The 121,896-nt window shown below is 39.2% G+C and overlaps 8 protein-coding genes, 3 long non-coding RNA genes, 1 other non-coding gene and 1 pseudogene across 53 annotated transcripts; 7 read left to right on the top strand and 6 right to left on the bottom strand.

The window, feature by feature from the left end:
- The first annotated feature begins 4,329 nt into the window (after positions 1–4,329).
- LOC115680969 (putative disease resistance RPP13-like protein 1) lies at positions 4,330–31,456 on the top strand. 39 transcript variants are annotated; one of them, XR_008816136.1, is made up of 9 exons: positions 23,716–23,857; positions 24,003–24,214; positions 24,393–24,583; positions 24,840–25,088; positions 25,428–25,795; positions 26,869–27,135; positions 27,264–27,288; positions 27,882–28,379; positions 28,994–29,590. XR_008816136.1 is itself a non-coding variant. In XM_056309811.1 (8 exons), the coding sequence occupies exon 1, from the start codon at positions 4,541–4,543 to the stop codon at positions 8,729–8,731; it is 4,191 nt and encodes a 1,396-aa protein (XP_056165786.1). In that variant the 5' UTR covers positions 4,330–4,540; the 3' UTR covers positions 8,732–9,057; positions 9,251–9,545; positions 9,892–10,204; positions 26,869–27,135; positions 27,264–27,288; positions 27,882–28,153; positions 28,240–28,379; positions 28,994–29,590. The 39 variants fall into 39 exon arrangements, 27 of the variants coding, with proteins under 27 accessions (XP_056165786.1, XP_056165779.1, XP_056165790.1 ...); XR_008816138.1 differs by lacking the exon at positions 24,393–24,583 and adding an exon at positions 24,328–24,369; XR_008816134.1 differs by having other exon boundaries at positions 24,328–24,583.
- Positions 18,543–23,465, top strand: LOC115680966 (putative disease resistance protein RGA3). Its single transcript, XM_056309818.1, has one exon. It carries the CDS (start codon positions 19,446–19,448, stop codon positions 23,331–23,333), a length of 3,888 nt encoding a protein of 1,295 aa, XP_056165793.1. The 5' UTR covers positions 18,543–19,445; the 3' UTR covers positions 23,334–23,465.
- LOC115680972 (uncharacterized) lies at positions 23,521–25,005 on the bottom strand. Its single transcript, XR_008816145.1, has 2 exons — positions 24,881–25,005; positions 23,521–23,743 (listed from the first exon to the last, which is right to left on the bottom strand). It is a non-coding gene; the product is annotated as an uncharacterized LOC115680972 (long non-coding RNA).
- A 1,674-nt stretch (positions 31,457–33,130) lies between the features above and the next one.
- Positions 33,131–33,766, bottom strand: LOC115680974 (uncharacterized). Its single transcript, XR_004005722.2, has 3 exons — positions 33,714–33,766; positions 33,316–33,441; positions 33,131–33,211 (listed from the first exon to the last, which is right to left on the bottom strand). It is a non-coding gene; the product is annotated as an uncharacterized LOC115680974 (long non-coding RNA).
- A 1,535-nt stretch (positions 33,767–35,301) lies between these two features.
- Positions 35,302–47,579, top strand: LOC115680967 (putative disease resistance protein At3g14460; annotated as a pseudogene).
- Positions 36,002–36,388, top strand: LOC130137638 (putative disease resistance RPP13-like protein 1). Its single transcript, XM_056309339.1, has one exon. It carries the CDS (start codon positions 36,002–36,004, stop codon positions 36,386–36,388), a length of 387 nt encoding a protein of 128 aa, XP_056165314.1.
- Positions 47,580–53,798: 6,219 nt separating the features above from the next.
- Positions 53,799–55,411, bottom strand: LOC130137611 (uncharacterized). The gene is made up of 2 exons (XR_008815990.1): positions 54,193–55,411; positions 53,799–54,121 (listed from the first exon to the last, which is right to left on the bottom strand). It is a non-coding gene; the product is annotated as an uncharacterized LOC130137611 (long non-coding RNA).
- A 2,998-nt stretch (positions 55,412–58,409) lies between these two features.
- LOC115680935 (putative lysine-specific demethylase JMJ16) lies at positions 58,410–68,497 on the top strand. Of its 3 annotated transcripts, XM_030604786.2 has the most exons (13): positions 58,415–59,052; positions 59,207–59,275; positions 61,068–61,388; positions 61,497–61,568; positions 61,905–61,982; positions 62,119–62,646; positions 62,772–62,996; positions 63,333–63,494; positions 64,152–64,520; positions 64,817–66,200; positions 66,290–66,393; positions 66,954–67,151; positions 67,707–68,497. In XM_030604786.2, the coding sequence occupies exons 3-13, from the start codon at positions 61,071–61,073 to the stop codon at positions 68,037–68,039; spliced, it is 3,771 nt and encodes a 1,256-aa protein (XP_030460646.1). In that variant the 5' UTR covers positions 58,415–59,052; positions 59,207–59,275; positions 61,068–61,070; the 3' UTR covers positions 68,040–68,497. The 3 variants fall into 3 exon arrangements, with proteins under 3 accessions (XP_056165207.1, XP_030460646.1, XP_030460644.1); XM_030604784.2 differs by lacking the exon at positions 58,415–59,052 and having other exon boundaries at positions 59,072–59,275; XM_056309232.1 differs by lacking the exons at positions 66,290–66,393; positions 67,707–68,497 and having other exon boundaries at positions 58,410–59,052; positions 66,954–67,069.
- A 5,606-nt stretch (positions 68,498–74,103) lies between these two features.
- On the bottom strand, positions 74,104–75,121 carry LOC115681004 (protein LIGHT-DEPENDENT SHORT HYPOCOTYLS 2-like). The gene has a single exon (XM_030604848.2). The coding sequence runs from the start codon at positions 74,855–74,857 to the stop codon at positions 74,303–74,305; it is 555 nt and encodes a 184-aa protein (XP_030460708.1). The 5' UTR covers positions 74,858–75,121; the 3' UTR covers positions 74,104–74,302.
- A 4,603-nt stretch (positions 75,122–79,724) lies between these two features.
- Positions 79,725–89,448, bottom strand: LOC115681002 (protein CHLOROPLAST J-LIKE DOMAIN 1, chloroplastic). Of its 2 annotated transcripts, XR_004005725.2 has the most exons (11): positions 89,313–89,448; positions 89,082–89,217; positions 88,087–88,191; positions 87,920–87,997; positions 87,755–87,810; positions 87,231–87,288; positions 81,676–81,801; positions 81,370–81,468; positions 80,423–80,494; positions 79,940–80,065; positions 79,725–79,785 (listed from the first exon to the last, which is right to left on the bottom strand). XR_004005725.2 is itself a non-coding variant. In XM_030604845.2 (10 exons), exons 1-10 carry the CDS (start codon positions 89,375–89,377, stop codon positions 80,003–80,005), a joined length of 858 nt encoding a protein of 285 aa, XP_030460705.1. In that variant the 5' UTR covers positions 89,378–89,448; the 3' UTR covers positions 79,725–80,002. The 2 variants fall into 2 exon arrangements, 1 of the variants encoding a protein (XP_030460705.1); XM_030604845.2 differs by having other exon boundaries at positions 79,725–80,065.
- A 3,567-nt stretch (positions 89,449–93,015) lies between these two features.
- LOC115681003 (transcription factor MYB4-like) lies at positions 93,016–95,351 on the top strand. The gene is made up of 3 exons (XM_030604846.2): positions 93,016–93,349; positions 93,498–93,627; positions 94,653–95,351. Exons 1-3 carry the CDS (start codon positions 93,217–93,219, stop codon positions 95,149–95,151), a joined length of 762 nt encoding a protein of 253 aa, XP_030460706.1. The 5' UTR covers positions 93,016–93,216; the 3' UTR covers positions 95,152–95,351.
- Positions 95,352–102,894: 7,543 nt separating this feature from the next.
- LOC115681045 (transcription factor MYB4-like) lies at positions 102,895–105,007 on the top strand. The gene is made up of 3 exons (XM_030604905.2): positions 102,895–103,068; positions 103,216–103,345; positions 104,322–105,007. Exons 1-3 carry the CDS (start codon positions 102,900–102,902, stop codon positions 104,818–104,820), a joined length of 798 nt encoding a protein of 265 aa, XP_030460765.2. The 5' UTR covers positions 102,895–102,899; the 3' UTR covers positions 104,821–105,007.
- A 120-nt stretch (positions 105,008–105,127) lies between these two features.
- On the bottom strand, positions 105,128–105,200 carry TRNAR-CCG (transfer RNA arginine (anticodon CCG)). Its single transcript has one exon. It is a non-coding gene; the product is annotated as a tRNA-Arg (tRNA).
- Positions 105,201–121,896: the final 16,696 nt, after the last annotated feature.

Here is a 121,896-nt window from a genome sequence, read left to right as displayed (position 1 = left end):
GATCACCATTTTCAATCACATTCAATTCTATCCTGTTTAAGTATAACAATTTTAAGAAATGATAAAGACTTTGAAAATATAACATTAGATATTGAAACTTTAAAAGAATGGTGACATTTTAATGATGTTCCTATTATCAAGCCACCTTTCCGGACTCACCATGAAAACTACCTAACTTCTATGATAGTGTTTGGTTGTATTAATATATTAATGTTTTATAGAACATCATTTGATTAAAGTGAAAATCCTATGAATTTTTTCATGTTCAATTCCATGTGTGAAGGATGGTAGACCTTGCTATGCACTATCCCATGTCAGGAACGTGATGAAAATGTTCATGTCTAAACTACTCAAGCTATGAAAAGAAAATGAAGGAGCAGAAGATCAAATTAATATGTAGTCAATGTGAGCCTGTGCTCTTCATATATACAGATGACTAAGTTAAGTAATGTTAAGAAGAGTCAACTAGAGTGATAGATCAAGTGACATAATAAACTGCAAATGGACCATTAAACAAATGAGTCATATGCAACAATTAAGAAAAGTTTGAAACCTTGCATAATTCTTCAATTTAATAAATGAGTCTTAATAAACCATTTCTTTTTTTCTTTTTTTGCTAAAAAGTAATGCCATTCAGTGATTATTTAAAGAGCCCTACAAGAATAAATTATTTGTTTGAGAAACGGGAGGAGGTTACACTCAATCACGAGGAGAGTATAGACCTGGGGTTGAATCTCCAAAGGACAAGGTGCGAGAGAGCAGAGCAGAGCACAGCATCGATGGCTAACGTGCAATCATTTTCATTTATGATGTTTGGGAGCTCTAGGTCCTTTCCTGAGGTCGCCGGCGAGGAGGATGGCCTCTACTTCAATTTTGACCCTGGAGACAAAATACAATGAATAGGGAAGTTTGGTTGGGAACTTACAGTGGAGATTCGCCAATGTTAAATTAATGGAAAAATCTCATCATCTCCATTTCAAAATGCTTGTCCTGGACGGACTGTAGTTAGGTAGCCCACTATTCTCCTAATGAAGCATAAGCCTATCTTATTTGACCTCATGGTCTTGAAATTTCATATTTTTTTTTTTACCATGAGACCAATAAACTATTTAGGTTATTTTTTTTTCTTTTTTTCACTTAGCAATTGAGTGGTATCTGAACCAGTTTTCACGGGTTTCAACTAGTCCACCTCCTCAGCATATTCTAAGGGCGCAATCCTCCATATTGGCCATTTTTTACGATATTGTGTCATAGCAAAAAATTCAATCTAAGGACCTAGATATTTCTTTACCACTAAAATTATTCATATATTATAATAATAGGATATAAAAAATTAAGTGTTAAGTTATACCTATTTAAATGGCTCGTGTGTATATTGAAGTTATGTAGCTCCACTCTTCCTGGGACAAAACAATAATCATATTTTATTTGACCTGGTGTACCAAATAAAATGAGGAAGCTTCATTATAAATATAATCATTGTTGCTCGGCAACAATGGAAAATGAAAATGAAGCTTGAAGGTTTGCAATTTAATCCGATCTTCGCCACTTAATTTTTTCACCCTAATCTTATACATAATGTATCTTTGAGAGAGTAAATCTAGGTAGCAACGACAGTAATGAAGAGAAAGTAACAAATATTTATTTTTGACCATTACCTAAAATTGATTTGTTATCAAGTGTTTTTGGACACTAGTTGAGCAATCAACTACAAAATCTTGGTAAGATTTCTATAATTCCTTTGTGAGATTTAATGATTGTTTCGCAAGGAATTGTGCATGCTAAATACTATATGAATTATCGAGCATTATTATAACCTCCGTTATTTCGCTTGATTAATAGTGAAATCTTATGCTTCTCTCCCTAAGGATTAGGTCATACCAATCGAATCATGTAAGTTATGTATCTAATTTACTTTTTTATTTTCTGGTTTGTTACTGTTCGATCATTTATTTTTGAAACAAAAATCAAAATAAATGTACCAACATGTATATTCTTAGTTTGGGTCATATGTATTTTCTTGTATTGGCCGATTTCTTCGTCTAATATACTATTAGCTATTCACTATGAAATTGATAGCATATTTATACACTTTGCAAGTTTTTTCTACAATAATGTAACAAATTTTAAGACACAAAATGTATATATCGAGATGTAACTTCAATTGATCCCATGCACCAGCACGGGTCACATTCTAATTGTTTTGAAAGCAAAAAGAAATTATTAGGTCTATATACTTTATCACTTTACTTAATAACGAGATATCCACTTTCAAAAAGTTGGTCATACATGTTGCAAAAAAATCAGTACAATGCAAGTTATAAAATTTTTTATGAACTGATTAATAAGAACCCTAAAGGTATTTTCTTTAGAAAAAAAGCGGTGGTTATTTTGACTGAAAATAAGCCGTGGTTATAAGTACAATTACTCATCTCTTTCGTGTCCGATCATGCGTAGCATGGCCACGTGAAACGCGCCACTAGTCTTGGCTTCAAATGATTTGCGACATTGTTGTTACTTTTGATAAAACAGCAAAAGGAAAAGGAGACATTATCGTCCACTAAAGACCTGAGTGGGAGTATGCACCTTACTATGGCCAATGTGAAAAGTTGCGGCTACTGCAAATGATTCCGCACGTTATCGTTGCCTTAGAAAAACAGCAAAAGCAAAAGCAGACATAATTGTCCTCTCAGGACCTGAAGTGGACTGTGGGACGTTATTCATGTCCGAATAAAACAACGGATGGACATGGGAGACGTGAAAAGACCAGGATGATCCTAAGCTTGCAAAAATCTTTCAATTTTATCAATAAAGTCATAAACATTTACGTTCATTTCCATGTAATCATTTCGGCTAATTTCCGCCTGAAATTACCAATGTGATGATTCAGTCATTACTGGTCATCCTATATGGCATGTTGACAATCTCAAATGGATAAATTTCGAGTATGATTCATAAAAACTACCTAATTACGAACTTGATTAGCATTTTCTTTTCGAGAATTGGATTTATTAGAGTGCCGATATTATTGAATGTGAGTTAAGAATAAGATTTTTGGTGAAAAAAAAACTCAAGAATAAAATGAGAGATCCAAATCACCATTGGGAAGGACATTCAATCCTACACCGTTTAAGTATAACAGTTTTAAGAAATATAAAAACCTTTGAAGATACAAGATTCAATATTGAAACTTTGAAGAATGGTGACATTTTAATAGTGTCCCTATTACTAAGCCACAATTCCGAACTCACTTCTTAAACTACCTAACTTCTATGGTTGTGTTTGGTCAGTCTTAATAAGCTAATGTTCCATAGAACAACATTCGATTGAAGTGAAAACCCTATCAATTTTCTCACACTCAATTTCGTGTTTGAAGGATAATAGATCTTGCTATGCATTGCGATAAATTTGTTTGTGTCCAAACTACTTAAGTATGGAAGAAATGGAGGAGCCGAGTATCAAGTGAATCGATAGTCAAGTCGATTTGTCAGACTCTTGTTAATGATGTTAGCTGGGACTCTCCACTTATAGAGGTTACTAAGCTAGATAATGTTAACAACAGTCAACTAGAGGGATATCCCGAGTTATATAACAAATTGCAAACGGACCTTTAAACAAATGGTCATATATAACAACAAAGAGAAGTTTGACACAATGCATAATTAATCAATCTAATAAATCAGTTTTACTATACCTTTTCTTTTTTGCTAGAAAGTAATGTTATTCATTGATCATAGAAGAGCCGAACGGGAAGACATAATTTGTTGGACAAACGGGAGGACCAGGTTACACTACATCTTGGCCTTTCCTGGAGTAGAGCAGAGCATCAATGGCTAACTTGCACTCACTTTCATTGATGATGCTTGGGAGCTGCAGGTCGGTTTGCGTGGTTGCAAGGCAAGAAGGATGGGAAAAAGGAAAGATCTGTGTTCTCCTCTCTCCATGGGTTTGAATTTGATTTTCTCAAGCCGCTTCCTCCATCAACGACGGGTATTTCACATCATTCAAGCTCGACACAGGCAATTTCAGCGAGGGGCTCAACTATAGCAGCACAAGCCACGACTGCAAAGTCAAAGCCCTTCTTTTTCCCTTTGGCTTCACAGACAGTTTTGTTGATCAACCCACTTTGCTTCAGTGTTGCTAGAACAACTTAGAACACTTTAAAAAGAAATGGGCCCCTTGTCTGCCATTGTTAGCAGAGGGAAGTAAGAAGAAAACAAAATGAAGGTGAACAGCGGGTGAAGTGCGCAAGCTTGATGGCGATGGAGATGGAGATGGCGAGGAAGGGGACCGACAATTTGGAATAATTTCGCCCTTTGGACGGGGCTTCCCTGACACTGCCAAAAGAGATGCCCACCAAGACAAAAGCCATCTCGAATCTAACTGGAGTACTTAATGCTTAAAAAGTCTTTTATTCACACTCGTCATTTGAAGCTGGTGTTCTGGACATAAGAACTCTTGTTTCCTCTCCGCTCAGTACACTTTGTTTCAAACCATCCAGGCACTCTTGTTTAATCCTGTACCTCTCCCGAACCAAGCCATGCCCATCGCGGAGCTCTTTCTTGGCGCCCTTCTTCCGGTGCTGTTCGAGAGGTTGGCCTCTCGCAAGCTGCTCAACTTCGCACGCCGTGAGGGGATCGATAAGCTGCTGAAGAAATGGGAGAAGATGCTGGTCAGCATCAACCAGGTGCTGGATGATGCAGAGGACAGGCAACTCACCGGCCATCTTGGGGTGAAGTTGTGGCTCGAAGATCTCACAAACTTGGCCTACGACATCGAAGACTTGCTTGATGAGTTCGCCACAGAGTCTGCGAAAAATAAGTCCAAGGCAGAACCTGGCACTAGCAAGGCGCGCTCCCTTCTTCCGAGTTGCTGCTTAAAATTGAGCCCGAGAGCATTTATGTTTGACCGTAAAATGGGAGCCATGATAGAACAGATAGATGACAGATTAAAGTCTGTCATCACTCAAAAAGATACTCTGAATTTGAGAGAGAATAAGGGGAATCGATTAGCATACCCCCGACAGGGTGAGCCACATTCCACCACGTATTTGCCCGAGCCTGGTTTCGTTAGTAGGGAGAATGAAAAAGGGGAGATCCTCGACTTATTGACAGGAGAAGAGGATGAAAGAACACGTGCGGATCTAAAAGTGATTCCTATCGTAGGGATGGGAGGTGTTGGGAAGACAGCTCTTGCTCAGCAAGTCTATAATGATGCTAGAGTCACCGGCTACTTCGATGTAAAAGCATGGGCTTGTGTTTCCGATGATTTCGACATGTTTGCTATTACAAAGAGAATTCTGGAGACTACTAGTGGCAATTTGTCCTGTGAAGGTAAGGACCTGAATTGGCTTCAAGATAAGCTCAAAGAAAACCTTTTAGGGAAAAAGTTTCTTGTTGTTTTAGATGATGTTTGGAACGAAAAGTATGGAAACTGGACTACCCTTTTGAAGCCTTTTCAATCAGGAGCGAAGGGAAGCAAGATCATTGTCACGACTCGAAATAAAGGCGTTGCTTTAGTAGCCGGTGCTTCACCCTATTATCTCAAAGAGTTGTCAGAAGATGCTTGTATGACTTTGTTCGCATTTCATGCCCTACAAGTAGGACATTTTGATAGTCATCCCCATCTTGAAGAATTAGGTCAAAAAATAGTGGAAAAATGCAAAGGGTTGCCATTAGCCGCAAAGACATTGGCCGGGTTGCTACGCGGCAAATACGATCCCCAATATTGGAAAAATATATTGAAGAGCCAAATTTGGGACCTACCAGAAGAAAGAAATGAGATCCTTCCGGCTTTGAAACTTAGCTATCTCCATCTCCCGTCCAATCTGAGGAGATGTTTCGCTTATTGTGCTATATTTCCCAAGGACTATGAAATTGAAAGGGACGAGTTGATTCACTTGTGGAGTGCAGAGGGCTTGCTAGAGGGAAAAGAAGGAAAGAACCGTTGGAATACAGGTTTGAATTATATCGACGAGCTCATATCGAGATCATTATTTCAAAAGTCGAGTAGCAATAAATCACGATTCTTGATGCATGATCTTGTGAATGACCTGGCAAAGCTAGTTGCCGGTGCAACCTATTTTAGCTCAGAGGAGTTTGAGTCTGAGGGTTATCAAAATAATGCATTTTTAGCTCGTCACGCCTCATTCATTTGCAGCAATCATATTGTGCCACAAAGATTAAAGATATATCAGGGTATGGAGAGACTTAGGAGCTTCATATCGATAGAGAAATCAGGGTACCATGATAGGTCCTATTTGTCCAAAAAAGTGCTACGTGACTTGTTGTCTGGATTGATGTATTTGAGGGTGCTTTCATTAAGTCGCTATTACATCAGAGAGGTACCGGATTGCATTGGCAAATTGAGGCACCTAAGGTACCTCAATTTGTCGTATACTGATATTGAAACGCTTCCAAAGTCGATTGTTGCATTGTACACCCTAGAGGTTTTGATATTGCAGGGTTGTCATTACCTTATTGAATTACCGGAAGGTATGGAGAAACTGATCAATCTGAAATGTCTCGACATTACCAACACTCAGAGTCTAAGAGTGATGCCGTTGTATATAGGTAATTTGGTGGGTCTTGAGATGTTGTCCAAATTTATAGTGGGAATAGAAAATGGGTCGAGATTGAAGGAGTTAAAAAACCTGAATAACCTCGAAGGGGAATTGTGCATCTCTGATTTGCATAAGGTTCGAAAAGCCGGAGATGCCCAGGATGCCAATTTATGCACAAAGGAGGGAATATGCCAGTTGAACATGCAATGGTGCAATGATTTTGAAAATTTCCGAGATGAAGAGCTTGAAGCGGAAGTCCTGGACTTTCTTAGCCCTCACCAAAACCTTGCAAATCTCGAAATATCAAACTATGGCGGCCTAAAATTCCCGTCATGGTTAGGAAGCCCCTTATATGTTAACATAGTACATTTACGTCTACATGGGTGTCGTAGGACCAAAGCATTACCATCACTCGGGCAACTATCTTCGCTGAAAGAACTGTACATTGAAGGTCTAAATGCAATTTGCAAGGTAGGATATGAATTTTATGGAACTAGAAGTCCTTTTACGTCCTTAAAAACTCTAGAATTCAAGGACATGCCATTGTTGGAGGACTGGTCTCATTGCGTCGGCACTGAAGAAGTAGGAGTTTTGTTCCCTCTTCTTGAGCATCTCGTCATACGGGATTGCCCTATGTTGATCGGAAGATTGCCTAGTCAACTAAGCTCCCTCATAAAGCTTGAAATGAACTCATGTCCTCGTATGGATGCCTCGTCCTGTATCACGAGCCTTCCATCTCTTAAGAAATTAAAGTTTGGTGGTTGTAATGAAGGGGTGCTGAAGAGTTTGGTGAACCTGACATCTCTAACCGCTCTTGTTATAGAAGATGTTGCTAACCTAGCTTGCTTAAGTCATGGGTTTACAAGCTCCTTGATCAAACTGGAGGAGTTGGAGATGGAAAGTTGTGAAAAGCTAATGTACTTGTGGCAAGACAAAGATGCAATTGGGAATCTCGCTTGCCTGAAGAGGTTAGTCGTTCGAAATTGTTCGGAATTCATATATTTTGCGGTTGGAGAAGGAGATATAGAGCTGCCTAGCAACCTCGAGACTATCATATTGACAAATTGCGTCAATTTAGAGAAGCTCCCAAGCAAAATGCACACTCTCTCCTCTCTTATAAACTTGACGGTTGGTAACTGTCCAAAACTTGTGTCCTCCCCCGAAACAGGTATATCGACATCGGTGGTATCATTAAATGTCGAAGGCTGCAATATGTTGCGGTCTTTACCCAGAGGATTAAGTATTCATCCGGATGGACCAAGCAGTGGCAACAGCAGCAGTAGTAATAACCGCATTGACATGATGCCTTGTTTGCAAGAATTAACAATCCTCGAATGCGATTCTCTGCTAGCCTCTCTGTTCAGCGAGGGTAGATTTTTACCTACGACCCTCAAGACACTTGAAATTAAGTCCTGCAATGGAGTGGAGTCGCTTGCGGAGATAAATGCAGACCGTCTTCAGTCGCTTCAAAGTATTAGAATTTGGGGTTGCCATAATTTGAGAAGTTTACCTCCGTGCATGCAGACACTGTCCCATCTCGCTTCCTTGGGATTGCACGGCTGTCTTGCTCTCGAGCTAGAGTGCTTCCCTCCTCTTCCTCCCAGAATCTCGAGCTTTTCTCTCGGAGGGTGTCCGAAGATAAAATCGTTCCCTAATCAATTGCATCGACTTACATGTCTCCGTGAACTCACAATTTATAATTGTGAGAGTATTGCGCGCTTCCCCCACGGAGGATTGCCGCCCCAGCTACAGAAACTTTTGTTAAGGGGATGCGGGAATATGAAGCAGCAGGTGAGGGAGTGGCTTACCCCCCTCACCTCCCTTCAATCTCTGCATATCGACGGCAGGGTGGGAGGAGTGGGAGAGGAGGAGGATCTTGTGCTTCCGCTCCCTTCCTCTCTACTCCATCTCGGTATCTATGATATGGGGAACGTGAAAAGACTGTCCAGCAGTCTCCCTCCCTCTCTCCATACCTTACGGATCTACAATTGCCCGAAGCTGAGGCAGTTGCCCCTGGATGGCCTCCCTCCCACCCTAGAATACCTCCGCATCTCTGGATGTGGTATTCTGGAGGAGCGATGCAAGAAACCGAGCGGCCGCCATTGGCCCCTCATCCGCGAAATCCCACTAGTTATAATGGGGAAATTCTCATGGGAGCCAATTACTTAAAAGAGGATTCGGACTCGAATGCTATGTATGGAAGAGACGGGGGTTTTTGTATATCTGAGCTTTGGCTTTTCTTAAAGGGGGTTCCGTATTTTAATTTTTAGAAGATTTTAGTAGTAAGCTTGAAGAAGCAGCAGCTTTTGGGCGTAGCCAGGGGGATGTCGACACTCCCCCCAATCACACCACCGTCTCCTTCCCCCCGTGTTGGTCCGCACCTCCATCCCAATCACAACCACCGCCTCCGCTTCTTCGGCTCTCCACTCCGTCCGTTTTCTCCCCTCGATCTCGCGAAGATTTCTATGGCCTTGATATACTTCGGTAAAAACCAGGTATTGATTTCTACTCAGACTTGTTGACGGGCTGCTTGCGCTTCGAACTTGGATTTCTCAGGCTGATTTTGTCTTTTTTTCTTTTTGGGCATTCCGCCTGTTTTCTGCGCTCCCTCGTCCGCCAATTCTTTTGTGCTCGCTATGCTCGAGTGTCATAACCCAAAGATTCTCTCCATCTTTGCTTGCCTCGCAGGTTAACATTGGCAATTCCCATCGGTGGAGCTTGTCCGGTACGACCCAGCGACCTATGGAAACGTCTATGTACCCTTTCCCTTCGCCGTCGCCTCCTCGCCGGTACTAAGTCCTAGACTCCTAGGAGGAGGAGATGCTGAAGGGGGAACCCTGGATGTGAGATTGCTCCTCATTGTAGGGACGAAGGAGAAGGGGTACATGCCACTGCGGGCTGGCTTTCTTGTTTACTTCTCCACTTTGGTGGAAGCTTTTCCCATGATTTTTTGTTGGTTCTCGAATTACTGGCGGGGATAGAGGTATGCCTGTGTTCTCTTTCCCTGTTCAATAAATGTCTTGTTTTTCCCCGGATGTTCGATCCGCTAGATGAATCTAAAGTCTGGACATGTTTTATATGATATGAATAAATAGCAAAGACGAGTGTGAAAAATGTTTGAAAGTTGCATCACTTCGAAAATGGGTAGCTCAGAACTTCAGAATGGATAGAGCAAAGTTCATGTCATGTTAATGGCGGATAGGTACTCCAAATCCTCTTTCCTGTTTTAGTCTGGAAACTCCATTTGGACACATTTACTAAGTTGTGGAATGTACCTGACCAATTTCCCTTATATCTCTGATTCTGCTATGAGAAAATTACTTTTGCAGCATTCGCCAGAAGTGGAAGGAACTCGGTATTAACTTTCTGTCTGCATTTACAGATACAACATCGACAGCTATGGGGGGAAACAGATTTATTGCACCTCAACCCTTCCATTCCAGCATTTTACTCACCATCCAAGACTAAGGAATGGTTTAGTCGGTTTGAGTACAGACACGAGTGAAGGCGTTTTGTGGACTGGATAGCACTCAATGAAATCTTTGCCCAAAGTTCATTTTGATAACTACTCATATTCTGCTTTATGGAATCAAAGATGCATAGCCCTGGACTCTGGAGTCGCTGGTTGGCAAAGTTTAAAGGGTGAGTAGATTTGTTTCTGCTATTTCTTTTGAATGGCTGTTTAAGAGGCAGGTAATGATCATGGGGTATAATCAGAATCTAAAAAGAATGTCGTCTGAAGGATTAGCATATAGTCCACATTCAACTTGTTTTGTTAAATTTCCGACAAATTGTCCGCATTCTACTTGTCCATTTCTAGCATTGTATCAAAGCACATGTTAATGGTTTAACATTTCTCGTCTGTTATGTTGTTTGTTATCATTTCCCTGGATATCTCATTAACATGATTACGCCCACATTCTGTTGTGCGTGAGGGATCAGTTCTACACAAGGGGAGTGTTAGGTTGTGCATTATATATACATTGCTTGGTACGTTTGCTAACAGCTTAAGCTTTAGAAATATGCATTTATCTCACTTGCAGCAATCAAATCAAACAGCATGACCAATCAGCCAACCCCATGTTCTTGTTTGGTTCTTTCTTCGAGTAATTGTGGATTGTCTGGAAGACTTTCAGACAAGGATTATAAGCCTCTCATAAAATCATCGAATTACAATAAGATTTAAAGCTTGGACAGTTAAAAGCCACTCATATGCCAGTGAACTTCAGCTTATTAAATCTGTTATTCATAGTCGGGTTAACTATTAGTGTCAACTCTTTTTGTTGCCCAAGAAAGTTTTCAAAATTGTTGAGCGAAAGTGCAGAGCTTTCCTTTGGAAGGGAGATCTTGATGCTAAAGAGGGAGCAAAAGTTAGACGAGACACTGTCTGTCCTCCTAAGCAGTTTGGAGGCCTTGGCATTCGAAGTCTGGATTTGTGAAATCTTGCTTGTATTTTTAAGTGTCTGTAGAGTTGTTGAGGTGTGGTCTCTATGTTTTGCCTGGCTCTATAGCTAACATCTTGACTGTAAACCGGATGCTACTTATGCATGGAAGAAGTTATTAAAGGTCGGGAATATTTAGAAACCCTGCATTATACAAATAGTGGGTAATGGAGATAATATTTCTCTTTGGTATGAATTAGGGCACCATGCCGGGATCTTGCCAGAATCATTCTCAAGGAGAATAATTTATTACTCTTTTCTTCCTCCGCAGGCCAAAGGATCGGCTGTAGTTCTTAACTCTCATTGGAAATGGCCTGCTGCTAGGTCTGAAGAGTTGGTTCCCATCCAAGGTGCGGTTTGGTGGTGTGATTTTTCCTGGTTCCTCAGCGGCAGACAAAGTTGTATGTACAGCATCTTCAAATGGTTGCCTTAATTCTTGTGTCGCTTGGGATATTGTCAGAAACAAGAATGCTGATGTTGACCGGCACAAACTTGGGTGGTTCTCCCCTAATCTGCCAAGATTTGGCTTCATTTCTTGGTTAGTAACACCTGATGAACTTCCCACTTTTGACAGGATTAACAGTTGGTCTGTTGGGAGTACTGGATGTCTCGGCTTATTCTGTAATCTAAGCATTGAATCTCACTGTCGTCTATTTTTTGAGTGCAGCTTCTCTAATCGACTGCGCGGCAAGGTACTGCAACTTTGTTCTGTCAAACTAATCACTGAGTCTCGATGTTTAATGAAATCAAAATTATCAAGTTCTGTTAAAAATAGTTTTGAGAGTTGTCCTGGTCTTAAAAATAAGATTGGCATTGATAAGCATCGTAGGTTGCGTGTTGCTTGGAATCTAACTGTGCGAAAACTATTTAGCTAGAGTAAGGTTTGCTTGAGTTTGTGCTTATTGTTGCTCTTTGGTGTGTAGAGTTGTATGTTTTGCTCTATGTCATCTCTATGCATGTGATGGCATGGCAGATAGATGTCAACTTCAACCCTCTTGTTTGGGGTTCAATCTTTATGAGGTCCAATTTCTATATTACTGGCCTTCGCATTTCTTCAAATAGTTTTTGAGGAAGAACGCCAATCGATGAAAAGGAGTTGCTATAAAAGTGAGAAAGTAAATATTTAATTAACTACAAGATTCAAAGAGAGATTTTACAACATTCTACTCTTTTTGTGGTTCATGTTAGAATTGATCAGTATAATATCTGAGCTGGCTCTTTGAAAAGGGTTCATAGTTTGGACCCAAAAATTAGGTACTTAAAATGTGTGCTTTAATTTTAGCAGATCATTGGTAAGCTGAAGCTATTGGCACCTCATCCGCGAAATCCCACATGTTGACTGCACCTCAATCACAACCTTTGCTTCGGCTCTCCACTCCGTCGTCCTCACCTCGATCACCGTCTCCATCTCCCCTCTTTGTCACACCGATGCTGCTCCAGCTCTCGCACGATGTAGTTGCCCCTCTGTGCCTCCCACCGCTCATCCCCATCTGCAATGCCCTTGAAATGCGTCTCTCCATGTACACGACCAGAGCCTTCCCTCGTCGACAAGGACAGGGTACGGAGAATTTACCTGATTTCTTTGGATTGCGCTGGCTGATTCTGCAGACATGGCTGAGAATTTGTCGATCCGAGAGCTCGCAGAGAGATTAGAGCGAAGTGATTTTGGATGCTTCAGCGAGAGAGAGAGAGTTGCAAGCGGAGCGACGGTGTCGTTTCTCTCTTTTAGCTCCCCAGGGCATGTATAATCCTGGGAATTTCTAAGGTACACTTGGAAGTACAATCTGGTGTCTCCATACTGAACTTGATCGCTCCATTAAACCATGTCAGTAGGTTACGAATTACGGCAAGTCTGCTTTGAAATAGGGGGGAAAAGGTGGATTTTTTTTCTGTAATTATGAAGTTATTGCGCTAGGAAGTGGTTGCTTTGTTGATTCAAGATGAGTTTAATACTCTTCAATCATGAAATGGGTTCTTAGAAATCTCTGTTCTCGACGGCTTAAATAACCATTGTGGTTAGCGGAGTTAAGATGAGTGTTGGAGTATCCAGATTGTGAATTCGGTCCTCAGATGGATTCGATGTGGTTAACCTCTTAGACAATTCATCGTGTTGTGAAGATAATGTATTGGAAAAAACTCGAAAATCGGCTGTGTTTCATTTTTAAGTCAGCAATTAAGTGAAGTTGTGAGGGGATGGTTTTGTTTACTCGTAAAATTGAACAAACAGAAGCGAGACCCTTTTAAGTACTCAGAATGCTGTTGAATAGAAATTCTGTGTTAATTGTAATCTAGACTGAAATCGATAGAGGATTTTGCTCCTGAAAAGCAGGGGTTCATCATGATACTATTCAGTTCATGATGTTGCGAGGAGCTCATCAATTTGGGAATTCTGATGTTGATAGGTGAGACTTCCAAGAGTTGTTCAGTGAAGAAGGGTGTGAGGCAAAGCTACGGTTGAATAAAGAAGGGAAGTCTCACGTGACAGATAACTCAAATTACATTGTAGACTTGTATTTCAAGACTCCGATTAAGGACGGTCCCGCCGCAGGAAAGGAGATATCTTCGCTGGAGGCAGTGGTGGAGCACGGGTTGTTCTTGGACATGGCAGCAGCCGCGAATATTGCCGGAAACACCAGCTTAGATGTGAAGACAAAGTAACATTTTTGGCCAGCAGTCACCTTGGTGAGAATTGCAATCTTCATTAGATTCGAATTGATGTTATCTGGCATCTCCTGAATGGTTAATCATGTTCCATTTGTTCTAGATCAACTCAAATGTCCAGATGGGTCCTCCCATGCTCAAAAGTGTAAATCATTCCATTTGCGGCAGCCCTTGTAATGCTCATTATCGAGCCATTTCGAATATACTCTGCTCATCAGTTTCTGCTGTTATGATAGACAATTGCATTCATAGTTGTAACTTGTGAGTACGCTCCTGTCGACTGTCGCATATCCTTTGTTTATTATTCAGTATTGCTAATGAGACTATGGAAGTGATTCAACTGAAGGGAGGCGAAAACCAGAGGTTTCTTGGGTGAAGCGATTTGTCCTTCGATGTTGAATCATTGCATTCATGCATGATACATGTCATCCTTTTTTGTTTGAGGTTTTTTTTTTTTGGAGAAACTGAAATTAACAAATACTGGCTGTTCATATAGAATGGAGAGAGCGCGACTAAAAGATGGACCTGCTAATTGAAGAAATTGAAATTCACCGAACGATGTTTAAAACAAATACATGCATCCAAGTAACCTCTAACTGCAACTCCAATAAAAATGCAATGAGATTTTTAATATTTTTTTTCTGTTTCTCCTCATTTTTTTTGATACTTTTATGTAAGGCACATATGACCTAAAGAAAGCCACATTAAAAACACGTTTAAAGTTGATAAACTGAAAGGCAAATTCGACAACTAAATAAACGTGACCATGATATGACTTATCGATGCATGATTGAAGTGTGAAGTTAATTAGAGGTAAACAAAGATTACTTTGAACTTGTATCTACACTATCATGCATGGATTAAATGACTTGATTACTTGTTAGCATTTTTTCTTTGTCAAGTTTGACGGAGTTAATGGAATAACTTGATTGTACCAACTTGACAAGTTTTAGAATCCAATGACACTTTCGTGACAAGTTTTAAAATTTCCAATATACTTATCCCATTTATGTTATGTTTTTTCTTTTCACTCAACGATCAAGTGGTATCTAAACTAATGTTCCTACGCTTTAACTAGTCCACCTCCTCGGCCATTTTAAGAGCGCAATTCTCCATAATGGCCATTTTTTACGATATGATGTCATAGCAAAAACTGTAATCTAAGGACCTAGCTATTTCTTTACCGCTAAAAATACTCACACTAGAATAATAGGATATGACTAATTAAGTATTAAATTCTACCTATTTAAATGGCGGGTGGGCATAATGAAGTTATGTAGCTCGTCTCTTCCCGGGACAAAACAGTAATCATCTTTTATTTGACCTGTGGACCAAATAAAATGAGGAAACTTATTATGAACATAATCATTGTTGCTTGGCAACAAGGGAAAAAAGAAAATGAAGCTTCAAGGTTTGCAATTTAATTGGATCTTCGGGGACTTAGTTTTTCACCCTAATCTTATGCATAATGTATCTTTGAGAGAGCAAATCTAGGTACCAACTACAGTAATGAAGAGAAAGTAACAAATATTTATTTTTGACCATTATTTAAAAATGATTTGTTATCAAGTGTTTTTGGACATTAGTTGAGCAATTAACTACCAAAGTTTTGCCGCTTTCAACGTATTGAGTTGTCGTGTTACGTGGAATTATGATAGGGATCCATATGATGAATGGTTGTGATTGTTTCGAACTGCATAAACTAAGTTTGTGTAATAACTACTCCTTTATTTGATAATGTGATGGGGTTCATGCATCAATGGAACGATGATGCAATAATAAAGCAGAAGTTTGGGGTTGGGTTGGAGACCGGCCAATGTTTTTACCCTCTAAGCTTTGCTTTTTCAAAAATAAAAAAAGATTGGGTCTACAAAAAAAGGGGGAGTGAAATTGAAAGAACAACCTTTTTCTGATTCCAGCCTTTGGTGACTTAGGTCCCATTTCCGAGGGAAAATTATTAAAACAGTCTTAAACCTATTGCAATTATGTCAATTCAGTCCTAAACCTTTTATATTTGTGACAATTTAGTCCTTTCAGTCAATTTTGGTAGGCTGTAGCTGACATGGATGCCAGCCGGCGCTAGTCGACGTTGAGTGGCAAATCTAATTTTTTTTTTTCGATTTTTTAAATTTTTTTCTCTCTCTTTTTTTTTCCTATTCTTCTTCCTCTGGCCGGTTGGTGGACCGATTAGGGGCTGAGGCCAACAAGGTCCAAATCTAGGCAACCTTGCCCAGCAATGGCGAGGTCTTGCCATATATGCACAACCTCGCCGTCGTTGGGCGAGGTTGAGCCTCACTAGGGGTGGGTGAGGCTTGCCCTCGTCAGCGCCGGCGAGGGTGAGCCTCACCAATGGCCGGCGAGGTCAACCTCGCTGGCCTCAGCCTTTAGCCGGTCGTCGGATCGGCCAGGGGAAGAATGAAAGGAAAAAATAAAATAAAAAAGAGAAAGAAAAAAATAAAAAAAATATTTAAAAATTACCACGTCAGCGTCGACTGGACGGTTGGTGCCGGCTGGCGTCCATATTAGCGCCGGTCGGCCAAAATTGACCGGAAGAACTGAATTTGCATAAATACAAAATATTTAGGCTTGAATTGGCACAATTGCAATAGGTTTAGGATTGTTTGGGTAATTTTCCCCATTTCCGACCAACTTGTTCTCGTAAAATTAGTTTAATTAAATCAAATGAAATGCATCATGAGCGTCGATCTACATTTTTCTCTAATTGAGATACGTATGGACTATGGAGCTCGGACACCTAACCTTAGTTAAGGCCTTAACTAAACACCAGTTAATTTATTGGGAAGCTGAAAGTTGGTAGCAGATTGCTTCAAGTCGTCACTGGCCCAAACTAAATATTAAGAAAAGACTGCTGCGGGTCGCCTCAATCAAGACAAGAGTAGCGGACTCATAGACAATCGAGTAATACAAATGATGACCATAAAAAAATGGAGATAGATGGATGATTTTGTGCATTTTGTATGTATTTTACTTGGCCGGTCACCTCCACCAGTGTCTTAAGTCCCCATTCTCACCTCCACCGCTAATGGACAATTGATTAGGTATTAAGTCCTAATCATTTACTTGCTCCTTGTCTGCCATTATTAGGAAGAAATGAGAAGACAAATAGAGGTGAAAAGCGGGTGAAGCACGCAGACTTGGTGGAGATGGGAGCAATGGAACCCACGATTTGGATGGTTTTGTCTATTTGATTCTCCAAGGGTGTTTGGAGCCATTTTAGGGGTGAATTAAAAAGGCATTTTTTTCTGGTCATTACTTAAAAGGAATTATGTTATCGAATGTTTCCAAATAGTTGTTAAGCAATCAATTGTGGGAATTTTGTAGCTTCCAATGCATTGAGTTCTCATATTTTGTGGAATATATGCTTGGAAATTGAGTTTTGATACTAAATATTGCTTAACAAATTCCCCAAGATACTTGCTACTTATTCATTTGAAGAATTCACTCTAACCCTCGATCACAATATATTGGATATGTGCAATTATTTCGTGAATCTAGTATAAATATTAAATCGAATCTAGCATACCCTCTATTGATATTGAATGATTGAGAAGGTGAAACTCTTTTGCTACCCATTGTTTTCTTAACGAAGTTAATTAGTAATCAGACATGTTTTGATGATCATACCAAGTTTCAAGTTTCAACCCTCTTCGTTTCTGGTCTAATTTTAATGACGTCCAATTTCTATATTACTGGCTTTCGTATTTCTCCTAGGAAGAAACCTAATCGATGAAAGGGAGCTGCTATAAGATTTAAAAAATAATTATCTATTGACCAGTAGATTCAAAGAGAGACTTTAGAACATATTAATCGTTTTTTTTTTTCTGTTTTTGGGGTTCATGGTAATTTTTCTGTTTGAAAAATTACCAATTCAGTCTTAAAGATGTTTATTGTATGGAATCCAATGTAGCCCTAAAATTTTCAATTTTGTTAAAGTAGTTTTAAACCTTTGTATGAGTTTTCAATGTAACCCTTTGGCCAATTTTCACCTAAAATTGCTAATGTGACGGTCCAGTTATTGCCGACCATCTTACGTGGCACAACGACGATCTAACCTAGACAAATTTTGAGTATGATTTATAGATACTATCTAATTACTAACTCGAATAGCATTTTCTTGTTGAGAATTGGATTTATTATATTACCAATATTGTTGAACCTGAGTTAAGAATAAAATGTCCGGTGAAAACAAGGATAAAATGAGAGATTTAAAATGTCCGGTGAAAACAAGGATAAAATGAGAGATTTAGATCACAATTTTTAATCACATTCAATCCTACCCCGCTTAAGTATAACAATTTTAAGAAATGATAAAGACTTTGAAAATATAACATTAGATATTGAAAATTTAAAAGAATGGTGACATTTTAATGATGTTCCTACCTAACTTTTATGGTTGTGTTTGGTCAGTCTTAATAAGCTAATGTTCCATAGAACAACATTTGATTTAAGTGAAAACCCTATCAATTTTCTCATTCTCAATTTCGTATTTGAAGGATAATAGATCTTGCTATGCATTGCGATAAATATGTTCGTATCTAAACTACTTAAGTATGGAAGAAATGGAGGAGCCGAGTATCAAGTCAATCGATAGTCAAGTCGATTTGTCAGACTCTTATTAATGATGTTAGCCGGGGCTCTCCACTTGTAGAGGTTACTAAGCTAGATAATGTTAACAACAGTCAACTAGAGGGATATCCCGAGTTATATAATAGACTGCAAACGGACCTTTAAACAAATGGTCATATACAACAACAAAGAGAAGTTTCACACGTCGCATAATTATTCAATTTAATAAATCAGTTTTACTATACCTTTTCTTTTTTGCTAGAAAGTATTGTCATTCATTGATCATCGAAGAGCCGTACGGGAAGACATAATTTGTAGGAAAAACGGGAAGACCAGGTTACGCTAAATCTTGGCCTTTCCTGGAGTAGAGCAGAGTATCAATGGCTAACTTGCACTCACTCTCACTGATGATGCTTGGGAGCTGCAGGTCGGTTTGCGAGGTTGCAAGGCAAGAAGGATGGGAAAAAGGAAAGATCTATGTTCTCCTCTCTCCGTGGGTTTGAATTGGATTTTCTCAAGCCGCTTCCTCCATCAAGGACGGGCATTTCACAGCATTCAAGCTCGTCACTGGCAATTTCAGCGAGGGGCTCAACTTTAGCAGCACAAGCCACGACTGCAAAGTCAAAGCCCTTCTTTTTCGCTTTGGCTTCACAGACAGTTTTGTTGATCAACCAACTTTGCTTCAGTGTTGCTAGAACAACTTTAAAACATTTTAAAAAGAAATGGGTCCCTTGTCTGCCATTATTAGTAGAGGGAAGTAGGAAGAAAACAAAATGACGGTGAACAGCGGGTGAAGCGCGCAAGCTTGATGGCGATGGAGATGGTGAGGAAGGGGACCGACAATTTGGAATAATTTCGCCCTTTTGACGGGGCTTCCCTGACACTGCCTAAAGAGATGCCCACCAAGACAAAAGCCATCTCGAATCTAACTAGAGTACTTAATACTTAAAAAATCTTTTATTCACACCCATCATTTGAAGCTGGTGTTCTGGACATAAGAACTCTTGTTTCCTCTCCGCTCAGTACACTTTGTTTCAAACCATCCAGGCACTCTTGTTTAATCCTGTACCTCTCCCGAACCAAGCCATGCCCATCGCGGAGCTCTTTCTTGGCGCCCTTCTTCCGGTGCTGTTCGAGAGTTGGCCTCTCGCGAGCTGCTCAACTTTGCACGCCGTGAGGGGATCGATAAGCTGATGAAGAAATGGGAGAAGATGCTGATCAGCATCAACCAGGTGCTGGATGATGCAGAGGACAGGCAACTGACCGGCCATCTTGGGGTGAAGTTGTGGCTCGAAGATCTCAAGAACTTGGCCTACGACATCGAAGACTTGCTTGATGAGTTCGCCACAGAGTCTGTGGAAAATAAGTCCAAGGCAAAACCTGGCACTAGCAAGGCGCGCTCCCTTCTTCCGAGTTGTTGCTTAAAATTGAGCTCGAGAGCATTTATGTTTGACCGTAAAATGAGATCCGCGATAGAAGAGATGGATGACAGATTGAAGGATGTCATCACTCGGAAAGATACTCTGAATTTGAGAGAGAATAAGGGGAATCGATTAGCATACCCCCGACAGGATGAGCCGCATACCACCACGCATTTGCCCGAGCCTGGTTTTGTTAGTAGGGAGAATGAAAAAAGGGAGATCCTCGACTTACTGACAGGAGAACATGATGATAGAACATGTGTGGATCTAAAAGTGATTCCCATTGTAGGGATGGGGGGTGTTGGGAAGACAGCTCTCGCTCAGCAAGTCTACAATGATGCTAGAGTCACTGGCTACTTCGATGCAAAAGCATGGGCTTGTGTTTCCGATAATTTCGACATGCTTGCTATTACAGAGAGAATCCTGGAGACAACTAGTGGCAATTTGTCCTGTGAAGATAAGGACCTGAACTGGCTTCAAGATAAGCTCAAAGAAAACCTTTCAGGGAAAAAATTTCTTGTTGTTTTAGATGATGTTTGGAATGAGAAGTATGGAAACTGGACTGCCCTTTTGAAGCCTTTTCAATCAGGAGCGAAGGGAAGCAAGATTATCGTCACGACTCGAAACAAAGGCGTTGCTTCAGTAGCCGGTGCTTCACCCTATTATCTCAAAGAGTTGTCAGAAGATGCTTGTGTGACTTTGTTCGCATTTCATGCCCTGCAAGTAGAAAATTTCGATAGTCATCCCCATCTTGAAGAATTAGGTCGGAAAATAGTGGAAAAATGCAAAGGGTTGCCATTAGCCGCGAAGACATTGGCCGGGTTGCTACGCGGCAAATACGATCCCCAATATTGGAAAAATATATTGAAGAGCCAAATTTGGGACCTACCGGAAGAAAGAAATGAGATTCTTCCGGCTTTGAAACTTAGCTATCTCCATCTTCCATCTAATCTAAGGAGATGTTTCGCTTATTGTGCTATATTTCCCAAGGACTATGAAATTGAAAGGGACGAGTTGATTCGCTTGTGGAGTGCAGAGGGCTTCTTGGAGGGAAAAGAAGGAAAGAATCGTTGGAATGCAGGTTTGAATTATTTCGACGAGCTCGTATCTAGGTCGTTATTTCAAAAGTCGAGTAGCAATAATTCACGATTCTTGATGCATGATCTTGTGAATGACCTGGCAAAGCTAGTTGCCAGTGCAACCTATTTTAGCTCAAAGGAGTTTGAGTCTGAGGGTGATCAAAGTAATGCATTTTTAGCTCGTCATGCCTCATTTATTTGTAGCAATCGTATTGTGCCACAAAGATTAAAGATATATCATGGAATGGAGAGACTTAGGAGTTTCATATCGATAGAGAAATCAAGGTACTATGATAGGTCCTATTTGTCCAAGAAAGTGCTATGTGACTTGTTGTCTGGATTGAAGTATTTGAGGGTGCTTTCATTAAGTCACTATTACATCAAAGAGGTACCGGATTGCATAGGCAAATTGAGGCACCTAAGGTTCCTCAATTTGTCGTATACTGATATTGAAACGCTTCCAAAGTCGATTGTTGCATTGAACACCCTAGAGGTTTTGATATTGCAGGGCTGTCAAAACATTACCGAATTACCGGAAGGTATGGAGAAACTGATCAATCTGAAATGTCTCGACATTTCCGACACTTCAAGCCTGAGAGCAACGCCTCTGTATATAGGTAATTTGGTGGATCTTGAGATGTTGTCCAAATTTATAGTGGGAATAGAAAATGGGTCGAGATTGAAGGAGTTAAAAAACCTGAATAACCTCGAAAGGGAATTGTGCATCTTTGATTTGCATAAGGTTCGAGAAGCCGGAGATGCCAAGGATGCCAACTTATGCATGAAGGAGGGAATATGCCAGTTGAACATGCAATGGTGCAATGATTTTGAAAATTTCCGGGATGAAGAGCTTGAAGCGGAAGTCCTGGACTTTCTTTGCCCTCACCAAAACCTTGCAAATCTCGAAATATCCTACTATGGTGGCCTAGAATTCCCGTCATGGTTAGGAAGCCCCTCATATGTTAACATAGTACATTTACGTCTACAAGGGTGTCGTAGGGCCAAAGCATTACCGTCACTCGTCCCTCACCTTGAGAAACTGGTCATTCGGGATTGCCCTATGTTGATCGGGAGATTTCCTAGTCAACTAAGTTCCCTCAAAAAGCTAGAAATCAACTCCTGTCCAAGTATGGATGCCTCGCTCTCTACCACGAGCCTTCCATCTCTCAAGAAATTAAAGTTGGCAGGTTGTAACAAGGGGGTGCTGGAGAGTTTGGTAAACCTCACATCTCTAACCGATCTTGTCATAGAAGTTGATGACCTGACTTACTTAAATCATGGGTTTACAAGCTCCTTGATCAAACTAGAGAAGTTAGAGATGCAATGTTGTCACAAGTTGAGGTACTTGTGGCAAGACAGTGATGTAATCCGAGATCTCGCTTGTCTAAAGAGCTTACTCGTCAATAAATGTCCCGAATTCCTATCTTTTGCGGCCGGAGAAGGAGAAATACAGCTGCCCGGCAACTTCGAGATTATTGGGTTGAGGCATTGCGACAATTTAGAGAAGCTCCCAAGCAAGATGCACACCCTCTCCTCTCTTAGAGACTTGACCGTCCTGGACTGTCCAAAACTCGTGTCCTTCCCTGAAACAGGTATATCAACGTCAGTGACATCATTAGCCATTATGAAATGCGAGATGTTGCAATCTTTACCGAGAGGATTGAGAATTCATTCGGATGAACCAAGCAGTGGCGGCAATACCCGCATTGACATGACGTCTTGTCTGCAAGAATTAAGAATCAACGGATGCCATTCTCTGCCAGCCTCTTCCTTTGGCGAGGATAGATTTTTACCTGTGACCCTCAAAACACTTGAGATTAGGTTATGTAATGGAGTAGAGTCGTTCGCGGAGATAAATGTAGACCGTTTTCAGTCGCTTCAAACGGTTGTAATTATGGATTGCGAGAATTTGAGAAGCTTACCCCAGGGCCTACACACACTGTCCCATCTCACTTCCTTGACATTGGGCAAATGTCCTGCTCTGGAGCTGGAGTGCTTCCCTCCACTTCCTATCAGCATCTCGAGCTTTTCGCTTGAGAGTAGTCCCAAGATAACATCGTTACCTAATCAGTTGCATCGACTTCCATGTCTCCGTGATTTCGAAATTTCGGAGTGTGAGAGTATTACGCGCTTCCCCGACGGAGGATTGCCCCCCCAGCTACAGGAACTTACGGTAATGAGATGCGGGAATATGAAGCAGCCGGTGAGGGAGTGGCTTACCCCCCTCACCTCGCTTGAAATGCTGATCATCGACGGCAGCGTGGGAGGATTGGGAGAGGAGGAGGATCTTTGGCTTCCGCTCCCTTCCTCTTTGCTCCGTCTCGGAATCGTAGATATGCAGAATGCGGAAAGACCGTCGAGCAGTTTCCCTCCCTCTCTCCGGACCTTATGGATCGTCGGATGCCCGAAGCTGAGGGAGTTGCCCCTGGATGGCCTCCCTCCCTCCCTAGAAGTTCTCTGGATCCGTGAATGCGGGATTCTGGAGGAGCGATGCAAGAAGGGGACCGGCCGCTATTGGCCCCTCATCCGCGAAATCCCGCAGGTCAGATTCACCGGTGACCCACCCCGGTCAATTACTTAAAAGGAGGATTCGGACTCGAATATTATTATATGCGCGGGAAGAGATGGGGGCTTTGATGTCTGAGCTTTGGCCTTTCGAAAAAGGGTTTCGTATTTTTAGACCCAAATATTATTATTACTACGTTACTCTTTAATAGTAAGCTGAAGCAAAGCAAAGCTTCGATGGTCCAAAATCCCCCACAGTCGCCGCGCCGTCTCCTTCCCCCCTCCTCGTCGCGCCGCCGCTCCTTCAGGCACTCGCACGGCGTCGTCGCCCGCCCGCCCGCCTGACGCCCCCCGCCACCGCTCGTCCACACCACCAGAGCCTTCCCCCCTCGTCGCCTCTTCTCCGGTAGTATCTGGGTGCTTTCTTCCCGGCGCTTCGCGTGGACGGCGATGATTACAGCGGCTCCTGCGCGGGGATTGTTGTGCCTGTTGAAGAAGATTCGAGAGCGATGAATCGTGCCGTTCTTCTCTTTTGCTGAATTCCCGCGTGTTCAAAAAATCCATGTCCTGCTCTAGGTTTGGATTTCTCGTCGTTTTCGGGTAATTCGATTCGTCCTCGGACTCTGTTTTTTTTCCTTTCTCTTCGTTGGGTGCGTTGGTCTGCCTTCCTACGTTGTTAAGAGGATTCGACTTCTGCTTTTTCGCATGACCCGTTTTTGTTTTGTTTCTTTTTTGGCCGGTGCAGGTTTGAGAATCGAGCAAAATTGTTGAACATGAAGGAAGTCCCGAACTTCTCGGCGGTTCGCAACTCGAGAACTTCGAGCTGAATTTCTGAGAGATCGTCTTTTCTCGCGTTCAACGAGGAGTGGAGGATGGGGATGCCATGCCAAAGCCACCCCTGCACCAGCTGTGCTCGTGTGCCGGGCTTCGACGGCGACGGATATCGGTACAGCAAATGTGGGTGAGGCCTAGTTTGAGTTTCACATTTTCAGTAGTAGCAAGCAAGCAGGCCTTACTATGCTTTTGTATGAGCAAGTGTGATAATTCAATTATTTGTCTATGTTTTACAGGTCATTCTCTGTCCTTATCAATCCGAGAGCATCAATTGACTGGTATGCTCTTGCTGTCAGTTCAGATTATATGGTTGTGGAGTAAAATTGGAATTTAGAACAGGATCTCTCTTGAAGGGTCGGTACATTCCCTCGTTCACCCTCCATTGGGTTGTGGATAATCTTTGTCAACTCCATCAGAAATAACAATAAACTCTGGTTCGCACGTGTGATCTCATGTAGATTTCTATGCCTCGATATATTTGATTAAAATCAGGTATGATCCATCTTGCCATTTACTACTTCTAAAATTTGGCATCAGTTCCCCTATACATTGAAAAGCTTCGCATGATTTCATCAATCCAGCAAAAATATCATAAGTCTGGGATGTTATTAAGGGACTGTTGCATTTGAATTTGGATTCTCAGCTTATTTTTTGCATTCTACCAGTTTTCTGCATTCATCCGCCAATTCTTTTGTCATCGCTGTGCTCTGTCTCATTCGCCAAGTCTTTAAATCTTGCTTGCCTTAAGATTACATTGGAATTCCATTGGTGAAGTTTGTACCCAGTGACCTATAGCAAGTTCTATATACCCTTCCTTCACCATCGCCTCACTGGTATTAAGTCTAGCAGAAGATGCTGAAGGGGACCCTGGATGTGAGATTGCTCCTCATTGTAGAGAAGAAGGGAGATGCCACTGCAGGCTTTGTTCTTAAGATCTTGACTTTGGTGGAAGCTTTTCCGTGATTAGTTGGTTCTTGAATTACTCGCAGGGATAGAGGTATGTATATGTTCTCTTTCCCTGTTCAATAAGTGTCTGTTTTTCCCTGGTGTTCAATCCACTAGATGAATCTAAAGTCTGGACAAAATTTATATGATAAATAAATAGCAAATACAAGTTTGAAAATGTTTGAAAGTTGCATCACATCAAAGAAGTGTAGCTCAGAACTTCAGATGGATGGAGCAAGTTCATGTCATGTTAATGGCAGTTAGGTGCTTTAAATCCTCTTTCCTGTTTTAGTCTTGAAACTCCATTTGAACACATATACTAAGTTGTGGAATGTACCTGACTAATGTCCCTTATATCTCTGATTCTGATATGCGAAAATTACTTTTGCAGCATTCACCAGAAGTGGAAGGAACTCGGTACTAACTTTCTGTCTGCATTTGCCGATACAAAGTACTTATTCCCACCCACGCAATCTTCTCATTTCTGAGCATACTGTGACGCACATCGAAATCTATGGGGGAAAACAGATTTATTGCGCCTCAAGGCCGTCAACCCTTCCAGTCCAGCATTTTACTGACCATCCAAGATTAAGGAATTGTTTAGCCTGTTGGAGTACAGACACAAATGAAGGCGTTTCACGTCCTGGATAACACTCAATGAAATCTTTGCCCATTGTTCATTTTGATAACTATTCTTATTCTGCTTTATGGAATCAACGATGCATAGCTCGGTAGTCGGTGGTTGGCAAAGTTTAAAGGGTGGGTAGGTTTGTTTCTGCTATTTCTTTTGACAAGCTGTTTGAAGGACACAAGCAATGATCATGGGGTATAATCAGAATCTTGAAAGAATCTCTTCTGAAGGATTAGCATATTGTCTGCATTCTACTTGTTTTGTTAAATTTCCAACAAATTGTCCGCATTCTACTTGTTCATTTCTAGCATTGTATCAAAGCACATGTCAATGGTTTAAAATTTCCCGTCTGTTATGTTGTTTGTTATCATTTCCCAGGTTATCTCATTGACGTGATTACGTCCACATTCTGTTGTGTGTAAGGGATCGGTTCTACGCAAGGGGAGTGATAAGTTATACGTTATATATACATAGCTGGGCATGTTTCCTAACATCTTAAGCTTTTAAAAAATGCATTTGTTTAACATGCAGCAATCAAATCAAACAGCATGACCAATCAACCAACCCTATGTTCTTGTTTGGTTCTTTCTTCTAGTAATTGTGGATTGTCTAGAAGACTTTCAGACAAGGATTATAAGCCTCTCATGAAATTATCGAATTACAACAAGATTTAAAGCTTGGACAGTTAAAGGCCGCTCATATGCCAGCAAACTTAAGCTTATTAAATCTGTTATTCATAGTCGGTTTAACTATTAGTGTCAACTCTTTTTGTTGCACAAGAAAGTTTTCGAAATTGTTGAGCAAAAGTGCAGAGCTTTCCTTTGGAAGGGAGATCTTGATGCTAAAGAGGGAGCAAAAGTTATATGGGACACTGTCTGTCCTCCTAAGCTGTTTGGAGGACTTGGCATTCGAAGTCCGGATTTGTGAAATCTTGCTTGTATTTTTAAGTGTCTGTAGAGTTGTTGAGGTGTGGTCTATATGTTTTGCCTGGCTCTATAGCTACCATCTTGACTGTAAACCAGATGCTACTCATGCATGGAAGAAGTTGTTAAAAGTCGGGAACATTTAGAAACCCCGCATTATACAAATAGTGGGTAATGGAGATAATATTTCTCTTTGGTATGAATTGTGGCACCATGCTGGGATCTTGCCAGAATCATTCTCAAGGAGAATAATTTATTACTCTTTTCTTCCTCTGCAGGCCAAAGGATCGGCTGTAGTTCGCAACTCTCATTGGAAATGGCCTGCTGCTAGGTCTGAAGAGTTGGTTCCCGTCCAAGCTGCAGTTTGGTGGTGTGATTTTTCTTGGTTCCTCAGCTGCAGACAAAGTTGTATGTACAGCTTCTTCAAATGGTTGCCTTAATTCTTGTGTCGCTTGGGATATTGTCAGAAACAAGAATGCTGATGTTGACCGGCACAAACTTGGGTGGTTCTCCCCTAATGTGCCAAGATTTGGCTTCATTTCTTGGTTAGTAATACCTGATAAACTTGCCACTTTTGAGAGGATTAACAGTTGGTCTGTTGGGAGTACTAGATGTCTCGGCTTGTTCTGTAATCTAAGCATTGAATCTCGATGTCGTCTATTTTTTAGTGCAGTTTCTCTAATCGACTACGCGGCAAGGTACTGCAACTTTGTTCTGTCAAACTAATCACTGAGTCTCGATGTTTAATGAAATCAAAATTATCAAGTTCTGTTAAAAATAGTTTTGAGAGTTGTCCTGGTCTTAAAAATAAGATTGGCATTGATAAGCATAGTAGGTTGTGTGTTGCTTGGAATCTAACTTTGCGAAAACTATTTAGCTAGAGTAAGGTTTGCTTGAGTTTGTGCTTATTGTTGCTCTTTGGTGTGTAGAGTTGTATGTTTTGCTCTATGTCATCTCTATGCTTGTGATGGCATGGCAGATAGATGTCAACTTCAACCCTCTTGTTTGGGGTTCAATCTTTATGAGGTCCAATTTCTATATTACTGGCCTTCACATTTCTTCAAATAGTTTTTGAGGAAGAACCCCAATCAATGAAACGGAGTTGCTATAAAAGTGATAAAGTAACTATTTAATTAACTACAAGATTCAAAGAGAGATTTTACAACATTCTACTCTTTTTGTGGTTCATGTTAGAATTGATCGGTATAATATCTGAGCTGGCTCTTTGAAAAGGGTTCATACTTTGGACCCAAAAATTAGGTACTTAAAATGTGTGTTTTAATTTTAGCAGATCATTAGTTAGCTGAAGCTATTGGCACCTCATCCACGAAATCCCACATGTGGACTGCACCTCAATCACAACCTCTGCTTCGGCTCTCCACTCCGTCGTCCTCACTCGATCACCGTCTCCATCTCCCCTCTTTGTCACGCTGATGCACCTCCAGCTCTCGCACGTTGTCGTCGCCCCTCTGTGCCTCCCACCGCTTGTCCCCATCTGCAGCGCCCTTGAGATGCGTCTCTCTGTCTACACGATCAGAGCCTTTCCTCGTCGACAAGGACCGGGTACGGAGAATTTACCTGATTTCTTTGGATTGTGCTGGCTGATTCTGCCGACATGGCTGAGAATTTGTCGATCCGAGAGCTCGCAGAGAGATTAGAGCGCAGCGATTTTGGATGCTTTGGCGAGAGAGAGAGTTGCAAGTGGAGCGACGGCGTCTTTTCTCTCTTTTAGCTCCCCAAGGCATGTATAATCCTGGGAATTTCTAAGTACACTTGGAAGTACAATCTGGTAAGTGTCTCCATACTGAACTCAATTGGTCCATTAAACCATGTCAGTAGGTTACGAATTAGGGTAAGTCTGCTTTGAAATAGGGGGGGAAAGGTGGATTTTTTTTTCCGTAATTACGAGGTTATTGCACTAGGAAGTGGTTGCTTTGTTGATTCAAGATGAGTTTAGGACTCTTCGATCGTGAAATCGGTTCTTAGAAATCTCTGCTCTTGACGGGTTAGATAATCATTGTGGTTAGCGGAGTTATGATGAGTGTTGGAGTATCCAGATTGTGAATTCGGTTCTCAGATGGATTCGATGTGGTTAACCTTAGACAATTCATCTTGTTGCGTAGATAATCTCTTGGAAAAAACTTGAAAATCGGCTGTGTTTCACTTTTAAGTCAGCAATTAAGTGAAGTTGTGAGCGGATGGTTTTGTTTACTCGTAAAATTGAACACACTGAAGCAAGACCCTTTTAAGTACTCAGAATGCTGTTGAATAGAAATTCTGTGTTAATTGTAGTTTAGACTGAAATCGACGGAGGATTTTGCTCCTGAAAAGCAGTCGTCATGATACTATTCAGTTCTCGATGTCGCCAGAAGCTGATCAATTTGGGAACTCTGATGTTGATAGGTGAGACATCAAGAGTTGTTCAATGAAGAAGGGTGTGAGGCAAAGTGACTGTTGAATGGAGACGGGAAGCCTTACGTGACAGAACTCAAATTACATTGTAGACTTGTATTTCAAGACTCCGCTTAAGGACGGTCCCGCCGCAGGAAAGGAGATATCTTCGCTGGAGGGAGTGGTGGAGCATGGGTTCTTGGACATGGCAACAGCTGCGAATATTGCCGGAAACGCCAGCTTCGATGTGAAGACGAAGTAACATTTTTGCCCAGCAGTCACCTTGGTGAGAATTGTATTCTTCATTAGATTCAAATAGATGGTATCTTGCATCTCCTTAATGGTTAATCATGTTCCATTTGTTCTAGAACAACTCAAATGTGCAGATGGGTCCTCCCATGCTTGAAGTGTAAATCATTCCACTTGCAGTAGCCCTTGTAACGCTCATTATCGAGCCATTTCGAATATACTCTGCTCATCAGTTTCTGCTGTTATGATAGACAATTGCATTCATGGTTGTAACTTGTGAGTACACTCCTGTCGACTGTCGCATATCCTTTGTTTATTATTCAATATTGCTAATAAGACTATGGAAGTGATTCAACTGAAGGGAGATGAAAACCAGAGGTTTCTTGGGTGAACCGATTTGGCCTTCTATTTTGAACCATGTCATACTGGCTATTGATATAGAGAAGGAGAGAGTGCGACTAAAAGATGGACCTGCTAATTTAGGATGTTTAAGATTTCTAGTTTAATCTTCAGGATTCAGCAAATTACCATGGATTCATCTTTGTTAGATGCCATTCTCGCTGTTTGCTATTATATGGATTATCAGTTGTATACCATTTATCACCTTAATCTGTGACTAATGTTGATCAGCATCAGAATCTCTCTGCGAAGATCAAATCTTTCTGTGAAATTTTCTAGATATGATGCAATGAGCCTGGCTAAACTCAAGGAATGTCTACCCCAAGACACGACTCATGATTTTGAAAAACAGTGCTCTGCCTAGGGCGTCAATAGCTCTGTTAGCTAGGCTGAAAGCTAAAAGAAAAGCGAAGAAACACACGATCAAGATGTTTCGCAATGCGCCAGTTTTGTTTGATCCTAGAATGGTTGCAATCTTCGGAAGCCTCTGTGAAAGGAGTTAAAGCACTGATCTCTTTTATACATGTAATATAGTGTAGTGTGGTGTAGGGTCAACCATTCAATAGACACGTTTCTATAACAATTTTAGACAAGAATGTCACTTCAACAAATAAAGAACAAAGTGCAACGTAAGCCATTGCACGAATCGAAACTGGGTATAATCTATACGCCTTTAGTACGACTCCACGTGAAGCCTCGGTCTCGTGATGCCCTCTTCTAGTTCCCTATAACCAAAGCCATAGATGCTGTGAAGATGGTCATCCACAGCAGCTTCCCAGGTAGGAACACGTGGGCTGATGAGAAACGAGAAATTAGGCATTCGGTTTGGTGAAAATTTCACTAGATTGTAGTTCATAAATGCCCTGTTTAATGTTCTTTAAGGAAATTGATGACTTGGATTGTCTTCATTCAACACCAAATGCACAGTCAAAGGCTGTTTACTACCGTAGGTGGTGTGACTATGTTAATAGCTGCCATTTCAGGTTGAACTACATGGTCATCAATAAGTACTGATTATGAAGGATAAACTTCTCTTTTTTTACTTAATTGAAACCTTAGAAAGCAAGTAACCTGTTCTTAGGAAAACTTGTTTTGGCCATAAAAAAAATAAGAGAGAGAGAGAGAGAGAGAGAGAGAGAGAGAGAGAGAGAGAGAAGTTTTTGGAATCTCACCATAACTTCCGCCGTCTAATCCTGTGGTAGACGAGTTGGAAGCTTTTATTCCGAGCTTTTCATAGTTGTTACCAAGTGCGCCTTTGGAAAATCCAACACAAGACATATTAAAGGAAAGCATGTGTAAGTGGAAAAACCGGAATTAGTATGAATTGCAATCTTGAGTCTTTGAATTCCTATCTTACAATCTTGAGTCTTTGAATTGGTTCTTGATGTTGCAAGAAGCTGATCGATTTGGGAATATTGATGTTGATAGGTGAGCTTCCAAGAGTTGTTCAACAAAGAAGGGTGTGAGGCAAAGCTACGATTGAATGAAGACGGGAAGCCTTATGTGTACATTGTAGACTTGTATTTCAAGACTCCAATTAAGGACGGTCCTGCCGCTGGAAAGGAGATATCTTTGCTGGAGGGAGTAGTGGAGCACGGTTTGTTCTTGGACATGGCGACAACTGTGATTATTGCCGGAAAACCGGCGTAAATGCGAAGATGAAGTAACATTTTTGCCCAGGAGTCACCTTGGTGAGAATTGTAATCTTCATTGGATTCAAATAGATTGTATCTTGCATCTCTTTAATAGGTAATCATGTTCATTTTGTTCTAAACAATTCAAATGTCCATATGGGTCCTCCCATCCTCAAAGTGTAAATCATTCAATTTGCGGTAGCCCTTGTAACACTCATTATCGAGCCATTTCGAATGTACTCTGCTCATCAGTTTCTGCTGTTATGATAGACAAAAACCAGAGGTCTCTTGGGTGAAGCGATTTGGCCTTCAATTTTGAACCATTGCATGTCGTACTTTCTTGGAGAAAAGAACACTAGAAGTGCCAAAACTTGTGTACGGCATTCACTTTAGTGCCAAAAATTTCTGCCGGATCACTTAAGTGCCAAATTTTTTGAAAAACGATCACTTAAGTATCAACTTGAGTCAGTTTGACCAAAAATCCGACATGGCATTTTTTTATTAATTTCTAAAGCCGATGTGGCTCGCTGGAGGTTTAGTCAGTATGTACAGTCAGCATGTACACTTCAAAACGGCATAGTTTAGCATGTACACTTTGATTTTTTAATATTTTTTCTGATTTTTTCTTTTTTTACTTTTTTACTTTTCTTTCTTCTTTTTCTACCTTTGGCCGGTGACCGGACATCGGACATCAGCCACCAGCCATGGCCGGCCGCCTGGCCTCGCCCGGACGAGGCCGCCATCGCCCGCCACAGGCGAGGCCCGGCCGACTCTCGCCTGGGCGAGGGCAGGTGAGCCCCGGCGAGGGCTCCCCTCGCCAAATCCGGCGAGGCCGACCCTCACCCAGTGCCGGGCATCGCCCAAGGGCCAAAGGTAGAAGAAGAAGAAAAAAAGACAAAAAGAAAAAAATCAGAAAAAAATCAGAAAAAAATATTTAAAAAATCGAAGTGTACATGCTGACTAAACCTCCGGCGAGCCACATCGGCTACAGAAATTAATAAAAAAATGCTACATCGAATTTCCGGCCAAACTAACCGTAGTTGGCACTTAAGTGATCGTTTTTCAAAAAGTTTGGCACTTAAGTGATCCGGCAGAAACTTTTGGCACTAAAATGAGCGCCGTACACATGTTTTGGCACTTCTAGTGTTCTTCCCCCAAAAGAAAAGCGAAGAAACGCATGATCAAGATGTTTCACAAACCACCAGTTTTGTTTGATGCTAAAATGGTTGCAATCTTCGGAAGCCTCAGTGAAAGGAGTAAAGCACTGGTCTATTTTATACATGTAATATAGTGTAGTGTAGTGTCAACCATTCAATAGACACGTTTCTATAACAATTTTACACAAGAATGTCACTTCAACAAATAAAGAACAAAGTGCAACGTAAGCCATCGCACGAATCGAAACTGAGTATAATCTATACGTCTTTAGTACAACTCCACATGAAGCCTCGGTATCGTGATGCCCTCTTCTAGTTCCATAGAACCAAAGCCATAGAAGCTGTGAAGATGGTCATCCACAGCAACTTCCCAGGTAGGAACATGTGCGCTGATTAGAAACAAGAAATGAGGCATTAAATTTGGTGAATGCCCTGTTTAAAGTTCTTAAAGGAAGTTGATGACTTGGATTGTCTTCATTCAACACCAAATGCACTGTCAAAGGCTATTCATTACTGTAGTAGGTGTGACAGTTAATAGCTGCCAATTCAGATTGAACTACAAGGTCATCAATAAGTACTGATTATGAAGGATGAGCTTCTCTTTTTTGACTTAATTGAAACCTTAGAAAGCAAGTAACCTGTTCTCAGGAAAACTTGTTTTGGCCATAGAAAAAGATAAGATTAAGAGAGAGAGCTTTCTGGAATCTCACCATAACTTCCGCCATCTTATCCTGCGGTAGACGAGTTGAAAACTTTTATTTCAAACTTTTCACAGTCGTTACCGATTGCGCCTTCAGAAAATCCAACACGAGACATATTAAAGGAAAGCATGTGCGAGTGGAAAAACCGGGATTAGTATGGACTGCAATCTTGAGTCTTTGAATTTATATCTTACAATCACTGAAGCACGGGAAGACGCTGACATTCATGAGATTCGTGAAACCGGCATTGCATTGGCAAGTGTGCTCATAAGTTTTTGACTTCGTGCACGTCCCTCCTCCACAATATATCCAGTAGCAAGCTAAAAATAAAAAGAAAATAACACAAACAGTCCCTGAAATTTAGCTCAACGTGTAATGTGGTCCCTAGATCACATTGCGCCAAATTAAAAGTCGGTTATTGTTCAAGGAATATATTGAACAAATTAAAAGTCTAGGGACCATATTGCACATTGAGCCAAATTTCAGGGACTGTTTATGTCATTATTTCAAAATAAAACCCAAAAACCGATTAGGATTTTTCCTACAATACGACTTATGTATCAAAAGTATGAGTGAAGTGAAGATGATTTACGATCGAAGACAGATGTGTTGTATGGAACGGATGGGACTGGGGGAGGCGCGGGCACGCAGAGTACTCAACAGAACCTCAAGCATATGGCTTATCCTAACCATGCTAAAAAGGAAAAAGATCAATCCAAATATTGAAAATGCATGAAGTAACACCCAATTTGTTGGATTATTATCAATGATGTTAGCCGGCGCCCTCCACTTATAGAATTTACACTAAGCTAGATAATGTTTATAATAGTCAACTAGAGCGATATGCCGAGTTATATAACAAACTGCACACGACCTTTAAACAAATGGTCATATACAACAATAAAGAGACTTGCACTCGCTTTCATTGACGACGTTTGGGAGCTCCAGGTCCTTTTTCGAGGTTACTGGCGAGAACGATGGGAAAAAGGAAAGATATATGTTCTCCTCTCTCCATGGGTTTTGATTGGATTTTCCCAAGCCGCTTCCTCCATCAAGGACGCGCTTTTCACAACGTTCGACCACGTCACTGGCGATTTCAGTGAGGGGCTCAGCTTTAGCAGCACAAGTGACGATTGCAAAGTCAATTTCAATTTTTTTCTTGATCAGGCAACACCTGAATTTGAACAGGGGAAAGGGATTCGCAATCCTCCGCCTTACTGCTCGGCCGTGCCGCCAATATGCATGATACCCTACGAAATAGATGAAAAAAGTCTCCCTTTGTTTGCGTCGGGTGAGAGATTCGCAAACTTCTTTTTTTATTAGAATTGCATCTCGAATCCCGTTTTCTTAAATTTGATCCTTTGCCCAAATGCCCGAAAAGAAAAAAATCCTTTGTTTTTTGGATTGGATCCATCCTTCGGTTGTATATTTAGTATCTCAAAACCTAAATATCTAAAAAAAATTCCCTTTCTTTTTTATATTGATATTGAAAAATTGAAAAACCAAATGTGGTTTTTCGGTCACAAATGCCAAAATTTAGGAATAATTGGAGCCGCCTTTCATTTTCCGGAGACACAATTTTGTTGATCACACGCTTTGATTAAGTGTAGCTAGCACAACTTTAAAACATTTAGAAGAAAGAAATGTGCCCCTTGTCTGCCATTATTAGTGGAAGGAAATAAAAGAACAAAATAGAGGTGAACCACGGGTGAGGAAGTGGGGGGACCCCCAATTTGGAATAACTTCGTCCTTCTAATTCTCTGGGGGTGGATGGAGCCTTTTGACAGGAGAGGAGCATTATATTCCAACGTACTAAAGTTGTGATTCTCATAGGGCTTCCTTGAGTCTGCCTTTGGGCTAATATGCCATGGAGATCTAGTTGTGCATTAGAATTGGGCAAGGAATCTTTCCATCTACACGCCAATGGCAGCCCACCGGATAAAAAGCTAAAGGTTCTATCTGCCTTTGCTTAGAGATGAAGCAAGAAACGATGCTGGACATCTTGGCGAAACACATCCAATACTTTACCTCCGGTAGAATCAATGAATGTCGCATTACACAGATTGCTGCCTCAACGTCCATTTTTCAGTGTAACTGGATTAAAGAGATGCCACTAAGACAAAAGCCATCTCGAATCAAACTAGAGTACCTCTTAATAAGTCTTTCATTCACCCCTGATGCTATTGTCCTAGACGTAAGAACTTTTTGTTTCCTCTCCACTCGGTACACTTTCTTTCAAACCATCCACGCACTCTTGTTTAATCCTCTGCCGCTCCCGAACCAAGCCATGCCCATCGTGGAGCTCTTTCTTGGCGCCCTTCTTCCTGTGCTGTTCGAGAGGTTGGCCTCTCGCTAGCTGCTCAACTTTGCGCAGCGCGAGGGGATCCATACATTGCTAAAGAAATGGGAGAAGATGCTGATCAGGATAGACGAGGTGTTGTATGATGCAGAAGACAGGCAATTGACCGGCGACCCTGAGGTGAAGTCATGGCTCGAAGATATCGGGAACTTGGCATATGACATTGACGACTTGCTTGATGAGTTCGCCACAAAATCCGCAGAAAACAAGCCCAAAGCAAAGCCCAGCTGTAGCAAGGGGCAATCCCTTCTTCCCAGTTGTTGCTTCAGATTGAGCCCATGTGCATTTATGTTCGACTGCAAAATGAGATCCAAGATTAAAGAGATGGATGGGAGATTACAGGTGATCGTAACTCTGAAAGATAGTCTGAGACTAAGAGAGAATAATGGAGAGTGACCAGCACACCGTCGACTGGATAAGCCGCTTCCCACTACGTATTTGCCCGAGCCTGGTTTTGTTAGTAGGGAGGATGAAAAAAGCAAGATCCTCGAATTACTAACTGGAGAAGAAGATGATAGAACATGTGCAGATTTAAAAGTGATTGCCATACTAGGGATGGGGGTGTTGGGAAGACGGCTCTAACTCAACAAGTTTACAGTGATGCTAGAGTCACTGGCTATTTCGATGTGAAAGCATGGGCTTGCGTTTCCAATTATTTCAATGTGCTTGCTATCACAAAGAGTATCCTAGGGACAACCGATGACCATTTGTCATGTGAAGGTAAGGACCTGAATTGGCTTCAAGATAAGCTCAAGGAAAACCTATCGGGGAAGAAGTTTCTTGTCGTTTTAGATGATGTTTGGAACGAGAAATATGGAAACTGGACTAACCTATTGAAGCCTTTTCAATCGGGAGCGAAGGGAAGCAAGATCATCCTCACCACTCGTAAAGAGGCGTTGCTTCATTAGCCGGTGCTTCACCGTATTATCTCAAAGAGTTGTCACAAGATGCTTGCATGACTTTATTCTCATATCATGCTCTCGGAGTTAGAAATTTCGATTGTCATTCCAATCTTGAAGAGTTAGGTCAGAAAATAGTGGAAAAATGCAAAGGGTTGCCATTAGCCGTGAAGACATTGGACGGGTTACTACGAACCAAAGTTAGTCCCCATGAATGGGAAGCTATATTGAACAGCAAAATTTGGGACCTACCAGAAGAAAGAAATGAGATCCTTCCATCTTTGAAACTTAGCTATCTCCATCTCCCGTCCAATCTAAGGAGATGTTTCGCTTATTGTGCTATATTTCCCAAGGACTATGAAATCGAAAGGGACGAGTTGATTCATTGGTGGATTGCAGAGCGCTTGTTGGAGGGAAAAGAAGGAAAGAACCGTTGGGATGCAGGTTTGAATTATTTTGACGAGCTAGTATCTAGATCGTTATTTCAAAAGTCGAGTAAAAATGAATCACGATTCTTGATGCATGATCTTGTGAATGACTTGGCAAAGCTAGTTGCCGGGACAACCTATTTTAGCTCAAGCGAGCTTGAGTATAAGGGTGAACAAAATAATGCATTTTTAGCACATCACGCCTCATTCATTTCCAGCAGTCATATTGTGCCAGAAAAATTTAAGATATATCATGGAACGAAGGGACTTAGGAGCTTCATATCGTTAATGAAGCAACCTAGGGATTTCTATAAGTCCTGTTTATCCGAGAAAGTGCTTTGTGACTTGTTGTCTGGATTGAAGTATTTGAGAGTGCTTTCGTTAAGTCACTATCAAATCAAAGAGGTATCGGATTGCATCGGCAAACTGAGGCACCTAAGGTACCTTAATCTATCGTATACTGTTATTGAAATGCTTCCAAAGTCAATCGTTGCATTGTACAACCTAGAGGCTTTGATGTTGCAAGGCTGTAGACACCTTACCCAATTACCTGAAGGTATGGAGAAACTAATCAATCTAGTGCTTCTCGATATTATCGACACTTGGAAACTAAGAGCGATGCTGCTGAATATAGGTCACCTGGTGGGTCTTGAGATGTTATCTAAATTCGTAGTGGGAATGGAAAATGGGTTGAGATTGAGGGAGTTAAAAAACTTGAAGAACCTTCGAGAGAAATTGTGCATATCTGATTTGCATAAGGTTCGAGAAGCTGAAGATGCCAAGGATGCCAATTTACACACAAAGGAGGGAATATGCCGGTTGACCATGCAATGGAGTAAAAATTTTGAGAATTTCCAGAATGAAGAGCTTAAAGCGGATGTCCTTGACTTTCTTCGCCCTCACCAAAACCTTGAAACTCTTGAAATATCCTACTATGGTGGTCTAGAATTCCCGTCATGGTTAGGAAGTCCCTCATATATTAACATAGTGCATTTACGTTTACATGGGTGTCGCAGGGCTAAAGCGTTGCCATCACTAGGGTAGTTATCTTCACTGAAAGAACTGTACATCAAAGGTTTAAATGAAATATGCAGGATAGGGTCTGAATTTTATGGAACTAAAAGTCCTTTTCCATCCTTAATAACTCTGGAATTCGAGGACATGCCATTGTGGGAGGAATGGTCTCGCTGTGTCGAGATTGAAGAAATAGGAGTTTCGTTCCCTCGTCTTGTGCATCTTGTCATGCAGAAATGTCCTGTGTTGATAAGAAGATTGCCTAGTCAACCAAGCTCCCTCAGAAAGCTCGAAATCAACTCTTGTTCACGCATGTATGCCACGCTGTCTATCATTAGCCTTCCATCTCTCAATGAATTAAACTTTGGGGGTTGTAATGATGGGATGCTGAAGAGTTTGGTAAACCTAACATCTCTAACCGCTCTTGTCATAAAAGACACTGCTGAATTAAGTAGCCTAAATTATGGGTTTACAAGCTCCTTGATCAAGCTGGAGAAGTTGGAGATGGAAAGTTGTGAAAAGTTAATTTACTTGTGGCAAGATAGATATGTCATTCAAAATCTCGCATGTATGAAGAGCTTAGTCGTCAAAAGGTGTCTGAAATTCGAATCTTTTGTTGCCGGAGAAGGAGACATAGAGTTGCCAAGCAACCTCGAGATTATTTGTTTGAGTTATTGCTTCAATTTAGAGAAGCTCCCAAGCAAGATGCACACCCTCTCCTATCTTAGAGACTTGACTGTCCAAAACTGTCCAAAACTCATGTCCTTCCCCGAAACAGGCATACCGACATCAATGATGTCATTATCTATTAGTGACTGCAAGATGTTGCAATCCTTACCTAGAGGATTAAGTATTCATATGGATGAACCAAGCGGCGGCAGCAATAACCACATTGACATGACGTCTTGTCTGCAAAAGTTAGCAATCTACATATGCGAATCTCTACCAGTCTCTCTATTTAGTGAGGGTAGATTTTTACCTCTGACCCTCAAGAGTGTTACAATTTGGGGCTGTAGGGGAGTGGAGTCGCTTGTAGAGATAAATCTAGACCATCTTCAGTCGCTTCAAAAGATTAAAATTGGGGATTGCGAAAATTTAAAAAGCTTACCCCAGTGCCTGCATACATTGTCCAATCTCACTTTCTTGGAATTGGACAAATGTCCTACTTTGAAGCTGGAGTGCTTCCCTCCTCTTCCCCCCAGCATCTCGAGTTTCTCGCTTTGGGATTGTCCGAAGATAAAATCGTTACCTAATCAGTTGCATCGACTTACATGTCTTCGTAATCTGACAATTTCAGGGTGTAACAGTATTACGCGCTTCCCCAATAGAGGATTACAGCCCCAGCTACAAGAACTTTGGTGAAGGAAACAGATTCCTAGAAATGCGGAAAGACGAAAACAAATTCCTAAACGACATAAAACTCGAACTAACGAGTATCGCCCAAAAATCGTATACGAAAAACGTACCCAGTATAAACTTGAATCACCGATCGTTAAAGTACATCACCAAGAGGGACATACCTTGTTTTCCACGGATTAAATGTTCCTTTTGCAACGTCGAGAGAGAGAACAATCCTTAGATCGTTGAACAAAATCCCTTCTTCTTTGTCCTTTTGTGAGAATAAGTTTCTGATTATGAAAAAATGCAAACCCACTCACACTCTTACGTGTGTTCTCACTTTTTGTGTCTAGACAATAACTGCCAAGTGCAGTTATTTCCTTTCATGAGCTGGGTTAGCCCATCATGAGCGGCCCATCATTCACAAAGAAAACCCATCATCTCCCACTCGCACATGGTGGGCTAAACATTAACTCTCTCTTTTATGCAATGTTCATATCAACAAATAATCCGTGCGACCAGCATACTTCGAGAGCTCGTTGCTATGCATCTGTTAGGAACACATAGCAGCTCAAATTGGGCATTACGTTATCGAGTAGATATAGTATGCAATACCCTAGATCAATCAGTCACATTTATATCTCTCTTGATCTCTTTTAGTATCTCGTATATTGTATTCACAACTATGATTTACTCAAAATCATAATTGGTCGACCTGTGAATACAAAAAAAAAATATGACATCACAAATAAATTGATCTTCCCCTTTCCTTAATCCTCTCCATTTCAGTTCAATTCGCTTTTCTAGAAATGCCCCATTAGATCGAATTATTCATGACCGTTGGCAACACCCTAAGATAGCGAACACTGAATAGAAATTTTAAGAATAAGTTAGAGTCGTGAGGGCATTTAATGAGGAACTCTTATCCTCAAGAGTCTCACACGGCATAAAGTTGAGATCAAAAACTTTTGCCACTCTTATAGGTCGTCTTATGCATACGTAGTATGAAATACGTATTACGGCATTCTCTCCTTCCCCTAGGAGCGCATGTCTTTATACTTAATGCCGTACAGATGATAGTTTAGATATACTTAATATCTAGACTTGAGTTCACGTATCTGCTCTTTTAAAGAATTCATCAGAACTCACATCTGGCATCATTGACAGATAAAGTAAAATATGTGGGTTATTTTACCTTTGGACATAGTAAATATTATATCCTCATCTTAATATTCAGTTAAGGCGACATTTGTAATTTAAGCTTGAGCTCTCAATTATCACCCAGATAATAAGCTTAAAAAAATTGTCTCATCCCTATTTATCGCACAGTAAATAGAGGCGATTACCCGTGTAAGTGGGCTAATCTCATCTGTCAGACATACTTTCTCGATATAATGCACTAAGCATTGAGATGCATAAATATTAAATAAATTCATAGGCATTAATAATGAGAGAGCAACTTCATCAAATGTGAACACTCAGGGAAAAATACAATATTCAGTACATCACTTTCTACGCAGTCCCAGAGATTTTACATGACCATAGAAAACATCTCTTGGAATTGGCTTCGTCATAGGATCAGCTATCATTTTTTGCGTAGATATGTACTGCAAGTTCACATCTTTTCGTGCAACCATATCCTTGACAAAGTTATACTTGGTATCTATATGTTTGGTCTTGCCATGATATTTCGGATCCTTGGTGTATGCTATCGCTGCTTGACTATCACTATTGACTAACAATGAGTTTTCAGCATTCTTAGCAACACCTAAATGATCCAAAAATCTCTTAAGCCAAACACCTTCTTGTACTGCTCCTGACAACGCCACGAACTCAGCTTCCATCGTGGACAATGCTATACATGTTTGTTTCTTACTGCTCCAAGATATGGCGCCATTATTCAGTAAGTAAACAAAACCAAAGGTAGATTTCCTTTCATCTAAATCTCCTCCCCAATCAGCATCTGAGTAGCCTTCAAGTCGCAGATCCTTGCCTTGATAACTCAGTGAATAATTAGCAGTACCCTTTAGATACCTCATGATTCTTTTTACGGCTTTCCAATGTGCTTGACCTGGATTGGATTGGTACCTACTTACCATCCCAACTGCAAAACATATGTCAGGTCTTGTACACATCATAGCGTACATTAAACTTCCAATAGCACTAGCATAAGGAACACGTTTCATTTGTTCCTTCTCTTGTGGAGTCTTAGGACACAACCTATGGCTCAATCCTTCACCTTTTGCAATAGGAGTATCCATGGGTTTACAGTCTTGCATACAAAATCGTTCAAGAACTTTATTTATATAAGTCTCTTGCGAAAGAGACAATAATCTCTTGGAACGATCTCTTGAAATCTTAACTCCAAGAATATATGCAGCCTCACCCATATCTTTCATCTCAAAATTGGACGATAACTAACTCTTAATAGTATTAACCAACTCCATATTGCTTCCGGCAATCAGTATATCATCAACATATAATGATAAAATCACAAATTGATCTTTGGATCTTTTGATATACACGCAATGATCTTCATCAATCATTGTAAAATCAAACGCCACTATGACATTATGAAAACGTATATACCATTGTCTCGAAGACTGCTTAAGGCCATATATCGATCTTAAAAGTCGACATACTTTTTGTTCTTGGCCTTTCACAACGAAGCCTACTGGCTGCTCCATGTAAATTTCTTCTTCTAATTCTCCATTTAGAAAAGCAGTCTTTACATCCATTTGATGTAATTCAAGATCCATGCTTGTCACTATTGCCAGAATAAGGCGAATTGAGGTAAATCTCACTACAGGAGAGAAAGTTTCTTCATAATCAATTCCTTCCTGTTGATTATACCCTTTCGCCACTAGGCGAGCTTTATATCTTTCTATTGAGCCATCGAATTTGCGTTTTATTTTGAGAATCCATTTATTCCCAATAGCTTTGCGTCCTTCTGGAAGATTAACCAGTTCCCAAACATGGTTTGACTTTATTGACTCCATTTCTTCTTTCATTGCAATCATCCATTTTTCTTTGTTAGGGCAATTTAGAGCCTCATTTACATTCCTTGGCTCGTCTTCATTTTGTGGAGCGATCATGAAAGTTTCCCCTTCAATGTCAAAACGTCGTCGGGGAATACTTTTGCGACTTGTTCGCCGTATGGGAGACTGTACACATGGTATATCATTCTCCATTATGCTCCCACTTGGATTAGATAATGACAGAATCATCTCATCAAAAGGTTGCAATTGAGATTGAGTCGAATTCAATTCCTCACTTCTCACATTGCTTCCACTTGGACGAACTTTATCGATTTCACTATCAGGATCCAAGGTTTCAAATAGTGAGTAGTTCTCACCTATTTCGCCCTTCTTAGGAAACTCATTCTCTAAGAATGTGACATCTCGTGATTCAAATTCAGTTATACTCCCACTTTCTTGCTCACCTATAAATACATATCCTTTTGAGGTTTCCGAATACCTTATGAAGATACTCTTCTTACCTCTAGGACCTAATTTCCATACTTATGAGAAGATTCATGTGTATAAGCGGCACAACCCCAAGGTTTCAGAAAACTCAAAACGGGTTTTCTACTTGTCCATAACTCATACGGAGTGGAAATAACTGATTTAGAAGGCACACGGTTAAGTATGCAGGCAGCGATTAATAAAGCGTCACCCCAAAAGGTGATTGGTAAGTTAGCCTGCGCCATCATGGACCTAACCATTTCTAGTAGGGTTCTGTTTCTCCTTTCCGCAACACCATTTTGTTGAGGAATATAGGGAATAGACAACTGTCTTTCTATTCCCTTTTCATCACACAAATTTCTGAACTCATCAGATAGATATTCTCGACCTCGATCGGATCGCAATGCTTTTATTTTCTTATCTAATTGATTTTCCACCAAGTTCATAAATATCTTGAAGTAACTAAAAGCCTCGGATTTATGAGAAATCAAATAGACATATCAGAATCGAGTATAATCATCAATAAATGTGATAAAATAAACAGTCTCATGTCTAGCCCTCACATTCATTGGACCACAAATGTCAGAATGGATTAACTGCAAAGGAAATTCAGCTCTTGTTCATTTTCCAAATGGTTTCCTTGTTATTTTCCCAACTAGGCAGTGTTTACAAGTGGGCAAATCGACTTTTTCAATATTGCCCATTAAGCCTTCTTTGGCTAATCTATTCATTCGTTTTTGGCCTATATGGCCAAGCCTAGCATGCCATACGTTCACATCATTATCACACGAAGTAGAAGACGTGAAGTGGGAATAACAAACATTGACATTTACAGAATCAACATCCGGTACAATAAAACCATCTAGAAAATAACCACAACCATAATAACTCGTACCTAAATACAAGTCTACACCATTGTTACGGAAGTTCAAATTAAAACCAAGTCGAATCAACACTAAAACAGACACTAAGTTCCGACGAATTTCCGGAGCATATAATACATCATGTAGGAACAAAGTGCGTCCACCACGCATAATTAAGCTGGCGAGTGCCAATTCCTTTAACCTCGGCTGAGGTTGTTCCCTACATAAATCCATTTAGTTCCCGTTGGAACTCGTCGGAATTCTACGAAGGCTTCTCTATCCTTCGCTACATGGTCTGTTGCTCCCGAATCTACAGTCCACAAAGGATTTGATTCAGTTAGAAATATAGAACTTGATACATAAACAAAGTTCTCAATAATACAAGATGATTTAACCTTCTTTGGCTCACGACAATTGCGAGCAAAGTGGCCTTTCTTGCTACAGTTGTAGTACTTCACTCTTGACATCTTTTTCTCATGAGGACGCTTTCCTCTTTGGTGTTGTTCATCTCTTGGTTTCTTCCCCGAAGAATTCGCTCTCTTACCTCTCCACCTTCTGAACGAATCAGGACGCTTGCGCTTAGAGCTCGAAGGCCCTTGTGAGCTAGAACCTGCATAGTAAATGTCAATTACCGGCTTATCCGCCAGGAGATGGTCCTCCTCTAGCTCCAAGTGGCGCACTGCATCCTCAAAGGTTTTGATATTCTCATTGTGAGTTAGGTGCAACTTCATATGCTCCCAACTTTGAGGCAAAGAACGAATCACTGCTTGGACTTGCTGCTCATCAGTCAGAACATGGCCAGCATCCTTCAGCTCATTAATCATGTTTGACATTTTCCTTAAATGTTGTTTCATGGACTGACCATGTGGCTTCTTATATGAGTCAAATCTTATAGTGAGCTGTCTAAGCTTGGTTACAGATGTATGACCAAACCTTGCTGCCAATGCTCCCCACATCTCCTTAGCATTTTCAAAACGCCTAAACTCTCGCATGACATCTTTTTCCATGCTACTCAGCAACGTGGTGCGAGCAAGGGAGTTCTTCCTTTTCCATACAGCAAATGCATCCTTATCTCTTTTATGTTGTGCAGTGTTTCCGTCTTCAGGCTCTACCATAACTAGGTTAAGAGCTTCAAGAGCCTCTTGCTCTTCTAGCACATATTGGATTTTCATATGCCAAATTTCATAATTATCACCGTTAAGCTTCTCTCCTTTGTTCAGTTCAGCAACTATATTCTTTGATGCTGAAGCCATGGTATCTGAACATTTCATATATATACGCACGAATTATTAATGCCACTCATTTATGCATCAATTTTACACAAACTGATTATATTAATGAATAATTTCACATAGGCTTTAGATTCGAGAGTTCACTATATTCCCAATCATCATAAAAAAAACTAATGTGAAATTACCGTTAATGTAATCATTAAGGTAAAATTACGTTCTTCAAAGTTACTAAAACTTTTAGAACTCCCACTCAACTCCATATGATACTAATAAGATAAATATTAAAACAGAATAGTACTATAAACTATTCACAACATGAATATCCATCAACATTCATTTACCTAACACTATGTACATAAGGAATGAATCCATCAAAGGAAATAAACATAAACACCAACATAAAAAGAACTATCCACCCAAGATATTTAACACCAACCTATAGTGAACATATCCATAAGAGCTTACGAAAAAAAAAAGAAAAAGATAAACACAATCAGGTGGTGATCTTCTTTCTATAAACCGGAAATGACTCATGAAAATCCTCAGGAAGTTCTATTTTCTTTGGCATCCAAATGGAGGCACCCGGAAAACCCCTAGATTCGGGCAACGTATTGCGCCGAGACCGATTCAATGCAAGGATTGACGTCCATCTTGCCCCGACCCGTATGTACTCTATCATGAATTACTCCACAATCATCTTATAGCTCGGACCTTCTAAGGTGTCCCAAACCCTATCAATCATTCTTCCCAACTCATCAGGAATGGTGTATTTGAGGGCTCCGACCATCACATACTCTGGCATTACGAAACCGTTCCAAATGATATCTTGTATCATTTGGTTGACCTTGATGATGTGTGTCATCATGTCATCATCAGCATCCCACCGGTAAAGAGCTAGCTTGATTCTTAGTTTCTCAAGCTTCTTCTTTTGAGCCGCCGTTCTAGGGATAATAGGGGCTCGATATTTTCGTACCATTATTCCTGCAACAAATGCATAAAAATAAAAGGATTACTCATAATCCAAGGTACAATTTTTTTTTTGTTCGCCGGTCAATGCCGGTCAACGCAGGTCAACGGTGGTCAACGCCGGTCAATGGTCAACGGGTCGGGTGGACTATCGGGTCAAGTCGGATCCGGGTTGGGTCGGGTCTGAAAAACCCGATTGAGCAACCGCATGGCTGACGTCAGCGTGACGTCAGCCACGCCGCACACGCCCTCATGGCGCGTGCGGTGCACGCGCGCGGGGAGGAACCGCCACGCACGTGCCACTCACGTGCCGGCGAGACCGCCACTTGCGGCGGCGCGTGTGGGCGCGTGCGGCTCCTCCCTGCGGCGTGCCACCCATCAAAATTCTCGTTTCGACGAGTACTACGACCCTACAGTTTTAAAATTTAATTTTACCGCACGGAATTTCGAAAAACAATGCGGACCAGTACGGTCGGGTGTCGGTATTTCGTACCCGAGCGTTCATCGGCGCCGTTTCACGAATTCCGGCCAATATTCCGTGTTATGCACACTAGCAACGATCAGGAAACAAGAACACTCGCTCTTATACCAATGAAGGAAACAGATTCCTAAAAATGCGGAAAGATGGAAACAAATTCCTAAACGACATAAAACTCGAACTAACGAGTATCGCCCAAAAATCGTATACGAAAAACGTACCCAGTATAAACTTGAATCACCGATCGTTAAAGTACATCACCAAGAGAGACGTACCTTGTTTTCCACAGATTAAATGTTCCTTTTGCAACGTCTCAAGAGAGAGAACAATCCTTAGATCGTTGAACAAAATCCCTTCTTCTTTGTCCTTTTGTGAGAATAAGTTTCTGATTATGAAAAAATGCAAACCCACTCACACTCTTATGTGTGTTCTCACTTTTTGTGTCTAGACAATAACTGCCAAGTGCAGTTATTTCCTTTCATGGGCTGGGTTAGCCCATCATGAGCGGCCCATCATTCACAAAGAAAACCCATCATTTGGGTACGGAGATGCAGTAATATGAAGTAGCCAATGAAGGAGTGGCTTACCCCCCTCACCTCTCTTAAAAAACTGGGGATCGACGGCAGCGTAGGAGGAGTGGGAGAGGAGAAGGATCTTCTACTTCCATTCCCATCCTCTCTGCTCGAGCCCGACATCTATAACATGGGGAACGTGGAATGACTGTCCGGCAATCTCCCTCCCTCTCTCCGGATGTTATCAATTGAACAATGCCCAAAGCTGAGGGAATTGCCTCGGGATGGCCTACCTCCCTCGCTAGAACAACTATTGATCCAAGGATGTGGAATTCTCAAGGAGCGATGCACGAAAGGGACTGGCTGCTATTGGCGCCTCATCCGCGAAGTCCCGGAAGTTTCATTGCGTGGTACAATATCTGAGCTAGCTCTTTGAAAAGGGTTCGTATTTTAATTTTAGACCCAAAAGTTATGTACTTAAACAGTGTGTTTTGATTTTGGCAGATTAGTAAGCTGAATTCCCCTTGTTGTCTGCACCTCAATCTCCTATGCTTCTGCTCTCGCACTCCGTCGTCACCCCTCTGTGTCTCCCACCACTCGTCTACACGACCAGAGCCTTCCCTCGTCGCCAAGGACAAGAGGCGACGACAACAAGCCGATTGTTGTGTTGAAGAAGATTCATGAACGATGAATCATGCGATTTTTCTCTTATGCCGAATTTCTGTGTGTTGAAATTCATGTCCTGCTTTGGGTTTGGTTTTTTCATCTTGTTAGTCTATCTTCCTACATTGTTAAAGGATATCGGAACAGCAAATGTGGGTGAGAGGCAGTTTGAGTTTTTCACTTTCAATAGTAGCAAGCAGGCCTTACTATTAATTAGTGTGATAATCAATTATTTGTCTATATTTTATGGTTTTCTCTGTCCTTTTCTTCACGTAAGTCCAAGAGCATTATAAAAAAAAAAAAAAGCCTGCTATTCGGGTCGGCCTACGTGGCACCACTGGCGTCTACGTCAGCAATATCCGGCCAAAATTAACTGGAATGATTAAATTGGCACAAAGACAAAAGGTTTAAGACTTTTCTAACACTTTTCCCCGTAAGATATGAATTTATTTTTGCATATTAGTGGGCAAGAGTAACTTTTGGCTTTAACAATCAATTGTGAGACTTGCTTGTGAATTACATTCTGATAAAATTTCACGTGTTTTGAAGCTAATAAATCTTTGTGCTGTCAGTTTGAAGGATGCGAGTTTATGGTTCCGGAGAATCATTAGAATTTAGAACAGGATCTCTCCTCAAGGGCACGTAAATTCCCTTGTTTTGCAAATAAAATTTGTCAACTCCATCAGAATAACCATAAACTCTCGTCCGTATATTTGATCTCATGAAAATTTCTATGCCTTGATATATTTCGTTAACATCGGGTATGATCATGCCATTTACTTCTCCTGCTCTACTCTTCTACTTGTAGTCACTTCTCAGACTCGGCATCCGTTCCCCTGTCCATCGAAACGCTTCGTGTGAGCTTGACGACCTATGGAAAGGTCTGTATACCCATCCTTCTCTATCGCCTCAGCAGTATTAAGGATTATTCGATATGGAGTTGTCAACTGTCGAGTAGAGCTTAAGCTCGAGTTTGAACTGCTCCTATATCTCGTCTAGTTGAGTTCAAGCTTGTCAATACCCCGTTGTACAAGCTCAAGGGCCTAAATGAGATTAATCGAGCATCTAATGTTTTTTCTAAAACATTTAAGAGTTGCAAGAATATAGTAGAAAGTCTGTTAAATTTACATAGTGTTTGAGCTTATGAGATCTAGCTCGAGTTCAATTATAAGTTGATTGTAATCAAATTGATTTTGGGCGAGATTAAGTACGCCGAGTTTTTAGTCTAGTTGAGCTTAAACAGTTAATATTCGAGTTGAGTTTCGAATGTGAATCAAGTCGAGCTGAAAACTTTACAGCTTAATTAGCTCAATCGCTCTCCTGTTTCGGACTTCAAATTTAATGACGGCATTAAGTTCATTTCTTGAAATGGTTTGGACAGTTTTAGAATTCGTGTGCCGGAACTACCAAATTAAACCTGACTAGTCGCGATACTAAGTTCGCCATGAACTTCGTTTTAGAATAAGCAAATTGGGCATTATTTTGTATGTTGTCTTAATATGATGCATTATTTGCATACTCAAATACCCAATATATTCATTGTTGTCCGCGGGCTTCAAGTCCATCTTCAGTGCCGCTTTCGCTCTCGTGCACATTTTCCTCTCCAGTGCCGCTCGGCCGGAGGAATTTGGTGCTACATGAGGCTCCGATGGTTGCTTTCATTAACTCCATCAGCGGCGGGAGGCATGGGCCTGAGCTCAAGCTCTGCCTTCACCAGCTAATGGCTGAAGAACAGGTACGAGAGATGTGGCAGTTGGTGTTTAGTTGAATGTAACGGTGTGATTTATCTTTGCGTAGTTAAGCACGAGCTTGAGCTCTAGCTTCATATGGTAATAGCTGTCTGAAGGTACTGGTTCACGGGGGCATTCATCGACGAGATCGGAGGGTTTGCAATACAATTGATGGGTTTCTTCTTCAGGACAGTGGTCATCTTCACTTCGGCCATCCCTTTACCACCAATGGACCTTGCCAGACAATTGAATCGGATTTGTGATCATGTACTCGTTCTCCTTCTTGTTCACAAACTTCGGCCCTAACGCCACCGCATTTGTGGTCCGCGCCGAGAGCGTCCCAGCACGGCTCAATCGGACTTGTCACGGCATATCTGTGGCGGCTGGCAAGACTGGGTCCTTGGCGGGTGCATTAAGTACCAGCGTTAGGAAGACCTTGATGATACTCGGCATGAGCAATTTTTTTGGGATAGTGTTCACCTTCTTGGCGCCGGGGTCGATGGGCCATTCGCTCGAGGAAGTCTCTGGAGAGCATACGGAAGATAATGCAACTGGGTTGAGAAATGTCCCTGTTTAAATGGGCCTCAAAGTCTAAACATATGACACTTTTTGTTAATGTAAGTTAGCTTTGGTACTGTTTTAGACCAAATAAGCTCTGCCTTTTCGGGCCTCTGATCATGTTGACCTTTGTTGAATAGATTCATGCCATCATCCTTGAAGCTTGAGCTATGGTTATTGAAGTAGAGGCAGATGTATCTCCATGGTCATATAATCTCATTTTGACAAGTTAATCTAAGTTCTTAGTCCAGCATAAACTTTCACATGCCTTCCAATTCCTGCTTGCAATTTCCTTCTTGTACTTCTGGCTTATCTTCAAAGATAGTTAGATCTTCTATCATCGATCGGGTCATTTTGTGAGCATAGAGGGAGAAATCCCTTTCATCTTGAGTTTCCGTACTTATTGCCCGTCATATTCATGAAATTTTCAGCTGGATAATTTCAATTCATACAGAAGAATAGCGATGTATAAGTATCCACTTGACAGAGAAATAGAAGAAAATGATTGCAATAAAAGACCAGTCCTCACATGCTGATCCATTCGAAGTGGAGCTTCAGATTTGCACCCAAGCACGAGTTGTGCTCAAATGAGAACTTCGGAAGATCGAGTTTTGAACGCAAAGCATCCATGCACGGTTCCTTTGAAACGACCATCATCGTCTAGGCCTGGACTAGTATAGTCCTCAAGAACCATCTTGTTTTCCACTTGCAATGAATAAAGGCACATGGCAAAGCAAAGCAAGATACGTAAGCTTCCTTCTACGAGTCGGAGTCGGCTTTCAACGTGTCGGAATCAGAGCCATGCCCCAAATATATAAATACTTATTTTTGTCTTGGATGAGTGTGCGAAGCAAAGGTACTAGTAGCACATCTATTAAGTTTGGATTAAATTCTTATAGATTTCATCTTGGCGCCGCACGTCTCTTCGTCAATTATATCTTGACACGTGTTGAGACTGATTAAATCTCGTGGTAAAATTTGTGCAATTCCATCGTGAGATTAAGAAATCATTTCGTGAGAAATTGAAGACTAAACATGATATGAGTTATTAGGTATCGGATTGAAAAACATTAAAGTATTTGAGTGGGGCGAGTGTGATTGTAATCTCCGTTGTATTGATTGACCTTCAGTGAAATTCTTTATTGCTCTTCCCGTAGACATAAGTCACTTCGACCGAACCACGTAAATCTGATAATTAATTTATTGGATTGTTATGTATATTTTATTGTTCGATTGCTTACCTTCTGCAACACGTGCAATCAAGTCAATTACATAAAAGGGGTTTTTGGACCGAAATATTATATAAAAAAGAGTTGGTTTTGGTTTTATTAGATGAGGGAGCAGAGAAGCTTTTGGCGGCAACAATCAATTGTGTGGCAATGCTTGTGGATAACATTATGATATAACTTCACGTGTTTTGAAGCTAAATAAATCTTTGTGGCAAGATTTATGAACGCTTAATTTGTATCGGTCAGGTGATGATCCTCCACTGCTTTCGTTTATTCTTCTTGCTGTCAGTTTAAAGGACGCGAGTTTATATTTATGGAGTATAATCGGAGATTAGAGCGAAATCTCTCCTGAAGGTGTTGTTAAATTCCCTCGTTCACCCTCCGTTGCTTTGCAGATAAAATTTGTCAACTCCATTGGAATAACCATAAACTCTCATCCGTATATTTGATTTCACGAAAATTTTTATGCTTGATATACTTGATTAAAATGCCAATAGGCATGCGGCCCTACTGGTAAAACGATTGGGGGTGGGAACGCTAGTATCACAGGTGCGGGGTTCGACTCCCGCTCTGTAAGAAGCAAAGTAAAAATCTGCTCAAATTCAGTATCAGTTCCCTGTCCATTGAATGACTTCGCGTGATTTCAACAAACCAGCAAAAATTTCGATAAATCTGGGATGTCATTAAGGAACTGTCGCGTTTAAATTTGGATTTCTCAGCTTATTTTTGCACTCTAGCTGTTTGTTGCATTTCCTTGTCCAAATTCTTTTGTTATCGCTATGCTCTGTCTCACCCGCCAAGATTCTGTCGATCTTGCTTGCCTTGCAGATTACGTAGGAATTCCATTGGTGAAGTTTGTCCCTATGACCCAGCGACCAATGGATAGGTCTGTAGAACCTTCCTTCACCAGTGGTATTAAGGATTATTCGATGTTGAGTAGAGCTCAAGCTCCAGTTCAAACTGCTCCGGTATCCCCTTTATTTGAGTTCAAGCTTATCAATATACTCAGCTGTACAAGCTCACGGGCCTAAAACGAGATTAATCGAGCATCGATTGTTTTTTTCTAAAACATTTAAGAGTTGCAAGAATAGAGAAAGAAGTCGTTAAATTTATACAGTCTTTTTTGCTTATGAGATCTAGCTCGAGTCTAATTATAAGTTGATTGTCTTGGAATTTATTTCAGGGGACATTAAGTATGCCGAGTTTTTAGTCTAGTTGAGCTCAAACAGTTAATATTCAAGTTGAGTTTCGAATGTGAGTCAAGTCGAGCTCAAAACTTCACAGCTTAATTAGCTCGATCACTCTCTTATTATGGACTTCAAATTTAATGACGGCATTGAGTTCATTTCTTGAAATGGTTCGGACAGTTTTGGAATTCATGTGCTGGAACTACCAAATTAGACCTGACTAGTCGCGACATTAAGTTTGCCATGAATTTTGTTTTAGAAGAAGCTAATCGGGCATTATTTTGCATGTTGTCTTAAAATGATGCATAATTTGTATGCTTAGATACCCAATACATTCGTCGTCCGCGAGCTTCAAGTCCGTCTTCCGTGCCGCTTTCGCTCTCCTCTCGTGCACGTTGTCTTCTCCAGTGCCGCTACATGAGGCTCCAATGGTTGCTTTCATCAACTCCGTCAGCGGCGGGAGGCATGGGCCTGAGCTCAAGCTCTGCCGTCACCAGCTAATGGCCGAAGAACAGGTACAGGAGATGTGGCAGTTGGTGTTTAGTTGATTGTAATCGTGTGATTTATCTTTGCGTGGTTAAGCAGGAGCTCGAGCTCTAGCTTCATATGGTAATAGCTGTATGAAGGTACTGGTTCACGGGGGCATTCATCGACAAGATCGGAGGGTTCGCAATACAATTGATGGGCTTCTGCTTCATGACAGTGTTCATGTTCGATTTGGCCGTCCCTTACCACCAACGGACCTTGCCAGACATTTGTGTTTATGTTCGAATCGGGTTTGTGATCATGTACTCGTTCACCTTCTTCTTCTTCACAAACTTTGGCCCTAACGCCACCACATTTGTGGTCCCTGCCGAGATCTTCCCAGTGCAGCTCAATTCGACTTGTCATGGCATATCTGCGGTGGCTGGCAAGACCGGGTCCTTGGCGGGTGCATTCAGTTTTATGTTTCAGCCGACGGGACCAGCGTTAGGAAGACCTTGATCATACTCGGCATGACAAATTTCTTTGGGATAGTGTTCACCTTCTTGGCGCCGTAGTCGATGGGCCATTCGCTCGGGGAAGTCTCTGGAGAGCATGCGGTAGATAATGCAGCTGGGTTGAGAAATGTCCCTGTTTAAATGGGCCTCCAAGTCTAAACATATGAGCTTTCTAGCAGACTTTTTGTTAATGTAAGTTAGCTTTAGTACTGTTTTAGACCATATAAGCTCTACCTTTTTCGGCCTCTGATCATGTTGACCTTTGTTGAATAGATTCATGCCATCATCCTTGAAGCTCGAACTATGGTCATTGAAGTAGAGGCAGATGTATCTCTATGGTCATATAATCTCATTTTGACAAGTTGATCTAAGTTCTTAGTCCAGCATAAACTTTCACATGCCTTCCAATTCCTGCTTGCAATTTCCTTCTTGTACTTCTGGCTTATTTTCAAAGATAGTTAGATCTTCTATCATCGATTGGGTCATTTTGTGAGCATAGAGGGAGAAATCCCTTTCATCTCGAGTTTCCGTACTTATTGTCCGTCATATTCATGAAGCTGTTAGCCAGAGAGTTTCGATTCATATAGAAGAATAGCGATGTATAAGTACCCAGTTGACAGAGAAATAGAAATCGATGATAATTGCGATAGAAAAACCAGTCCTCAAATCCCGACAAATTTAAAGTGGAGCCTCAAATGCGCACACAAGCACGAGTTGTGCTCAAATGAGAATTTCGGAAGATCGAGCTTTGAAAGCAAAGCGCATATGCACGGTTCCTTTGAGATGACCATCATCCTCTAGGCCTGGACTAGTATAGTACTCAAGAAGCATCTTGTTTTCCACTTGCAATGAAAAACTCCTTGAAGAATCTATCTTTCGTACAAGATATGAATAGCATAGCATGAACCAACTCTTAGTACTTGAAAATGTGTCATCATGCCTGTCGAATGTAAGAGGCATAAGGACAAGCTTACAGCAATGTTAAGTCCAAAAGTAGGGACATGAAAGGGGAATCAAGAATCAAGAGAGTAGCAGAATCGAAGAGAGAGACGTGCAATCAATTTCTCACTCAATTTTTCCACTACATTACTCTCCTGTATCTGAAAACAAACAAATTATTTCACAACCTCATAACTAATGAAAGCTTGAATTGAAGCAGTCATACACCCACTGCATATATTCCTCAGTTCAGTAACTCTATAAACTTCAAGCCTTCCCAGCTTGCCCTTGAATGGCATAGAGTACTATCCAAGGCTACAGATGAAGGCTCCTCGAGACCATCTTTAGCAAAGTACATTGACGTTCCGAGAAACAAGTCCATCTTAAAGCAAGTAACGAGCGAATCACTTGGTCAAACGGACATTATATGTCGATCATATGGCAAGTGGCTTCAGCTGATGTGCTATGCTCATCCTGCAGATATACTCTCCAACCCCTGAACTCCAAAGCTTAAATCAAATTCATATCTAAATGGAAGTAGGCAAGGAAGGGGTTTTTGTCCCAGAGGTAGACAATTTTAGAGAGATAAATAGCCTGGCCAACAATGGCAGCTTTCAAGCAATGCCGATCCCACGCCATCATGGTTCTTACACAAACATGATCTATGCGAAACCTAAAATGTTGTAGGAAAAGGCTCGGCACAATTTGAAGAACATTAACACCAATATCCATGGAAAGCGGGCAATATTAAAATTAATTTCCCATGAGTGGTGCCAAACCCAAGTTCGGCAATTCAAATCTGTTCCTATAAACCCAAAAAAAACAAGCTCATAATTGAAGTTTTTATTGGGTGTACTGTTAGAGCCAAACCAGCAGAGGCAAATCCTTACCATATCATGAAAATGTTAAGCAGAAACTGGGAGCAACTTACAAAGCAAGTCAAGACCCATCACTAAACCAGTAGACATGCAGTCTCTAAATGCATTTGAAACGGAGCACAGCAGTATATGGTCACATATCAAAATCACCACTCATGTACCATCAGACGTAGAGAGACAAACATAGATAACAATCAACAAAACATATGCAATCATTCCACCTCCCCGCCGCGAGTCTTCCAAGCAACGCTGCTGCAAACTTTATCAGACTGGATGGACTCTTCTCTATCAGAAGATACAGGGAGCCCAATGATGAATTCATCCGCCTCCCGCAGATCACCACGAAAGCATTACTCGGAGAAGTCCATATCTAGCTTACCGATGATGACAGAGTCAAATTACTAGCTCAAGGATGCCGTAAAAAACCGACCAAGAAGAAGAATTTCGACCCCATTTTCTGCAATGTCCGGAAGCCTCGCTGCCATCGGCGTGACATTCCACGACGAGCCCACGCCACATCTTGTCGACGCGTTCGCTTCAACAAGCTGCCATCGCTTTCTCTTGGACGAACTGCACTAACCCCGGTCGAACGCGAGCGAAGCTTGCCGGACGAAGGGCTCGAAGCTCGCGGACGAAGGGATTTAAAGCTTGCGGACGACGGAACCGGGGAGAGAAGAGACGACGCGAATGAAGGTCGCGAGGAACGGTGAGAGCCGGGGCGGCGCCGCCGGCGGCGATCGGGCGGCGACAGCGATTTGCTTAAGCAGCAGGAGAGAAGAAAGAAAACGTGAAAAATTGAAAATCTAAATCAATTTGGGGTTTCGACCCAAAAAAATATATTCAATTTGGGGATTTTCTTCAATTTTTTATCGTATTATAAATTTCAGATTTGGGATTTTTCTTCAATTTTTTTATGTAATTGCGAATTTCGAACCAAATTAACTCGGTTCAGTCGCCAGAAAGTGTTGATCGGTGAACATTTGGCCGGCTGGCGGGCCCAGACTTGGCCACCTCATTTCTTTATCTGAAACAAAGTTCATTTCATGCCTAATTTCATGTTTTTATTTGGAATTTTCCTGATATATTATGTTATGATGCTGCTTACCCTGATTTAGTGAGTTTCGCTTATTTTACTTAAATGAATATTGATTCTTCCAACGGCATGTAATAATAATTTTCAGAATTACGAAGAGTGTTTGTAATTATTTGTAACTAGTACAATATTGCAATTTAACAAGCCCGGAGTACTAAGAATTCACACATTCATTTATATGCTACAAGGGTATTTCTAGTTTTCCCTTTTCCGAGTCGTATTAATTCTTACTGGATGTGATAATTCTTTCGTTCCTAAGCGTACGAAATAGTTATCAAACACACTTAGCTTGTTGCTACCCAGATTGTTGCGAACAAAATACTCAAAATATAATGATTGGGAAATAGGATAATTTTGAACGTTCTAATCCGATCAACAGGGATTTAATCCATGCTTACATTATTTTTGTGATGATATTCCTATCTCGCAAAGTAGGCGCCATTCGGGTTCGTTTATTTTTATTTTTGTTCGAAAACAATAAATTTGCCTAATTTGTTTTTGGGTTTTATTTAAATAATTCTAAATTGATTGAAAGCGCAAAATAGTAAATGTTTATTTGACATCACTTTTATTGGATAACTTTTGTCATGCCTAAAGAGCAGTTGCTTCGTCTATTTCATTATTGGACGATAGCTTTTCCTCATAAGCTACGTAGTTACAACAAGCTAGTTAGAATTTTAAAAAAAGTTAAATACATTCATTGCTTGGCAACACTTTAAGAAAAAAAATTGTCTATTTTTTTTATCCAAAATAATACAATTACATTCTATAAAACACAAAAAGAATTCCTTAAATAGAAGAGATCTATAATATTTTTGGTTATAAACTTTCTTTTTATTAATAATAAATTAGAGTTACTCCGAATGCCCTTTTTTTGTATGAAAAGCAATTTTCTCTTGTATTCGAGATAACAAGTTATACTCGCTTTTGTTTTTGAAACATCAACTTATCCATAGTCATCATCTAAAGGTATTTGGAATGTCCTAAACTGCCCTTCTTCTATATACTAGAAATTATAACAAATCTCGTATAACCCTAGTATATATTGTGCATTAGCATTTTCGGAATTGTTAATTGTTCAATGAAATTTTTCCCTTCCAATCTTTCATTTACTAATATATTGGTATTCTCGTATTATCCTTCGCTTATTTTTTTTATTTTTTTTGCACCAAATATGTACTAGAGACAAAGTTAAGTCGTGTTGGTCGTGGCTGGGAAGGAAGAGGGTTCCTGCTGCCTCGACCGAATCGACGATGTCGTCGGAGACGAACGACAAGCAAAGGCCAAGGTGGGTGCAATTGCTTTGCCGAGGGTAGGGGACACGAAAGTCGTTCAAAGTTGCTTTCAATGAAGGTTGATTTGGAATTAGGTAGATTGCCCGTGAGAATGATGAAGTTCCAACGGGTGAGGAAAGTCTTTTAATGCGACATGGTTCCGATCCTGGTACTGAGAGGACCACGAGAGATGGCAGTAGGGTCGCCTCCGGGAAAATTGTCCAAAAAGTCATAAACTTATCGCAGTTTTATCAATTCAGTCAATCTGGCCATCGAATGGACTCAATTGTAAAACATTAAAAAAGTTTTTGACTCAAATAGCGAAATTGAAAGGTTTATGACTCAATTTGCAAAAGCGCAATAGATTTGAGACTTTTTGGACAATTCTCCCGATCGCCTCGGATCGGATGTGGAGCTACTTCAGAGAGAGAGAGAGAGAGAGAGAGAGAGAGAGAGAGGGAGGGAGCTCCGCTAAAGCGTATTTTACATCTTACAAGTTAGCTATCTAAAACTGTAATTCTACTTGCTCAACAATATTTAGCATCAAGCGAAAAGCCCATGAAGTCAAAGCCCCTTTCTATCTAGATGCAAAGTCATTTAATATCGACCGTCAAGTCTCTTAAACGAGCGCAATGCCCGCAACTAAATACCGAACAATCCAATCGTCACAAGCAGCGCGCGCGCGTAGTCCCTCGATCGCAACCTCGTCCCCGACCGCCCCCCCCCCCATTTTCCCATCGCGGCCGCCCCTATCGAGCTCGTCTCGCGACATCACGTGATCTGTGCCCCTCTCTAGCCTCTACTCATAATAATTCCTACACACAAAAGGGCTGTCCAAAAAACACGCGCAAGAAGCGACGGCAAGGTACGGCAGCCGCGCGGCCCGCATTTGCTTTCCAACAACCACCACCCACCCACCCCCCTCACGCTTCTCCTCCTCCTCCTCCTCCTTTACTCGGAATTCGCCGATGCTTCCAGAATCGCCCCAAACCAAGCACACACAAACAGCCCACAGTTATCTCCCGCCGCGGCCGCAATTACCGAACTGGCCCAGCCATCTCCCCCTTTTCTCGAATTTGAGCCCCCACCCCTACCCGTTCCACGTATTAATTTATATATAGATATAGATATAGATATCTTGTTTATGTGGTTTTGCTACCATTGGTTTTGGTTTGGTATTCGGGCTTCGTCTTCCCTTCCTTCCCCCAACATCGTAATAAAATAAAAAAAAGGAGAAAGGAAAGGTGGTAGGAGACTTAAATCTCAGCGAAGAACTTTTATTTGGGCACGTCACGCTTGCTGGCTGCTGCTGCTACTACGCTACACACAAAATTGCAAACAAAAGCTTATCATCATCATCATCGAATTTTCCTTCTTTAAAAAAATCGAATTCGATCGGGCATTTTCCTCCCTTTGTTTTTTTTTGTTTAACCTTGTGATGATTTTTTATGGGTGACCAACAATTTTGAGTACCCGATTATGCCCTCCTCATCCCCAAAGGGCATCATCCATCAATCAGACCGGACCAACGGGGAGGAATATTTTCTTTGTGGGTGTGGTGGGGTGGGTGTTCCTTGATCTGATCTGTAGTTCTTGTGTTGGGATAGTTCTTGATTTCTTCCCCCACCACCACCCCCAAATCTCCTCTTGGGTCCTAGGGTTTCTTCACTTGTTGTTGTTGTTGTTGTTGCCCGGATCAGAATTCTGGGTCAAGATCTTCTCCCTCTGTTGTCATCTGGGATTTGTTGGGATTTGACCTAAATCTTTAATATACACACGCACACATATGTATTGATAGCAGCAGCGGAGAGCAACAGGGATCTCCCCCACTCCACGTCCTTGATTAGGTTAGGGTTAGGGTTCAGATCTGCTCAATTTTGACTTTCAAGCTTTTGGGTCCTTTCTTTTTGTGTGTGTGACTTGGGTTGTTGCTATATTTGGGATTTTGGTGAAGTGCTCTCTGATGACAAGAATCTTGGGTTGTTGTGTGATGGAATCTAGGTCTTTTGGTAGCTGCTTGCTTCTGACAACTCGACTCTTCAAAAATCAGAGACTCTGGATCATGACAACGTAAGATGAACCTCCGGTTTTCGCGGGTTATTTTTGGGAATATAAATCTGGTTTCATTGATTTTTTTTTTTTTGTGTCTTGGCTGCATGAAGGTGAGGTGATTGATTCATCATTGCTGAGATTTGACTTTGGATGAAACTGTGATTTGTATAGATTTTTTCCGGCAATTCGAGGTCGATATGTTGTCAAATGCTGCCCATGATGCGCATGCTCTTGTTCTTTGTGCTGATCTGACATGGCATCGGTGGGGTTGGGATTGTGTCTCGTGGCTTGTCTAAATTTGGAAGTTGCTGCATGCATGTTTGTTGTTCAATGCATTGAGGGTATTTTGGGTAAAAACTTAGCTATCTCATCTATGGAATTAAATTTCATGGCCCCTGCATGCAGATCCTAAATACTGCTTTAGAATCTATATGGAAATTGACAATCGAGTATGTTGAGATGATTTTATGTAACTGTTGGGAGAGTGCTAGCGTTTTGATGCATCCGCATCCTCTGCTAGTACCTTAATCCACGTCATAGGTGACTCTAGGAAGATATAAATCATTGCCATTGCTTCATTATCTCTCTTGGTGTTTTAGAGGAAATTAGTCATTTCTTTCCGGTGTCGTTTTGACTGAATTTGTGATGTTCAAGAGAGCATCGGGGCTTTTAATTCCTCGCCAGAAGCGAGATAACAGCATTCAAAGCGATTGCTAAGCTTTGCCAGGTTCTCTGCATGTAACATTAAAGTACCTAAAGATCGCCTTGATATGATAGAGTTAGAGTCATAAGGTGATATGGATGTGGATTGACTTGGCAGGTAACTTCTAGCTGGAGTTTAGTGCTAGTTAAGTTTGATTAAGTCCTAAGAGCTCTGAATGAGACGCGATTGCAGCATCTTGCGAAGCTTGTCATATCTGCAGAAATAGTTCCAGAATTTGGAGTCTGCTTAGTATTAGGGTTGACATCTAGCACTGAATAAAGATTGCATGCCATAATGGCAGCCATTGGATTTACTATGTTAGCACATGCGTGCTAATTAATTTCTTCTCTTAAAAAAGAAAATAATACCTACTTAACTTAATTAGGGTGTTGTGACTAAGGTTCGATGTGAGATAGCAGTTGGTATTACTCTGGGGACAGGGGACTTCAAAGGGAATACTTATCCAGTGACTCACATCCTCCGAGTGTTCAGTGGGGTCAATACCTCTGCCATTCTCTGTGACTACTCGATTGTTTTTTCCTTCTCTGCAATGACCCTTTTTAAGCTACTAGATTTGGAAAGAATCAATATCGGCTTGTTTGATGAATAAATAATATCTGCACGTTTGTGAAGCTGTTTATGTTTCCCAGATAAAACATTAGTTTCCTTATCTCAGCAGAGACCATCCCTGTCAGTTGTCATAGTTACTGTTGATTTCATGCATATTGATTTGCTGTGTGTCAATAACCCGGGACATGTTTAAAGATGGAGAACCTCTTTATCTGTATGCCATATTTTCTGTTCATCTTCTTTCGCATATAACTCAAATATTAGTAAGTTCAATGTACTGCTTAGTTTCTAGTCTATTGCCTTTCACAAATTTGGATACCCTTGTTATTATTCTTTTTGCGTATTAGCTAGGTCCCCCTATCTGTTAGTTTAGCTGAATTGTTCGGCATCACTGTCTTGCTTTTCTTCTTATCAGAATCGAAATGTTCCACAAATCAAATCCTTATTACTTGCATGAGCTAATTTTTAATGATACGTGTCCTATCCACTCTGTCTATATAAAGTGTTTTGATGACTCCGTCAACTTCGCCTGTTCAGAAAATGATGGGGACACTCATGAGGATTTGCGTTAAAGAAGAGAACGATGAGTTTCCATTGGTTCCACCAGGTTTTGAGGCCTTTTCTTCTTTTACTCTAAGGAGGGTTCAAGATAATAAGAAAGAGGATTGTAAACAAGACGGTGAGAGCTTGAACAGTTGCGCAGCATCAGCAAGTGCTTCTGAGTTGCAGTCAGTGAAACTAAAAACTGAAGTTGATAGTGATGATGTCAAAAAAGTTACGCGGCCACTCAGGCGCAGATCTTGGAGCAAGTATAACCTACATGGTAACAGTTCAGATGATGAGTTGGATTGTGAGAAGGTTGATCTTTCCTCTTGAATTACCTCGATGTTATTCTTTGGAGTCATCATGTGCTCCTTATTAACGTGCTATTTCTAATACAAGTAGTTACATTGTCCTTTGTTGCAGAGTTTTTCTACAAGGACCTCTCTTCCTAAGGGCGTCATTCGTGGATGCCCGAAATGTAGAAACTGTCAGAAGGTTTGGTTTTATTATCAATTATCCCTTCTGTTTACCTTCATGTTTTCTCCATGAGCAGTTTGGTGATCCTGTATGTTTATACTTCTTATCGAAAAAAGATCGACCGGTAGGTGCTAACCGCCTCTATATTCAACAATTTTGATAATACTGTCGTTGACATTCCCCATCTCTGCAGCCAAGAAAAGATGGATAGAGATTATTCCTTTTACTGATTACAGGCAAAGTGATAGATGATGCACTGCCATGAAATGGAATCTATTCAGCATACATTGTTAAATACATTTATAGTTATTTTTTTTTCATGGAATAGGGCTCACAAGTGTTGTATTCTAACAGGTGTGTGCAAAATGGCGCCCAGAGGATGCTAGACGGCCTAACCTTGACGACGCCCCGGTCTTCTACCCTACTGAGGAGGTTTCTTCTTTTGCTTTTACTCTACTAGCTCTTTTAGTATTGGTTTTAGTAATGGATGCTTTCCAAATAATACAGTTATAATTTTATAATTGAGATCTTTCTATCAGCATACTAAAAGCTAAACTTCTTCTTTCAGGAATTTGAAGATACTTTGAAGTACATAGCAGCCATACGCCCAAGAGCGGAGCATTATGGAATCTGTCGCATCGTCCCTCCACCATCCTGGAAACCACCCTGTCCACTGAAGGAAAAAAGCATATGGGAGGAATCGAAGTTTGCTACTCGAGTCCAGAGGGTTGACAAACTTCAAAATCGAGATTCAATGCGAAAAATATCCCTTGTTCAAAGCCAGATGAGAAAAAAAAGGAGAAAATGTATGAAGAATGGTGTGGATTTTGGTAATGGAAATGGGGTTAACTTGTGTCCTGGAGATTCTTCATCTTATCAAGGTGAAGGGTTTGGGTTTGAACATGGTCCTGAGTTCACTCTGGACACATTTAAGAACTATGCTGAAGAATTTAAAACCCAGTACTTTACCAGCAATAGAAACATGAACGCGCTGGAAAATAGCCAGCCTACTTTTCAGGGTCATTTTGAGCCATCGCTTGATGATATCGAGGGGGAGTACTGGCGAATGGTAGAGAAACCTACTGAGGAAATTGAGGTATAATACTTTCTTAGAACTTGTCAAATAATTCTTAGTCTTGACTATGTTCGTTTTATTACACTTTATTGCCTCCTCCGGGTTTGGTGTTCTGTGCTATTGAAATGATGCTTGCGATATTGCAGGTGCTCTACGGTGCTGATTTGGAAACAGGGGCTTTTGGCAGTGGGTTTCCCAAAGCATCAAGTCAGCCTAATTCTGTTTCTGAAGAACAATATGTAAAATCTGGGTGGAACCTCAACAACTTTCCTAGGCTTCCTGGGTCCGTTCTTTCCTATGAAAGCGGTGACATATCTGGTGTTCTGGTGCCTTGGTTGTACATAGGGATGTGCTTTTCCTCCTTTTGTTGGGTAGGTATATATGTCCCTTTCTTTACTTTGATGATCAAAATGCAGCTCTAGTTACGTATGTTATGCCATGTGGAAGCACATTGTCATGCGCATCGTGCATTTTCCAATTGATATTGTAATATAAACGAGAACATGCACTTTCAGTATGCTGTATATTTGTATGAATCTCTCTCTCAAAACGACTTACAGTCTCCAGAGTCCCTGTCATGTAGTTTCAGCTAAGAAATATTTAATTGCCGCTCTGTTCCCAATTGTTGCAGAACTATGACTTTCATATGCTTTTTGACATTGTGGTTGCTTATCTGTTCATGTCGCCGTTTCATGTGTTGAGAACAGCATGTTGAAGATCATCACTTGTACTCTTTAAATTACATGCACTGGGGTGCTCCAAAGATGTGGTACGGAGTTCCTGGGACACATGCTGTTAAGCTGGAGGAGGCTATGAGAAAGCATCTGCCAGATCTCTTTGAAGAACAACCTGATTTATTGCATAAGCTGGTGAGACTGATTTTTCACTGTCGCTGTTTGGATGTGTATTGACTGTAGCTGGTGATTTACTTGTCTGACTATTGTTTATGCTTGCTGATTCTGCGGCAAATCATATCCTGTACATAATTGGTAGGCTATCACGGTGGCAGCTGTAATGTAAATGTAATGTCCAAGTTGTTTGTAGGGAAAATATTGTGATATAAGGTGTGAAGAATGCTTTAATGTGTGTCCAAAGGAGTCGATGCATCTTTTGAGTCCAGAAAGTTAGTGCTTTAGCTTTTATATATTTGAAGCCTGAATAGGGCTTATTCTGATATCGGAACTTGCCTTTTTCTAATAGATGGCCATTGCTTAAATATGACTTAATTTTATAGCTAGTTTTAATGTTTGCGTAATTATTTGCTACCTGTAAGAAATTACTGCAGATTGCTAGATATCTGCTTTTTCCCCGGGATTCACAACCTATTTAGTGAAACTTTGGCAAGTTGTAACATCTCTTGCTTTGTTGGAGAATGAAGTTCCTTGTTATGTGTGGGACAAAGCACTACACCTTTTAAGAGCAACCCTTTTATTTTTGGCTGAGAATTATTTTAAATGCACTGCAAGTCTGTGGGAGAGGTTTCTCTCTTTTACAATGTTTCATTGTTCTTTCTTCTCGTAATGCAGGTTACGCAGCTGTCCCCCTCAATACTTAAGCCTGAGGGAGTACCTGTTTATCGTTGCATCCAAAATCCTGGAGAGTTTGTTCTGACCTTTCCTCGGGCATATCATTCAGGGTTCAATTGTGGCTTCAATTGTGCAGAAGCAGTAAATGTAGCTCCTGTTGACTGGTTGCCCCATGGGCAAATTGCTGTGGAGCTATATCGCGAGCAAGGAAGAAAGACTTCTGTTTCTCATGATAAGCTATTACTTGGTGCGGCTAGAGAAGCGGTTAGAGCACATTGGGAACTTAATCTACTGAAGAGGAATACTTGTGATAATTTAAGATGGAAAGATGCCTGCGGAAGGGATGGCATATTAGCAAAAGCATTCAAGGTGATTCTTAATTCTGCCTTTGCCATTCATGTTCATTTTCTTCTCACGTACTGGAGGACAAGTCATAAAGCTTTCTTTTTCGAAATAGCAAACTATGACAGTTGTCATCTTTGCATGGAGTAGGTGATTTGGGTTCATATATAGCATATGAGAAAGAATGAATTGATGTGAATTCGAATCACATTTAAGCTTGTTCAATAGTAAAATTGAACTTTCAAGGTACTTCTTGTGGTAATGGTAACATGCAGGCTTGTTTATGCATCAACTCCTTTTTAACTTTGTATGCTTTTGGTCAGACACGTGTCGAGATGGAGCAAGTGCGGAGGGAACCTATCAGTAAAATTTCGCGGGCAGTGAAGATGGAGAACACTTTTGATGCCACTACAGAGAGGGAGTGCACTGAATGTTTCTTTGATCTGCATCTTTCTGCAGCAGGTTGTCGTTGCTCTCCTGATAGATATACCTGTTTGAATCATGCAAGGCAACTGTGCTCATGTGCTTGGGGTTCCAGATTTTTCTTATTTCGTTACGACATAAATGAACTGAATATCCTTGTTGAGGCATTGGAAGGGAAATTAAGTGCTATATACAGATGGGCGAGGCTAGATCTTGGCTTGGCTCTGAGTTCTTATGTTTCAAAAGAGCACCTGCAAGCACCGGGGGTCAATGGTAATTTATCAAGTTCCAGTAAAGGAACTGTGGCGAAGGACGGAAATGCACAAATATCAATCACTTACATGAAAGATCTACTTGTGAAAAATCTGTCTCAGAGAAGCGTGAAAACATCACCAACTTCTCATAATGCACTCGATGTACAGAAAGTGCATCCTGGCCACCAGTTTGGGAAAGAAGAATCAAGCAATTCTTCTCCTGCAACAAATCACCACAATTGTCAGTTGTCTGAGGAAAATGGATCATGCAATGTGAAGATTGCTGCAGATGAATCTGGATCTAAGAAATCTTCAGTTTTAGGACAAGATAATATTATTCTTTTGAGTGATGACGAAGGTGAGGAGCCAGAAAAATCAGTTTCACTTATATCGAAAGAAGGATCCTCTGCTAGGACAGCAGATTCTTTGGAGAGGCAGGTTCATTCTGACACAAAGGCAAGTGCATGCGCTGTGCAGAAAGAAGTGTCCTCAACTACCTCCATGACCGGTGCACCTTCTAGCAGCCAGGGGGGAAGAAATTCGTCACCTGAAGGTCAGCAGCATGCTTGTGCATCAGCAGTTGTTGGTGTTGGACTGAATGGGAAAGATGGAAATCAAAAACCAAGTTCGCAATCTGTTCTTTGCGTGGGTTCTTCAAGTCTAGAATCTAGACATACTGAAGATTCTTTATTTACAAAAGAAGTTGGTGATGACAATAGTAAGAATTCCAGAGCTGCAGCTACAGAGGGCTGCCTTCAGCATTCTCCTTTATGTAGCAGTGAAAAACACAGCACCGATGAAAAGCAAGAAAAAGGCGGAAGCATTGTCACCTGTAATGTAGTGGATTACACAGCAGATTCCGCAGGAAGTTCATCTTTTACTCAAAGCAATCTGGATAAATACTTCCGCCAGAAGGGCCCTCGAATCGCAAAGGTAGTGAGGAGGATCAACTGCAATGTTGAGCCTCTGGATTATGGAGTAGTGCTTCCAGGAAAGTCATGGAGTGGTAGCCAAACAATTTTTCCTAAAGGTATGGTACATGTGGACCTTCTGCAGAATAAATACTATCACTAGCTGTTCTATCATCTAAGGAAGTTGCTCTTTCTTCTCGTTATTCAGGATTTAGAAGCAGGGTCAAGTACATCAACGTTTTAGAGCCTGCGAATATGTGTTTCTATGTCTCTGAAATCCTGGATGGTGGTGGAGTTGGACCTCTGTTTATGGTAATTGCAGTATTATTTAATGCAATACTATATTCTCATTGCCATGGTGCTATTGTTAAGTAATCCTTGACAAATATTGTAGATATTTTATGATTCTACTCTCAGCTTTAATGATTAGTTAGGTAGGAAAAGCGTATAGGCTTTTTGCACTTAACTTGTTTATTCGACCTATGATTGAGGATTCTATTGTTCTCACCCCCATCATTGAGCTCTTTGTTGCTTTTCCAAAGGTTCTTATAGTCTTTTATAGTCTATGTTTTGATAAAAAGGTGAATTATCAGATTTCTATTGTACCTTTTGATTCCAAGTGCTCGAGTGAGCAAGATATGTTACAATTGTTTTATCGGCAAAAAGGCGGGGAGGGGAGATATGTTTACATTTGAATGGTAACAGTGGTGATCATATTTGGTTTATGTCCGGCTGTTTGAATAGTTTTTGTGAATTTGTAGGTTCATAGATGTTTGCTTTTGGATTAGAAAGCTATGGTGGATGTCCATATTGATTTTGAAGTTACAATTTGTTCTTTTCTGTAACACAAAGTTCTCTATTTTCTTTTTCAGGTTTCCTTGGAACATTGCACAAGTGAGGTTTTTGTTCACGTTTCGCCTACTAAGTGCTGGGAAATGGTTAGAGAACGATTAAATTCTGAGATCGCAAAGCAACATAAAATGGGAAAGATGAACCTTCCTCCTCTGCAGCCTCCTGGCAGTCTCGATGGCTTTGAAATGTTTGGTTTCTCTTCACCAGCTATTGTGCAGGTACTAGGTTTTAGGAATTAAAATTTCTTTGAACTAAAACCTGGACTATCGTTGGGTTGTTGGTGCTTTCATATGTTGAAGAGCTGTTTTCTACATGATTTTGCGAGAATTTTGGAGAGAAAAAAACTGTGAGTTATCACGTGCATCACGTTCATGCCAATGCTTGTTTGTTGGGGTATCCTCGCAATATCAAAAACTGAGAAATGAGAAATCATAGTTTTTTAGCAATTTATGGTCTACGAAAAAGAGAAACTGGTTCTTTCATGTTTCTGGTAGAAAAAAGAACTTGAATACAGTGACCAGTGGCATAGACCTTATCTTGTGTTCAAAGGCTAGGTTAAGTTGATGTTTTATTTCTTTTTGTTGTCATCGTCACCGTCCGTCGTTGGACAAGTATGCAGAACATAACTTCCGACTGTCATATGGGACCAACTGAGTGTGAACGTGGAGATACTTTAACTTCGTCAACTTTTTGGTTCCTATACTTCCTTGATTGTCGTGATCTTAATTCTGTTGGAGGCACTTCAAATTCATAACATAGTCATTTTTGCGCAGGCTATTGAGGCTCTGGATCAAAATAGAATCTGCATTGACTATTGGGCTTCCCGACCCTATTCTCGGCCGCAAGTTCAGGTTCCACATTATTCTTCATCAATGGATACTGGAGAAAATGTTAATAGGACGAACAAGGAAGCAAGCAGTCCAGATGCCACTGGAAACCATGTCAAGCCTGTTGAGGTTGAGACAGCACTAAAAGGCCTTTTCGGGAAAGCTGATCTGCAAGAGTTACGCTCTCTATACACCATAATAAACCAGAATAAGTCAATTCTTAATCAAGACTTGTTAACTACACTCCTTAGTGACGAGATTCTTAAACGGCCCAGCTGATCCATTCCAATCCGATCCATGGCGATTGGAGACCCAAGTCGGTAATGCTGGTTTTTTGACACTGTAAATACGGCACCGCGTTCGGCTGCAACATAGGTGACATCCTGCTCGAGCTTCATTATCCTTTGAAAGGGAGAAAGGAGCATGTTAAGTGGACAAAGAAGTTCGGGTTTTGAGGGGAGTTTAACTTCCCTTCATTGATTTATTTTTGGTTCCTGGAAGAATCAGAAGCTTATTCAGTAGAGACTGCCTGTTCTGATCTCGATCATCACCCTCCTTACATCAGAGTAGAATAAGCTCCAGTGTTCTTTGTTCCTTCGTCCAGCTTCATATACGTCGGCGCCGCGAACTTTTAGAGTAGTTTGGTCAGTTCGCGGCATTCTTAACCTTCCATGAATTGCAAGATGTTGATATGCCGATTTTTTTCTCTGGAATAGATGATTCATTCTGCATTTCAACTTCGGCAGGTCCAATTATACACACTGTTCAGTTGCGTCGTGTCTTTCGGGTATATTTCTATGAAGTTGAAGTCCGAAAACCATCATAGTTATCCGCTGCGAATTGATACTCTTCCCGAAATGCATCATCCAGGGAAGGTTCAACATGAGAGAACATTTTTACAATCAAAACTTGCTAAACTACTGTATTGCATGGTCAGATGGTACACAAGAATAACAGGGAAGAGGAGATGGATGGTTTAAATTTGTCTATATTGGTTATTTGTCTACAAACCCTGTTTTGGTTATTTACTGGATATGGTCCACATCATATATATCTGAGTACCGTTTGTTTCGCAGAAAATGAATGATTTGATAAATGTTTTTTTCAAAATAATCTCTTCTATCGTTTATAAAATTGAATGAACGAAAAATATTGCTTTCGTCTACTACAAATTTTTAATATAAATTATTGTCAATAATGAAACATTTTCCAAGTAATATGAACACTCATTTTTAGGAAAATGTTTTTGAATCATTGATTTTTCGTAAAACAAACGGAGTCATACTTCACCGATCTCTTTCTCTTAAAATAAATGGCGCCACATTGAGAAAATCATTTTTATGTGCAAGTTTCTCTTGATCTATTAACATATCTAAGTCAATTAGTTTTGGATATGTAGAAAATTCAAAAATTTCGCATAAAATATGTATATGTATGAGGGATAAAAATAGATAGGTTTAATATCACGAAAAACTTTAAATTGGTACACTTGTGATAAATTTACCTGAAACTAATTTTTTGATCACCAAAAATCCAAAACTGGTACACTTGTGATTATTTTACCTTCTGCTAGTTTCCGTTAAATTTTACCGTTAAATTTCTAAATTTGACAACACGTGACAGTTGATGGATGTACCAGTTTGGGGTTTTACCCTCCGTTTGTCACATGTGTACCAATTTGTGATTTTTTGTGATATTAATTCAATTTAATATAGGGTAAATTTGTCACAAATATACAAGTTTGAGGTTTTTAGTGACAAAAAAATTAGCTTATGGTAAATTTATCACAGTTGTACTAGTTTGAGGCTTTTCGTGGTATTAACCCAAATAAATACATTACAATAATTTGTTTTGCGCTACGAACCTTTTTATCCATCTCAATCATTTAATTGACTCTAATTTAACAATTCAATCCACCTATTTAACTTGCTAATATCGGCATGATTTCACTAACTTTTTTTCTCAAGATCAATAATATTCACAAAGATCTATATACTAAATCATTTTTCCTTAATAGTAAATTAGTCAAATAGAATAACAGAAGGAAACTTTTGTCATCTTTCTCCAAATTAAAATTTGGGATAAAAGCACCAAAAGTCCTCAAACTTTTTCGACTTGTAAAATCTAATTCCTGAACTTCGCACATGCAATCGAGTCCCTGAATTATTAGTGCTTTTTCCATAGTAATCCTTCATTAATAAGTAATGTGGAAAATTCCAGATGAACGTTTATCACTCAGACAAGTGCATTATATTATATTCGACTACTAGACTAAGTCCACCACATTCCCGTGGCAATTACTTTTTCTTCATTTTCATCCACTAGTGGATATATAAAATTCGATTGGGACAATAACATAAGTAGTCCCTAAATTTTGATTCAGTGTTTATTATCGACATAGACACCATACTTTTATATTGTACAATACGATCTCTGACTTTAGTTAATGTGCAATATCGTCTTTGGACTTTTAATTTGTTAGATGTGATCTCTGAACTATTGATGAATGTTCGATGTAATTCTTCTGTTTGTGTCATTTCCACATAGTTTAGAGACTAAATTGAATATTTATTAATAGGTCGAAAACCACATTGAACAAATTAATGTTATGAAAGTCCATGAACGATATTGTACATTAGGCAAAAATTCAGAAACTACATAAAATGGCTTTTTTATATAATTATAAGGTCAAATTAACGTTAGGACAAGAAATGATTATACGTCGCGCCAACCTAAGATTTCATTTCTATAGGTGATAGCTTTCCGACATGTAATACAAGCTGCCATGTGAGAGGACCTCCCGGTGGAGATAAAAGACGACATTGCATACTAAGTCAAAGTCAGAAATCACATATAATTCATTTTTTCTATTTATAATTATATGGTCAAATTAACGTTATGACAAGAAATGATTATAGGTAGTGCCAATCTAAGATTTCATTTCTGTACGCGACAACTTTCCGACATGTAGTACGAGCAGCCACGTGGGAGGGCCTCCCGGAGGGGACCACAGAGTGAGGCGCACGTGTCAGCAGTCTAGATGTCCCTCATAGTTGACCGTAGTTTGCGGGCATCTTTGTACGGAATGTTGCGTTTAATGTTTCTCGTACTCAATTCACTTTTCCACTTGGCGAAAAAAATTTGGGCAATCCACTTTCGAAATAAAAACAATAAATAATGACAAAAAAAATATAAAAGTAGAAACAAAAAGAGCTAAATTAAAAGCACTTTCAATCATCATGCTGCTAAATTTGGAATTTATTTGAATTAATTACTACTTGTTGGGCATCAACTAGTACAGGTGGTGGGGGAAGCAGAAACCTAGGAACTTTCCTCAAATTTATTAAACAAATCAAAAGTGAAAGATAAATTATTTTAGGCAAAAAACTAATCCTTATTGGAGCTTCTTTTATATATATAAAATCCAATGAAAGTCGATTTTCATGACCAGGATATTTTATTACAACTTTATTTTTAATACAATGCATGTGTGTACTTTGATTAACGCGATTGGAAATACTCTCTTCCTTCATACTCAATAAGACTGATATCTTTTTGATAATTTTCTTAAATACCCATTAAAATATAGTCAATTATTTTGCTCCATCAAAATAATATAATTAATTATTCTCTATGGTGTAGATAATGATAAAAGATTATCTCATTTTGCACTTCTTTCTCTGAACCCAAAATATTTCTTTGCGCTTTTAATGCCCAGGCACCCAATCCTTGCACACGCGCAAGTACACTCGTGCATGTGCGCGTGCGCATACACATAGAGGGCGAAAAGGGCAAGAAATTTATGTAAATACCTGAAGCTAAAATGGCTAACTAATGTAGTAAAATATTCCATCATTGAGTTAACAAACATGTGCCAAAAAATTAATTAATGAATGTTTCTTCGCGCAATTGTGTTCTTATGAAATGGATTTGCATCGCTAAAATTGAAGTACCCGTCGAAAAATTCAATGGAGGCAAAAAATTCTAATAACATTGAACAGGTCAACACTTTACGAAAGGGATAGGAAAAACATGACTGCTTGTGTTGCTTGTTCAATGCTGCGCTTCGTAATATTTATCTAGAGAAAATTGTCCAATCAGTCATATATCTATTTTACAAATACTAATTTAATCATAAACTTTTCAATTTTGACGATTTAGTTCTAAATCTTTGCGCAAAATTCTAATGTAGTCTTCTGGCTATTTTTTGCTGGAAATCACTAACATGGCGGTATGTTATGATGACTAGACCATCATGACAGCAATTTTCGGTGAAAATTGACCGAAAATGCTACATTGGAATTTCGTAAAAAGGTTTACAACTAAATTGATAAAATTGAAAAGTTTAGGACTAAATTAACATTCGTACGATAAGTTTATGACTGATTGGGTAATTTTCTTGATTTACTAGCTAAGCTTTCTTCTCTCATTTCTGTCTAATGTCTATTATGTTCTTTCTTCTTCTTATAAGTTTTCCTAAGCCTTTTGATTTGCATATGGTGTGGCATTTTTGAAATGCAAAGACAATTCACACCATTGTATCCTAATTATAATTAGGAGTTACATTAAGGTTCTATTGTCAGATTACTTAAGCTGAATTAGGATTTACCAGCTGCGTCGTCGTCGTCGTCGTCCGCAACTTTATTTTGATGATCAAGTTGTTATTAAATGTGAGAAACATATACCATCCTCATATATTTGCAACATCCTTGGGCACTAAAGCTTTTTACTTTGCCCACCTTCCATAACGTTCGATATAGTTGATTAGGTTCTGGATTAAGTCCACTAAATTAGTGTATGGTTTAGCATTAACAAATTGATTCTCACCATGAGTAATATTAAGTATATGGTTTTGCCCATAACTAAGGAATAGAATTAATACATGGGTTGTGTTTATCATTGGGTGTAGAAATTGATTATGGGAATAAAACGAATAATTAAACTCGAATATATGTAAATAGTTAGGGAAACCCAAGTTCTAAGATCTTGATTTTTCCTGCTTCACAAAGCATCCCGGATTTATTTCTGACTTGATTCTCATAATGAGATTTCTCACTCAAATTGAATGAAATCCATGAATAGTTTTATTCCTTCTTTATGTGATCAAAATCATGCTTAATTATGAGAAAGCCTGATATGATACGATTTTCCGATGCCAAAATGTCACCAATGACTAGATTAGGACTTTGATCACACCCATTTCCAAAGGTTTAGGACCCAATGGATGAAAATAAAACCTTTTAAGATTATTATTAGGTCTAATGCCAGTGGAAACAAAAACTTAGGTCTAACGCCAGTGCAAACAAAAACTTACACATTCACCATTTGATGGTTGACATGTGTGTTTGGAGTTAGTTTTGTAACCAAATTCTTCTACATATGCATCATCCAATGATGAGTGTGTAAAGTGTTTCTTACATCAATAATGGACCTTGACTAAAGGCCAAAATGTGTAGGGCTATTGTTGCACTTCTCTAAAAAGGAACAATTGATAATGCTTAGTTGCCCATGACAGAATACTAGGTTTTTAAGGGAGGGTGAGTTCAACTAGATGCGTTGATGACCTCAAAATTTTACATCCCCCTCTCAGATCTCCACCAATTATGAAGGCATTAGGCTTATGCTGCCCCTCCAGCAGATACACACCGATCTTGCCAAGAAAGTTCTTTCAACTTGCATTAAACTGTCGTTCTCTTATCAAATCTTTGCAACTAGTGAAGAAAATTGCCCTTTTTCCTGAATAAGAAGATGGTCAGCAATTTAATTTTATGGTCTATAACACTAAAAAGAAAGTTCGAAAAATGACTGCATTTCTCCTTAACCTCACTAGAGAAAAAGCGATTGATGCTTACGACTTTTGTCAAATCAGTCGTTTATCATGTAAGCTCGCTTTGACATGGTTGAACAGATTTATCTCGATCTAGAGTCAATCAGATACGAAGTGAGTGAATGATCCCAAAGAAGATGTTCTATGGAGAAATTTGTTTGTCTTAGTCATTTGGAAATAGAGGAATCAAAACTGGAATTCTACCATGAACTACCATCATAATTTCAGCTACATCATCCAACTGCCAAGCATCAGGAGGGTAAAAGAATTCTACAAAGTACTTACTGTTATTGCAATAACCACGAAGTACTACATATATGATATATGTAAAAGACATTGAAAGAACTAAAAGAAATTCATGGAGCATGCACTCCAATATCTGCAGAGACAGCACAAAAGGCTCATCGAAAACTGATAAAGACTTAAAGCACACCTTTCAGTAATTTCAACACCGAGATTAAATAAAAAGTATGAAGATATTACTTGGTATATGTTGACATGGAGTACTCACGAGAGACTGGGGCTTGCACATCAAGGGTTTACATTATAAGACTTGCATGTCTTTCTCGAGTAATTGGCGGAGATCGAGAGGACTGATGACATCGGAGTATATTGGAACGCGCATATATCTATTAGGTCTGATCATATGTTGTCTTCTGCACTGTGAATGGTTCTGTGCTGTCTCCAAAATAGACTAAGGGCAAGATAGAACTCGTCATGGGGACGGTCCCTTCTGCTTGGGCCGCTTGCGCTTCTTCTCGTAACTAACGCCCCTCGCTTTGGTCTGATAGTCACGGACTTCCTTCAAATAAACCCTCAAACCTCTAGCTCCGAAAGGGTTTGCCCCGGGGTCCCCGCCGTTTTCCTCATAGGCAGCTCGGAGCCGCCCGAGGAGCGCGTCAAGGCTTCCCCACGCCTGGCGGAGCGGGCATGGGCACGGACCAGGCGGGCTCGGGAGGCCGAAGAAGGGGCAAGTCTGGTGATGCACCTTGGTCTTGCCAAACTGGTCCTGGTAGCGGAGGAAGTCGAAGACATGCATGCCGGTACATGCGGCAAGCGGGATTGGCGGCCTGTGACTCCCCAAATACTGGCAGAAGGTGTTCCAATCCCGGCGCTTCTGGTTCTCGTAGCGGCTTAGGGTTGAAGAAGATGGTGAATCTGTGGTTGTTGGTCTGGTGATGGTGTTAATTGGAATGTCCATGTTGCTGAGTGAGTGATGATGATCATGGTGGTGATTGATGGGATAATCTGGTTCTGGATTTGGTTCCATAACAGTGAGATGTAGGAGCGTGGGTAGTTTGTTCTATTGAAGAGAGAGACCAATGAAGCACTCAAGCATGAGGTTATTCATTTTGCTACACATGGTTTTAGGATTATGCAGAGGAAGACAGTAGTCCACTTGAACGAGAAGTAGACATTCTAGTGAGCCAAAAATATTAGGGTGAGATTGGTTGATTCAAGAGGATGAGAGAATCTTTTCATGGTTTTGGATTGTAATGAAGAGAGGAACTTGGAGAGGGAGGAAGGAGAGAGAGGCGCGGCTAATTAGGGTATTGTGCTCTAGATAGTGAAGATTTTAAGGAGGAAGTTTGTCATTAAGAAATTAAAAAACCAATTGATAAGGGGGTTGTGGTATTTTCAACAGGCCTTCTGGTGTCTTGTCATCGTTAGTTCCAGTGCACACCTCTCTTCAACTAAATACATTGCCATTCTTAACATCATGGTGATTACAGGTATAGGGTTTGGGGAGGATCAAATGAGAAAGTAAAACTATCTATATTGTCATCAACAATCATCAATTGAGTATTAAGTGGAAAATAGATAGTCTACTATCAAAAACTCACCAAATAACTTTACAACGATCATGTTGATCGATTCAACTCAATCACAATATCGACAACTAAAAGTATGTAGAATCATTTTGGTCGATTCAATCAATCACAATAGTTGTCACACCACAAGTAAGGCGCTTTGCCTGGGTTCAATCTGAGGTCTCGCCGAACCCCCTCCCCTCCCCTTACCGTAGCTAAAAACAATTAATTAGCATAAACATAGGAATAACACATAGCTTTGCAGGATAGTTTCCAAGTTGTATCCAACAATGTATGGACGAAGGAAGTAAGCAGGGCATGGCAAAAAAGTCGTGCATAGTTTTTGAATTGTTAATTTGGCCCGTTCTTCTGTACATAACCAATAACTATATATACTACCAAGGTCACCCGCATCTAGCTAAGAACTGAGGCTTATGAAGTGTTGATTTATTGTATGACCCCGACTATATCTTAGAATATCATGCATAGTAATGTACCGAGCTAGTTTATATTTCTCCATGTTCTCTGATGTTGCATATACCATTTGAGAATGTTGGGGATGCAAAGACCGTTTGATAAAAACACATTTACGAAGTGAAAGTGACGAATTCTTGTCGAGTCATCGTTTGAATACTCATATATTGTATGGTCTACTGATTTATGCATCAATTTTTACAAATCTAGCATCGCTCTTTACTTGGTTTCTTTTGGTTTCTTAGCAATTTTGCTGATACATTCCTGAGAACACTTTTGACAACTGGGGGTGTCTTTCGGACATAGTGAAACGGAAAGTGTAATACTAGGTTTTGATTGTCAAAAGTATCATCAAACCATGAAAAGGAAGACTCGGACCATATCTTTTCGCAAAGATTGAGGCACAAACAGCATTAAAAATGAAGGAAGATTTCAACTTTTCCACTTGAAGCAAGGAATTGAATCCCCTCATTTGGAATCCCGATCCTTTGAATAAGGTTTCGCCAGCATCGAACTCCCAAAAAAGGAGTTGGTGACCTAAACATGGTGAGTTTGCTTTGTGCCAGAAATAGTAAACATGGAGCAGAATCCAATGTACTTGTGCATACTCCATGTCCTTAGCAACTAGTTATGTTTAGCAAATCAAAGAACCACTTTCCTAATTTCGCTGTACTTTTCTTTAAAAGATTACGCATCGAACATCGGAAAAAAACCCACTAATGTTAAATGAAGATACAACCCGTTGCGATAGGTGATTATTTACATTGAGAAGGACAAAGGTCAAGTTGAGCTTTATGAAAGGTAAATAATTTGCCCTATTGCTGTTAGGTAATAGTTTCGATAAAGAGGAGTTCTCTTTTTCTATGAATTGGAGTGTTGGCTTGTTGCCACGACACTGTATATTAGCTTTTCCTATAGTTTTACCCATCCAAAACCGTACTTTCTCATTAAATATGTCGATCCTTAATACTATGGTTGCTAGAAAGATTTGTATAATTACAACTGGCGTTAAATCATGATGATTAAGATGATCTAATGTACCGTTGCTACAATATTATGAAGAGACTGAAAATGCCATAGGATTTTATTGATCACATAATAACAAAGAAAAGTATGTCCACTTATTAAACCTATTGAATTGGAAGTGTTGGACTCCTCTCATGTAAACCTATTATCTTCTCTCTAGCAAAGACAATGTCAATAATTGTTTTCTTCAAATTTCAACAAAAGAATGAGCAAATTAAGATTTCTAAGGTCATACAATGAGGGGAAAAATGTTATTCTCCATTCTCACATGTTGAACTTTTTGGTAATTATGATAATATGACTATTCTTATAATCATGACCCACAACTCATTGCCCAGTTTTCAATGTCTACAAGAAACCTAGTTGTGTTTGACCAAAAAAAAAAAGAAACCTAGTTGTGACCACGTTTCGACACGTGGCAAGGTAAACGCTTATACTTACAGTGTCATAGGAATTTTTACTGTTTCTTTTCTCTATCTAGTGATTTAAGGGGTGAAAAGAGAAACCCTAGGGCTATACTCCAGCAGAGCCTATTTTTGTCGTGAGGAAAAATATGGGACATCGTCATTTAATTATATGAACTGCATTTTGTGAAATCGATTTGTCTCATTTTATAACTTTCGAAAGTAACAGTTATGGGAATTTTTGTCTTTCCCTTCAGAATCATTCTTCATATGCCATTGCTAGGGTGACTTGAAGTCGTCTCGTAGGATTAGATTTGTCTAAAGATTAAGTTATCGCATGGGTGGCGCTATTTCCACCCCTAAATAAGTAAATTCACCCCCTATTTACACTGAAAAGACAAAATTGTTCTCAATCTTTCAATTGCAATTTAAAGTGATGGCGCCTCTCCTTTTCTCTAGTTTTTTTTCTTTTTTTGTTTAGGATAGTTACCATAATTAAACAATTCACATGTTTTGTTTTTTAGCATATTAAAGAAAAGTGCATTATCATATATTCCTATAACATTTTACATGCTCCGTATAAAATTATCTCGCTAATAGTAAGTAAAAAAGACATCCTTTGATATAGTATAAATTGAAAAGTCTCTTCTTCATCATTGATCTTATAACAACTTATCTACTTTTTGTCCATGTTATCTCAAAAGGACACTTTCTTGGCGAACTTTTTATTAATTTCATTAGTCTTAAATATAGATCGTTTCTTTATTTAGTTTATCAAAGAATATATCTTTTTTCCTTACTATATTGGTGAGATACCTTTATACAGAGCACGTAAAACATTAAGCCTATGTTTGGTAATCCGAATTTGAGTCCAGATAGGATAACAAAATATCATATCTTGTGTTTGGCGATGTATTCTGGACCCAACATACCCGGATAAAATGCTGGATAAGAAATCCAAGCATTTTCATAGATGATATTAATTTTCGCTGATCCAAAATAATGATTATTCAATGGCATTTTCAAAAAAAATTCTTACTTTATGCAATGTTTTGATTTTCATCTACTTAACAATTTATCCATGAATTTAAAAAACAACGTAAAAAAGAACTAGATTTCTTGCAAATTTCTCTTTTCGACAAAACTAATTTTTATGAAAGTAATACTTAACAATAAAAAAAAAAACATAGTGCCTTTAATATACATGGAAAATCTACAACAAACAAAAACTACATATATGAAATTCTTAATAATGATAAGTAGATCCTATACAGATATAGAAAAACTAAAAAAAGGAAAGTAAATAAATTTGGGACTGGGAATTGCTCTTGGAACCTTTTTAGTCCGATTGGCAAAATCCCATGACGTGGGATGCCTGTAGGAGGTCTCCCTTACCCTAGAACCTCTCTATTCTTTATTACTCAGTGACGAAAATCCTCATTCCATGTAAAACAAAGCCAGAGGAGCAAGTCTTGTATGGACCCGATCAATGATCCCACATGATCAATGGACATGATGATATGAGAAGTTCGACGACCATGGCAGTGCCTTCAGATTGGGAAGTTCGGCCACCGCACAGCACAAGTCTTGCTCATATGACCAGTGACATTGTTGGTGCCGGTCGTCCATGGCCAATTGAAGGAGAAAGATCCCGTAGCGATGGAAAAACAAAGCCAGAGGAGTAAGCCCTGTATAGATCCCGATCAATAATCCCACATGATCAACATCCGTGACAGCTCCAATTCATAAAAACCTCGGTCTAAGCAAGATTTTGCTATTTGAATTTCAGCCGAAGTCCGTCGGAGTTCATGTTGTCGGGTTCACAGATTAAAATTTGAGCTATATATTCACGTCGATCCTTATAGCCAAAATGTTAATACTTCCATTAAATTTGCTTAAAATTTTTAATTCGTCGTTAACATTCATTGGGCGTCATTTTCAAGTTTGCAAACACTTCCATATATGTCTCCATAGTAAGTGACGGGTTCAAGAGTATGACAAGATACCCCATCACCCGAAGCCTGCACGCCCCTATGTAATAGCACTCAAAAGACCAAAATACACACAAACCTCAATCAGTCTACCCAAGTGGAACAGACCTTTTCAAATCGGTTCTTTTCTGAGGCCAAATACCATATCGATTCAACTCAAGATTCCGGTTCGGTTCTGGTTGAAACCTACCAGTGTGTGCTTTTGCTGCTTCGAACTCTAAGAATACAAAAGTATGCTCACTCGGAAAAGATGAAGCATTTTAGTTCCAAAAAAAAAAAAAACCAAGCGAAGCTGAAAATACGGGGTAGCTCCGAGTTGCCTATTTCAGCTCGGGTTGTTTCGTATATTTCACATGGCCCGTAATGTCCCGGTTCCTTCATGGTCCTACCGATTAAGCTGCATGTAAATGTTTTCTCACATTTTCCCTTGATGAGACTTCAAAGCAGTCCACTACATTATTTCCCATCTTCAATGAGCGATGATCTAACTTCCTACGTAAAATAAACATTCCGTTACAAGAATAGCACCCCTATGATAATGCGCCACGAGATAAAGAGGGCTCCGCAACTAATGTCAACGAGACCAGTTTTTGTGATGAGATACAAAATTCAAAATTAAAAAAAAGAAAAAGAAAAGAAAGAACACCTGATTTGGCAAAATTTGACGCACAGTCAACCTATAAGTGAAACTCTCACCAAAATTCGTCCGTCATCTATAATATGATGCCATTATATAGAGAAAGATAGCCGTCGAAGTGGTGACTAGAAGTTCCTGCAAATTCATACATTGTCATCAGAAAGCGCCATCAAAGACTTGGGACATATGGAAACAAAGATGGGCATGATGAACATGAAATTAATCGCGGAAAGCAATAGATGTGTATTCATTCATCAGAAAGGGAGCAGAATGTAGTAGAGCACTTGCATTTATTTGTTGATATAGCAGCTTAGTGAAGGATGTTCATCAAATGAATAAAAGATATGCAGGACCTTATAGTGTGCTTAACAGATTCTAATGTGAGTCAAAATGGTAATCAATAGTATGGTGATACCATGGTCCACGTAGCCGAATAAAAGATGCATCACAAGGTCCATCACAATTGTCAAAGAAAAGAGAAGAAAACAGTACCTGGTTATTGTAAAGAAAAGCAGGTATAAAACTGCCTACGAATTCAATCAAGTTCAGCAGACCAGTATATGCCTGCAAACACACAATGCAAAGCCATTAGTGAGACTGAGTTGTTAGATTGCAAAACAAAGACTATTGTCAATGCTAGAGCAAACAAAAAAATAACTTCTAGAAAGATGATCTTATGACCAATAATGCAATGGTGGGGACCCAAAAAAGGCATGTAAGCATTGTCAAATGCACTGTCCCTAAGCTCAATAATGTCACTATTATCTGTCTTAGCTAGGTAAGGCAGAGAGGGGTTAAACAGGTGTTCAGTTAGACTTGCAAGTGGAACCCCATGGTTAGTGCCTAAGCAGGAGTTGCCTCTTCCAACTGGTCCCACCGTTGGTCTCACAACAGATTCATCCTAAAAGATCTTTTCAAGCCTGAGACGTCAATAACATTCACAACTTCATATAAGACCATATAATTGATAGAGAAAAATTACTTCACCAATCTTTGAAGGTGTATGTCGTCTAGAAGAATCAAAGGCACAGGAATCAAATGATCATACCGCAATCATGTTCTTCAATCAAACATAGATGTGAAATTTGAGTTTGCTAAGTTTCCTGCTTGTCAGCAAACTCAGCCACAGCGTTATAGTTTGCCTTTGATCCAGGATACCATGCTATAATACTCAGTGCAGTGGTCATTGCCCAAAAATTTCTTACAAATCATCCTGGGGTGATGACTATATGCCTAACCATGTCAGGACCCTCTGACAAGTCAACGTGAAAAGTTTGACAGTCACTTTTTTAAGCGCCTTTTTCACCCTAAGCTGAATGGTCCTTCCTTTGAAGTGGCTAACTAAATGCCAACTATGGCTCGCAATAATCTATCCTTTGAAGCATCTGATGAAGGTCGAAAGGAGATAAACATGAAATACACCAGAAAAGACAACATACCAGAGAAGAAAACGCGATGCAGCCAAACACTAATGCAAGAGACCTAAGCAGCCGTTTTCCCATTCGCATCCCTCTCCCTGGATCCTCCTCACCGTCTTCCTGCAGTCAATATCAATTCAACTTTCTGAGTAACAGTGACACTAACTTCAGATAGTTCTTCTAACAACACTAATTTGTGAGAAGATTTTCGAATCAAAATAAGTAGGCATATACAACAAAAAAGTAAACCAAGTATGCAATGCAGATAACTTGGATGAAGGAAACAAAAGGAGGAAAAGACAGATCTAAGCTTCACATAGAACTTACCGTAAAGGTTGGTGATACAGGCGGTTCAAATGATTTCAACTTCTCAAAGATCCGGTACACAAATACAAATGCTAAAAATTGCAATGGTTTATATTCAGCATTCCGTTTGATTACGATCCAAGCTGTCTGCAGAAAATGAAGTAGCTAACTCAAATTAGATAAATGAAGAAATGTCAGTAGAGCAAAGAGTGGCCTCCAAGGAGAATTATCACATCTAAAGCTGTTGAAAACCAGATCCGGATATTTTAGTTAGCAGTAGAAGTTCGATTATTTTGTTTCCAGATTTTCAGGATTTTGTTTGTTAGCTTTTAGGAATTTGTTTCCTAAGTTTTAGGGTGCTGATAATTTTTTTAAACCAGCAGATACTAACCAGATTTATGGCTAGTATATCTGGCTTTTTGCTTCGGTAGTTAGCACAAAATAATTAGCTGGACGAGCAGCTATAAAAGGCCGGAGGCCTCATGTAATTTCGTAGCCCTTTTTGGAGAATAAAACTTAGAACAGTTTCTCCTAAATTTCTACATGGTATCAGAGCTCGATCTGGACCATTCTTTTCTACCACATCTCTGAGTGTTTCCACCATGACAAAATACCCTAGAGCCACCATGGCAAGCGAGGTTGAGAGTGAAACCTCAGACCCTAAAGCTCAGAACTCTCCTTTGATTACCCAACCTATCAATGTATCCGAAGGGGGAACTCTTCTCATCACCAGTCATAAACTTACCGGTCACAACTTCAATCAATGGTCCCATTCTGTCATGATTTTCGTTTGCGGAAAAGGTAAAGAAGATTACCTAACTGGAGTTGCCGTACAACCTGAGGCGACAAGCCCAAACTATCGAACATGGAAGGTGGAAAATAACATGGTGATGTCCTGGCTGCTGAATTCAATGACGAATGAAACAGGGGAGAATTTCATGTATTACCAAACAGCGAAGGAGATTTGGGATGCTGTTCATGAAACTTATTCCAACAAAGATAACACCTCAGCCATCTTCGAGATCAAGGGCATTCTTCATGATCTAAGGCAAGGGGAATCTTCAGTCACTGATTATTTTAACCAACTCATGCGTCATTGGCAGCAACTTGACATGCTGGAAGATATGATGTGGAGTTGTCCTGAAGATAGCAAGCGGTACAAGCAGATTCAAGATCGAGAACGCATCTATAAATTTCTGTTAGGCTTGAATCAAGAGCTTGACGAGGTACGTGGACGAGTTCTGAGCATAAAGCCCCTACCTAATGTATGAGAAGTTTTTGCGGAGGTCAGGAGAGAAGAGACTCGGCGAAAGGTGATGCTTGGTTGTTCAAAAAACCAGACCAATCCAGAAAATTCTGCCTTAATAGCCCGAGGATCTCAACCATCCTACAGTCGAGGCACTCAGTCAAACAACAACAACCAGCGAAAGGGTGGTCGTCCGTGGTGTGATCATTGCAAACGGACAGGTCACACAAAAGACACATGCTGGAAACTTCATGGTCGGCCAGATGATTGGAAGCCATCAGCCTCACGTCCTACTCAAGACCGGGAGAGCAGAAGCAACATAGTCCAAACCGAAACAAACGCTTCGGTAGATTCGAGTCCCTTCAACAAAGAGCAACTGGAGATGCTGAAAAAGCTGCTACAGGAATCAGTTCAGAAGGCAACCCGTTCAGAAGGGGTTAGTACAGCAACAATAGCTCAACGAGGTAATTCTCTAAATGCCTTTAGTGCTAAACAGGAGAAAATCACCTCTTGGGTTGTAGACTCGGGAGCATCCGACCACATGACCGGAGATATCACAGTGTTCAACGAGTACAATCCATGTCAAAACGGCACTAGCGTTCGAATTGCTGATGGTTCTTGCTCAAAGGTGGCTGGTGTTGGATCAGTGGTTATTTCAAAAGATATAACACTGAATTCAGTATTATTTATTCCCAAACTCAGCTATAATCTTCTCTCCATCAGCAAGTTAACCAAAGATTTAGGCTGCACTACTAAATTTTTCCCACACTCATGTGAATTTCAGGTTTTGAACTCGGGGATGACGATTGGCAGTGCTGAGATGGATGCGGGCCTCTACCTTCTGCGAGTTAATGCCTCAGAATGGAAAAACAAGAAGATGTCATGTGTAGCATCTCGTGCTAAGGAAGAGAGTGAAGTAAGATTGTGGCACTATAGGTTAGGTCATCCAAATTTCTCGTACTTAAAAAGGTTGCTACCTTCTTTGTTCGATAAAGATTCAATAAAATTTCAATGTGAGGTGTGTCAATTATCCAAACATACTCGCAGTTCATACCCTTTGCAACCTTATAAGTCTTCTCATCCATTTCACATGATTCATAGTGATATTTGGGGACCTTCTTGTGTCAATAATATTACTGGTTCTAGGTGGTTTGTTACCTTCATTGATGATCACACAAGACTCACTTGGCTTTTTCTGATGAAAGAAAAATCAGATATTGGCCGAATTTTTCAAACCTTCAACCAAATGATCCAAACCCAATTCAGCACAAAAATCCAAGTTTTCAAAACGGATAATGGGAGAGAATACTTTCACTCACAGCTCGGGTCATATCTAAATAGCCAAGGTATCATACATATTAGCTCTTGTGTAGAAACTCCACAACAAAATGGAGTGGCGGAGAGAAAAAATAGGCATCTTTTGGAAGTCGCCCGTTCTCTTATGATAGCCACTCATGTTCCTAAACATTTTTGGGGAGAAGCAGTGTTAACAGCCACATATCTCATCAATCGTATGCCTTCCCGTGTTCTAGATTTCCGAACACCATTTCAAAGGCTACTTCATACCTACCCACATATTCGTTTTGCCTCACATATCCCACTCAAAGTATTCGGCTGCACAACATTTGTTCATATAAATCAGCAACATCGCAGCAAGCTAGATCCTAAGTCCCTCAAATGTGTGTTTCTAGGATACGCTCCAAATCAAAGTGGATATAAGTGTTATTGCCCACAAACAAAGCGTTTTTATACCACCATGGATGTTACCTTCTTTGAGCACCAGCCCTTTCACTCCAAAAATATCATTCAGGGGGAGAGTTGTGAGGAATATTATTTTTGGGACACTTCTCAGTCATTCGGGTCACAACAAACAAATTCTCCTTGTCTTTTGTGTCTACCCATTCAAGATGCTACACAAGACAAAAATAAAGAGGTAATTGTCTACTCTAGGCGCAAGACTCAAAAGGAGTTGGAGGACCGTACTACATCAAGGCCGGCTCAAGAGACAGATCCGAGTTCAAGACCCACTATCGATGAAGGTAATGCTTCTGCAAACTCAGAAAATTCTGCTATACTTGATGATCTTAATCAGCCTATTGCTCTTAGGAAGGGGAAGAGACAGTGCACTCAACATCCCATTAACAACTTTGTGTCTTACGAAAAGTTGTCTCCGAAATACAAGGCATTTGTTTCAACGTTGAGCGACATTCAAATTCCCAAGAATATCCATGAGGCACTTGCTCAATCTGAGTGGAAAAGAGCAGTTCTTGAGGAAATTCATGCACTTGAGAAGAATAAGACTTGGGAATATACAGAATTGCCAGCTGGGAAGAAATTGGTGGGATGTAAGTGGGTCTTTCTGAGTTAAGCACAACGCCGATGGTAGTGTTGATCGTTTCAAGGCAAGGCTGGTCGCTAAGGGATTCACACAATCATATGGAATAGACTACGAAGAAACCTTCGCTCCGGTGGCCAAACTAAACTCCATCCGAGTGTTGCTCTCTTTTGCAGCTAACTTGGACTGGCCCCTACAGCAATTAGACATAAAGAATGCCTTCTTAAATGGGGAATTGGAGGAAGAAGTCTTTATGGAGGTCCCACCTGGAATTGACACTAAAGAGAGCTTCAACAAGGTGTGCAAACTCAAGAAATCCCTATACGGCCTAAAGCAATCACCTCGTGCTTGGTTCGAGAGGTTAACAAGGGTCGTTGAGAAGCTGAACTTCACTCAATGTCAAACAGATCATACAATGTTTGTCAAGAAATCAGATGAAGGTAGAAGAGCAATAATGATCGTATACGTCGATGATATAATCCTAACTGGTGACAATCTGGAGGAGATTGGAAAACTGAAGAATATCTTGGCACAAGAATTCGAAGTTAAAGACCTAGGTCAACTCAAGTACTTCCTAGGTATGGAGGTAGCTCGGTCACGGAAAGGGATTGCAATTTCCCAACGTAAGTATACTCTTGATCTCTTGAAGGAAACCGGTATGCTTGGGTGTAAACCAGCTGACAACCCCATGGATTCTACCTATAAAACCGAGATGGAAGAAGAAGGACCATTAACGGACAAAGGGAGATATCAAAGATTAGTTGGCAAACTAATCTATCTCTCGCATACTCGGCCAGAAATTGGTTTCGCAGTAAGTATGGTTAGTAGATACATGAACCAACCAACAGAGAAGCACCTGCAGGCAGTTTTTCGAATCTTCACGATACTGAAGAGAAGTCCTGGAAGAGGGCTTTACTTTAAGAAAACGAGAGGAGAGAAACGTGGAGATTTTCATGGATGCGAGATTGGGTGGATCTCTCACGGACCGAAGGTCAACAACGAGTATTGTACCTTCGTATGGGGCAACATGGTTACTTGGAGAAGCAAGAAGCAACCCGTTGTTGCTAGGAGCAGTGCTGAAGCGGAGTTTAGAGCAATGTGTCAAGGAATATGTGAAGGCATGTGGCTGAGAAGAGTCTTAAATGAACTAGGATTCACTAATACCAATCCTATGTTATTATTATGTGACAACAAAGCTGCTATTGAGATTGCCAAGAACCCGGTTCATCATGATAGAACAAAACATGTGGAGATCGATCGGCATTTCATCAAAGAAAAACTTGATGAAGGAATATTGAAGCTCTTGTATGTTCCATCCAATCATCAAACAGCGGATATACTGACCAAGGTTTTATCCAGAAATAGTTTCGAGACTCTAAGGTGCAAGCTGGGTATGATAGACATTCATAACCCAGCTTGAGGGGGAGTGTTGAAAACCGGATCCGGATATTTTAGTTAGCGTAGAAGTTCGATTATTTTGTTTCAGTTTTTCAGGATTTTGTTTGTTAGCTTTTAGGAATTTGTTTCCTAAGTTTTAGGGTGCTGATAATTTTTTAAACCAGCGAGATACTAACCAGATTTATGGCTAGTATATCTGGCTTTTTGCTTCGGTAGTTAGCACAAAATAATTAGCTGGACGAGCAGCTATAAAAGGCCGGAGGCCTCATGTAATTTCGTAGCCCTTTTTTGAGAATAAAACTTAGAACAGTTTCTCCTAAATTTCTACAAAAGCCAAAACAAATATTTCAAATGCCTTTAACAAGACAATCATGCCTTGCCTTATGCATCTATAAAGTATGGCCACAGCCATATGTCATGGAGAGTGCCTTACAAATAAGTTAAATGGTTATTTCATCGTAACCTCCAAGAGGTTTTAAAATTGAAATATTGGGCATTTTCCTCATTCATTTCTTATGAAAGGAACTGCTCCAGAAAGATCTGCTCATCTCTTATAACAAACTGAACTAGAGACACCACAGCCAAAAGGGCACTTACGAAGACAGCAGATATTGCCATGTTGATGCGCATATCTTGTACACTGGACTTGGTGAACCTGAAAAAAGGGAGGGGAAAACAGAAGTCAATGCAATACCAATGGCAAAGTGCAATCAGAAGAAATTCAATAAGTGATAGCGGTTCAACCAAAAAAGAGAAGCCAGAAACATATATTAAAAGAAATACATTTGACATGGACATATACTTATGTGGCAAGCAATTGAGTCCTAAAACTTCTGACAAAATTTTAAAAAAGTCCTTGTTAAACCTAGACAGAAATCATAGTTGCGGTGCTATGTGGGATATTGGTCATCTTTAATTAATGGAGTTGACATAAGGACTTGACTGAACTTTTCAAAGCATTAAAACTCAATTGCTCATTGAGAAGTTCTATAACTTTAATTGCAAGCAGCACATAAGCTTTAAAGCTTCTAGTGCCCTTATCTAGTTCGATTACAATTATAAAGTCCACCAATAATGTATTCCTCACAGGGAAATGCACTGATGGAATGATGAACACAAACCTCGGTCCCCATGGTACAACGGGTTGCTTATCAGCATATTTGATATCCTTCGAGACCTATTTAGGAGCAATCGAGCAAAATTGACTCACATAAATTCTATCTCTTTCAGTCCAAGTATTTTAAACATACAGAGAACATACAACTCATGCACAATGGGAATTATACCTTGAAAGAACCAAATGTGACACCCTTTTTCCTGTTGCTTAATTGTGCCATCATCACTTTGTCATATGCTTTTTCCAGCTGAAACATTATTAATCCCCAATAACCAAAAGTATAATGAGTAAATTAATATGTTTCGATTGCAACTCAAAATAAAAAGTGAGACATACTTGGGAAGCAGCTGCTTCATCACCTCTTCTCTCTGCATCCTTTCGTTTCTTTGTATATGCTGCTTTAATCATGTCAAATCCCTCAATGGGACTGACGCCCAAAACCTAAATCAAGAACAAGGAATTAGACATCTCTATATAAAGATGAGCTTATTAAGTGTACCAAAAGTCCTAAAACTTATAACCGTAGAGCAATCAAATCCTAAAAGTTTCAAATAGTACCAAAATGCAGTCAAATCTCAAAACTTTCGAGTGGTGCAATCAGGTCATTATGTCAGTTTCATTTGTTTCAAGTGACGAAAAATTCAACGTGGCTCTTTTCGTTGTTTTCTCTTTCTTTTCTTTTTTTTTTATTAAGGTCCACCCACATTCCCTCTGGTTGAGGTCAAGCATCAAATCTATCTCTGATGACAGTTGTTGACCAGAGATGGAACACTAAAATGATGACCAGGGAAGGCTCTGGAGTAGAAGACTGGTTCCAAAACCCAGAGGCAAAGGCTAAAGTCCGAGACTTCCGATACAAAACGCGGTTCAGACTGCAAAACCGAGCCTACTGCTGCGAATTTATGCAAATGGACGAAAAATCAGAAATAGAGTATGGCTCTGATGGGTTCAGGATCAACGAACAAATGATGCCAGAGAAAGAAGCAAAGAACACCAGAAAGAGAAGCGCGGGCGGGAGACTGCATTGCGCACCCGGTTCTACCCAGTGATAAAGTTTTTAAGGAAAAAACAACAGAAAGCACTTCAATTGTACTGATTTCACCATTTACAGCGAACACTGATAATAAAGCTTGCGACTTGCGAGCATGGTAGAATCATTTTAAAAGCTAGATACGCGAAACCATATGGAGATCACAATCACACGTAACCTTACCTACCAAAACCCTCAACAGTTTCAAAAACCCTAATGCAAACACCGTTCATTCACAGTACACTTTGCTTCAAATCACAAGAGCTAGCGAGAAACGAAACTCGAGAGATAGCGCCGTAACCTCGTAAGGGTTGAAGTCCGCGTTGGGATTCGAACTTCCCGACGCTGCAGACGAAGAAGAAGCGGCGCAGACCACCCTGACGCTCCACGGAATCGTTCTGGGGAAACTCCACGAGGGCCGAAATGCGGCGAGCTTACTGCCCCCCGCCCACGAGAGAAATTTTCATCAAAGGCGGAAAGAGAGCGAATCGTTACCGCAATCAGAACCCAAAAAGGAAGGCTTTTTACTCACGTGTGGCGTCGCGAAGGGAGATGCAGGCCCGGCGCGACGGAGAACGCCGCCATGGAAGTCGCCATTTCCTCGCCGGCGGAGAAGGAAGAGATGACGACGGTGGTGGTGGTGGTGGTGGTGGTGGTGGGTTCTGAACTCCGGAAGAAGATGACGAACAAGAAACTGATCAGAAACCAAGAAGGGTTGTTGACTTGTGAATGGGCTTGGGCTTGGGCCTAATGTTTCTTTTCTTCTTTGTTTTGTTTTGGGCTGACTTTTGGGCTCCCGGCCCGTCGCTCCTATCTCGCCACGATGCGAATGAAGAGTTAATACTGACGATGCACCTGACATGCATAATCACTGTTTATAATTTTCCACGTGAATTTTTTTTTATCTTTTTCGTTGATTAATATAAACATTTTATTCGTGTTACAGTTATCTGTGACTGATAAATGAAAAACCATAGTTACTTTTCAGTGAGTTGGTTTTACTTTATCGTTTATTGTACTCAATTGACACCTCTAGGCTCTGATATGTAACTGAAGACAATCCGCACAAAACCTTTGTCAGTATGATATTGTCTGCTCCAGTCACGACTCACTCGCATCTAGAAGGTTGTAAAACTCGTTGTGCTAATTTAAAGTTGTGTGAGATTTATGTATTAGTGCAACAGCCTAAACTTGAACGATGTGGATCAGAGACAACATATCTAAAACTCAAAATTCATACCTTGGTTCTAATACCACCATATGCTACTCATCTAGCCTCATAGCCAACATGATATTGCTTGTCATAGCCGTAGCTCAATCGCAACCTCTTGGCTATAAAATACTTTGTGCTAGTTTGAGGTTGCACAATAATTATCTGCTGGGGCAACAATCCAATATGGGATCGCAATTGACATATCTTAAGCTCAACATCCCCCACCCTCATTTTCATATTACAAAAGGCAGCCCACACGAGCTCGAAGTTAAGAGATATTCAACCTTCTTCTTCTAGACTAATGTAAAAATTAGTTTGGGAAGAATAAAACCCGCGATGGTTCGGCTCAACCATTAAACTCCATCCTACGCACTTGTTCTTGTATTATGCATTGAATTAGATGTGTTACAAATGAATAGGAGAAACATCCTTCCTGAAATCTAAGAACATCTCAAGTTTGATGGCCAAACATCATGGTACATACAAAGCTAAAAGCTACTCTTTGGGAAGGAAAAGGAGAGGGCGTAGGTGGAGTGAATGTCATCTTAGCCTTGTTCCAATATACCAAACTAGTTCTATTTTGGATAAATGAAACGGAAAGTTGGATTATTTTAACCACAATGTATTTTCCTTTTTGGAATTAAATACTCCGATGCAATGCTTCAGTCTCCTTGGGCCGGCTGTAAAGAGGGGGGTCGGATCATGCACAGAATCTTGCCTTTATAAAAAGTTAATCAAAAGCTATATATCACGTCGAAGGCGTTGTTTAATTGGATCATTTGGCTATGAGTCAAAATTGAAATCTTGGAGCATGCCAAAGGACGAGATTTGGGTCATAATGGGTTTGAGCTTTGACTTCAGCAGTTTTCTTCTTTTATCATTATTATTTTTAAAGATAAATGCCTTTATTAGTTAGAAAGATTTTGTTTAATTGGTAAGGAAACTTAAATTTTAGGAAGAGGAATAAAATAAGCTATGGTTGGTGCGAAATGAGCTCGATGGTGATGTTTACTAATTAGAGATTTCGAGGTAAGTTATACAAAATTCCCCTTTTAAAATTTGTCATGGATTGTTCTATACGCAATGGATTTTTAGCCATTTTCGCACGTATTGAGTTTGAGGCCACGTTACGAATATAAGTCCTTGTACGCACCGAGAGGTGGTGTTAAAATATAAAACACAGTTATATGACTTTAATGATAAACTACTCACTAATTTTCAACAATGTGATTGATGAAATGAGAGCATTCAAGGAGTTTCTATGTGGCTAATGGGAAATTAGGGAGATCAGCATAATTATCCAAGAGGGCCATAATGCATTAGGGCATGAAGCAAACTAGACACCATATTCTCATAGTGGACAACTTCTTTTCTTCCCTTTTTCTTTGCTTTTTTTCATGAGTAATCATTTTCTTTGAAAAAAAAAACCACAAAAAATCTCAAACTATGCTCCCTCTGGCACATTTACCCTAAACTTTTTTTGTAATATAAAAAATCTAAAACTGTGTCTACTGTGACATATTTACTCTAAACTTTTTCTTATGACATAAAAAATCCCAGATTTGTACCTATACGACACATTTGCCTTCCGTCGAAATTCCATCAAATGATTTTTCATTCTAAACAACGTCGTTTTCATTTTATTTACGTCATGTCAACACTGTTTGTTTTATGGTTTCCATGTAGGTAGATTTTTAACGGTTCTCACTAATATAACTTTGACGGAGGATAAATGTGGTACACATATACAAGTTTGGAATTTTTTATTTCACAATAGGCATAATTTGGAGTTTTTTTTTATGGCTTTTGCCCTTTTTATTTTATTTTATTTTATGAAGGACTCTTTTATGAGTAATCATTTCAACTCGAAAAGCAGAGACAAAAAGGAAGATTTGCCACTACGAACATTCAGCAACCAAGATGGACAAGGAGTCAGCACAAACTTGACTTTAGTAATCCTGTAATGATAGTTCGAAAACTTGCACTAAAATGGGTTTGTTAAATTATCTGATAAATTCTAATCAAGTATTAATCACATAGTGATACTCATTTAAAGGTATTTAGCTTTTTTAAACCTTCATTGGAGTTTCTCATTCTCTCTTGACAAGCACTTCACTACCTCCCTATCCCACATGTATCAGGCAATGAATAAGCCACCTTTAGCAAAAACACAAATTTTGCCATGATTTAGATCTTCCATTTGAGCTATTTCAAGCACTTGAGAGTATACTGTTGAACTTTTGACAAGCATATAAGTATTTACATACAAACTAACTCAACACAAGCAGCATACATAAGGTTTCCGAAAGACGCCCTTAACTTAGTTTGTCATCACCTCTTAAAAGACTTAAGAGCGATCATAAATAAGAGCACCTAAAACAGCAATTTTGGGGTCTTAGTGATTTCCTTCGAATTTCATATGCGAATTGTTTGTAAGCAAAATAATTGAAAGGTATAATCCGTTCAGCTATTTCTTTTTATAAGTCAAGGAAGTGCGTTTTAATTAAATAGGTAAATTTAGGTCCCTTGAAACACATTCCACTTAACATTGGATCATTCATGACGCATTCCCATCCTTTCTTTTGTGTTGACAACATTTTCAACATAAAAAACGAGAAAAAGGAGAGAAAGAAATGATTTTTACATAACCCATTTGACACTGCTTTTTTGTTTTTGGTCGACATTTGACAAGGTTAATCAGTATCATACTCTCCCAAAGAGAAAGAGAAGATGAGTGGACAGTATTGAACCGGCGGCTGGACATGATTTTCTCGTCGCCGACGCCCGTAAATATTGACCACCGCAAAGAAAAGGTTGGACTGCACTTATTCGCAGGACCGAAGCAACCAGGAAGGGATGATGAAAGTGAGACTGTGAGAGTACAGCAAAAATGAAAAAAAAACGAATATGGATCCAAAAGAAAACAATCGATTAACATGCACGTGCCTAAATTATGCACTCACTTACTCACTCACTCCATTCTGCTTTAGATTCTACAGTCAAACACATTTCCTAGAGCCCCTTTTTTATGCAGAGAGAGAGAGAGAGAGGGAGCTGTTTTATGAAATCCATAGATTATTCAGAGTAAAATCTTAAGCATATATACAAATACCCACATAATAGTATACTGTGGAAGACTAGCTAGAGAGAGCTTTGGTCATATTTAGAACAAGTAGTCTCTTCGAAGCGAGAGAGAGAGAGAGAGAGAGAGAGAGAGAGAGAGATGGCGAGGACACCATGTTGTGAGAAGATGGGGATGAAGAAAGGGCCATGGACTCCAGAGGAAGACCAGATCCTGATCTCTCACATCCACCAGTTTGGTCATGGAAACTGGCGTGCACTTCCTAAACAAGCAGGTACTTAATTCATATACTTACATGAACTTGCAAAGAAAGAACAAGAAAGAATTTCGTAGTGTAATCAATCTTAAGTGTTGTCAGGTTGAATTGGTGTGTGTGATGCAGCATATAGAATTGTTAAGAAACCTTAATATGTCTTCTGTAGGTCTGTTGAGATGTGGGAAGAGTTGCAGACTCCGGTGGATAAACTACTTGCGACCCGACGTGAAACGAGGGAACTTCACCGACGACGAAAGAGACGCCATCATCCACCTTCATCAAGTTCTCGGCAACAGGTAATTACATGTCTGTGTATATAGTATAGTTTTAAGTCTTTGTGGTCTGATATTTATGTTTTACCTCTTCATGGCATTATTCTTACAAACTATAAAGAAACGGGAACAAATTCGAAGCTGCAGTAGAAAATGAAGCTTCATAATTTAATGTATGTAACCCAATACTAGTTGGGATTTTAATGGGAGGACAGGTGGTGAATCGCGCTATATTAGTTTGGTAATCTCTAACAGGCAAACATAAGGAATTACTAACCAAACAAACTCACTTCACACCTCGAAATACACTTTTATTATAGAGAAAAATGTGTTTTCACCTCTTCTTAACCCGAAATGGTTAAGGAGAGGAAATGTTCCTTTTTTTAGGGTATTTCTAGTAACAAATCCAGTGGAGACGGGACAGGACAAGGTCTGTGGCCTCGAGAGTTAGACCATGTGGCTACGAACGACAGTATCAGGAACTCAGTTCTCTTAGCACGGCAAAATGCTTTGATAACAAGGCAGAAACCTCAATCCCAAGAGGTGTAGCTTTTAGCATCTTGTGAAATCTTGTGTGTTCAGTCCTATTTGTATATGCCTTAATTGACATGCATCCTGATAGAATATTTGGTAAATTAAAAGAGAAATTAAACGTTGATAAATGACTCTAATGAGAATTGGTAACCCAAAAATAGTTGATAATTTAATTCGACAAAAGTTGACAAACCACTCTAATCTAGATTGATAATTTCATAAAAATTAGCAAATTCGAAACGTTAATAAGCTATACAAATGAAAATTGGTAAATTAATACAAAAATTGTTAATTTACAGACAATAAAAAAAAATTGTAATTTCATAAACGTGTTGATGAAATACTTGTCAATATGTTTCACCAATGATATTTTGACACTTATTAGCACGTTCTGAAACTTACCACTATGGAAAAAGATCCATATTTTTAGACGAAAACTACAGAATTTTACCTATGTTTGTCCATTTTAAAGTTCATATTTCTCAATATTTTCTTTTTTGTTTTGGAAATTCCAGATGGTCGGCCATAGCCTCGAGATTACCGGGGCGAACGGACAATGAAATAAAGAACTTCTGGCACACCCACCTGAAGAAGCGGGTGCCACACAGCCTACCCAACTCAACTCCCTTCAACATAAGCCCAACTCATTGCACCACCACCCTCGATCACTCACTCCAGAACCCAACCTCCGCGCTGCCGACGCTAAAGTTTCAGGAACCGTCGACGACATCGTCATCGGAGTCAGACCCCTCGATAGTGGTTCATGCGAACATCGAAAGCAACTCTCAAACTGCACCATCTTCTCGTGCCCAGAAGTTCGCGCAGACGAAAAAGAATCTTGTTGTGGGTTCGGCCCTGGCTCTTCCGACATCTCCCGACGAGACAGTGGACTTGCAATGTTCGGGGCAGAGAGTTCTGAGCATGAAGGGAGACAAGGACATGGAGTTCTGGTACAGTCTTCTGGTGAGAGCAGAAGATGGACCTCAGTTGGAGAACGCCGCCAGGACGCCATAGGAAGAAGCCCTAGGAGTTCAAGAATGACGAGCACCTTTCTTTTATGGCCATGTCGGAGAAGTGTTTTGCATTGTGGTGTGGAACAAAAAGTGATCTTTTTTTTCTATCTTCCCATCGATTTTATTTATCAAAGTCTTCAGAAAACCAGACGGATTAAGCTTGGCATCAACATCAAACTAGGACTTTTAGACATTTGATTATATTGGTACATTGTCGATTGATGTCCAGGGGAAACAAAATCTGACTTGAATACTTCAGAAAGGAAAGAGATTGGTTGGAAAAGAAGCTTGAAATAAAACAGAGAAATTAAAAGAAAAAAATAGCGTTAAAATAACTTTTAGAAAATGATTCGAAGATCGATGACGGTGGTACTCGAACATTGCCTTTTCATAAGAATGAACGTTATATTTTTATAACATAATTTATTTGCATTTTCACTGTTCTCTTTATTATCCAGTGAAGATTTGAATAGTCGGGTAATGCAATGCACATTAGTTGAGGAGTGAGGCGATATTTCTCCTTTTTTCCCTACCATAGCCGACATGAATAATAAATAAAATAAGATTTTGATAACAAGTATCTCCGGTGCATGTCGCGACCTACCCTTTGAGGGACCGCCCTCGAACGAATAGGTTTAGAGGTACCTTTCTATGAGACAATGTGAATGGTACGTACAAGCAACGATCTCAAATGCAAACGGCTCAATCGATCACAAACGGGGGCTCTCCCAAGCTTATATCTCGCGTGACATTTTTAGTTTATGTATTCACTAGGAGTCGCCGCTAGCAATTATTGGGAGTAGGCTAGAACCCAATCAAGACGTGGGAGTGTCGTCTCGATTCCTACGTAACTAGAGATTTCTAGTAACAAGGACTTGATTACAATAGTTATCTAACTAGTTCCCTTTCGGTATCTAAACTTGCTTATTTATTAACTAAAGTGTCAGGGCAGTTTTTCACCAATTAGGGATCCTAAAATTAATCCTAAGCATTCTAAAAAAAATAACAATCAATATATTGAAAGTGTGTGATCGAGTAAAATTGAAACAAAACTAGGACAAATAGCGATCTAGCATTTGTCTCTAAGAACAATCAAAATTCTATTGTAAAGCCTAAAGGCTTGTACAATTTTTTTTTCAAATTGTGGCTAAACCTAAAATGTTTATTAAAATCCCTAAACTAGGCGAATTCTAATTTTAAAATATCTAAACTAATTCTAAACTAGAATTATTACTAAAAATATAATAAAACTAGTTAAAATCTAATTTCTATTCTTTTTCTGATTTTTATTTTATTTTTTATTCTAGGAAAATGGACTTCGAACCTGGTTCGACTCGACAACCTAACCCGGACCCTAATGGTCCGAGTTGTGTCTGAAAATTGGATCGGTCCTAAGGCCTTGTCCAATTTTGCCAAAATAAGCCTATGTTATTGAACCCACAACACTCCAATCCAATCCATTAAACTCTTTGACCCGGCTCGACCTCAAACCCACGGTTGCCCTGGTCCGACTTGACCCAAATCTAACCTAACCCATTAACAGGATCTTGACCCAACTCTATTTTTATTATTTCCCTTTCTTTATTTTTCTATTTTTATATGTATATTTTTTTCTTTTATTATTTTCTCTTCTGCAGATCGTCTTCTTCCCGAGCCTTCTTCTCCACTGAGATATTCATTAGCTCGAGTTCCACAATGCCATTAGCCGATGTCATTGGCAATTACTAGACCTGTCAAACGGGTAGGTCGGTAGGGTTTGGGTCAGGTCGAAAATGGTCCGACCCAAATAGACTCATTTAACCCGTTTTGACCCATTTCCATGTAATGCAAATCTAATGACATATACCTAACCCATACCCAACCCAAACCCGACTCGACTCATGTTGCTAAAATACCTCCATATTTAACTAAATCTACGAAAACTCATATCTAAACTGAGATAAAAGTGCAGAGTGAGTGAGTGTAGGATTGAGTGAGGGCGAGGGAGATGAGTTGAGTTTAAATAAGTTGAAAACCCATTTATGACCCATTTAATACTCATATTATGTTTATATTTATTTATGACCCATTTACTAAATATAACTAACCTATTTATGATCTATTTACTGATATATGGGTTAAGAAATGGATTTATGATCCATTTTGATAGGTCTAGTAATCATCAAATTTATCCAATCGGTCTACAACTCCAACCATTGCCGGACTATCTCTGGCGACATTAACACTCAAATCACTGAGAACAAACTTTGTAAACAACAATCACCACCAAACTGAAGACAAACATACTTATGCACACTAAAGGCGAGGAAATAAAGGATTGACCGTGGCGGCCTCAAACCGCAACTTCACCAGCAAAAGGAACGGCATCTCTGGCAAACCAATGAGGTGCTTATCCATGGCTGACTTGAACAACAAACAATATGCCACAAAATAAAAGAGAAACACAGATTCAGTCACAACATAACAGTCTCAAAACAAATCAAGTGTAAAATTAAGATTATAAGCATCGATTTTATAAAATTGGTTTCGGTGTTTCATTCAGGCATTTTGTCGAACAACTAACATGCAGTTTAAAAAAAGAGATTCCGATTCAAATTCGCTATGGTTCACGACCTAGACACGATATATGACACTCTAAATCGAAATTATTTACTACAGATCAGCTTCACAGATATACCGGTTTAGGGTTTTTGGCAATCAAAAAATTAATCTGGGTAATTTTGTCACAAGTATACTAGTTTGGGGTTTTTTGTGGTATTAACTTTTTTATATATTATTCATGCTAGCTACTGTCAATACAAGGACATTGCCTTGTTAATTGGGGAAAAAAAAGGAGAAATATTGCTTCACTCCTCAAGTAATGTGCATTGCATTGCATGATTATTGTTTCGTTGGAATTGCTCCCGTAGAGAAATATAATTCATCGAAAGTTGTTTTTCAGCTTTTAACGGGAAAAGATCAGGTTCTGTGGCGACTTCGGACAGGAAAATCCAAGCGAAAAAAGAAATCCACTTGCTTCAACCAATACAAAACAAACTTGAGTGCTTGTGATCCATTATAAGTTTTCAATATACTGTCTTTTTCGTATACGTGTAATCAATGCGTTGGATATCGATATGTTTCGTTGTTAAGTATGGTTAACCAAAAGCCCAAGACACTCATTAACAAAACCTGATAAAATAAACGAGAAAAATGAACCTCAGCTAATCATTATAATCGTTTCAACTAAGGAAAATTCACACCTCAATATAACTCGGACTCCGTTTATTTCGCGGAAAATGAATGATTTGAAAAATATTTTCCTAAAAATGATCGCTTACCAAAATTTATGAACGTAAAATATTTTCATCATCCACAAAAATATTTAGATATAAATTGTTGACGATAATAACAATGTTTTTCATTAATTAATTCTATCAAGCGATACAAGATATCATTTTTAAGAAAATATTTTTTAAATTATTCGTTGTTTGCGAAACAAATGAAGTCTTAGATTAGCTATGAAAATTCAGAATAGTATATGGAAAAGAAAAAGAGAAAGAGGAGACACGGACGCAGGAACACACATATAGAGAGAGATCGACCATGATTGTTTAGTGGTTCCTCGTAGGACACCGTCGGTCAGAGTTTAGGCACATAGAGAGTGGGATGTTTTCCTGAAAAAGAACTAAAAGAAGAAGGAAGGGAAAAATTTATGTTGTTCCAAAATTAAAAAGTTTAAACCCTAACTCTGAAAGAAACATTTTATCCTTTGACTTTACAATCGAAACCTTTGGAAACTTTTTCATTAGCACATGCCACGCACATGACCTTCAGGAGTAAAGTGATATTTCTTCTTCTTCTTCTTCTTTTCTATAACAAGGCAATTTCTTTGTATTAATCTTAGCTGACATGAGTAATAAATAAAATAATAATTTGTTAACAAGTGCTTCTAGCACCGGTCAAATAATCCTTCAAAAAATTCTGCAATTTTCAATACATTGTCTTTTTGGTATTATGTGCAATGAATGTATCAGATATCGAAATATTTCTTTATTAAGTATGGTTAACTAATGCCTCGAGAGACTCATTAACAAGACCTAATATAATAAAGAAGAAAGGCATACCTCCCTTTATCATCATAATCGATTTTAAACAAATGTCGGATCCGCATGACAAAATGAGAAAGTAATTATTTCCAATGAAAATTCAAAAAATCCATAATCAACACTACTCAGATAATACCAATTTAGAGGGATACAATAAGAGAGAATTTAGGATATGCCGGTCGTATATACCACGAGCATTGGACTCTTAAAAGGAAAATGCAACACAAGTTTATGTTAATATTGCAATTTAACTTCCTACCATGAGTGACTATGTTCCATTCTATATTTACTCTGATCTTGTACATGAGTCAAGCATTTACTTATAATAAAATATCCATCACCTCCTAACATCCAAATGTCACTGCACGTTGTCATTGACCATTCTAACAAACGACAAGTGCAACTATGGAATCATCTACTGGAATTCAAATGGTTTATTGATGTCCATTTTTCAGTTCGCTGCATACTAGTTGTGCGGCGGTACCCAAAATTTAAGCCCTTGCCCTGGGGAATGTATCTCACGGTTCATTGCAAGTCCAAAGACATTTGGGCTGGGGTTTTATTATCCCCCGCAAAATCGATATTGGGGTTTTCAATTCCAACCTAGCTTCTGGGAGGGCAACTCTTGCCGGCCCTCACCTGTGGCTGGCCATCGTGAAGGCCCGGCGATCGGTGGAGGAAGAAGGAAAAAAATAAAAAAGTAAAGAAAAAAATTAAAATTATTTTAAAAATTGATTTTTTTAAAAAGTTGCAAAAATTGTCCATGTCAGCACCGGCTGTACCACGTAGGACAATTGGCATCCACGTATGCAATGTTCAGCCAAAATTAGTTGGAAGGACTAAATTGACAAATTGTCAAAAGGTTTAGGACTTAATTGGTACAATTGAAAGGTTTATGACTGAATTTGTATAATTGCAATAAATTTAGGACTTTTGGGTAATTTTTCCTGATATGGGATGCACATCACAATATAAGAAAGAAATCATCTCAAAGGAAAATTTTAGAAAAAGACCCAAAATTAACACTACAAAGGATAACACCAGAGACTCTTAAAAGGAAACGGCAAGTATACGGTAAAATTGCATTTTAACTTCCTTCTTTGAGTGTCTGTAAGATACTTATATATCATACACCAGTCAAGCATCTACCTGCGAAATTGTTCATGAACTCCTAATATCCAAATCTCCATGCACTTTGTCATAGATCGCTCAAACACACAAAGACTGCAGCTATGGAATCATCTGCTAGACTTCAAGTGGTACTGATGATGTCCATCTTCTTGTTGCTGCAACTTGGATGCGAGGTGTCGTCCCAAACTGTGGTCCAGATCACTAATAGTTTGTTGTATGACAATCTCACGCTTGATTGCTTTGGCTGGGGGGGGGACTCCGTCTGGGGTCCTCAATATCTCCAACGCAATGAATACTTCAATTTCCAATTCAAACCTAGCGACTACGGGGATACTATATTCTACTGCAGCTTTGCATGGCCGGGTCATTTTCATTGGTATGATATATATGTGCAGAGAAGGGATTTGTCATGTCAAGAATGTAAATGGAGTGTATACGAGCCAGGTCCATGTTTTTTTGATAGTACAACCCAGTTATATACTATTTGCGATCATTGGAAAACCTAGGGTGGGGCATATGTTATCTTGATGTTCTCAAATACGCAACATTATCTGATTTAAATAAAACGACTTCTGTTTTATTCTCTTCTGTTTTGTGTTAGATACTAGATGTGCTCTTCATTTTGGGTATGTTTGATCGCGGATGAAGATTCACGTGTAATGATAGGAAGTGTAAATTGGAGACTCACGAGTAATAAAATATTTACCAAGCACTATTGGTTCTTCTCATCACACTGATCTAGCCATTTTAGCTCGAACAACTTGAGGAAATTATCAAGAGAGTTATAAACTTATTGCACTTTTGCCAATTCAATTCTAAACATTTTAATTGTTCCGATTGAATCCTAAACATTTTCGTCTTTTGCCAATTGAGTCCATCCAATCGATTTTGGCAATAAATTGCTAACATGGATGTCGATCGTCCGATGTGGCACGGTTGGCGCTAATGTAGATATTTTTTAAATGTTTTTTGAATTTTTTAATATTTTTTTCTTTTTCTTCTTTTCCTTCTTTTCTTTTCTTTTTTTAACTATGGCTAGCAAGGGTCACCGACTGTGCCACGTAGGGCGGTCAGCGTCTATGTTAGCAATTTTCGACAAAAATTGGCTCGATAGACTCAATTAGCAAAAATTGAAAAAACTTAGGATTCGATTAACATAATTAAAATGTATAGGATTGAATTGGCAAAAATGTATTTTGTTTAAGACTTTTTTGGTAATTCTCTCCTGAACAACTCTGTCTTAAGATGATAAAAATCTTCCATCCTTCACTTTCTCTTATCAAGATTCTGCCTTCGTTAAAGACAACAGGATGGTAATGGGATCTTCATCAACAATAAGATGTCTGTTTGCCTGGAATGAAGTAGAGTGGGCATCAAAATGCAAAACACTGTATTCCTATACTTTCATCAAGATAACAGGAAGTCGTAATTGTTAGGCCTAAATATGATAAAACTATAACCCCAAGGGGATCTTCAATTGGTAAACGTGTTTGCCCTCTTCTCTCCGATAATTAGCATTGTGACGGTAAACCTCATATGCATGTATATGGAAAAGAAAAAGAAAAAGAGAAGAGACACGGACGCAGGAACGTATACATAGAGAGACAGAGAGAGAGAGATAAAGATCGGCTATGATTGTTTCGTGGTTCCTTGTCGGACACCGCGGGTCGGAATTTAGGCACATAGAGATGGGGGTGTTTTCCCAAAAAAGAACTAAAAGAAGAAAGACGGAAACAATTTATGTTGTTCTAAAATTTGGAGGTCGAAGAAAGTTTGAACCTCACACTTTGAAAGAAACATTTTATCCTCCTTGACTTAACAATCGGAACCCTAGGAAACTTTTTCATTAGCATATGCCATACACATGACTTTCAGAAATAAAGTGACATCTCTCACTTTTTTTTCCATAACAAGGCAATTTCTTTGTATCAACCTTAGCCGACATGAGTAATAACTAAAAGGGATAGGTGTACTAAAAGTTTTAAAACTTGTTATAAAAGTGCAATCAAGTTCTAAAATGTTCAAAAAGTGCAATCAAATTTTAAAATTTATCAAGAAAATCCAATCGAGTCCTAAGATTTTCAAAAATGCAATCAACGGAAAGACTTGATTGGATCAATTTGACAAATTTTAAAATTTGATTGTACTTTTTAAAAATTTATGACTCAATTACATTATCATTACAAATTTTATGATTTAATTATATTTTTTTGACAAGGTTAGTCGGTACCATACTCCAAAGATATGTGGATAGTATTGGACCGGCGGCTGGACATGCTTTTCTCGCCGCCAACGCCCGTAAATATTGACCACCGAAAAAGAAAAGGTTAGACTGCACTTATCAGTAGGACAGAAGCAACCAAGAAGGATGATGAAAGTGAGACTGTGAGAGAATTGCAAAAATTAAAAAATGAATATATATCCAAAAGAAATATATTGAATAACATGGACGTGCCTAAATCATGCACTCACTCGGTCCATTTTGCCTCAAATTTTACAGTCAAACACATTTCCTAGAGCCCCTTTGTTTATGCAGAGAGAGAGAGAGAGAGAGAGAGAGAGAGAGATGGCGCGGACTCCATGTTGTGAGAAGATGGGGATGAAGAAAGGGCCATGGACTCCAGAGGAAGACCAGATCCTGATCTCTCACATCCACCGGTTTGGTCATGGAAACTGGCGTGCACTTCCTAAACAAGCAGGTACTTATTCATATAATTATATGAACTTGCAAAGAAAGAACGAGAAGGAATTTCGTAGTGTAATCAATTTAAGTGTTGTAGGGTTGAATTGGTGTGTGTGATGCAGCATATAGAATTGTTAAGAAACCTTTATATGCCTTTCTGTAGGTCTATTGAGATGTGGGAAGAGTTGCAGACTCCGGTGGATAAACTACTTGCGACCCGACGTGAAACGAGGGAACTTCACCGATGACGAAAGAGACGACATCATCCACCTTCATCAAGTTCTCGGCAACCGGTAATTACATGTCTGTGTATATAGTATAGATTTAAGTCTCTGTGGTCTGATATTATGTTTTTCCTCTTCATGGCATTATTCTTGCTAACTATATTCAAACGGGTAACAATTTGAAGCCACAGTACAAAATGAAGCTTCGTAATTTAATATGTGTATGTAACCTGATACTAGTTGGGATTTTAATGGGAGAACAGTTGGTGAATCGCGCTATTTCAGTTTGGTAATCTCTAACGAGTAAAAATAAGAGATTTCTTACCAAACAAACTCACTTCACACCTCGAAACATACTTTTGTTATAGAGAGAAATGTGTTTTCACATCTTCTTAACCCGAAATGGTTGAGGAGAGGACATGTTCCTTTCTTTAGGGTATGTCTAGGAAAGGATACGATGGAGACGATACGGGACAGGGTCTATAGCTTAGAGAGTTAGAGCACGTGGCTATAAATGACGGTATCAAGAACTCAGTTCTCTTAGCACGGCAAAATGCTTTGATAACAAGATAGAAACGTCAATGCCAAGAGGTACATCTTTTAGCATCTTGTGAAATCCAGTGTGTTCAGTCCTATTTGTATATGCCTTAATTGGAATTCCAATAAAATATTTGGTAAACTAAAGAAGAAATTAAATGTTGGTAAATGACTTAAATGAGAGTCAATAACAATTGATAATTTCACAAAAAAAGTTACTAAATTCAAATCGTTAATACAAAAATAAAAGTTAATAAGTTAATACAAAAATTTTTATTTACAAACAATAAAAAAAAAAACTTATGATAATTTCATAAGAGTGTTGATTAAATACTTGCCGGTATTTGTTTCACCAATGATATTGTGACACTTATTAACACGTTTTGAAATTTACCGGTATGAAAAAAAGATTCATATTTTTTGGACAAAAACAATAGAATTCTACCTATGTTTGTCTATTCTAAAGTTCATATTTCTCAATCTTTTCTTCTTCTTTTTGGAATTCAAGATGGTCGGCCATAGCCTCGAGATTACCGGGCCGAACGGACAATGAAATAAAGAACTTCTGGCACACCCACCTGAAGAAACGGGTGCCACACAGCCTACCCAACTCAAATCCCTTCAACATAAACCCAACTCATTGCACCACCACCCTCGATCACTCATTCCAGAACCCAACCTCCACGCCGCCGACGCGAAATTTTCCAGAACCGTCGACGACGACGTCATCGGAGTCGGACCCCTCGATAGTAGTTCCTGCGAACATCGAAAGCAACTCGCAAACTGCACTGCCTTCTCGTGCCCAGAAGTGCGCGAAGACGAAAAAGAATCTCGTTATGGGTTCGGCCCCAGCATTTCCGTCATCTCCCGACGAGATGGTGGGCTCGCAATTTTCGGGGCAGAGAGTTCTGAGCATGAAGGGAGACAAAGACATGGAGTTCTGGTACAGTCTTCTGGTGAGATCAGGAGATGGACATCAGTTGGAGAACAACGCCAGGACGCTATAGGGAAGAAGCAATAGCAGCTCAAGAACGGTTAGCACCTTTCTTTCATGGCCATGTCGGAGAAGTGTTTTGGATTGTGGTGTGGAACAAATAGTGATCTTTTTCTATCTTCCTATCGATTTTGTTAACCACAGTCTTCAGAAACCGCACGGATTAAGCTTGGCATTAACATTAGACGAGGGCTTTTAGACATTTGATTAATCTGGTACATTGTTGGTTTGATTGGTTGGAAAAAAAATGCTTGAAATAAAACAGAGAAATTAAAAGAATAACAAGCGTTAAAATAGCTTGGGGAAAAGGACACGAAGAACGTTCACGGTGGGACTCGAACCCACAATCTCCCGCTCCGGAGGCGAGCGCCTTATCCATTAGGCCACGCGAACATTCCTTTGCTTAATAATGAATCTTTTTATATTTATAACATAATTTATTGGTATTATCTAGCGGATTATGAATAGTCATGCAATGCAATGCACATTGCTGGAGGAGTGAAGCGATATTTCTCCTTTTCTCCCTATTATCAAGGCAATTTCCCTGTATTGACCATAGCCGACATGAAATAATAAATGAAATAAAATTTTGATAACAAATATCTCAAATTTACTCATTAAATAATCATTTAAAATTGTCCGCGATTTTCAATACATCGTCTCTTTTTCGTGCTATGTGTAACCAAAAAATTGGATATCGAAATTTTGCCTTATTGAGAGTGGTTGACCAGTCTCTCGATGCATTTATTTAAATGCCCCTGATAAAATTAAAGAAAAGGTGAACATCATTTTATCATTTTAATCAATTTAACTAAGAAAAGCATAAATATTGAAAAGGATGAATAAAAGAAATATTGGATCCACATGACAAAATAAGAAAACAATTGCCTTAAATGGAAATCCAAATTTCAAAAATACCCAACTTTAACACCCCAAGGATGGTACCAATACAGAAGGATGCAATAAGAGAGAATTTAGGAAATTTCTTCAAAGGAAACAGCAACACAAATTGGAATTAAACTCATGTTCGCAACAAAAATTGGAAACGGTGAATGAAACAAATATTGGATCCATATGACAAAATAAGAAAGCAATTATTTCTTAGACAATTCAAAAATTCAAATAAGACTCAAAACTAATACTACAAGGATAATTCCAATTTAGAGAGATGCAATAAAAGGGAATTTAGGATATGCTGATTGTATATATCACGAACATTAAACTCTTAAAAGGAAACATCAACATAAGTATATGGTAAAATTGCAATTAACCGAAGGCCCGTGGCACTCATTAATAAGACTTGATAAAATAAACAAGAAAAGCCAAACTCGGCTAATCATTTTCGGCACAAGTGCAATCGATTTAGGAGGGGATGCACATTGCCAAAATAAGAAAGAAATCATCTTGAATGAAAATTCAAAAAGACACAAATTTAACACTGCAAGGATGATACCAAGGACTCTTAAAAAGGAAAGAGCAAGTATATGGTAATGCAATTTAACTTCCTTCTTTGAGTGTCTGTGGTCCATTGTAAAATTGCAAAATCTCCCTGCACCTTGTCATATATCATTCAAACACACAACAACTGCGGATATGGAATCATCTGCTAGACTTCAAATGATATTGATGATGTCCATCTTTCTATTGCTGCAGCCTGGTTGTGAGGTGTCGTCCCAAACTTTAGTCCGAATCACTAACATTTTGTACTTTAAGAATCTCACGCTTCAATGCAAATGCCCGGAGAAGGCCTCCGACACGGGGACTCAACTTCTCCTGCTCAATCAAGAATTTGCTTTCCAATTCACACCCGGCGACTCTGGAGAAACTGTATGGACCTGCAGCTTTGAATGGCCGGGTCGCCTTCATTATTATGATATATATGTGCAGACAAGGGATGTGTCATGTCAAGAATGTAAATGGAGTATACACGAGCCAGGTCCATGTTTTTTCAATATTACGACCCAGTCATATACTATTTGCGATCATTGGGCAAGCTAGGGTGGGGTATATGTCATCTTGATGAGCTCAGATATGTAACATGATGTGATTAAATAAAAAATGACTTCTTTTTAAATTCTCTTATGTTTTGTGTTAGATACTAGATGTGCTCTTCATTTTAGGTGTGTTTAATTTGTGGATGAAGATTCACAGGTAATGATAGGAAGTGTAAACCGGAGAGTCGTGAGCAATAAGGTAGTTACTGAGCACGACTGATTCTTCTCCTCACATTGGTCTAGCCATTTGAGTTCGAACAACTCGGGAAAATTATCAAGAGAGTCCTAAACTCGGCCAAAGATGATAAAAATCTTCCATCCTTCACTTCCTCTCATGCAAGATTCTGCCTTCGTTAAAGACAACATGATGGTAATGGGACCTTCATCAACAATAAGAAGTTTGTTCTTTTGGAATGAAGTAGAATGGGCATCAAACAACATGATGGTAACGGGATCGGAAAATTACCAAAAAAGTCTTAAACCTATTACAATTGCACCAATTCAATCTTAAACCTTTTGTAATTGTACCAATTCAGTCCATCCAGCCACTTTTGGCCGGCCGGCGTTGACGTGGACGTCAGCCGGCTGACGTGGCAATATTTTAATATTTTTTTTTGAATTTTTTATATTTTTTTCCTTTCTCTTTTTTTTTTCTTTTCCTTCTTCCCCCTAGTCGGGAGGCTCGCCCAGCTCCGGCGACTGCCGGAGAGGGCGAAGCTCGCCATGTCTGGGTGAGCTCTGCCCTCGCCTCGCCCAACGACGGCGAGGGCGAACCTCCCCAGTGGCCGGCGAGACCTTGCCGGCCCTAGCCCTTGGCCGATCCGGCCACCAGACCGGGGGAAGAAGGATAGGCCAAAAAAAAAATAGAAGGGAAAAAAATTAAAAAAAATTTCAAGCTTCGCCCTCGCCAGTGCCAGCGAGAGCAAGCCTTGCCGTCGCATAGCCATGGTGAGGCTCGACCTCGCCAGATCTGGGCAAGGTCGAGCTCGCCTAGTGGCGGCAAGGGCAGAGCTCGCCATGACTAGGCGAGCCTCGCCGTCACACAGCCATGGCGAGGCTCGACCTCTCCAGATCTGGGCGAGGTCGCCTAGCGGCGGTGAGGGTAGAGCTCGCCATTGCTAGGCAAGCTCGACCTCCCCCTTGCCAGTGCCGACGAGGGCGAGTCTCTCCGTCGCACAGCCATGGCGAGGCTCGACCTCGCCAGATCTGGGCGAGGTCGAGCTCACCCAGCCATGGCGAGCTCCGCCCTCGTCGGAGCTGGGTGAGGCTCGCCCTCACCAGTCCCCAGTGGCCAGCGAGCCTCCCTTTAGGCGGTTCGGCCAGGGGGAAGAGGAAAGAAAAAAAAAAGAGAAAGGAAAAAAATTTAAAAAAATTCGAAAAAAAATTTTAAAAAAATTAAAATATTGCCACATCAGCCGGCCGGTCAAAAGTGGCCAGATGGATTGAATTGGCATAATTACAAAAATTTTAGGACTGAATTGGCAAAAAAAAAAGAGGTTTATGACTAAATTGGCACAATTGTAATAGGTTTAGGACTTTTTAAATAATTTTCTCCATAACGGGATCTTCATCAACAATAAGGTGTTTGTTCGCTTGGAATGAAGTAGAATGGGCATATTGTTAGGCCTAAATAAGAGAAAATTGTAATCCCAAGAGATTTTTCAATTGATAAGCATCTCTCTCTCTCTCTCTCTCTCTCTCTCTCTCTCTCTCTCTCTCTCTCTCTCTCTCTCTCTCTCTCTCTCTCTCTCTCTCTCTCTCTCTCTCTCTCATACTTAACATCGTGAAGGCAAACCTAATATACAAGTAAATGGAAAAGAAAAAGAAGAAGAGAAGAGACACGAACACAAGAACAAACACATAAAAAGAGATCGACAGAGATCAATGGTGATTGTTTCATGGTTCCTAATCGGAGTTTAGGCACACAGAGATGGGGTGTTTCCCCAAAAAAGAACTAAAAGAAGAAAGAAGGGAAAAATTTATGTTATTCCAAAAGTTGGAGGTTGGAGAAAATTTTAACCCCATACTCTAAAAGAAACGTTGCATCCTCTTTGACTCTATAATCGAAACCCTTGAAAACTTTTTCAATAGCACATGCCAAGCAATAAAGTGATATTTCTCCCCTTTTTTTCTTCTAATACGGCAATTTCTTTGTATTAACGTTGGCTAACATGAGTAATAAATAAAATAAGATTTTGTTCACGAGTGCCTCCAGCACACTAGTCAAATAATCCTTTAAAAAATTATGCAATTTTCAACACATTGTGTTTTTCGTGTTATGTGCAATGAATGTATTGGATATCAAAATATTTCCTTATTAAGTATGATTAACTAGAGTCCAAGACACTCATTAACAAGACATGATAAAATAAAGAAGAAAGGCAAGCCTCATTTTATCATTTTAATTGATGTATCTAAGAAAAACATAAAAATTGAAAAGGATGAGCTAAACAAATATCAGATCCACATGACAAAAAGAGAAAGTAATTATTTCAAATGAAAATTCAAAAAATCCAAAATCAACACTACAAGAATAATACCAATTTAGAGGGATGCAATGAGAGAGAATTTAGGATATGCTGGAGCAATGGACTCTTAAAAGGAAAATGCAACAAAAGTATATGGTAATATTGCAATTGAATTTCCCATTATGATTGTTTGTGGTCCATTCTATATTTACTCTAATCTCATACATGAATCATCCCAATTTCACTGCACTTTGTCATAAATCATTCTAACAATAATGACTGCAGATATGGAATCATTTAGTGGACTTCAAATGGTACTAATGATGACCATGTTTTTTGTTGCTGCAAATTGGTTGCAAGGCAATACCCAAAACTTATGTCCAGATCACTAATAATTTTCCCTGGGTAACGTATCTCACAGTTCATTGCAAATCCAAGGACAACTATCAGGCGTTTTATTATCTCATGCCAAATCAATATTGGGGTTTTCGATTCCGACCTAGCTTCTGGGTTAGCACGCTATAGTTCTCTAGCATCTCATGGAAGGGTCATTTTCATCATTATGATATATATGTGCAGTCTAGGGATGATCATCGATGCCAGGATTGTTTATGGAGTACATTGCCGGATGGTCCATGTTTAATGAATGTAACGACCCAGAGATATGATATTTGAGGTCATTGGAATTCTGCAGATTCATTGCTGCCACCAGAATATCTAAACTAGAGTGGGACTTATGTTTATCTTGATATTCTAACGTATGTAATATGATCTCGTTATTATAAAAAGAGTTCTTTTTATGTTTTGTGTTGTGTAAAATCTGTTCTTCATTTTAGGAATGATTGATTTGTGGATGAGGATTCGTGTGTTATGATAAGTATTGTAAGCTGGAAGCTAAAGGGCAATAAAATAGTTACCAAGCATGACTAGTTCTTTTAAGCTAAATAACTCATACTTTCATTGGCTTCCTTTTCTACGAGACTTTGCCTTCTTCATAGACAATTGGCTAGTGATGGGCTCTTCGTTCCTTCCTTAACGATGTTTGTTGACTTGGAATGAGGTAGGTATTAAAATGGAAAATGAAAAGCACTATATTACTATACTTTCATTAGCATGGTAGGAGGTCGTAATCATTAGGCCTAAGTAAGCAACTAAGAAGGGGGTGAATTGGTTTATCGTGAAAATGCAACAGAACCAATATTGCTTGTACGTGTAAAGTGAACTAGCAATATATACAGCTGGAATTACTGGGTATAGGAAAAGAAAAATTACAAGCGAGATTTATAGAGGTTCGACTTGGGTGTACCTACTCCTCTTGTCCAACTATAGTAGCCTAGACAGGCCAAATTTCACTAGTCTTTGTTTGTAAAGGTTTAGGACTTAATTGAACCAATTGAAAGTTTTAGGACTTAATTGCATTGCGCATATAAGTTCAAGGATTCGCGATGCATTTTTCCTGGCCAAAAGAATTTAGAAAAGTACTCACAATAATAGGTCGTGGGCCGACCCATGAAGGCTGGGTTGGCCCACGGGCCACGTGCCCTACTAGCCCTTCAAGGCTAGCTTGTTGTGTCGGCACGACTCGTAACGACCAAGATAATATAAGTTTAACTTGGATGTACCTACTCCCCTCTTCCAACTTTAATAGTCCAGAAATGCCGAGTTCCACCGGTCTTTGTTTGTAAATGTTTATGACTTAATTAAACCAATTAAAAATAAACCTTTACAAAAAAAAAATTAAGACTTAATAGCATGTCGTACATAAATTTAAAGACTTGCGGTGTATTTTTCCCGACTGAAAGAATTTAGAAAAATTAAGCAAAAACACTAGGTCATGGCCCTAAGGGCTGTGCTTGCCCATGGGCCATGTGCCCTGGTAGCCCTTTAAGGCTAACTTGCTATGCCAGCATAGCTTGTAACAAGCTAGATCGTGCCACGCCTGAGCTGGTTCAACCAATCAACCACCCCTATTTATATGAGAATATGCTAATTTTTTCTTAAATCGAGTTAATATTTATTGCATCTTCCAAATATCCAACTAATAGGAAACAATCTAATTTGTGTTTGATGTTGAAAGTCTAGTTGACCCAATTTCTATTTGAGAACCAAAAATGTCTTTGGTCATCTTCAAACTCAACTAAACCATCATTCAAACTCTACTCCTCTATCAAGTGCCCATCTATACATGCATCCAAATTGGTATAAGTCCAACTTATTGGGACTATACACTTTGCATAAGTATATCTATACAATCGAAACTATTGGAGCATCCAAGTTTTACATAAATTTTAGCATATAAGCTAAAAGAATTTTTGTTATGTTTGGACAAAAATGGGATAAAATTTCGGTGACGAAAAGTTCATCGTCTCCAGAAATTGCGTCCGGCATGTGTTATGTTCTACTACATTAAGAATTTTCTTTTCTTCCTTGATTTAGGTTAGACAAATATATCAAATAGCTAAATTCAAATGGTAATTTGCTGTAATTAAAAACTCAATTTTTGTTCCCCCTATAATCTATCTATCCCCACAAGAGACAAGTCTCGTTTTTTTTTTCCTTTGTGATGAAAAAGAAGGCAAGCTACGTGCATCGATTGCTTCCGAGTGATTTCCGACGACGATTGATCACGAGAGGATCGTCTTTGGATTTAAATTATATTCATCAAACTTCAAGAAATCATATCAAATTTGAAAAAAAAAAAAAAGAACGATAAAAATTAAATGAGAAGATGCATAATGACAATGACGCAGTTCTCTCTTTTCCATGCATGCGGATGGTCTGTGGTGGTTGGATATGTTTCATCGTGCGTGCGTTTTTCTTCTTGGCGTGACTCCATTAGACAGTGCAGTGTGTTCCATCGCATACTAATAACTTAATAGTACAATAATAACAATAATATTGAGAATAATAATGATTATTATTATAACAACAACTGTATTTAACATTGGGCTCGAGTTGAGTTACCTTTTGACAAAGCGTAAAAGGTTGATGGATAATAATTTAACAACAGTTCACATGGACTCTTTGGTATATCTATTTCTAAATACTTTATTTTGTACACTTACATATAACTTATTATGCAAAAAGTCGTATACTATATATCACCAAGAAATCAAAAAGATTTCAGGGCAAGAAATGATAAAAAGGGATAATGATACAAATAGCCCATCAACTTTGGCCCAATGTGCAATGTAATCCATGAACTTTTAATTTGTTTAATGTGGTCCATGGATTTTTTGTACATATTCAATTTTGCTTCTAGACTTTATGAAAAGTTCAATGCTGTCCTTCCATTAACTCAAATTTAGGGACAACATTGAATATTTTCATACATTCCATGGATTAAATTGAACATGTACCAAAAGTCAAGGGACCACATTGAACAAATTAAAAGTTTAGGGATGACATTACACATTGAACTAAAGTTCATGGACTATATTGAACAAATTTAAAGTTCAGAAACTACATTGCACATTGGGTCAAAATTAAGTGATCATTGGTGTTATTTATCCTAATAAAAAAGTAAGATTATAATCTTATTTGAAATTAAGTACCTTATGATATTGATTGAATTACATTTAATTGTTATTCATAACACAAGTGACAAATTATTCGTGTAGCTTATCATCCACCTATTACTCTCTCCAACTATGCATTAAATTGGTGTGTATACATTATTTCTTGATGCTTTCCTTATACTTTGTAATGTAAGTGTGTAGTTGGAGGCCATCCTGGCATCGTAATCATAAAAGACTAGGGTTGAGACGCATGCAAGTCCGTGCAGCTAGATAATTACGCATTATGTGGAAGTCTACTTGGAGTGGATCATATAATCATGATTTATTACAACGATAATTTCGAAAATATGAAGGCGGGACAAAGGCACGTTTTCCATAATGAAATAGACATTGACATAACTAAAAAGCTGATTAAATGGGTATTGATAGATAATTAGCTCAAAACTCGAAAAGATAGTATTTTCTATGAAGAAGTGAAGACCATCAAGAAATTATGTTCTCCACTAGATGGCTTGGTTTATAACCATTATCTTCACTTAGATATGTTCTCGTTGATGAACCTTTTAATCACAATGACTTCGTAACCAAGGGTACTTGGTTGGCAAGACGGTTACGAAGTCACTGTACGAAGCACAAGCCAACCAAGCAGGAGCCGAAGCTCCCTTGTATCACTCCAGACGCAGGATGCTATTATACTTATCTACCAGAAGTAGCCAGTCGAAGCTGACGTGGAGTCTACCTTCTCCACCCATAGGCCCCTTAGTTCCCTTTCATTGTTTTTCTTCCTCAGAGAGAAGAAATACGGAGAGAACTTACGAGGAAATCCCCCCACCATACACTAGGAGTTCATTTTCCTGTCTTCCATTGAGACTTGTAATAACCTGCTCAGATCCAAAATGGCTTGGTTTATAACCATTATCTTCACGTAGATATGTTCTCATTAATGAACCTTTTCATCTATTAAAATGCACTTAATAACCGTTATCTTCATTAACAATTCAATTTTGGAAGAAAACACAGTACTAAATTGATTATAAGCGGTTCTAAAATTGTAAATTTGAATTACTGACTCTAATTAACTTTTTTTTTATTGTGCGTCGCCACACCCTTCGTCCTTCTTCTGTACCTTCCGCTGTCCGGCATCCATACAGCGACCACCTCGGCTTTTGTTTGAAGTTACAAATCAAAAAAGTTATGCCTGCAAATCTTTACCAGATTCCATGCACAAATCTTTCATTCTTTTCGATAATAAATCTATATATAAAGTGAGAAAAAAAGAAGGTAAAGGATTGTTTGCCCCACATGGACAAAAGGCAAATTGGTGGCAAGAAAAAGAAGGAAAATAATTTTTTGACATTTATATGCATTAAAATATCCCATGTCCCCTGTAAATAAAATGTATTTATTTTGTATATATATGTGATTTTCTTTCACTTATTAGTTTCAATTTTTAGGATAGATATTCCAACATGGTATTAGACTCGCGGTTTTGCGCAAGCTTTGATTGCATGTGAAGTGCTCGTTTGTCAAATTTCACTTCATTCCCAATTCAGTTTGGACACGAGAGTGAATATCTATCTAATTAATTAAGTTTTTTGGTTGGATATTTGGATAATACATACAAAACTTATCACCTCATGTAATCTGAACTTATATTTTTCTATTAATTTTAAATTAATGACTTTTAATCTTGTCGAGGAATAAAACAAAAAATAAAAGAGAGATCCCAGGTTTAATTAGTGGCCACTTACTTTGGTGGGAGAGGCAGACGTGCATTATTGGAGTGCCCCACTTATATTAACTCCAATTTGCCTTGGCTTTTATATCAACCACATGGATGGGAAAGTTTTTCTTTTTATTTTTCCATTTCTTTGGCTAAAAAAAGCAAACTTTTTGGTGAAATTTTGTCATTGGTGGAATCCACATCATGATTGAGTGAAGGAACATTGTCATTATCTCGTGAAGTACATAATTATTGATGTGTTTAATAATTGATAACCTAATCGTGGAGGCATGGCCCATTCTAAACAATTAAATTTAATAAGCCAACTCAAGTTAAATCTATCTCGAGATTCCATTTCTATAGGCTATATTGTCCTATTGATTAGTGTTCATAACCAGAAAGATAGGATTTGCATGCGTTTGGAATATATGCACATCATGGTGAGTTATACGTATCCAATAATATTAAGCTGAAACTCGATCTAATCAACAATATGGCCATCTCTTAAGTCCACCAACAATGTGTCCGTAGCATTTTAAAATCAATACTAATACGTAGTCCTCTAGTTTCTTTTATTTCCAATAACACGTAATTGGTCAGATTTTGGTTAATTTATTCATTTACTTACCTGTGCAAAATTGTGAATCGTTCATATTATTTCGACAGAAGAAACGAAAGGAAAACAAAGTCATGGGGTTGCTTGAGAATTGGTGAAAGCTAATTTTAACCCTTTTTGTGTAAGAGGCATATAGGGACTTAAATGACTACATTAGAGGTGATGTTTATTGACTTCACCATGTTTTGCTGAGCAAGTAATTTAGGTTCCACGTTATCTTCAATATCCCGTTTTAGAAGAAAGATAATCTAGAAAGTTTCCCGAACATGCTTAATTTGAAATCACTGAAAATTACTCGGAAATGAAATCTTCCTTCTTGTTGTGAAGATAGAGTCATTGATGTGCCTTTGGACACCAGAATTATATAAATCACCCTTTTGCGTGGAGAAAGCACGAGTTTCGTGCCGAATGTGTTGCGTAGCTAGGACCTGATGTCACCTATATGTAAAATTCGACGTGAGAAAACGCACAACAAATAATACCGCCCTCTCTCTCTCTCTCTCTCTCTCTCTCTCTCTCTCTCTCTCTCTCTCTCTCTCTCTCTCTCTCTCTCTCTCTCTCTCTCTCTCTCTCTCTCTCTCTCTCTCTCTCTCTCTCTCTCTCTCTCTCTCTCTCTCTCTCTCTCTCTCCTCTGCCATTACCATCACCGGCCGCATCTGCGGTTTAGTCGTCGCTATCGCGCGTAAGAGAGGTTTTCTTTTAACTTTTTTCCCGAAGGAGTCATAATTTGTTTGCATTGCGGTGTCGTCATAACGTACCACATCCGTATGTATTCAATCACTAGTAATTTTTGCTTATAATCATCAAAATGGACTCTCAAAACCCAAAAGAATTGACCACCTCCTTTCTGGCCAACACAAACTGACCGCTTCGCATTCACAATACAACAACAAAAGCCAAATCCGGTTCATTTGACTCGATTTATTTCTTAATTATTCACGTGACTATAGACTTTTTATATCATTTTAAACGCACAAGTTAATCATTTCTTAAACATCCCTGTATTTTTCTATTGCTGCAAACTGGTTGCAAGGCGATACCCAAAGCATAGGTCCAGATCACTAATAATTTGCCATGAGGAATGTATCTCACGGTTCAGTGCAATTCCAAGGACAACAGCCTAGGGTTTTATCATCTCCTGCCAAATCAATATAGGGGATTTCAACTCCGACCTAGCTTCTAGGGAGGCACACTATTCTTCTCCAGGATCTCATGGATGGGGTCATTTTCATTATTATGATCCATATGTGCAGTATAGGGATGTTCATCGATGTTGGGATTGTTTATGGAGTACATTGTCAGATGGTCCATGTTTAATGAATGCTACGACCCAGAGATATGATATTTATGGTCAATGGATTTCTTCATATTCACTTCTACCACGAGAATATCTAAACCGGGGTAGGGCTTATGTTAATCTTGATATTCTAACATATGTAACATGATGTTGTTAATTTAAAAAGAATTGGTTTCTTATTCTATTTTGTATTGTGTAACATGTGCTCTTCATTTTAGGAATGATTGATTTGTGAATGAAGATTTGTGTGTTATAACAGGTACTGTAAGTTGGAGACTAAAGGCCAATAAAATAGTTACCAAGTACGCCAAGTACGACTAGTTCTTTTAAGCTGAATAACCCGTTCTTAATTCTTGAGAAGTGAGAATATCCCAAGAGGATAAAAAAACTTCCATCCTTAACTTTCTTTTCTACAAGACTTTGCCTTCGTTAAAGACAATATAAGATGGTAATGGGATCTTCGTTCCTTCTTTAACAATGTTTGTTGACTTGGAATGAGGTAGGTATTAAAATGCATAATGAAAAGCACTATATTCCGATACCTTCAATAGCATGAGAGGAGGTCGTAGTCATTAGGCCTAAGTAAGCAACTAAGAAGGGGGTGAATTGGTTTTTCATGAAAACGCAAACTAATTTTGTAGAACCAATATTGCTCCTATGTGTAAAGTAAACTAGCATTATATACGGCAGAAATTAATGGATTTAGGAACAGAGAAATTGCAAGCGAGATTTATAAAGGTTCGACTTGAGTGTACCTATTCCTCTCTTCCAACTCTAGCCGCCCAGACAGGCCAAATTCCACTAGCCTTTATTTGTAAAGGTATGGGACTTAATTGAACCAATTGATAGTTTTAGAGTTAATTGCATTCCATACATAAGTTTAAGGGCTTGCTATGAATTTTGCACGACCAAAAGAATTTAGAAAAACAGACTCAAAACACTAAGTCATGGGCCGACCCATGAAGGCTGGGCTGGCCCATGGGCCACGTGCCCTACTAGCCCTTTTTAAGCTAACTTGTTGTGTTGGCATGGCTCGTAACAAGCGAGATTATAGAAGTTCCACTTGGATGACCTACTCCTCTCTTCCCACTTTAGCAGCCTAGACAAGCCGAACTTCACTAGCCTTTGTTTGTAAAGGTTTATAACTTAATCGAACTAATTGAAAGTTTTAGGACTTAATCGTGTCCCGTACATAATTTTAAAGACTCATGTGCATTTTTCTGGGCCGAAAGAATTTAGAAAAATTAAACAAAAACTAGATCATGGGCCAACTCCTGAGGGCTAAGCTAGGCCCACGGGTGACGTGCCTTCGTGGCCCTTTGGCCCGTTAAGGCTAACTTGCTATGTCAGCAAGGCACGTAACAGGCCAAGTCATGCCATGCCAAGGACCGCTCAACCAATTAGCCACCCCTATTTATAAGTGAATATACTCATTTCTCTTAAATCGAGTTACTATTTATTACATCTACCAATATATCCAACTATTAGGAAACAATCTAATTTGTGTTTGATGTTGAAAGTCTAGTTGACACAACTTCAGTTGCAAAACCAGAAATGTCTTTAGTTACCTTCAAACTCAACCATAATGCAGACTCTACTCCTCTATCGAGTGCCCATATACATGCATGCAAATCAGTATAAGCCCAACTTGCTGGGACATATACACTTTGCGTAGGTATATCTATACAGTTGAAACTGTTGGAGCATCTAAGTTTTACATATATTTTAGCATATAAGCTGAAAGAATTTTACTACGTTTGAACAAAAATGGGATAAAATTTCGGTGACAAAAAGTTCATCTTCCCCAGAAATTGCGTCTGGCACGTGTTATGTTCTACTACCTTAAGATCTTTCTTTTCTTCCTTGATTTAGGTTAGACAAATATATCAAATAGCTAAATTAAAATGGTAATATGCTATAATTACATTTGATCTTTCCTATAATAAGAGTAATTGTTAGAGAAGTAGGATAAAACTTTAAAATATTAGTGTAAATTAAGAAAAGTATCGCGTTAATAACTTTCCTTTTTACTTCAAATCCATGTCGAATGATATATTTGTTGTTGAAACATGATTATAATAGCTTGAATTTTTTTTTAAAAATAAAGTCATTACATTCTTACTTTGTCCTCCAACTTCAATTCTTTTAATTTGATCCTTATATTTTTTTAATTACCCATGTTTACGTTGAATAGCCACGTCAATAAAATTTTTAAGAAAATGAAAAAAAAAGAATTATATAGAAAGGCAGCACTGCCACGCCTCGAGAAGGATTGATGGCCTTCATTGAGGTCCCGACGAGGGCGGCTGGCCATCGAAACCAAACTATATTTTCGATTGCTAATCTGGTAAAAACATAAGGATATTTACATATATAAATTCGATATGAATTGTACTTCAGAAAACTTGGAAGCAGCGATAGTTGCTTTGGCCACTGAAAGCAAATTGTATTTTCGATTGCCAATCTGGTAAAAACATAAAAGTGTATCACACCAACATAGAGAACCTCACCATGAGGTAGGGCTCATTTAAAAAACGTATTCATGTCATTATATGGGTTGATTGATCGTATAATACATGTTTAGAATTTTGATTCGCGTCATGCCTGATGCTTTTTAGTTTACCATGCGAGCATACCATGACGTAGTTTGGCATGGATGGATAGATAGTGGCGGCAATAAATTGACTAGAGCAGATTGGTAGCTTCTATTCATTGTTTATAAGAAAAATGAAACCTAAGACAATCCTAGCCAAATGCTTGGAAGTGACATGAGACATATCTTCTGTAAAATTTTATGGGACCACTGCAAACTATTCTGAAAATTTAAGTTATTAGATAAAGACAGAATTTTAATATTTAAATATTTTATTGTTTTTTATTGCGCATGCTCTTACCTTAACTATATTAATTATAAGATAGATTCTTAGTCATCCATGACATATTTGTGCGGCATTTTCTTTCCATCATTGAGAATCTGACTAACCCCCAAAATGATTGCAAAAAACAAAAAGTTATGGGAAAAATTAAAAACTCAATTATTGTTTCCACTATCTTGGAATCTAACTATCCCCACGAGAGACAAATCTCTTTTGTTTTTTCTTTGTGGTGAAAATGAAGGCAAGCTACGTGCAACGATTGCTTCTTGTTCCAAGTCATTTTCGATGACCATTGATCGCGAGAGGATAGTCATTGGATTTAAAATAGTATTGATCAAACTTCAAGAAATCATATCAAATTTGGAAACAAAATATTGACATATTAAATGAGAACATGCATAGTGACGTAGTTCTCTCTTCTCCATGCATGCGGATGGTCCGGGACTCTCTGGTGGTTGTGTATGTTTCATCGTTTGTGCGTTCTTCTTGGCGTGACTACACAAGACAGTGCAGTGTATTCCATTATATACTAATGACTTAATAATATAATGATAACAATAATATTGAGAATAATAATCAGAACAACAACAACAACAACAATTGTAATTAACATTGAGCTCAACAACTGTAATCAACTGCAGTGTGTTTCATCATATACTAACAACATATTTTACTAACAACATATTTATTAATTAGGGTCAATACCATCAAAAACCCCAAACTGGTATACCTGTGACTATTACCCCAAACTAATTTTTTTACCACGAAAAATCTAAAACCGATATGCATGTAACAATTTTACCTCAAACTAATTTTTTACCATAAAAAATCCTAAACCGGTACATTTGTAACAAATCTACCTAATACCACAAAAAATCACAAACCGGTACACCTATGACAAACAGAGTGTAAAACCTCAAACTGGTACACCCGCTAACTGCCATGTGTCATCCAACTCATAAATTTGACGATAAAATTTAACAAAACTAACAAAAGGTAAAATTATCACAAGTGTACCAATTTAGGATTTTTGTTGGTCAAAAACTATATTTATGGTAAATTTGTCAAAAGTGTACCAGTTTAAGGCTTTTTGTGGTATTAACCCTATTAATAATCAACTGCAGGGTTCAAGAAAAGGAAAGAAAAAAGAAAAGAAAAAAAATTAAAAAATTGTCCACATCAACGCCGACCCATGCCACGTAGGATGATTGGTGTTGACTTGACCGCCACTTCAACGATTTCCAACAAAAATTGATCCAAAGGACTATATTAACAAATCGTCAAAATGTTAAAGACTAAATTAGCAAATCGTCAAAATGTTTAGGAATAAATTTGCACCATTAAAATGTTTATGACTGAATTGGCTTAAGTGTAATAGGTTTATGACCTTTTTGTTAAGTTTTCCCATATCATTGTTATTCACATCACAAGTAACACATTATTCGTATAGCTTATCATCCACTGATTACTCTGTTTAACTATGCATTAAATTGGTGGGTTTATATTTTTTCTTGACGCTTTACCTAAATTTAGTTGGAGGCCATCCCAGTTTCGTAATTATAAAAGACTAGGGTTAAGGCGCATGGGCGTCCGTGTAGCTAGATAATTACGCATCATGTGAGTGTCTGCTTGAAGAAACATAATCATGATTTAATATAAGGATAGTTTTGAAAATATAAAGGCAGAAAAAATGCTGCGTTTTCCTTAATAAAATAGACATTGACATAACTGAAAAACTAATCAAATGGTATTGATAGATAATTAGCTCAAAACTCCAAAAGATAGTATTTTCTATGAAGAAGTGAAGACCATCAAAATTATGTTCTCTACCAAATGACTTCGTTCATAACCATCATCTTCACTTAGATATGTTCTCATTGATGAACCTTTTCATCTATTAAAATGCAATTAATGACCATTATCTTCATTAACAATTCATTTTTGGAAGAAAACATGGAACGAAATTGATTATAAGCAGTTCCAAAATTGCATCTTCAAATCAATGGCTCGAATAACTTTTTTCATAGCCTTTTTCAAAGTCGGTGATTGTGTGTCCCCACATCATTCGTCCTTCTTCTGTACCTTCCAATGTCCGGCACACTTGTACCGACCATCTCGGCTTTTGTTTGAAGTTACAAATCAAAAAAGCTTTGCCTGCAAATCTTTACCAGATTCCATGCACGAGAAATCTTTCATTCTTTTCAATAATAAATCTATATATAAAGTGGGAAAAAGGTTAGAAAAAAGAAGGAAAAGAGTAGTTTGCCCCCACATGGACAAAAGGAAAAAGTGTGAGAAAAAAAAAGAAGGAAAAGAATGTTTTGCCATTTATACGTGTTAAAATATTCCACATCCGTTGTAAATGAAATTTATCTATTTTATATATATATGTGATTTTCCTTCACTTATTAATTTAAGTATTTAAGTTAGGTATTTCAACATGATATCAAAATCGGATTTTGCCTCAGTTTTATTACATGTGTGGTGCTCGTTTTTTCCTATTTCACTTCGTTCATAATTCATTTTGCACAGGAGAGTGAATATCCAATTATCGGATTAAGTTTCTCGATTTGACATTTTCATAATACAAACAAAAC

Source organism: Syzygium oleosum, unplaced genomic scaffold (genome assembly GCF_021117445.2).
Source record: "Syzygium oleosum isolate NSW1041296 unplaced genomic scaffold, Sole_v2.1 Sole_v2.03, whole genome shotgun sequence".
Classification (NCBI taxonomy): domain Eukaryota; kingdom Viridiplantae; phylum Streptophyta; class Magnoliopsida; order Myrtales; family Myrtaceae; genus Syzygium; species Syzygium oleosum.
Note: the sequence above shows the minus strand (reverse complement) of the source record. Positions and strands in the feature narration are given on the sequence as shown.

What these genes read in the sequence shown, in the direction of transcription:
- LOC115681002 (XM_030604845.2), bottom strand. Translation starts at nt 89,377, where the DNA reads ATGGCGACTTCCATGGCGGCGTTCTCCGTCGCGCCGGGCCTGCATCTC. An exon ending in TGGCAATATCTGCTGTCTTC is followed by an intron (nt 81,802 to 87,230) that starts GTAAGTGCCCTT and finishes CATTTTCTGCAG; the next exon opens with ACAGCTTGGATCGTAATCAA. An exon ending in CTGTATCACCAACCTTTACG is followed by an intron (nt 81,469 to 81,675) that starts GTAAGTTCTATG and finishes TATTGACTGCAG; the next exon opens with GAAGACGGTGAGGAGGATCC.
- LOC115680969 (XM_056309815.1), top strand. Translation starts at nt 4,541, where the DNA reads ATGCCCATCGCGGAGCTCTTTCTTGGCGCCCTTCTTCCGGTGCTGTTC.
- LOC115681003 (XM_030604846.2), top strand. Translation starts at nt 93,217, where the DNA reads ATGGCGAGGACACCATGTTGTGAGAAGATGGGGATGAAGAAAGGGCCA. An exon ending in TGCACTTCCTAAACAAGCAG is followed by an intron (nt 93,350 to 93,497) that starts GTACTTAATTCA and finishes TGTCTTCTGTAG; the next exon opens with GTCTGTTGAGATGTGGGAAG. An exon ending in CATCAAGTTCTCGGCAACAG is followed by an intron (nt 93,628 to 94,652) that starts GTAATTACATGT and finishes TGGAAATTCCAG; the next exon opens with ATGGTCGGCCATAGCCTCGA.
- LOC115681045 (XM_030604905.2), top strand. Translation starts at nt 102,900, where the DNA reads ATGCAGAGAGAGAGAGAGAGAGAGAGAGAGAGAGAGATGGCGCGGACT. An exon ending in TGCACTTCCTAAACAAGCAG is followed by an intron (nt 103,069 to 103,215) that starts GTACTTATTCAT and finishes GCCTTTCTGTAG; the next exon opens with GTCTATTGAGATGTGGGAAG. An exon ending in CATCAAGTTCTCGGCAACCG is followed by an intron (nt 103,346 to 104,321) that starts GTAATTACATGT and finishes TTGGAATTCAAG; the next exon opens with ATGGTCGGCCATAGCCTCGA.
- LOC130137638 (XM_056309339.1), top strand. Translation starts at nt 36,002, where the DNA reads ATGTGCAGATTTAAAAGTGATTGCCATACTAGGGATGGGGGTGTTGGG.
- LOC115680935 (XM_030604786.2), top strand. Translation starts at nt 61,071, where the DNA reads ATGATGGGGACACTCATGAGGATTTGCGTTAAAGAAGAGAACGATGAG. An exon ending in ATGAGTTGGATTGTGAGAAG is followed by an intron (nt 61,389 to 61,496) that starts GTTGATCTTTCC and finishes CCTTTGTTGCAG; the next exon opens with AGTTTTTCTACAAGGACCTC. An exon ending in AATGTAGAAACTGTCAGAAG is followed by an intron (nt 61,569 to 61,904) that starts GTTTGGTTTTAT and finishes GTATTCTAACAG; the next exon opens with GTGTGTGCAAAATGGCGCCC.
- LOC115681004 (XM_030604848.2), bottom strand. Translation starts at nt 74,857, where the DNA reads ATGGAACCAAATCCAGAACCAGATTATCCCATCAATCACCACCATGAT.
- LOC115680966 (XM_056309818.1), top strand. Translation starts at nt 19,446, where the DNA reads ATGAAGAAATGGGAGAAGATGCTGATCAGCATCAACCAGGTGCTGGAT.